The sequence below is a fragment of the Zeugodacus cucurbitae genome, chromosome 6, assembly GCF_028554725.1.
Source record: "Zeugodacus cucurbitae isolate PBARC_wt_2022May chromosome 6, idZeuCucr1.2, whole genome shotgun sequence".
NCBI lineage: Eukaryota > Metazoa > Arthropoda > Insecta > Diptera > Tephritidae > Zeugodacus > Zeugodacus cucurbitae.
The window spans coordinates 11,665,005-11,786,900 of NC_071671.1; the positions used below are offsets into that span (position 1 = coordinate 11,665,005).

Consider the following 121,896-nt stretch of genomic DNA (forward strand, 5'->3'; position numbering starts at 1 on the left):
GACATTTCATCATGAATAGACTTACTAACGAGCAACGCTTGCAAATCATTGAATTTTATTACCAAAAAAGTTGGCAGAAAATCCGCTTTTTTATCGACAAATTTTGTTCAGCGATGAGGCTCATTTCTGGTTGAATGGCTACGTAAATAAGCAAAATTGCCGCATTTGGGGTGAAGAGCAACCAGAAGCCGTTCAAGAACTGCCCATGCATCCCGAAAAATGCACTGTTTGGTGTGGTTTGTACGCTGGTGGAATCATTGGACCGTATTTTTTCAAAGATGCTGTTGGACGCAACGTTACGGTGAATGGCGATCGCTATCGTTCGATGCTAACAAACTTTTTGTTGCCAAAAATGGAAGAACTGAACTTGGTTGACATGTGGTTTCAACAAGATGGCGCTACATGCCACACAGCTCGCGATTCTATGGCCATTTTGAGGGAAAACTTCGGAGAACAATTCATCTCAAGAAATGGACCCGTAAGTTGGCCACCAAGATCATGCGATTTAACGCCTTTAGACTATTTTTTGTGGGGCTACGTCAAGTCTAAAGTCTACAGAAATAAGCCAGCAACTATTCCAGCTTTGGAAGACAACATTTCCGAAGAAATTCGGGCTATTCCGGCCGAAATGCTCGAAAAAGTTGCCCAAAATTGGACTTTCCGAATGGACCACCTAAGACGCAGCCGCGGTCAACATTTAAATGAAATTATCTTCAAAAAGTAAATGTCATGAACCAATCTAACGTTTCAAATAAAGAACCGATGAGATTTTGCAAATTTTATGCGTTTTTTTTTTTAAAAAAGTTATCAAGCTCTTAAAAAATCACCCTTTACTTTAGGTTCTTAAAGAAGAACTTTCGACTAGTGGCCACATTTCTTTCTTTTTCGTTTTATATCACTTATACCGGCTATTTATTTAAAAACTTTTACAGAGCTTACATACAACTTTCGCTTACACATAGGAAAAGCTTTCACGGAGCTTTTGATAAGATTATTATGATTGTTTTAGCAAATTTTGTTTACTTTTGGTTTATTTTTCCAATATATTATTTATTATATTGCCTCAGTCTTCATACAAATGGTCTCTGAGACGAATAAGGGAGCTGTGAATTGTAAATTTCACTATCAACCATTAGAAATACTTTAGGTGTTTGAAGAACAGTTATCGAATAGTCGTCACATTTCATGGTTTTTCATTTTATCTCAAGTATACTGGCTATTCAATAAAAAAACTTTTACAGAGCTTTCATAAAACTTTCGGTTTTAGAACGAAAAAGCTTTCACTCAGCTTTTAATAAGATTATTATTATGATTGTTTAAGCAAATTTTGTTTAGCTTTGTTTTATATTAAATGTTACAAAAAATAAATATTTGAAAAAATTCGAGTTTTTCGAGTTAGGAAAACATGTTTTTGAAAATTTCGAAATATTTAATAAGAATTAAAATTCACCTCATTCATTGAACGATATTTTTTTAAACTTGTTATTAAAATTTATTAATATCTCAATATATGTAATAGTATAATATTTATTTACTGATATCTTACAATATTCAAATAATAATTTCAAATTTATAATATTATTGTATTTATTAAAAGTATTTCAGTATTGTGTTTTGTCATCCATTATATATTTTTATTTCTGTTTTTTGGTTTTTATTACTGATATTATTATGTAATTATTACTTTTATCTACTTAATTGCAACGACTAAAATTATAATTTTCATTATTATGTTTCGGCTTTATCAAAGAAGAAATAATCACACATACATCAAATTTTTTTAATTTTTAATTTATTTTTAATAATAATTTGATAAATTAAAATTTGTGTTTATTAAAATTCATATCGTTTTATATTCCTTTCAAATACAAATATTTGATTATTATACAAAATTCAAAGAAAGAAAGAACGCTAAATTAAAAAAAAAAAATATTACACTGCACTTTTATTGTGATACTTGTATGTATATAAACAAATTGTCATATTTGCACTTTTTAACTTAAAAAAGCCATAAGTTCACTTAAGATAGTTATGTATGTAGGGTGCACAAGTTCATTAGAGAAAACTACCAAATGCACTGCGCACAATTTAAGAAGCACTGAGCACTAAAGCACATTACATTGCACAATTTAATAAATTTTTACACCATATTTTGCCACGTTTTAATAAAAGTATAAAATTAATAAAAATAATAATTAATGACAAAATACACTCAAAAACAAAAATTTTGATTTACATGAAAAATTTGTTATAAATCAATATAGTTATTTGGGATTTGAAACAGTTAATTAACCAGACATAAATAAATATGTTCTTTGCAGTTGATTCGATCAAATATATGTTAGCGAGAGTACCTTACAAAACCAGCAGTGTTGCACTGCTTTAAAAATATTTTATGCAGTTAGCTTTTCGAGAGCTTTTTTCATAATTTTTTTCTTATTAAAGTAAATGCAAGAAATATTTATTGTTTATAGAACTTCCAGTGTTGTAATGGTTAAAAGTTAAACAAACTTACACTTCCTAAGTATTATTCTGGAATAAAAGCTTCAAAGCTTTATAAAACTTGAAAGCTTTCAGTATACCTAGCTTGGAAATAATACTATGTCGAGCCACAAAAACAGCTGAGAGGTAAAAAAATTGTAATTTCATTTTAAAATTTTATTCAAAGCTTTTCTCGAGCTTTCATGCTAAATTGTTAAATATTTTATATATTAAATATCTATATTTTTTCAAAAAACTCAATCCGTCCCGTTACTAATACACATATACTATCACTTAATTTGAATTGTTTTAATTATAATAAATATCAGTTTAACTTTAAACAAATTGGCAAAAAAAAATAAATAATCGAAAAATTTTTAAAATATAAAATAAAACATTAAATTCGAATTCGAAAAAAGCTCAATTTCATCGATAAAATACGTATGTATATAAAATGTATATGATGACAAAAAATAAAACCTCTACCGCCTACATGCAACAAATGTGCCGAATTATATATGTATAAAAGTAAAAAAAATTAAAAAAAAAATATATTGAGAATATTGAAATCTTAAAACTAAAAGTTAAACACAAACAACAATTATGAGCATATTTTTGAAAGCACTTTTCGTGTAACACAAGCTTAGCTTTTAAGTGATTGTTGTGATTTTTTGCACGATGCACCAACTGAATAAGTGTCACTATTTTTATTAAAACTATATTAGACTTAACAAAACTTATGATATATAAATGCCTTTGCGTAATAAAAAACCAAAAAAAAAAAATAAATAAATAAATATTGTATGAAAATGTATTGAACTTGAAAGCACCAAGCACTAAAGCACTTTAGCACTTAAGTACCACAGCAGTGAAGTTTCTTATACAACGCACATCCTATAGCGCCTTAAGCGACAAAATGCACTTATAACACTTAGAGAAAGAGTTATTAAAGTCTTATAAGAGTATTAATGATAAATGTTATGCAGTAAATTAAGCTTCATGTTAGTGTTAAATTCTAAATTTTCACTAAACACAACACTTCACTTCACTTACTTGAAATAATTTTTTGTTCTAAAATTTTTCTAAATAATTTGTGTAGGCAAATGCTTAATTTTACGAATTATTAATTTATAATTTAATTAAAAAATTAATTTTGAATATTAATTTTACAATACTATTTTTTATTTATTTAAAATTTTTTTTCTTGAAATCATTATTTTTGATTTCATATGCTTTCATCATAGAATTTGAAGGCAAAGCTTTCACACAAAATTGGATTAGAATAGTTTTAAATTATAGAAGCCTCACTTAGTTCAATGTATGGTTGCTACTGCACCCGAAAGCTGAAAGCTTTAGAGTTTTTTGCAAATTTCGAAAAGTTCTTCCGTATATCAGTGAAAAAGAAGAGTAATACAGAACCGATAGTTTGTCGAGCTTTACTTGCTCCTTAGCTTCAACGGCATGGCATTAAGTGAGATAGCACCGTTACTATACGCTTTCACATAAATGGTGCTTTAAATTGGAGCTTTCATAAAAGCTTATTTAACTTGTTTAGATAATATTTAATTCGTTTAAAGTTATTTTCAAATTAGGGTTTTTCATTTTCAAAGTTTAGATTATTTTACCTCTAGCTAGCTACTGCGGCAAAGTTTTAATATTGCATTAAACACTTATTTTTCATAATTCATCATAATTTTTATGACTTTTATTTATTTTTTGAGCACGAAAGGTGCATATTAATTTTATAATCTTTTTAGTATTTAAAATTTTTTGTTTTTTGGTTTTTTTCGCCAAGCTAAACTTAAGAATTCAATTTACTTTAATTCATTTCGACTTCATTAGAACTATCTGAAATGTCTCATTACAAATTAAACTTTTATATATCTTATATCCCTATATCCCATATAACACCATGCTTTAATATAAAATTTAAAATTATTCTTTTTGGAAAGAAAATAAATACATTTTACTATATATATGTATATGTTTATTTTTAATTATCTTTAAAAATGATTATAATTTATTTCATTTTATTTTCGGTCTTTTTACGAATTTCCTTAATGTTTTTTCTAAAATATTGGTTTCATATAAATTCCTTTATATACTTTATATATTATTGTTCAATGAAATAAGGCATTTTGTAATGATTATTTTTACATAAATTTTTCAATAAATTAAAAAAAATATATATTTTTGTTTGTTATATAAATTATTTCATTCCTAATTTTGTTATTTTAAATTATTAAGCGAAAACTATAACCTAATTGTTATGGTGGCAGCAGCATTACACAAATGATTTTAAGAAATGTACCCGAGTTCACTGTTTGGGCAAGATAAAAGTACGGGTCTGTTTCGGCTCTATATTGAACTGTTGTGGGAACCCAATTGTTCTGCAATCGAAGTCAAATTGTGTAGAACTACTTTACAACTCGATTAGATATTTGTTAGAAAAGTAAATCATGCTGGTTACATTTTTTTTAATTTTAACTTAAACTGCAAAGGATATTTCAATTGAAAGTAAAAACTTTTTTTAAACTTTCTTTAGAAATTTATTCGATTGCCGAACTAATTCTTTCTCAAATGATTAATTATGTGCCGTTTTGTTGATATGTTTCTAGTTTCTCAACTGTTTTTCGAGTTGTTCTGTACCTTAAGCTACTAAAGTAAAAAAAATAGTGATCTAATCGTTCTCTATCTAGCTGCTACCTAGTCTTCTCATAGTTCTTCTGACTATAAATATTTTGCAATTGGCGACCTTCACTGTTTTTATTAAAATTTGTTTCGTGTGACTGTGGTTTACTGGAATGGATCGAATTTCATATATGTGAACATGTTTTAGATAATTTTTAGATCGTTGTAAAACATTTATTAAAACTGAAAAAACATACAATAGGTTTTAAACTTAAAAAAATGGTTCTATACATTTTATTACATTTTTATTTTTGTCTCAGTTGAATAATATAATTTCTATATATTTTAAATTGTAAAGGTACAATATTGATTTTTTTAAAGATTTCCGCGTAATAGTATTTGATTTCTAAAATAGAGCGTATTATAAATTTATATCTGAATGAAAAATAGACCAAAATTTGTAAGTTAATATTATTAAAATTAATTTTTAATTAAAATTTAATATTCTACAATACTTTACTTACTAAACTTGGATTTACTGACTGTCACTTGATTTTGTATTATTTTGTTATTTTTGTATGAATGAATTTAATTAATCTCGAATTAACTGGTTTTAATTACATCAAATTACATGGAATGCAAAATGTTTAAGCCTTTTCGCACCGTCGCTAATTGATCATTTAACCGGCCTCTGCTCGATTAAAACGCTGATTAAGATCGATTTATCAAAAAAAATCGACATCTTTTTAATTGAATTTTAATTGACTTGAAAATGAAATGCAACTCTGCGGCAAAGACCGTATTTGAAATTATATATACGTACTTTTTCTGCGAGTTGTTGTTCACGACGGTAGATATCGCTGCTTGAAATAAATATAAAATAGCAATCTACCAACTTCAGCAAAAACAAAAATGTATAACAGCTGTTCGTTAATCGAGTAGCCGTCAGTGTGAAAGGCAAAAAGTGTTTTCTAAATCAAAATTATTTTAATTGATTAATTAATTTGGCTGTGTGAAAAGGCTATAACATACGTATAATTCTAAAGAGCTCAACAATTTTAATTTTTTTTTAAATGAACTAATATGCGTTAACTGAAATGCTATAAAATCAGTTTACAAATCATTCAATGCAAATATTTAATATATTTATTTTATATAAACAAGTTATAAAGAATATAATAGTATAATATAGCTAAAGTTCAGACCAAGTTAAGCTTAAACCTTAATCATAATTTATAAATTTAAGTACATCTAACAAACTAATTTCTGTATACTTTCCCAGAACAAAGAGCAAACTTTTTACTACAACAAAAATCAAAACAGAAAATAAATACATATAAAATACAAATCAAATGGAGATGCAACTGTAAGAAAACAATAGTATTTAAGAGGGCGTTTACCAGGCAAATAATGCAATTTGTTTTAATTAAAAACTCCAGACATAATTTGTAATCCAATACTGTAGAATAAATCAAAACACAAAAGTAAAGCAAATCTCCAACCAATGTTCAAATAAAAGCATGAAAAATTAACAAAAAAAAACCGTAATTAATTTATTAAAAATACCCTGACATAAATGCATAAGTGAACAGACATACAAAGCGAAAACCAAAAAGCATTACCATTAAAAGCATTATTTCAAAATACCCCAAAGAAACAGTGAAGCAAAATGTAGAAGTATACGGTAATATAAGCAGATGAGCGCCTAAAAGTGAGCTACCGCAACAAAAGAAAACAACAACAGAACGTAGAAAATAATGAATTGTGAAAATATGTATATGAAAAACAACAACAACAATAAAGCAGACAGTTAGCATATGAGACTATAACAAATGCAAAAACAAAAATAAAAAAAAAATAAAAACAAAGGTGCAATGAAAACAGTTGAATATTAAACATTATGTACAAGTAAACTCATACATAAACGAATATGTAGAAGCAAGCAAAAGAGTGCAAATGTATAAAATAGAAAAGGAGGAAAGAACTTGAAGAAGAACACGAAGAGTTGATATACTCTTTAACCTAATTTATGAGATTATATATGTAAAATAAATAATTGCCTCAGTCAGTATAAAAAAAAACACAAAAAAAGAACAAAACAAATAAAAAATTGTGTTTCATTTCAGCTTTTTTTATGGATTTAATAATATAGTGCACATACTTTCACAGCGCGGGTGAGCACTAAAGCTTTTAAATATTTCATAAAAACTTTTTATTGCAGTCGCTACGAAATTTTCTGGTATGCGTTCTATATTTATGCAGACTCGTATATATTTATTGCATGTGAAATGCGCATTTTTGTTGACAGGAGCGTGAGTATTATTTATTTTTTTAACGGCATATCAATAGACCATAGTTACAGCAGCGAATTTATTATTGTTCATGGTCATGAACTGGTTTGTGATATGTTCACTTTTCCACGACATACGGAGTAGACTCGATTACAGAGAGGAATAATCAAAAGTGTAGCAGTAAATATAGAGTTTTACAGCATGCTTCATATGGTAAGTAGAGTGCTAAAGGTGACATGCATGAAGTGAACGCGAAACTACGCGAAAACTTTTCTGGAAGAGACACCTATCTAGTTAATGTTTATTGCCAAACCAAACGAAAATTTCAAAGTGGATGATTTGTTCAAGAAAACTCTGGACAGCAATACAATTTTATCGACTCAATTCTCATTTCATCACTGCCGAAAAACACTATATTCACTTTGAATTCAAATCTATCAACCTTCCCTTTTTTGTATAGACCGAATGTTGCTGCACTTCTGCTTCATTCATAGTGATTATCATTTTGGTGGATAAACAATTAAATATTTATTTCTTAATATTTCTAAGAAAATATGTTGATGATATTTGTTTTCACTGGTTACAACTTTGTGGAGGCTTTTATTGGAACATGATGGAATTGTATAAGGAATAATTTCGTCTATTTTAATATAATAATTTAGAGTTTATTCAAAAACTTTAATATATACTGACGACTTTCAAAATATTTTTGGTGATAATCAGTCAACTTCTGATGTCATCAGTTTATTCCTATTTCAAAAAGTTTGCTCAACCACTTAACTATGCACAAACAAAGGCGTTCAGGTATAGCAACACGTCTTAAAAAAATTGAATTTGGTCCATATTTTCCTCTAATTGCCTTATACCGATTGTGGAATGTCTCGGCATTTCCGTATATGATCGGTTAGTATCTCAGATCTTATTATCAATTATATATTGAAGAAAATATTGTATATTGTAGAAAATACCTAAAAGAAGATATATACAACTGTGTTCGAAATAATAGCAACGGCTAAATATTGGGAATCTGTATTTAAATTGATATTCGATACAGTTATCATATACATGCAGTACCGTAATTTTTTTTTTTACAATTTTACAATTCAAGTCAACTAATACAATATTTCTGTAGTGAATACATCGCTTTTTTAAATTTGAAAACACTTTTCTTTTACGAAAATGGGGACAAACATTTTTCTAAAGGAAACCGAAATCTTATTAAAAAGTTATGGCGGAAGAAAAATCTTAAAAGTTTATTGAAGATTTAGTCGGATGTTATGTCAAAACGCATCTGAATGCAAAAAAATGTAAACCAAATCCTGAAACATGGGGACGAAATGGAGTTTTTTCGGCTGAAGACAGTAGTGGGCTTGTTCAGAAAAAGGCAAATTTATGCAAAAAATAACAATTGGTTAAACCTTAGTGTTATTGCGTCCACAATAAGACAAGAGCTAAAAAGAGTTAAACATTTTCGGCAGGAACCCAAGGAAAGCGCCTTTACTAGAACCGCGGCATGTGCAGGCCACAGTTCAAATTGCTGAAGAGCAACTGTATTGGCCAGTCGAAAAAGTACGCAAGATATTGTAGTCCGAAGAAACGAAAATTGTTTTATTTTGTTCCCGAGAACATCAACCCGAACCAGAAAAATCTGAAATTTATCCTAGATGTGTTTTCCGAGCTGTCTAACATGGGTGTGTTAAATCAACGTATTGGGAGGCTTCTTTTACTACGGTATAGCTCTGTTATATTGGATTTAATAAAACATGGATGCCAAAATATAGTACGTGGAAATAATTGAACCGACTATTCTACCATACGCTGAATCTAAAATCCGACAGAAAAGAGCCTATCAACATAACAACTACCCTAAGGATGCCAGCAAGTTGGTAACCAATGGTAAGGTTATGGGTTACCCGGATGTTATGGTAATATGAAAAACTTCACTGCAAAATTTAGAGTTTTAAATATTTAGCTCACCATTTTCTGTTCCTTCTATAATTAGCTATTAAACTATTTTTGTGTTAAAAATAGCTAAGCAGTTCAACATATATACATTAATATGTACATTGGATTTAATTTTATTATAAGTATATTTCCCTCCTTCAAGACCACCTAGCCTCTCTTTGCGCTTTCATGGTGTTTTATGTTCCAACGCAACGCAATATTTGTCATCGCTGAAGCATTCTGGCTTATTCCACTTGCTCTGCTGCAGCCCTATTCTGAGAATTAAAAATAAATTTCACGCTGTTTGGATGCTTAGATGCCTGCCACTGCATGAATTTTCCATGTCACATTTTCTTCAAATGCTTTCTTCTTATATTTTCCATTTATTTTTACATCTATCAAACAGGTGAAGATAGTTGTTAATTGTGAATATATTTTTGTATTATTAAATAGCTGAAAATGTTGATAAATTTTCGAATAATATTTTTTTGATTCTTTTTTTTTGGAAAGTGAAGCAAATTAAACGATTCATGTTTATTTCAAATAAAAATTAAAATATGTTTGAAATGAAAGCAGGACACAGAATGATTGAATTTATATATTCTATCCAAAGCATAATCTTTCCTCTGCTTAATTCTTATTTTTCAAAAAAATTAAATGTGTAAAAACATCGCATATTTTCACTTATAAACACTACTGCTACCAGTAAACGTTAAAATGTTTAGAGACGTTTTGCCTTAAAGTCAAACAGGCTTAAGAGCTTGCGCCACACTGAAATTTTCAAAAAATGTAAAGTTTTTTTTGCTTAATTTCAAAGTCTATATTCTAATGAGTATTTTGAGAAACAATGCCTCAATAGTTAATAATGTATTTGAAACATTTGTTTCTCTTTTGCGTTTTTCTCAAAACCATATTTGCGGGATGGTGTACATGACAACTCTAACACTATTCAATCGATTGTCTTGAAAATTAAAATACATCTTCCTAAATCGATTTTCCACATAGTGTCGTGTGATATTTTCGATTGAATAATTTGAAAATTTTTAAACAAATTTTTATACGGTATTAAAAATATAAAATCAATTTTTGAAGTTCTTCGAATTGCGTAAACATTTGTTAAAAAAAAACGGCCTAGTCACCCTGTTCAAAATTTATCACTTTTTCAGAAAAATATTTTTTACTTGTTTCAGATATCATCAGACTACATCGTAAACGAAACATACTGTCTAACTTTCCTAGTAATTGTAAACGAAGCAAACAGATTCTTAAAAAGTAACGAGATCTAACTATCTTCGGTTCATGTAAATTTCGGATGGGTAGAATAAATAAAAAAATAAATAAATTCAAAAAATTGTATGTATTTATTGCAAAAACAGTTTTTCTTCTCGGCGATTTTGCTATAAACTTATCCATTAACAAATTTAAATCTAATTTTGATGCTTCATTTGCGTAAACGTGCAAAATAGTCATATTATTTAACCTGGTCCTGGAGCGTGGTTGAGCGTAAATAAGATTTTAATCTTCGAAGGACAGAGAAACTCCTTTCGTTCGAACATGATGATCCGGGAATCGTTATTAACATTCGCACAAAGCGTATAAAATCAGGTATAAGCCAATGACACCATTCGAACTCCTTGCAAAAATTTAAAATTTCAAGGAACGTTTTGACACTTCTTTTTTGCCGTTTCACCAATTGCCAAAACATATCTCTGTCGCTTAAAAGTCGTTCCTTGTCAAAATCTTTTTCATAAAATTTAAGGACTTCATCCACATTATCTGTTGCGCACAATGTAAATTGTTCCAATAATTTGAAAAATTGAGCAGAATTATTTTCGAATCGACTTCTGAGGGACTCAATCAGCTGGTCGTACACTTCAAAGAACTGTTTCCTATAATATTCTTCAGGCGATTTAAATATATGGTCTTCGCTTGTGCCTTGCTCGAGCCGTTTACTTATTTTGCGTTGACGAGGAAGCATAGGGTCATCAAGTTCAAGTTTGACAGCGCCTTGCGTACTATTTTTCCAAGCTTCTTCAAACTTGGTTTCACCAGAAGCTTCCAAAACTGCACGTACAGCATTAACTTTTTTGTAGGAGTCAATAACAGAAAGGTTTGATTTTTGGCGTTCGGTGTTCAATATTTCGATGCGATTAAAAATTTCGATTATCATTGTTAACATAAAAAAGCATTCGAACGATGCCATGAACTCAAAAAACCTTAACGCTTTGGCGCACACAGAACTGTCTATTTCTTTATCCGTAGATCGACAAAGAAAAAATTTTAGCAATACAACGTAATTCGCTCTAACAGCCTTCAGGGATTTTACACGTAACACCCATCTGTAATGAAGAAAATAGTAAAAATAAAATATATTAAAATAAAATCATACAAAAATTTATTTTGACGTACCTAGTCCGACAATAGGCTGCAAGAAACGGCAAAAGAATGTCTTTCTTTTGGTCTGTTTCATTCTAAAATTGACAATTAGAAGAAGTGTTGCCAACTTCAACAAAAAAAAAATATTTTTTTTCCAGTTAAGTTTATTTAATTTCTTTTTCGTAGGTTATTTTTCGAGTGGGTAATTACCCACTTGAAAAATTCCGTGTGGGCACAACTACCCACCATACCCACAGTAAACGGCGCCACTGTCTTCATCTATATTTCTTGATTGTAGTAGTGGTGAAATGAAATTTCAACAACAGATGAGCAGTAGAACACTAACAGCCGGTTTCACGAAACAAATTTAAGTGAAAAATAAATAATATCAGTTTCACCATTTGACTTAAGTTTTATTTAAATGGTCACGCTTTGCCATTTAAATATTATTTAAATAGTGTCATATGTAATCATGGTTACGCTTTTCTATCAGCTGAATTCCCATTTGTTTACCATTTTGACAAAGAAATACAATTTATTTGTTTACATAAATCAGCTGTTATTCTTCCTAAAATCCCTGCCTTTTTAATTTTTTGAATGCCAAATGTCAATAATGGTGAAACGCAGGAAACTTAAGTGCAAAGTTAAATAAGAATTAAAATGAAAATTAAATGGAACTTAATTTTCAATTAAAAAATTTCGTGAAACCGGCTGTAAAACTTCCCTATTATATATCTGGATTCACTATGTAATATGAATACACGTACATATATACAACTTTTGATCATACTTCTCACATTTTTAGCAGTTGTCAACCAAGTCAAACCATCTAATTTATTTTTCAAGACCCGAATATTAAACCTATTAAGTGTGTGCTCTCAGTCTCAACTTTATAAAATTTAACGTATCGGTTCGTATTATGTCTATATAAAATATAATGAAAACTTGAATTCATTATGTATATTCGACAAATAATATAGAGTGTATCATTTAATATGTCTATGTCTAAACATTGCACCAGTTTAATATTGTCTAACCACTTCTGCATAGTTAATATATTTTTGAAACTAGATAAGCATAGACATAGTAGCTCTTGATATAGAAAATGACTCAACCTACTTATGGTTGAACCAATGGATATTGGAAGCAGGAAATCCATGCGATATTCATTAAATGCGAGCGTTGCGATGCCACCATATTCAACAAAATTAAAAAGTCTATGGAAATTGATATCGATCTATTTCTGCGGCATATCTCTTAGAGGTCTTATGTCAAAAGGATTTGATTCGCTCTGATCTCAAGACTTAACACATACTAAATTCTTTGCGTGAGGTTGTTTGAGTATGTCCGCAGGAATTCGCAGACGATTTTCAAGTCCACTCTAAATATACTTACCGAAATCATGCTATACCGCTCGACGTATCTGAAATGATAATGGAAAACATAGAAAAAAGTGGTAATTTTGCTGATACACTTTACTGTTGTTGTATCCAATTTTATTTCAAGGAATATTATCTATGGAAAATGATAAGAAAACACAAAATAATTAATAGCTTCCTTAATCCCAAGCAAATTATAACAACATTCACTTACAAATATGAAATATGCCTTGAACTAATAGATTAGAGCGCAGAGTATCCGACTTTGAAAGCTGTGAATACTGGTACGTATCGACAAAATACTTAGAGCCTTTCACGCTTGCCGAGATATTTCAACAAAAACTTAGAAAAGATTACCACAACATTTTCTTCGAAATTCAAATTTTGTGTAAACTTTTTCGAAATAATTAAATTTTGTTTTGGCGCATTGTAGTACCAGTTATTATTACTATGAAGCTCAGGGCTAATTTACAGATATGCATACACATGCTAGCTAGCGTTAATGCGTAGTCATTAAACATTTTTCGCAGTTAATTTTCATACAATCCTTACATTTCGCTTTATCACGCTGAGAATCGCGATGCTCCTACTCCTCTCTAATAGCCTCCAAATAACTACCAGTGAGCATATTAACACACGCCATGAAAATAAAACAGGCAAAGAACAAGCTAACTTGCTAGTTTACTTACGCTTTTGTATATACTAAAACTTGTATGTGTGGGTGTGGGTGGTGTGTATGTGAGCACATTAAGCGTGTGTTTTTGTGTTGCAGCTTTCAGTTTAGTTTACTGCTTCATTTGTATATGTGTGTTTTAGTGTGTGGATGAACAAAGCATTCACAAATTTCGCTAGAATATTCATCAGTAATTTATGTAGCGAAACAAGTAACAGGTGTCATAAATTTTAATTAGCGTAAAACGAAGCTAATTTCACTCATTATAACTGCGCACGAATGAGCGCATAAAGAAAGGGATGATTTAGTAAACACATACAAACATACATACAGTTGTCTATATGTGTATACGAGGGGAGTAGATAATATGACTTCGAAGAGTTTTAATAAAAGTTGATTACATTTAGAGCCACAAAGATTTGCGAACAAGGAAATGTTTGTAAGAATGCACGATATTTTCATATATTATCAAATGTAATCATATGTTTGAGTTTCAGGAACTACTCATATAAATTAATTGCAGCAAATAAGGAATGAATTCGGGTGTATGTATGTATGTTATTAGCGTTCAACGTTTAGCCGGTTATAGCCGAATCGATGAGAGCGCGCGAAGTTATGACTGTCAACAGTGACGTGGGAGCCAAGACGCGAGTGCGCCGACTGTTTGCTTGATGACAGGAGATATTTCGTCTTGTCCTCATTCACCTCCAGACGCATTCGCTTCGCCTCCTTATCCATGCAGAACAAACGGCTTGTTGCTTCCGATGATATCAATATCATCGGCGTACGCCAGGAGCTGTACACTCTTGTAGAAGATTGTACCTTCTATATTTAGCTCTGCAGCTCGTATTATTTTTTCCAACATCAAGTTAAAGAAGTCGCACGATAGTGAGTCACCTTGTCTAAAACCTCGTTTGGTATCGAACGGCTCGGAGAAGTCCTTCCCAATCATGACGGAGCTTTTGGTGTTGCTCAACGTCAACTTACACAGCCGTATTAGTTTTGCAGGGATACCAAATTCAGACATCGCGGCATAAAGGTAGCTCCTTTTCGTGCTGTCGAAAGCAGCTTTAAAATCGACAAAAAGGTGGTGTGTGTCGATCCTATTTTCACGGGTCTTCTCCAAGATTTGGCGCATGGTGAATATCTGGTCCATGGTGGATTTTCCAGGTCTAAAGCCACACTGATAAGGTCCAATCAGTTTGTTGACGGTGGGCTTAAGTCTTTCACACAGTACGCCCGATAGAACCTTATAGGCGATATTTAGGAGGCTTATCCCACGGTAATTGGCACAGTTTGTGGGATCTCCTTTTTTATGGATTGGGCAGAGCACACTGAGATTCCAATCGTCAGGCATGCTTTCTTCCGACCATATTTTGCAAAGAAGCCGATGCATGCACCTTATCAGTTCTTCGCCGCCGTATTTGAATAGCTCGGCCGGTAATCTATCGGCCCCTGCCGCTTTGTTGTTCTTCAGGCGGGTAATTGCTATTCGAATTTCTTCATGATCGGGTAATGGAATATCTATTCCATCGTCGTCGATTGGGGAATCGGGTTCGCCATCTCCTGGTGTTGTACTTTCACTGCCATTCAGCAGGTCGGAGAAGTGTTCCCTCCACATATATGCTATAATTAATTCCAGAACCGATATCACTCATTCTCACCACCAAGGTACACTCTATTCAACACTACACTATCACTTAATTTTGCTAAAATATCTCTCATATTAACCGATATATAGGTATAAAGTCCACCGGAAGTTTTAAATGATATATGGGAGCTAAGAAAGTTATAAAGTCACGAATTTGAAGAAACAGATGCTCTCTGAATTACATTAAAATATCTGAGAGATTTGCCGATATTTTCGATAAAAAATTATTCACAGGCACTGAGGTTCCCATATTTGCTATCTGGTGTCTTTAAAACTTATAGTCCGATATCACCAATACCACACCAATGTAGTATTTGTTCTTGAGATACATATTTTAAAATGAACAAATCAGATGTTATTTCAAATTTGGTAATATGGGAAGTAGGCATGGTTGTGAACCGATTTCGCTCATTTTTTTCTGTATTGTATTTGTAGTATTTGCTAGTATTCCAAAACATATTTCTACTGAAAGTGGGATGGAATAACTGCTATTGGAACTCGTTTCTCGGCGGCGTAATTAGGCCATACTTCTTCCGTTATGACCAAGACCGGCACGTTACTGTGAATCGCTACCGCTCAATAATAACCGAATATTTTTGTCCCGAATTGGATGATATGCATGAACTTGGGCAATATGTAGTTCCAATAGGACGGCGTCACAAGCCACACAGCGTATGTCACAAACGATTTATTAAAAGCCAAGTTTGTTGAACGTGTTATCACACGAAGACCTGCGGGACTACGTCAAGTCTATGGGTCTATGCCAACAAGCCAACAACGATTCATGAACTTCGTACGAATAACAAACGTTAAATTGCAGCAGTATCAGCCGATTTATGCTTGAAGACCGCCGAAAATTGGGTTTAGCGTCTGGACTTCTGCCACCACGAGCACCCATGCAAACGAAATCGTGTTCCATACATAATGTAGCGCTCTTATTGAAAAAAACCCTTTATAAATTCGGCCAGAAGTTTGTTCCGATAATAGTTACATGAAGTTATAATACCAAATGAGCTCTTTAGAATCATGGAACTTTCTTATAATAATAGTATTCGATTGAACAATTTCTTTGTTTTAGTGTAATTCTCAATAAAATCTGTGAAATGTAAGATTTTTTTCTTTTCTTCTGACTTGATTTTCCATATTGTCAATTAAGTATTCCTCTCAGTTACATATATCGAGTTATTAACTGTTTTTACTAGGAATTTTCTAATCATTTCTCAAATTCTCCTGTATATCGACAGAAAGTAACTCAACTTTCGAATTTGTAGAACATAGAATTCCAAACTATTAGCACCACCTAATATGTTCCTGACAGTTCCGCAACCATGATGCAAGCAATTAATATTTCACGTTTCCCACACAAATCGGTTGTGTAGTAAATGGAGCTGCTTTCGCCACTGTTTGTTGTTATTCTCCAACATTTGCGAAGCCATCAGCAATGAAATGTCAACCTCAGGGCGATGATAAAGGCGAGAAATTGTGAACGAAGAGGCGTTGCAGGGGCAGCTGAAGGATAACAGTTGGCCAACCGCAGCAGCGTCAATGCAGCCAATGTCAACTGTGCAACCATGTCATCAGCGTCACCGCATCAAACATCAAAAGTGATTGTGAGGAGAGCGAGTGGAATGTAGGCGGTTGTGCGCTGTGCACCTTTCACTTGCCTCACTGGTTGCTATTTTTATTTTAAGGCATAAATTTAATTTGTGAATTGCTCTCGACATTATGCGTCACTCACTTTCGGTCATTTTTCCATTCTGCCATTTATATTGTACACACTCTCATACCTGTACAAAAATACTTTACAAAAATATTTTTCACCAACATTTTTCGATATTTCCTGCCTTATGAGATCCCTCGCTCTGCATACGAAATACACTGGTGGGTCGTTCAACATTAATCATAATGCTGCTGGTTGCGACACACAGGCGGTCAACAATGAAGAGTAGCAGACAAGTTTAAGCGCAATTTGCTTTTTTTTATTTTTATATAAAGAAAGCCACAGATGTGGCTATGTATGCCAAAATACACGGAAATTCCAAATTGCCAAGCTGAGACAATTTCCCCAATGCTAAAAATAGATTTTCAAAAGAACTATTTAAATGCAAATTGAATTCATTTGTCTTTAATGAACAATCGGGGAATTGCAATCAATTAGTTGCGGCGACAGCCAGCCTTACATTCATCTTACAACACCCACACGGTTTGGCTTTATTGTCAGAAATCTCATATAAAGTGACAAGGCGTAAGCGCATTTTGTACGAAATTGTGAAAGCTATTGGCATTGTAAAAATGTCAACAGTTACATATAGACATTCACTAACATATTTACATATACTTTAAAGAAAGTATAAACGAATTGTTATGGAATATTTGTGGTTGCATGAGAAAATATTTTTATTTATTACGCCTCGTTGTGTTAGCATCTTAAGCTTAGCAATGAATATTATTTCCATCTGAGTACAAAGTTTAATGCTTTATAAAAAGCAATTTAAGCGCCTGAGATGAATGCCGGAAAATTATTCTTACAAATACATATGTGCTGGATTTGCCTGTCTAACTACTGGGAAGATATGGGCCGATATCAAACGAACGCACCATATTATATCAAACAAAATGTAACGTTCTCATATGATTTTATTGAGATTTACTCTCCACTGGATGATAAGACACAATATAAGAAGCCAAACAGATGAAAATCAGGAAGGTTTCTTATTTCAATAATATTTGTAACAAGTAAGGAAGAGCGGAGGCTGGGGTAATTCATGGACCGTTTTTAATGCCACCTAGCGACATTCTATCCAATATTATACGCTCACTAAAGTTTGCTAAGATATCTCACATATTAACTGATACAGAAAGTCCTCTCTCGATGAACAAAAACTAAACTCTACAAGTCCCTCATCATTCCCGTCCTACTTTATGGTGCAGAAGCGTGGTCGGTGTCAACATCCGATGAGACGGCACTAGGAGTTTTCGAGAGAAAGGTTTTGCGGAAGATTTATGGTCCCTTAAACATTGGTTTAAACGGCGAATACCACAAAAGATGTGTTGTTCGACGACATAGACATAGTCCAGCGAATAAAAAGACAGAGGCTACGCTGGCTGGGTCACAATGTTCGAATGGACGAAAGTGCCTGAAAGTTTTCGATGCAGTACCCGTTGTTCATCAACTTTTCTGCGAACGTGTGACATATCGTATGAACCGAAGTGGTTAATTTTGTATTTATCTGAAAATATGACTTCTCTCCAATACTCCTTGGTCCAAATTTTTGTGCAATTTAGCCCACTGGAGGCGTTTTTGTCGCATTTTTACTGAAGAAAGTGTTTTTATGGATGGCCAACGGCCAGTTAGTCCGGTTTTTTGGAGACGCCTTAGTACAATCTGAGTTCCGATTTCGGTTCCATTCAGTTTCCGAAGTTTGATTCTAATGTCTTCAACGGTTTTGAATTTGTTCCGAATTCTAATCCGCTTAATATGGTGGTCATCCTTGACAGTAGCCCTCTTCGGGCGGCCGGAGCCAGCTTTGCGTTTTATAGACCTAGTCTTTGGATATTTTTGAAGGAAAAAACTGATAGTAGTCTAAGTAAACTTTATTTGTTCACAAATTTTGCGTATACTCAAGTTCTGAGATCGCAAAGCCAAAATTGCTATTTTATCAATTTCACTCAATTTTAGCATTTTCGCACTTTCTGTTTTATTTGTAATGACGTGTACACTCAGGAAAATAAATAAAACATTTTCTTGTATCCGAATAATGTACTTAGTATAATAAATACTTTCTTGTATTATATATGAGAGTTTGATTTGTTAATACTATATCAATTTAAAGTAACTGCAAGTAAGTGTCCCGTTTTTTTGTCTGCTACTGTATATGGTATAAAGTCCATTGAAAGTTTGAACACTCTAATATGAGGTATATAGAAGATAGGAGAAGCTACGACCGAATCCACAATTTTTTAGCACGGAGACATATTACTAGAAGAAAAAGATTTCCTCGGAAGTTCTTTAAAATATCCGGGAGACTTACCTATGTATATTTATTTATTACAAGCATGTGGACCGTTCCATATATGGGGCCTTCAAAACTTATGGTCCGATTTTTAGAAGGGTGATGCCACATTATAAATGCAGTATTTTTGCAGAGTTCTCTTCCAATATCTTCTCTAGTGCTTACTTTATATATTAAACAAGTAAGGAAGGGCAAAGTTCGGGTCCGATATGCAGCACTTCTTTAGATGAAATTTAAGGTTTCTGGTTCACTACTGTGTTAAAGCATTTTTAGTAATTTTCAACATAACCTTTGTATGGAATGTAGGCGTGGTCATAATACTATTTCCTCCATTTTCAGACTGTATAGAAAGAGAGAAAAAATACACTTAAACTATAATAGAAGGACAGTCCTTTGAGTAGTCAGAACAAAAAAAAACACTAATTAGATATTAAGTCTCTGTTAAGCGCCTTCTACAAATCTGATAAATTCGCTAATTTGCGGAAAATTGATATCCAAGAAATTTTAGTCTTGATCTCGCCAGGCAACTTCTGCAGTTAGCACCCCATACAATGTTTATTGACTGACTCGTACAACTAAGGAAATATTACTGAAGGCGAAGAGCTCCCTTGACATCTCACAATTTCCCTTGGGTCAGAAGGATCTTGCGACTTGCCCAGCTCATCTGAGCCTAATTATCCAGTAGAAAATCACAAGACGATAAATAGTGCTTCTACTTTTTTCCATCTATCTATTTTGAGGCTGAAGGCTGAATATCTTGCGGCATTTGAAGTTAAGTTCCGATCAATACCAAAACCTTTTGCTTCAGACAACTACCTCAATGTATTCTAACATTATTCTCATAAGCATCTAGTAATTGCGCTTGAAGGTCCTAGAATATCATAAGTGGTGGCACCGTTACGTCATATTTAGCCATACAAATCAAAGTACTATATAAAATTAAAATTTTTTATAAGCACGAAAAACGAAAACCGAAATTAAAACTGTATTTTTTGAAACATAAATATATGATCATACTTACATAACTCCGTAAGATATAAGAAAAAATATATATCCATATAATTACAAAATATCATTTGCCCCAATAAAATTAAAAAATCCCAATATGTATATTAGTCATTTCTGGTTTATTAATAAAACATTCCAACCGGGGACAATAGCAACGTAAAACTCAATCGTCAAGAAAAGAAGTTCCGCTTAACAATAACTATTAAATTTAATGCCAGTGGCACACCACATGAGCAATCATCAAGTATATGGTAACGCTCGTCACACACACCAACATAATGGGGAAGCCTACCTTGCAGTAATAGAGGAATGGAAAATTATAGCCATGTTTCTCCGCCACACCGGCGCATATGACATTCGCATAAGTGCCGATTATCGTGCCAATGCTGCCCAAGCCGGAGCCCAGCAGCACGGCCCAAATGAGCGGCTGCACGGGCAATTCTTCCTCCTCGATATCTTCCACGGCAACGGTTACAGCACGTAACATCAACGAGGCCACTGAAGCGTCGGTTAGAAAGGCAGCACAAAACGCCGACCACCAAACGGCTATCAGAATGGCAACAACCAGACGCGCATCGGAACTGCTATAGGTAATCAGATTACCCGTCAAATTGCTAATCACATCGAATAGTCCCATCTGCGATGTGGCCTCAGAGAAAACAATGACACAGGCGAGAAAGAGCATAGTCGACCACTCAATGCGGCCGAGTATGCCATCGAAATCTTCATTTTCAGCCAATATGAGCATGAGAATGCAGGCGAGCAGCGAGGTCCAAGCCACGGAGAGAAAATGCAAATTCGGTATGAGATGCAGTCCGATGAGTACGAAAACGAAGAGCAGCACAATACAGCATTTGACTAGTAGCGCCTTATCAGTAATTTGAAATTCGTTTTTGAGCGCCTTCACGGTTTCCTTGTAGTCCGGTGGTGGTGTTGGCATCTTACCAATACGTTGTAGGCGCTTACGCAGACGACGCACCTTCGATAAGACTGTATCGCGCATCGCTTCTTCATCCTTCGAATATGGACTAATACTCTTGGCGGTGCGCGACCACACCTTAATAACACGACGCAGACGTTCAATCTCGGCACCATCTTTATAGCGCATCGTATTCGAATCGTGATAGAGTATACGCATGTAGAGGTAAGCGCTTGCGCCGGCTATTATGGTACCTGGCAAAACGTGCTCGACAAAGACAAACGCGTCGATGCCCTCGCGTCGTAATACCTCGTGGTTCAATACGTATTCGGCCGGTGTCTCACCATTTGGCGTCAAAGTATTGCCAACATTCGCATAGATAATCAGGCAGGAGAGTAACGGCAACGGATTCAGTTCCATTAGTTCGCAAACACGCATGGTAATCGGTGCGATCAATAGCACCATCAAAATGTTATCGAGCCATGATGAAAGCACAAAAGTGATGAAACACAAGCAATTCAGTATTGGCCAGATATGACCGTTTGAGCACTCATAGATGCGTACGGTGATGTAATCGATAATACCAGTCTCTGCCAATATGGCTATGATGAGCGTCAAACCGAATAGCTCCAAGAGTATCTCGAAATCGATCCAGTCGATGATAGTACGCAACGAGGGTCGTAAATTGAGTAGTGCTAGCATGCTGATGGCGAGCGTGCAGAAAACGATTATAGCGAGCGCACGATGCACGATGTCCAGCATCAGCAGTATATAGAAGCCAATTACTAGTACGAGCGCTATGGCAACACCGATTTCTAAGTTTATCGGCGACGGCTCATAATAGAACTCCAACGAAAGCGGTTCCGGTATATTCGTGCGCATGCTGATTTGCAACTTGTCGCTACCCTTCTCAGAAATGGACTGCAATGCGAACAGTTTTGTGCGTTCCACAAGATGTATGCTGTCTAAATCCGAGGTGTCTTCTAAATATAATACCCAAGGCTTGGTAACTTCATGTCTTTCACTCCCCACAAATTGAAACAGCTGAATACTCAACGTTTTTTCTTTACCGGCTAACTTTTTCAACTGATGCTTCGAGAGCATTATAAATGGCCCGGTAGCTATAATGAAGAATCCATTCGACTTTGATGGCTCTGGCACATTGAAGATCTTCTCTGTGCCATTATGAATGCATATGAAATTCGATTTGGAGTGTTCATGTTCGGGTTGTACCAATAGCAAACTCGTGAATATTAGCCAAATTACAAAGAGCACACTGATCTTGACGATTTTCAAATATTTACTCTTCCTTTTTTGCATTGCGGTTTGTGATTCAGCAGCTTCATCTTCTTCTGCTTCGGAGAGCGATGTCGCACTTGTATCATCATTGAAGTTCGCTGCTCCGGCGTACAAACGCTGATCCCCTCCATCTTCGAAAGCTACCACCTTGCGACGGTCCGTTCTCTGTGCGCGGTCATGCGCAGGAGACGTCTGAATTTTGCCTACAGTTCCTTTCATCGTCGTGCGTGTTCTAGCGGTTCGCCACTCAACGAACTCTGTGTCCGATTCCAGTGAATCATGTTCGTCCGCTTCGTGACTCCAGAGCGAGGGTTTTGACATATTTTGTCGTTAACGCAAACAAACCGATGTAAGGACTTGCTGAAGTTTTTGAATTAAAATTAAGTTTTTTTAATCTTAAATATTTTCCAAAAGAAATTTTTTGTTTTCACTTTGACAGTGAATGTAAAACGTTTGTGATCAATACATAATGTAATGAAATTACACAATGGTACTCAGCCCAAAATTGTCCATATGTGCGTAACTGCCTTCCCTAAATAAAAGCGGCAGCGGCCAACGACTGTCAAAAAATTCTCATGCCCATACAATTTGTATGGCGCATACCTAAATAACGCGACGGCGACGCTGAGCGGATGAAATTTTCTATTTTGACAGAGCGTTCCGAAGTAAAGTTGGCTGCGAAAAACGAAGTTTCTCTATTCAATAAAATTTCACAACAACAATTCAAGTAAATATTTTGAAATTTGACTCATATTATTTTCATAGTTAGAGTCTTTACCCGTTACGGTGCAGTAGGCATTATCTGCGATGTGGCAAGGAATCATGTTAGGACAAAGATGTAGGAAGGAATCATCATCATAGTTACTATGTATCTACTCTACTATACGGCTTTCGCAAGGCTGAAGTTGAATCATCTCGGTATCATAAATTACGCGAACCAAGCGAATTGGCTGGAATAGACATTTACTGCCTCAACAAATTTGTGACTGATTCAAAACACTTCTTCGATTTCTTAGTTCTTAATAAACTTTAAGTAGAAGATTTGTTTGGAAACACAATCGATCTGCCTCTTTGATTGTCCAAGTGATATCCTTCATGACTCTTGTCGTGATGATCATTCGCAAAGTGACATCACATAAACACCCTTAAAGTTCCGATCGCGATCCCTTGTCAGGATTTCTTCACCGCATATATACCGCATATATTAACCTATCGCCATAAGTTTGAACTGTCCAAAAATTTACAATTTGAAGCGACAACAAGTCGAATGAACACGGTAAGCGTTGGACATGACAAGACGAACTTGGGAGAACCAGATGAATTGTCCCGATTATAAATTAGTAGCCTGGACAAATTTGTAAAAGGCTCAAAGCGCATTGTCGTCACATGAGTGTCTCGGGTATTCATATTGATGATTTTGTGGGATCACAAAGGACTGGCTCTAGCTATCCCAGTAGGATCACCTCTTGCACAAAGTTCAGACCTTTAACCCCATCTAACTTAACAACACCGAACTAAGGGTTATGTGGGCATGTGGTCAAAGTAGTATGACATCTCTCTATTCCATATAAGTTGGAAAACGCTAGTCGCTTGTTCGTTTCGCTATAGACAATTTTTTACTTTTCAATTTTTATTTGATAATTTTTAGACTATTTTCGCTAAGGATGTTGTTTGTTTGATTCGCCATTTGATAGTTTTATACTAGAGAGTATGTGAATACTTGAAATATTAGGTTGTCAAATATCTCCTTTCCATTTTCAATGTTTTATGTGTGTTACAGTGATCGAATTTAGTTCAAATATGCGCCGTTTCGTTCGATAATCTGTTTACATCTAGAGTAACTTCATAATTACCCCATCTTAGAAGCCCCGCTCATAATTTACGAAGAACTCGGACAGCCACTTCTCACAAGCCTATTTTGAGTTTAACTTTACACAACCAATGGCGTTCGCTATGGAAAGAAACTGGTGGTAATCACTTGGCGATATGTCCGGGCTATATAGTGGATGCGATAAAATCTTCCAACCGAGCTCCCACAGTTTCTGACGAGTCATCGACGAAGTGTGTGGTCTGGTGTTGTCCTGGTGGAACACTACACCCTTCTTGTTGGCCAATTCTGGAGCTTCTAGTCCATCGCCTGCTTTAAGCGGTCTAGTTGTTCGCAGTAGATGGTAGAATTAAGCGTCTGGCCATATGGGATCAGCTCATAGTGGATGATTTCCTTCCAATCCCACTAAACACACAGCGAAACCTTTCTGGCCGTCAATCCCGGCTTGGCCACTGTTTGGGACGATTCACCGCTCTTCGACCACGACCGTTTTCGCTTGATATTATCCTATGTGACCAATTTTTCGTCGCCAGTCACCATCCGCTTCAAAAATCGGGTCGATTTCGTTCCGTTTCAGCTGGCTGGTTTGATGACTAACTCCCATCTCCAGGGCAATGTCACAAGATGCCACATGCCGGTCCAACTCGATGTTTTCCCTGATTTGATCGGTATTCGTCGTCACAGGTCTACTGCAGGCTGGCTTATCCATGGTGTCGTTTCCACCCACTCTGAATAGTAGAAACCATTCCTCCGCAGTTCGAAGTGATAGAGTACCATCCCCCATCATTAATCTCACGGAACGTTTATCTAGCGAATTTGCCTTTAACAAAGGAAAACTTTGAAATAGCGCGAATTTCGGCGTTAGTGAACTCCATGTTTACACTGTTGAAAGCAATATCCAAACTAATCATGCATAGCGTCATTTTGTAGGTTATGTCAAGACCTTTCAAAGATGTATAGTATTGCCAGATACGAGCTTTGTACATAGCCGCGAAATTCAAAAGACAAATTGGCGAAATGGAGATATTTGACAACCTAATATAATGAATAATTTTTTTACTATACGTAACTTAGCTTGTTCGATACGCCACGCTGAAGACTTTATTCTGAAATTAAGCTTATAAATATATGAATTATCACTTTGCAAGTATAAGAGGAAGAGTGGCGAGCTCTGGTGGATTCGGCTATAATCGCTTAAAGCGGTTCCTACGCCAAATATATATATATATAAGTATAAGAACAAAATAATTGTATCATTGCAACCGTACTGTCAACAGAAAAATGCATCCCTCCCACAAAATAAATGCATCACACTTTAAAACATACCACTTGAATACCTACGAAAGCTCGCACGAACAAGCAAAACCGAACTACATACAACCTTCATTTGCTATTTTCCTCTTATCACATGTGTGCATACATCGTTCTTTTATTTTTTTCTTTTTAATTTTTTATCATATTTATTTTCCTTTCATACTTCAAATTTCACGTCAACACTTTATGCGCTTGTAATGGAGCTCTCTTCGCTCAACACCTTAAAATAAACTTTGACACTTCTGTGCGCGAAAACACTAAGCGCCAACACGTGTGAATTTTCGTTTCAGTACATTTTGAGCCAAGTCCCCCTCCCCGACGCTAACCACCTTTCCTTGGTCACTGTGGCGAGCCAACAGAAGCTGCAGCCACCACAAACGCCGCCAACCCAAATGGGATATAACTTGAACACCTCGGCTTACACGTGCACCCACACACACACACTTAAATAAATATACGAAAACAGCACTTCCGTGAACGAGTCAATTTGCATGCAATCCGAGCGGAGGTAAATGTTTGCTTTAGTGTGTGTGGGTGTTTGCCAAAAACTCATCTCGCTCATCCCTTCGCGAAAATGTGAGGAAAATACTGCGCCACAGCAGCAAAGAGAAGATAAACGTGGATATTCCGAGTGACTCGCACATTTATCATGCTTTTGGCTGTTTTTTTGTTTTTTTTTTTCAATACCTCCGAAACTGTTGTCCCTCTCATGTTACTGAGGTACTCTGCGTAAATAAAGTGCTAAGCGTTTCCCCTGAAGTGTGTTCCATTTGTTTTTTGCGTTTATCGAAGTGAAGGAAGTGAAGGAAGTGGTAACGCATTTACCTTGTATTTGATATTCGCTGTTGCTGTTTTTATAATGGCGTGAGGCAAACCCAAAATACATAGTTTTTAAGAATAGTGCCACCGTTTCAACAAAGCCATTTCAACTATAATTATGCAAAAGTTGATCAGTCAGGAAGAAATATAGAGATGAGTTCACTATTTTCCATCGATACAGGTTTGGCAATTGGCATCTGATAATATCTCCTAATTCACCACAACTAGGCATAGACGAGCAGTTTTGAAGGTGAAGAACTGTTATTAGACAATCGAACTCCCCAAAAAGCCTTTAGAACTCCGACCCATTCCCAGTTATAATTTTCGTAATTTTTTACATTATAAAATAAGATAGGGCAGCGCTTAACAAATTTCAAATACATAAATCAGAATCGATGCCCAAATATTGACTACGCAACAGAGGGGCTGTATTCCTGAGCATTAGGTCTACATCTATGATTTTCCAAAATATACCGAGCTTAAATGCCAGTGAAATATATCTATTTTTAATTATATACCTTATACCCATGTAACCCGGGTTTCGTGGATACAAAAAATCGATTTTTTGTTTTTTGGCTTATTAATTTCTACAACATCTCAAGAATGTTTTCCTAAATTTTCAAGTCGATCCGAATAATCGGAGATACAGCCTTTGGAAAGTGTGCCCTCCAAGTCAGGTATTATTGTTACTCAAAAATTTAAATGCGTTTTTCTCGAAACCGTGTTTTCAAATTTTTTCGAAAACTACTCAACCAATCATGATAAATTTTTGAACAGGTGTTCGAGATACAATTTACTCGTGCTTGAACGGAGGATTTTATTTTGTTTTTCAATTAAACTATTAAAAATAAAAACAAAATGTCAAGCAAATTTGACCGAAATTTTTATTTTTTTGGAAATATGTCTGCCAAATTCCAATTTTCACTTTTTTTGTCTTTCCTTCGTTCAATCACGAGAGTATGGTCTTTCCTAAAATACTTATTTTTGTTTTTTTTTTTAGTTTGGATGATCCTGTCAGAAGTTATGCTGACAATGCGGAACACCTTTTTTACGAGGGGTCACCAGAAATGACATCTCAATGGAGAAGTTTTTTTTTTTTTTGAAAATTTCAGAAATTATTCTTTAAATATGTATCTATAAGACAGAAAAAAGTTGGAATTAAATAAATAACTTTTTACATGAAAAAAATATTGAAAATAGGCCACTTTATATCGTACGCAACAAAACCCATGTAACCCCTTAAAAATACAATAAATAATACTTCCAATATCAAATAGCTACAGGTTTTCAATCCTACCGTTAAATGTATCTGTGAACTCTCGATTATTGGTTTCTCGATTATTAATATTAAGCTCATTGGAAGGTTGGAGGTTATAGCTCGATTTCGGCGATTTTAAAATGGGCGATGTAACATTAGAAATCAATATACATATGTGCAAAGTTATGTTCCGATATCTTCACTGGTGATTAATTTATAGATTGTAAAGTAAACGTATCAGTTGAACTTCAAAATTTTGGTATATGGGAAGTAGGCGTGGTTGTGAACCGATTTGGCCTATTTTCATAACATAAAATTTATTTCGCTGTCATTGGTCGAGTAGTTTCTGATAAATGATTTTGACCCATAAGTGGGCGAAACCAAGGTTTCTAGTGTTTTTCATTATGCATTAAAGCATTTTTAGTAGTTTTCAACATAATCTTTTTATTGGGAGTCAGGCGTGGTTATAACCTATTTTTTTTTTTCATTTTTTGAATGTATAAGGGAGACGAGAAAAGAAATAACTATAGAGAGTATGCATGATATAGGCTTAGAAGTTTATGAGATATGTATAAAAAACTTACAGCGGGCTAAGCCATGCCAACTTTACCAAAAAAAAATTATAACCCAATATATCTCTTCCTAGTGCGAATCTTTGTACCAAGTTTTACATTTATAACTTTATTTATGACTTAGTTATGACACTTTATCTGTTTTCGGTTTTCGCCATTTTGTGGGCGTACCGGTGGTCCGATTTCGCCCATCTACGCAACCAACATGTATGGGACGTTTAAATTTTATATGTACATTTTATACTTTATACACTATTTTTTCCAAGTTGTAAACGAATATCTGCAATCGGTCTTGATTTATATATTGTAATGTGAAATCATCAAATGTGTTTTAAAATTATGTTATATGAGAAGAAGGCGAGGCTATGAGACGATTTCGTCCATTTTCAAACTGCAACATTAGTATTCCAATTATATTAGCTTGGAAAATATCCCTTCCGCCTTTTTGTCTATTGAATTTCACGGCTATGTATAAATCGCTACAAAGCTCGTATCTAGCAATCTAGCAATACTATACATCTTTGAAAGGTCTTGACATAACCTTCAAAACGACGATATGCGTGATTAGTTTGGATATTGCCTTCAATATCATACCATCTGATATACGGAAAATAGAGAAAATTGGTCCGTATTAACTCCTCGCTTTCATATACCATTAGCTTACAGTTCAAGTTCACTTTGTGGTTTAATAAAGGGAGACGAGATAAAACTGAGATATGAATAAAACTTAGTCGAATTGAATGAATTGATAGAATTAATATTTCAATATATATCCCTTCTATATACCTTGATATATATAACGGGTGATTTTTTTGAGGTTAGGATTTTCATGCATTAGTATTTGACAGATCACGTGTAATTTCAGACATGGTGTCAAAGAGAAAGATGCTCAGTATGCTTTGACATTTCATCATGAATAGACTTACTAACGAGCAACGCTTGCAAATCATTGAATTTTATTACCAAAATCAGTGTTCGGTTCGAAATGTGTTTCGCGCTTTACGTCCGATTTATGGTCTACATAATCGACCAAGTGAGCAAACAATTAATGCGATTGTGACCAAGTTTCGCACTCAGTTTACTTTATTGGACATTAAACCAACCACACGAATGCGTACAGTGCGTACAGAAGAGAATATTGCGTCTGTTTCTGAGAGTGTGGCTGAAGACCGTGAAATGTCATTTCGTCGCCGTTCGCAGCAATTGGGTTTGTGTTATTCGACCACATGGAAGATTTTACGCAAAGATCTTGGTGTAAAACCGTATAAAATACAGCTCGTGCAAGAACTGAAGCCGAACGATCTGCCACAACGTCGAATTTTCAGTGAATGGGCCCTAGAAAAGTTGGCAGAAAATCCGCTTTTTTATCGACAAATTTTGTTCAGCGATGAGGCTCATTTCTGGTTGAATGGCTACGTAAATAAGCAAAATTGCCGCATTTGGGGTGAAGAGCAACCAGAAGCCGTTCAAGAACTGCCCATGCATCCCGAAAAATGCACTGTTTGGTGTGGTTTGTACGCTGGTGGAATCATTGGACCGTATTTTTTCAAAGATGCTGTTGGACGCAACGTTACGGTGAATGGCGATCGCTATCGTTCGATGCTAACAAACTTTTTGTTGCCAAAAATGGAAGAACTGAACTTGGTTGACATGTGGTTTCAACAAGATGGCGCTACATGCCACACAGCTCGCGATTCTATGGCCATTTTGAGGGAAAACTTCGGAGAACAATTCATCTCAAGAAATGGACCCGTAAGTTGGCCACCAAGATCATGCGATTTAACGCCTTTAGACTATTTTTTGTGGGGCTACGTCAAGTCTAAAGTCTACAGAAATAAGCCAGCAACTATTCCAGCTTTGGAAGACAACATTTCCGAAGAAATTCGGGCTATTCCGGCCGAAATGCTCGAAAAAGTTGCCCAAAATTGGACTTTCCGAATGGACCACCTAAGACGCAGCCGCGGTCAACATTTAAATGAAATTATCTTCAAAAAGTAAATGTCATGAACCAATCTAACGTTTCAAATAAAGAACCGATGAGATTTTGCAAATTTTATGCGTTTTTTTTTTTTAAAAGTTATCAAGCTCTTAAAAAATCACCCTTTATATACTAGCAGACCCGGCGAACTTCGTACCGCCTTAGCGTAAATTTGGTGCACTACTTTATTTTGTATAGCTGACCTATCTTATGTATGTGTACCTATTCAATTTGAACTGGAATCTATAATATCCTCCATATAAAAATGAATACTTATTACAAATTGTTTGTATGGGAGATTAGAAAGGTGTGAATTTTAGGCATTTTTTTTTCTCCGTAAGAAACATCCTCAAACCCCCTGGAATACACACAAAAAAGAATCAGCCAAATCGGTCAAGCCGGTTTCATGCTATGTCGTGACAACGGAAAACGGGTTTAATTTTTCGTTTTTGTGGCTAAGGTATACATTAAATTTGTAAATTTTTCAATGCAGAGACAAAATTCTTACGCATAAAGACGAAAACGTTATACCTTCTTCAAAGTCGAGGTTGATTTATGTTAAGCAGCATGGTAACAACTCACACTACTTTTAATTGCAAGTGAGTGGGGATAATCCAGCAATTTTAAATAGTCTGTGAGATAATTGAATACGTCATCCTGGTTTGTAGCTGTGTCAACTCTCCTGAAATTCTAAATTGTCGCATTACATTACATCAGCTGTCATATACTATATATGATGATTTTATATTGGACTTTATGTCGAATATATGGGTCAAATTGTATGTTTTCTTAAAAAAAATTAATGTTCGGTTGCACTTAGCCTTTCCTTATTTGTTACAAATTGTTTAGGGCTATCGACACAACCTTATACAGTTAAACACTGACAAAAATATTTCAACAAAGCAACAATGACAACCTTCAAAATGTTATTATTTTTTGTTTTCTTTTTTCATATTTTTGTTGTCAATTCAAATAAAATGCTCTTTTTATTATCTTCCTCGCAATTTTTCCATATTTACTAAATTTCTAAACCTTTCCTGCCCTTCCCCGAATATTTCAAGACTTCAATTAGCAAGATCGGTTTGGCCGTTCTCGGCTTTTTGCGAGACTAACGAACAGCAATTCATTTTTATATCTATAGATTAGAAATTGTTTGTATGAGAATTTAAAAAAGTGTGGATTTTAGACTTTTTCAGGACCTTATACTTCAAGGAATATTGCAAAAAAAGAATTAGCGAAATCGGTTCAGCTGTTCTCGAGATATGCGCTAAGCAACACATTTTGCGATTCATTTTTAATTAATTTTTCTTAAATGCGTTTTTTAATACTTCACTATTTAATTTTTTATAATTTTCCAACATACAAACCTTGTCCTAACAATAAAGAATTCATAAAACCAAGAATCATCGGATTTGGTGCAATCGTTCGAAAGTTATGGGCGTACATACATTTCGAAAATCCATTTTTATTTATATAGAAGAAGAAGATAGATATGCTTTGTTAGAAAAAAGTACAAAGACAATAAGAAAAGCAATTCAAGCAATGGTGCGTTGCTGCAAAATAAGTAACTGTAAAACAGAGTAAATATAGTTGACACTGTATTTACATATCTACATACATGTATACATACGGCAATTTATGCGAGCATTTGATTGTGCTGTTTAGCGATATTTCACTTGTTCTGCGATCATTTATATATGCAAACTTTTTTGCTTTGTACCTGCTTTGAAAAACCTTATGCTTGCAATATTTTTGATTTTTCAAAAACTTCAACCCGAAAGAAAAAGGATTTGATTTCGGAAAATTAAAAAAATAAGTATGCCACTTGCGAGCCTAGAGCAAATGCTTAATTAAAAAAAAAAAATTATAAAAATCGCTTCAGAACTTTAGGAGATTAGCCGTTACAAACATTTTTCATATAAGCGATTTTATATAATAGTATAGATATATATATATGTACATAAAGGGATATAACTTCATAAAATCAGCTTAATATTAGTAATGAAACTATTTCTTAACTTCTGCTAAGATCTCACATATTTCAGAATACAGAAAGCTTTTCGTTCGCTTTTATGTATTTTAATCCCCAATATACAAATATAATATAGATGTATATAAAAAAACTTCTTATTAATTCATTATTCTTCAAGATATAAGTATGTATAATAATTTTCTCAATTTGCATAAAATTATTCACATTTCAGCAATTTTTACTTATTTCATTTTTGCAAGCCATTAATGCATGCGCAGTTAACGCACAAGAATTCTCATTACTCACTGAGGCCATTCATTATCTTTACTGACAACAACTTGAAACGCAATAAAAGCATATACCCGACATATTTCGCCATAAATAAAACAAAAACAGAACAAAATAAATAAAAAATCGCTGAAAATACGCCGCAAAGAATATAAATATTAAGGCTGATAGGAGGTAATTGTGTGCGATTGTGGCTTATTTATTGGAAATTTATTTTTTAGGTTAATCTGTCATGGTCGCGCATAAATTTGAGCTTGCACTGATATAATCTGCAACAAACATACATATCATAGATACATATAGCATATGGATGTATGGAGATATGGAGCTTTGTCGACTCATATGCGAAAATTCATATTTTCATATTTTTCGCTAGTACACAGTGCTTCGAACTGTGCTAAGCATAATTCATGCATATGTATCAGCATCAAGGACTTTTATTGCCTTAAGGTACGAGGCAGCCAAGGCAGCCAAGCAGAGCAATGGCCAAACGCAGCGCCAAATCAGCAGCGTAGCGGTAGAAAGTGAATTAAAAAATATCTGAAATCTGAAATTTGAAATTTGCTGCGTCAATGCGCTGTCATGCAGCTGCAATAATTGCCAAAAATTTGCACACACACATAAAAACATACAAATGTACACAGTTATAATGCGATTTGCCAACAGCATTTGTGAATAGAAAGCACAGCGACCGCGCCGCTTAGCTCCAACCGAACTGGCCGTTGACTGCTATGAAAACACGCGCACTTATTTATAACTGAGTGCATATGTTGTTGTTTTGTTTTTTTCTTTTGCTTAAACAATTCGTTAAATTAAAAAAATCTGAAAAAAATATCCAAAAAACTTAGCAAATCGAAAAAATTTTATAGATTGCAGCATTTTTTTTGTTCAAATTTTATTAGTTCATTTGCCATTTGTGTCAATAATTAAATTGTGCACTGTTGCGTTAATTATGTGCTTTCGACATTAATTGAACTAATGATATTATCTAATACAAATTTAACAATTTCCAAACGCAGCTACTCAAGCATTAAATTAGTTTCATTTAGTTGCTCATACGCCCCGTGTTGCCTGCAAATTGCCTTTACACAATCAACTAATATTCATATATGTAAATGAAATGTAATAAATTCTCGTTAAGATGCTAACTGAACGGTAATTTCAAAAGCAATTCAGCATCTATACGCACATTCAAATAGCAATAATTTGTTTAATTGCACTTATCTTGTGTGATACGTTAGTCTTGTTTATAAAATAAAAATCTTAATGAAATATGCAAAGGTGTGAGTTTGGGCAGATGCCTTAATTTAAATAACTGTTATTAGTTTAAAGAAAATGCAATGAGAAAAGTACACAAACGCACTCAACTGTAAATGCACCTTTGAAATTTATGTGGTTTTTGTTTGTTGTTTTTTCTTTGCTTGCATCTACCACATCTGGCGATAAGACAAATATCGACGCTAGAAAATAAAGAAAAAAGTATAGAAGAACTTAAGTCCCACACAACTGAAAATTGGATGATACGCTTGCAAATTGAAAGTACTAAAGAAATAATAAAAAAATAAATAAAAATGCTGAGAACAATCATGGGTTCACCATGGTACATGCGTAACGAAAATATCCGATATTCCTATGGTAATGGAGTATTTCTATGGTAAAAAAGGAGATAGAGGACAGCAGAAATAAAATATTTTTCAAAACTTCGTGAACACCCAAACACATTGGCTAATGCCTTGGTACATTCCTGCAATCAACCACTTTTAAAAAGAAGAGATCTACCAGCCTGTTAGAGAGCAATACTTTACCAAAACAGTTTAAAAACACATTTTTGAGCTTTTTTAGTTTTAAATAGATTTAAGATTTTAATACTTATTATTAGGCTTTAAATAAACGAGAAAAAATAAGGAAATGTAACAAAAAAAAAAAATAAAAAAATGACGGGACCTGATGGGCGGTACTTCAAATTCATAATAATTCATAATTCATAATATTACACTATTTTTATTAATACAATAGTTTTAGTAAAAGTGCGTTAACTCACTAACGAAAAACGTCAGAAACACTAAATTTTACAGAAGAAATAGCAGAGGGAGCTGCATTTAGATTTACAAAATGGAGAATGGGTTATGGGTCAAAAACCATATCTCAGGAATTACTCGACAGATTTCAATTAAATTCGGTATATAATATATTCTTGACACAACAACTTCCCATATAACTCAATTTTGAATCCCATCTTATTCCTTCACTTTATAATTTACTAGCTTTTTACCCGCGGCTTCGCTCGCAGTGGAGTCATTAAATAAGTATAAGAGATAAAGGGTAAGGGTATAATAATAGAAATGAGTCAATATGATAACTAAATTTGATTGTTTGGCTGAGATCAACAATTTTTAAAAATTACTACAGACAGAAGTTTCAACACTTTAATATATGCTTATTGAAATGCAACAACAAATGTTAAAATATATTTCACCGTAACACAAATAAATAATTCTGAATTCTAACAATTTAAAAAAATAAAATAAAAGGTATTAATTTAAGATATTTTTGTAGACAATGTTATAAGTTTTCCTGTCGCGTGCAAATATGTGTAATTTCCTGGCATTAGATACACGTGAACAGGCTACATAAAGCTGACCATGAGATAAGCATGGGTTTTCTAAATGCACTCCTGCTACCTGTAATGTTTGTCCTTGTGCCTTGTTTATAGTAACAGCAAAGTTAAGCTTGACGGGAAACTGAATCCTTTTAAATTGGAATGGAAGGTCAGTGGGAATAATTGGTATCCGAGGTATTATAACACTATTTCCCTTACCGACACCTGTTAAAATAGTAGCACCAAGTATGTCTTGTCCCAATTTTGTTATCCGAAGCTTTGTTCCATTACATAGCCGAGGAGCATATAGATTTCGCATAAGCATTACTGGTACATTTAGTTTCAATTGAAGTTTGTGTGACGGTACACCCGATAGTTCAAGTGAATTTAAAAACTCCACAGGATATGAAGTACTTAGTTCCGTATCCATAATTGTATCCATAGACAAATATTCCTTCATTTCTCCCTGAACCTCGTTTAAAATGTCAGTGTTGATCCTATCAACGATTTCATTTCTTGGTGCTAATATTGCTCTTGCACACAACCACTGATTACTACACAAATTTTGTTGTAATTCCGGAAAAACATTAGCAATGTGATCCACATCACTTTCTACTAAATTACAGTATTCTCTTGACAGTGATATGTAGCCTTCAGCGTCAACGTCTACACAAGCATCACCAATTTTCAACAACATTTCTGCGTAAAGTCCTGAATCCAAGTTATTATGAAGATGCACCCTCATATTCGTTTTCAGGCGGAGTTTTTCAACTGTCGACCATAAGCTTGACGATTTAATGCACGCTTGAATTTCATCTGCTGGTGTCCGCCTCTGAATCACTGGGAGGGTTTGACGGAAATCACCAGCGAATAAAACTACCATGCCTCCCATTATATCTGTACTATCTCGCAAGTCCTGGAGGGTCCGGTTTAAAGCTTCTATAGCCTTCTTGTGAGACATTGTACTCTTATCCCATACTAAAAGCTTGCATTCTCGCATCATTCTACCTCGTGAACTATTTTTACTAAATATTACAGATGGGCGAATCTTCCTGTGCTAATTTTAAAACGGAATGTGCCGTACAACCGCCGTTTAATAGCGTCGCGGCAATACCTGACGAAGCAGTTGCCGTACTGCTATTTTTTGGTCTTTTCTGACGGACATTAATAATAAGTTAAGTAAAAACGTTTTTCCAGTTCCTCCTGGTGCATCGAGAAAGAAGAGTCCACCACTACCGGAGCCTATTTTACGTAAAACTTGATGGAAAACATGATTTTGCTCCGTGTTTGCATGCGAACATAAAATTTTCATTGCTTGGTTTACGTGAAAGTTTACGTGAAAGCGTATTAGTTATAATAAAAATAACGGATAACCTCAAAAATTGGAATAGTTTTATACTGCATGTAACGACAGAAGAAAGTCACAATAAATATAGAAAAATTATAAACAGTTGAAACTATATTCAATTGAATTAGATATTTTCGTTTGAATTGAATTAGGTATAAAGTACCCTATGTTGCTTCTAGTACCTTCAAGAGTATATGTACAAAGTTTCATGATGATCGGTGAAAGCGTAACAAACAAACTTACATTCGCATTTATAATATTAGTAGGGATACATAAGGAACCAATGAAGATAGCGAAATAAAACTTTATACAAATACTGTATTTGAGCTGTGCCATCACTTTTGGAAAAATTGTCAAAATCCGACCATGACTTTTCAAGGCCCCTGATATCGAACATGAAGAACTCGGTGCCTAAGAATAATTTTTCACAAAAAATATAGGTAAATCTCTCAGATATTTTAATGTAATTCATTTCCTCTGAATTTTTTTCTTATAACAGTTTCTCTCTGTACCTGAAATGGTAAAAATCGTTTCATAACTACCCCCAGATCCCATATACCTAATTATAGGTAATATAAAATTAAGTGAGCGTATAGTCTTCGATATATTGTTTCTTTGTGGTGAAAACGAGTGATATCGGTTCAGGAATTACCTTAGTCCTCATATACTATTTATGATGATTTTCGTTATTCTATTGAACTTAATGCCGAATTTGTGGGTCAAATTGTGTGTTATCTTTATAAAATTACATCTATAAATAACGAGAGTATAAAATGTTCGGTTGCACCCGAACTTAGCGGTTCCTTACTTGTTTCATATGTTTTTTATTGACATTTTAATAATATAAAAAAAAAATTAAAAAAAAAAAAAACAAAATTCGTAGAGATACGGGCCGGTGGAGTGGGGGCTTCAAAAAAACGGTGCGTCCTGGTTGACGTGATTTCAACCCTTGTATAGATCTAAAACACAAAAAACAAGAAGATTCTTCATTAGTAAGGATGTCGTTATCGGGTTGACCATTTTCAAGAAAAAACAATGGCGTCGGCTTTAAAAAAAAATTTTTTTTGACCTTTTCGAGTTTTTTAAAAATACTTCACATCAAAATATTTCGAAATCCAACACAGACACGATAAAGCATTGTATAAAGAAGATATATACTAAATTCCAAATGAATCGGTTCAGATAGATATCATGTCAACCAACTCAAAAAAAGTAGTATCGAGAAAAACGCGTTTAAAATTTAGCAGACCGCTCAGCCCGCTCGGCCGCCACGTCACTAAGTCGGCCGTATCTGCGAAAATAAGTCGAATTTTGAAAAATCATTCCAAGGTCATATTTTTGAACGTCTAAACTTTCAAAATATGCAAAAAAATGAATTTTTCAAAATTCTAGACCAGAATACCCCCTTAAAGTTGAAGATAATCGAGTGTTTCGAATTAAGAGTAGTTTGCTAGCTTATTTAGTAGTTATATTCTCATTAAAAAAAATTTATTATTCATTTAATTGTTTTTCCCGAAAATTTTATACAGCAATTATATACACATACCAGGAGAAATGTCGCTAATCATATTTCAAACCAGACCATGCCAAATTTTCAAATTTATTTTCTTTTATATTCGTTTTCTCTATTATTATTTTACAAGATCCAAATTCGACACCTTTAGCATCTGTCATATAAGCTTGATTGAAAAATTGTGTACACCATTTCAATATGAGGCAAATGTAGATTTTATCCATTTTTTAATTTATTTGTAACTTGTACATCCTATAGTAAATAATAATATTTTAATAAGCTTTGTTTTCGAAATTCAGAATTAAATATTTCGATTTTGAGGCTAACTTCGAAAAACTGAGTAACTACTATTTAACTTATGACTCAATCTCTCAAAAAAAAAAAAAAAAAAACAGTTCCGTCCCATACCTAATCGAGTTTTATACTGTGTTATTTATCATTAAATTTTGAAAACAAAAGCACTATCGTACTTTTAATTTTCCAAGAAATTAGCTGTGCTGCCACTTTTCCCTTCACACTATATTTTTTCATTATTTTGTTATTGTTATTTCGCAACATTTGTCTTACACAAATGACTGGGCAGTCAAAGGCAGATTAGGCTTTCGCTCAAGTATTTATTACTTGCAAAACAGAAAACAATAATTCTCATGTCTTTCTGTCAAACAGTTAACCAGTCAGTGACCGCATGTTTTTCGAATTCGAAACAGCAAAATACCAATACAAATGGGACATGTTCAATCAAAACAAACAAATCACTTTCAAATAAAGACTAAATGCATGGACAAAACATATACAGATATTTATTTAGACACTGATATATACATAGGGACGCTCAAAGTTTGTTCTAACAAAAAGATTCCTTTGAACTGAGGTTAGTGCTCTTGATGAAAGTGTAGCAAATGTTTACAAAAAAAAAAAATATTTTTTTATATTTTCATTTAGCTCTCTAAAATGCTGGGACACTATTCAGACCTAGAATCGCCAGCATTTATAAAACCAGCACTTTAGCCACGATCATCTTCGTATTGCTGTCGTGCTCCACAGAGTCAATTATTTTTGGCATTTTCTGCGTTGACATTGCTGAGATGCCAAAAGACAGCTGCAATCGTGTAAAAATTAAATCGTTTTTCATTCGCTTTGGAAGCTTTTTTGTATACAATAAATTTGTTGAAATATTTCCAATTTTAAAACATTATTTTTTTTTGCTTCAAGTACCATTTGGGATGGTTACATTTGAGTTATTTTTAATTCCGTGTACGAGTTCTTTGTTGCCATGGAGAATATTCAAATAGTAAAAATCTAGTAGAAATTTTATCAGCTTCAATTTTTATAAAGAAAGCCTACCTCCGATCATATCATCTTTCAGATAAGAGATTAGATTTAAATCAGTACGATTTAAAGTTATGCGCTTCAAATGTCCTCACTTGTTTAACTCAAATATATGTATAAATATGTATATATTTGGCGTAGGTACCGCTTACGCGATTATAGCCGGTCTTTCATTGGGGAGGTTTTTATGTGGGTCCCAAACCCTACGCACAACCGCAGAAGCGGACTTCGCCTACTCACTTTAGCTCCCCTCCAAACAGATGTCTGTCGGCTACCCAGAGGATACTTGGTCTAAAACCGGAAGTCGTGAGCTGCTTGAACCATGTGAAGAAGAATCGTTCCTGGCCACTTACAAGTGAATGTCAGTCAAGAACTTTCCTCGCTTACGTGAACTTCTACACATGACTCCATCCCCCAATCCTCAAATAACTCTTTACAATTTTTGATCATTATCTGTACCCAAGTTTGGTGGCAGGTAAGCAGGGTATTGTCATCGACGTCATCCAGCGATAGATGCAGGAAACTAATTATTTTTTGGGATTGGGTCATAAAAACAGAGGTACCGCGTCCGAAGTGAGATGAGTAGCCACATTTGCTGTGTAATTCATGACTGGTTTTGAACGCAATGGCTGCCGACAAGCAATTTGAAGACCTTGTTGCAGCTTTTGTGCTTTGGTCGTATGCGAAGTGAAGGAATGTAACTATCAAATGTAACTATTTTTTGTTCAGAAAAAATATTGAGATACTGTCTGTACTCCCTCGCTCAGCTTGGGAACACGGATTTATTATGTCACTAAGTAAGAGTAGAGAAAAGAAAGTGTGGAGAGATAGATGTTTTCTTATCCATTTCATTCCATATATCCAGTGACCCGACCAATGTCGGACAGCCTTGATCATGGCTTGAGGTTCGATCGAAACTATCTATGTGGTGGCAGAGAGAGTTTCGAAAGATGAATTGGCATAACTCTCTGTAAAACATCTTACTTATTTTCTAATTCTGATATTTCACTTCGCAACCTAATGACCGATTCTGATGAGTGATGATAGTGAATGTAATTTATAGAAATCAAAATTGTTAAAGTAGCGGGCAGCTGCAAACAGAAATAGTTTTAGCGGGTCCAAGCAATCCTGTATTTATTAAATTTGATCAGGTTTGAGTTACTAAATATAAAATTCAAATTCTGTAGACATATTTCGTTCCTCGCTCTACTTTTTGAATTTCTGCATATACAATTAAAATAAAATGGAAATCAATTACAAGAAAATGCAATAATAAAAGAACTAGGTTAAGCCTTCTGTCATGGGAATTTCCCAGAAATGTTATTTTAAGATTTTAGTACTTTGAAGTTATGGTTTTCATACAAGAAAAAAGCTTTTACAATCCATAAACCAATCTGAGACCCACTTATGTCATGTAGCCTTGTATTAATAATATAATTACATAAATACTACAAAATTAATTTTTAATTTTAATATATTAATCTTCAGTTGCTTTCCAAAATTTCACTTACACATAAGTTATACGATTTTCTTTAATAAAACTTACGTCGCGTCGTGTCGGTTGTTGACCCAATTTCCGGCGGCCTGTGGACTTTTCACCGCCCAAAAAAAAAAACAGCACTCTCTGCATGTATATTTTTAAAAACTTTTTCATAATGGTATATATACAGACGCGCATATATAAATATAATATTACAAAGCGGTTTCTGTAAATGCACCGTGTTAACACATTTGCATAGCTGTCAACTTAAATAATTCCACAGTGACAATTTATTTTAAATGAAATGAGGTAAATGTGCTTTTTAAGCCATTTATATTATGAATACTTTGTGCATCGCAGAAGTGTAGTTTTTTTTAATGTTTTCCACGAATCCAAATTTATTGCTATTTATAAAAAAATCTGAAAATTTTTAAGGAAGTTGACATGTTAAAAATCTGTATTTGTGGGATTTTTAATGGATTGGAATTTTTGCATGATAAAGGATAGTGTCGAAATTGTCTAAATATAAATCCCATGAAAGTGAATTTGCAAATATCTAACTCTAAACGCTTCTCGTATGATTGCCGGTTATTAAAATTTTAATTCCATATATTTTGATTTTTTTTTTTTTTTTAATTTTGATATCTTAATTGAACCTTTTAACATGAAATTGCATAAATATTGACGGTTTATCGCTTTTCATTATATAGAAAAGTTTTTTTTTACTGAAACAATATTTAGACAAATATTTAAGATTTCTATTAACTGAAGAAGCTCAAGCAAATATGTACATCCAGAGCATTTGTGAGGAAAGCACTTAATATGCATACATACAGGGTGCGTCAACTTTTAAGTCAGTATGAAAACACTACTCAGTAACTAAAAAATAATAAATTTTATTCTTGCATATTTCGTTTCCTTTTTTCTCATTTAGCACTCAACTACTTATTACAAATATTTTATGAATACAAAATAAATAAAGTAATCGTCTTTATTGAAGAAAAAATGACAGGAATAATCCATTATCCCTTTCTCTTCATTTTTAAACTCTCGCAACAAAGTTGCTACGAGAGTATTATAGTTTTGTCCAAATAACGGTTGGTTGTAAGTCCTAAAACTAAGCGAGTTAGATATAGGGTTATATATATCCATATGATCAGGGTGACGAGAAAAGTTCAAATCCGGATGTCTGGCTGTCCGTCCGTCCGTGCAAGCTGTAACTTGAGTAAACATTGAGATATCTTGATGAAATTTGGAAGACGTATCCCTTGGCACCATAAGAAGGTTAAGTTCGAAGATGGGCGTACTAGGACCACTGCCACACCCATAAAATGGCAATAACCGAAAACATATAAAAAGCTATAACTCATGAAGGGGTATATGTGGATGTAATTTTTTTGGGGAAGTGGGCGTGGCCCCGCCAGTACTAAGTTTTTTGTACATATCTCGTAAACTACTAAAGCTATATCAAGGAAACTTTCTAGAGTCGTTTCTTTTAGGTACTACCTTATACAGTCCAAAAATGGAGGAAATCGGATTAAACCAACAGAAACCTTAAATTTTATTATAAAGAAGGTACAGAAAGCTGCACTCAAAATGATATAAAAAATTTTTAATAGGCGTGGTTCCGCCCATTTATGGGTCAAAAACCATATCGTCGAAACTACTCGACCAATTTCAATGAAATTCTGTTCATAATATCTTCCTAGCTTCCCAATGATATGTTGTGAAAATAGTCCAAATCGGTTCACAACCACGCCTACTTCCCATATACCAGAACTCTGAAGTCGGTCTGATTTGTTTACTTTACAATATATGAAGTTAGTGCTAGTGAAATAATCGCCACAGAACACAGAACAGAACTTTGCAAAAATGCTATATTTATAGAGTGACATCGCCCTTCTAAAAATCGTCGAAATTGGTCAATAAGTTTTCAAGACCCTATATATCGAATATGAGGACCTCAGTACTTCTAACAAATTTTTTACCGAAATTATAGTTAAGTCTCTCAGATATTTAGAAGAAATTCAAAGGGAATATGTTTCTTCTAATAATATGTGTCCGTGCCAACAATGAGTGAAATCAGGCTATGGCCTCCCTAGGCGGTGATACCCGAACTTCGCCCTTCCTTACTTGTTTTTTCAAATATTTTCGGAACTAAAGCGATAATTTCGGCAGAAATTTTTGGCTTTATTTTAGCTATGGTCTGGTGCCCTTTTCTTTTTTTCTTTTTAAATAACTTTAAGGTAGTCAGAGGTAGGCAAATCAGTGTTTCCAGTCACAGACACATATTTCTTCGACAAACGGTCCAAACTATTCTTGTTTGCTTATATAACAGTTTTTAATAGATCTACAATGGATTTTTTTGTTCCCTAAATCGGTAAGTAGTTATTAATGATTATCAATCACATTATCAAATTCCATAACATGTCTGTCAAATTCATCGAAAAACCAAAGTTATTTAATATTTACATACCAATACAAAAGCTGTCACACCCTGTACTCATGTATATTTGTATTTATTTGCACAGTTTCATCTTGTGTTATTTCAGCCACAATTGGCATATACCTCCATATATATAACTATATTTATATACAGGCTTAACAAGATTTATATGTGCACCCCCTGTTTGTAGTATGTATGTATGTACATATTTACCTAGGCATGTTGTTTCCTCGAGAAAGAGCAGACACAAGAAAGCGAACTTTCCGCACCACATGAGTTATGCAAAGTAATATTTTGCCAAAGTAAATTCGATAGTGTTGTTATAGCTTGTAGCGTTGTTGTTGTAATGCAATGTGTTGTTGTTTCGGTGAGTGTCGTCAACGGTTTGGTGTTGAACATTTACTATTGCCACTTTGTCAGAATGGTCAATTCATAAATTGTTCATAAACTTACAAGAACACTAAAAATAGATCCTAGATACCCACATAAAGTCGCAGCGGTCCATTAGAACCATTAAAAATAGTACAATTTATAAATTATACAATGCAATTTCGATTTTACAATAAAATATTGAAATCTGTAAATGTGGCAACCTAAGGTGAGATGTGAGAAGTCTACTTTTTGTAATATACTATATCCTACTATAAATGAAATTACTAAAAATACTGGGATACAAGCGAGACCCTAGAAACATGTGTGAGAACTTCACCTACCATTCCCAGCTTAAAGAGTAATAACCTTAATCCCATTATGTCTTACATTCTGTAAAGGAACTATGTACATAGCAATATTATACTACTATCTTAACTACTTGTTTGACTCCCACGTCATTGTTTACAGTCATATCTTTGAAATTGTAGATAATTTCGCATACCGCATCAAGAACAATACTAATGTCAGCCTTGAAATCCAACACAGAATCGCTCTTGCCAACAGATGCTACTTTGGACTATGTAGGCAATTGAAAAGTAAAGTCCTCTCTCGACGAACAAAAACCAGACTCTACAAGTCCCTCATCATTCTCGTCCTACTTTATGATGCTGAAGCGTGGACGATGTCAATATCCGATGAGACGACACTATGTGATTTCGAGAGAAAGGAAAGACCAGGTGAAGAAGGACCTGGCTACACTTGGTATTACCAATTGGCGCCAATCTGCTAAAAGGAGAGATGCGTGGCGCTCTGTTGTGGACTCGGCTATAACCGCGTAAGCGGTGTCTTCGCTAGTCAAGAAGAAAATCTTAACTATTTATTAGTCAATTACCCACCAACGGGGGTATTCGACATTATTCAAAACATGTTAAAAGTCATATTGCTTCTAGACTAATTATCTAGAACTGGTCTTTAAAAAATAGTCCATAGATTCGTAGAGATCTATGTATGTACCTTCAGGAGATCTGAGACGAATTTAAGACTTTTCGTATGTATATCTATAGGTAGAAATCTCCCACCAGAAATTACGGCAACAAAATGGACATAAGGTCAATCAGGACTATTGGAAATTAACCTAACCTAACTTAAACCAATCGTACTCAAATCTACTCCCAACCCAAACAGTCATTAATTGGCAATATTAAAAGACCACACAAAGCTTTAATAGTCTCCACAGCGAGTAAATTCTGAAATACTCAAAAAATATTTAAAATTTCTGCTGTCGAGTGCGAAAAGGGTGCACACTATAAATGCACATACGAGTACACAAGCACGAGCTCCTAAGCCGCCCGGAAACACTTAACAACGAAACAATATTTCAAGCAAGCATATTTTAGGGTCATAATTCCACTTAAAGGAATTTCACTAGACCAAAAGGATAGTTAAAATTTCACATTATCATTCGCACATATCTTAAGATTATGCTCCGAGCTCATGGCTCTTATCCACATGTGGTAATTTGCACACATTTTTGAGGATTTACCCAAAAGTGTTGGAATTCACCAGTGTAAAAGACAACATAAATAAAACCGTAAATAAGCAAATTTGAGCTGCGGGCGGTTAAGTGTAAATGGTACACATAAATGGGTTTATTTTATAGTTACTTGTTTGGTTTAAGCGCATATTTATGGAGTAATCTTTTTGGGTGCAGAATTTAAAAATTTTTTGGGGAATATTTATCATGTATGTACTCGTTGTAGTGTAGAGAATGAAAGTTGGAAACCAACTCGGTTGAGCTGTTACCAAAAAATTGAATTGCCAATTAAATACTTACTTCGCCCTCACATTCCTCAGATTTACTAAGCCAGCAATATGGTCCGATTACACGAGTAAAAGAATTTCAGTTTAATATATTAGTAATTAATATTTCTCTATTACGTCAGTCTGTTCTAGAATTGTTCACAAAAAGACCGTTTGTAATCCCTAGAACCAATCAAGCTATATATAGTGTTATAGAGATCGAATAATGAGATGAATGTAATCCCGAATGTATATGCATTTGTGCATCTGTCAATATCCTAACGAAGCTGGAAGGAAGGAAGCAAGATGGAATCAGACCATGTCACAATCATTCCGATCCAAAAATCACTTAGGGGAATCTTTTGAAATCGGGCGATAATAACACCCACTAAAAATCTAAAAGCAAATATTGATACTGACATATTCAAACTCTGATCCAAATGAGAACGAAATTGGATCACAACTTTCATTACATATGCATGTAATAACCAATATTCGTCGAGGCATCGATCATTAAAACTGTAATAAAATTAATTGTTAAGAAAAACAACTAAAACTTATTAGTCTGTCACCTTAATTTCCTTTGATAAGTTTATGGTATTAGGTCTACAACTTTGCTTCCGCCGTGTTTTTTGTAAATTTAAGTTTTTTTTGTATAAAAACGGTTACAAATGTCGATGAGCCTCAGGCGCACTTTCTTGGAATTAAAAAAGAAACAAAGCAAAATTTCCCGCAAATGTCGAAAATTCGGCTCAAAAAGTGACATTTTCAGATGAGAATAAGTTTGGGATGCAAATAGATCTCTACAAATATTTTGTTGGGTTAATGTTGACACAAATGTCCAAGATCGATATAAAAAAATGTAATCGATTTAATCGACCAGTGCTTGACCCTAGAGACATCTTTTCGAAAACGGCGGAAGCAAAGTTGTAGTAAAAAAACTTAAGAACAATCCTGTCGAATACACCCCCACCTTGAGCAGAAGAAGAATGTAACAATCCATCAACGTGAAGTACCATATAACATACATATTTTGAAAATATTTTTCTTTGCATTCAAAAACCGCAGTGTTTTGTAAATACTTCGAGCATATAATTGCGATCAGCAGGGCATCAGATATACAAATTATTTCAACTGAGATATGTAGTATATGACACAGAACAATTATTTCGCATTATCTTTTCCATCTTCAAAGCAAGTTTTGTGCATTCGAAATGCAAATTCTTCATATGTAGACCACTAGAGTTGTTCATATTGAAATAACGGTGCAAAAATAAAGATTAATTTGTGATCGTTTTCTTGAAATTTAAAGACTTTTTTGGCGTTTATTTTATTAAAAAAAGCTTATTTAAATACTCTATATAGAATAGCTGTCATTAACTTTAGAAATAGTCACTCCTTTTCAGTTAGTCAACATATCTTTCTTGGTTTTTTTTTTTTTTGAAATCTTGCATATTAAATATTAAAAAAAAATTTGGTGAAAATTTGTTTCTTTTAGAAAAAACGTTTGCTAATAATTTTTATATGGATTATCCAGTTAATATACGCATTTAATATTTTTTCCAAGTCTTCCTAGGTATGATATACCTGAGTGCTGGCAACTGACAGTTTTTATTCCATAGAATCCAAAATATTGGGTTGGGAAATATCTCCCTCCGCTTGTTTGCTCTTTATTCAATGCTTCATAAAAAGTATTACCGTGATCGGACTTTGTTCAAATATTCGAAGTTTCGTTCAATAATCTGTTTCCATCTAGACTTAATAATTTCCCCATCCTTATTTGCGAAAAACTCGGACAGCCACTTTTCACAAGCCTCTTTTGAGTTCAACTTTACACCACCAAGGGCGTTCTTCATGGACAGGAACAGGTGGCAATCACTTGGCGGTATGTCCGGGCTATATGGTGGATGCGATAAAACCTCCCATCAGGGCCCTCGTAACTTCTGACGAGTCATCAACGAAGTGTGTCGTCTGGCGTTGTCCTGGTGGAGCACTACACTCTTACTGTTGGCCAATTTTGGACGCTTCTGGTCGATCGCCAGCTGCAAGCGGTCCAGTTGTTCGCAGTAGATGATAGAATTAAGCGTCTGGCCATATGTGAGCAGCTCATAGTGGATGATTCCCTTCCAATCCCACCACACACACAGCAAAACCTTCCTGGCCGTCAATCCCGGATTGACCACTGTTTGGGACTTCGACACAGGCCTTCGACCACGAATGTTTTCGCTTGATATTGTCCTATGTGATCCATTTTTCGTCGCCAGTCACCATCCGTTTCAAAAAAGGGTTCATCATGCGGCACCCAAACATCAAGTTTTTTTGTGTATCCAGTCTTCTGCATATGGTTTAAAATGGGTTTCTCCTGGCCGATATCACGAGATGCCTCTTGCCGGTCAACTCGATGTTTTCCATGATTTGATCGGTATTCGTCGTCACAGATCTTCCGCCGGCTGGCTTATTCATGGTGACGTTTTCTCCCGCTCTGAATCGTCGAAACCATTCCTCCGCAGTTCGAAGTGATAGAGAACCATCCCCCAAAATACCATTAATCTCACGGAACGTTTCTCTACATTGCTAGCTTATTTAAAAAAACATATTATCGGGATCTAAACCGCAACGTTAAAATCAATCAGTCACAGGTATTCTCTATAGAAATGGATTGATGTTGGCAAACTGTATTAATGTGGGGCCCACTTTTTTTTGCTTCGAAAAGTTCATTGATGATGCAGCCTTATAAATAACACATTTTGTCAGGTTATCTGTATTATCTGGATATTTAAATTCTAAAAAAAATCTATAAATAATTACGCTTCGTCTTTGATTTTCAACAAAACAATTTTGGTAGATGATTTTTCGAAATCATGGATTTATTAAAAAATGCTCGATGTGTTCCACATCAGATCAGACCATTAAACAACACCTCACACACAGTTTTTTCTATTTTAATAATAGACAGCCTTATTCAGTAACCCTTTATATCCAGAAGCAGATCATAATCGTGAATATTGAAATGTGCGCTGTGTTCCCCAAGTATTTTCAAAGTAAATATGTATGAAGAGTGTATGGCAAAAGCAAAAGATCTCGCTAATGGAATCTGTGCCGACGTGAGTGGAGACATTTTTTACTTTTTTACGTAATTTCGAAGCTGTTACACACACCTAAACCCGATGAAAAAGATTAAATACTATACAAAAGCAAACATGCGTTACACACAAAAAGCGAACGAAATGGAGAAAATAAATTTGAAATATTTAAATAACAAAATAACACAGTGGTAAGCATAATAAATTGTTGCAAGCGAGTGCCGCCGATCTTGTACGGCTGGGGTCGAAAAATGTACGCGACAATAACGACAACAAAGAAAACGAACGCGGCTGCCTGCCGAATCCAGCCACAGCAGCCACAGTGGGCGCTATTGACAGCGCGAAGCAGATTCGTGTAGGCCGATACAGTCCACCTAATGACGTCTATGCGGCAGTTTTCGAAATAGCAACGCATTCGCTACCGCATGCCACCGTCGCACACCGCCGCTTGTATACCGAAAAAAAAAACAAAAACAATTTTACCGCCTTCGCTGGCGCTGCAAGCAACGCACGGCCGCTAGCCGCTGTGCCTTGGCAGTTGGACGACGCGACTCATAACGTGATAATCGGGCGGCCGGCCGAACCGCTAAAAACCGAAACATTCGGAAATTACTTTATAGAAAATAATTGTATTCAAAACATTTATTAAGTAGGTGCAATATTATTTAATTTAATGGTGAAATGTTATTTTCTATTTGAGCTTAATAGAAATGAAATAAATACTGTTGCCAAAAATAGAACGGAAATTATTTTCTAAATTAAAAAAAAATTCAAAATACATCTGTATGTACTTGGTGACTGAAAAAAAAACTTCTGGAATTTTTGTGTTTGAAATATGAGAACCCTAAAAGAATGCTACTGTAATTTCGAAAATAATCAAAAGTGTTTAACTTACAAAATAATAAAATGATGTCTTCTACATATAAAATTACGAAAATATAATCATGATTTTTTAATTTTTCTTTAACTGCTAATTATTTCTTTTAAATATAAATATCTCAAAATTTATTAAAAATTATAAAAAACGCTATTCTAGTTAAATTCAAAATAATTGGATTAATTTTGTTAGAAAAAATTTTCAAATATTTTTATTAATAATTTGAAGAATTTTCAAAAATTTAAAAACTTCAATTTTATTATTATTTTATTATATGATACAATTTTAAATAAATTTAATAAACAAATATATTTTTTAATTAATTTTATTTTTTTATCAATTATAAATATTTAAAAATATGTATAAACATTTTTTAGATAAATTATTAAAACTACATTAAAATATAAAATCTCTAAAATTCTAAACCCAACATTTATTATATAAAATTCTTTCTTCGTTCAAAAATTCAAGGACTTAAGCTGTTTTCGAAGTGATACTTAAATAAGCGTTTAACTGACGGAAACAAGCAAAATGCAAGTTTTCGATAATACTATGGTGAGTTTTTTATAAAATTTCGGTTAATATTGCTTTAATTCAATAAATGTATGTCAATATTTTTAGTATATAACGTTTCTCCGAAAATATGTTAGAATTAGCCTCTATATATTCTTAACAAATTGTTTTCAAATTTTTAAGGTCGTTTGGTACAAAGACCATCCAACAGTGTCATAAGTTTAATTTGTGTACATTCTCTATCAGCTACAGTTACTTATTGCGAAGGGTATATATAAAAAGTTTTTATCAATTCAACATCTGTATAACAAATCTTATAGATTTTAATCTTACATCGATTTACAAGTTCCCACTTTTAGAAACGATATTTAAGAACTGATTGACTCTTCTCAGCCTCAATTTTCATTTAGTTATTTCGCCAGAGAATATTTAAATTCTACCGAACACATTTAAATATATTCAACTTAACCTAGAATGCAAATTTATGAGAAAATAGTTTCAAGTAAAAAATCTAGGTCTAACCGTTTTATCACCTCCTTTTGGGGTGACCATTATTCGAAAAGTTTCGTTAAAAGCAATATTATTCTGTTAAGTATCACAAGCGATAGATAGAAAGTGGACATAAAAATCCAAATCAGGCGAACCAATAATTGTACAAGACCAATTTCAGAACTAAAACTAAAATATAAACCATGAAAACTTCACTTTGATTATGATTTAGAACGCTAACTAAATGTTGTAGAGAACTGTATGGGTTAGTAGCTTGGACCTTCAAGAAGATAGTCACAAATTTAATTATGATTTAGAACGCTAACTCAATTTTGTAGAGAACTGTATGAGCTAGTATAATGACCTCCAGGAGATAGCCACATTACTTTCAAAACAGTAACACAGCTTCCAATAATTGCGTTATAATTTCTAAATAATTCACTTTGATTATGATTTAGAACGCTAACTCAGTGTTGTAGAGAGCTGTATGAGCTAGTAGGTTGGACCTTCAAGAAGATAGTCACAAATTTAATTATGATTTAGAACGCTAACTCAATGTTGTAGAGAGCTGTATGAGCTAGTATAATGACCTCCAGGAGATAGCCACATTACTTTCAAAACAGTAACACAGCTTCCAATAATTGCGTTATAATGTCTAGCCACAATTCCATAGGGACTCACACATAGTGAAAATTTCAGCTCCTATGCCTATTTGGAAAACGACGTGGGTTGATGTTGGAATATGGAAATTAAAAATCAAGAAGTTTATGCATATTCGAGCTTATTTATTTAGCTAATCCTGGGGTATCTTTGAATTATATAAATGTTTGTAAAATTCATGGTAGCAAAAATGGAGCACAGTAGTTTTAATAAATAAATAAATACCAGAATATAAACATTTTACTTTAAATAGAAATCAATAGAAAATTTTTACTAACGACAAATATGAGTTGGGGAACAAAAAATCATACCGCAAATGAAACAATTCACTTTCTGCAATACAAATTTTCTGAACATCAATGTTAAAGTAATGCCATACTGCTTACAGCTTTGTAAATTTGGGTTCCATTGACCTTTTTTCAGTGTTTATTTAGAAAGTAAGATGTACCTAAGCAAATCATGGATCATTTCCGTCCTCAAGACAAACACTCGTGCTGAGATGAACCCTCAAAAGTTCGAGATACTTAAAAAAGTAATAAAGAATTTCACCGTCGTCAATAAAGACAGCAGATTGACAGATACTTAATTTTAGAGAAATAGTCCAAAGAAGTGTATAAATGGAAATGGAATGGTTAATTGAAAGTATCTCAACCATTAAAAGTGGTTCTTTTTTGGCAATTAAGTGTTTACAAACTGACATAAAAAAGCGTGCACCCTGTATATTTTTCTAGACAAACTCTTTCGTATAAATGTATTAGGTCTACAACTTTGCTTCCGCCGTTTTTTTTTTTTTTTTTTTTTTGGAAATTTAAGGCTTTTTCCACTTAGGACAACCTCAACGTACGTATCCGCAGCCGCACTTTTTTTGGAATAAAAAAAGAGAATTCGGCTCAAAAAGTGACATTTTCAGTTGAGAATAAGTTTGGGATGCAAACAGATCTGTACAAAATTTTGTTGGGTTAATATTGACACAAATGTCCAAGATCGATATAAAACGATTTAATCGACCAGTGCTTGACCCTAGAGACATCTATTGGAAAACGGCGGAAGCAAAGTTGTAGACCTAATATGTCCATATGAAATATGTTTATTCGATAAACACCCACATCCGCCTTTATATATCATAGTCCGCCCTTATATATCAGTTTGGCATCTAAGCGAAAACTAGCAAAATCAATCAAAGCTAAATTAAATTTTACGGACGCTGTTGTTTTCTTAACCCAATTTAATTGGTACAAAGCAAAACACATCCGCTATTAAAACGCTTTAGATCAAAAGCGAAATATATCGAATATATGATATTTTAATGGAATTTCTATGAAGATAAACTATGGTTTAAAAAACGATAAAAAAAACAAAACAATTTTGTGGACGTATTTCGCGAGTAGCTAAAAACGATTAATTTTGCGCTACTTTTTCGTTATTAAAATATATTAGTCTATAAAAAATTAAAACTTTTTGCTGCACTGATTTAATTTCACATTAAACCCGACACAAAGTTAAAGCTTTAAAATAATAATTAATTTTTCTGCATGCAGTATTTATGGCGGTAATTATTATCAGTCATATACTCGTACTATACTCGCATGAATGTGTTGCACATGACGACCGGTTGTGCTCATAAATGTGTGGTCCATAAACCGGCCGGCCGGCGATATGTTGCACTAAACACATCTACTACATATGCAGTTTTGTTTGGGCTGCGTTAGACGCCAGTAGTACAGTTAATTGTGCGAAAATGAAAGAATATATCGCTAATGAAAAATAAAAGAAAAAAAGAAATAGAATGAATTGCAAGCGCTGCACTTAATGGCCGACAGCCAAGTGGGTCACTTATGTTGCGTGGTGGCAAATGATTGCAAGTGCACAGCTTTCATGAAGTACTTACATACAAACAGACATACATACATATATTTTATATATTCACATATATTAGTTCATTTATCGCACAGCTGCCAGATAATTTACTTAGCTGTTGCCGCAATCAACTGGCCATTTCCGCTGGGTTGCCATTAACAGTAAAAATTTATTTATGTTACGTTATGCACTTGCGCCGCTTCAGTGCGAAATTATAAACATCTACTCGCACACTCGTCAAAATCATAAAAATCGTATAAATTTCAAAATGCGTGCGAAATGTCATAAAAATCATCATAAATCTAAACTCTAAATGGTGATTTGTTGTATTGACTTTGCGTTTCCGCCCATCAAAATCAATGATCTGTAATCGAGTGCATTGATTTAAAGCGCACTATTACATAATACATGTTTAAATATGCTACTCTAGCAGTTTGATTGAGTGGAAATTATTAATTCATTCAAGAATCTACAGCGGAATTTCTAGGTATAAAGCATAAATGGTTAATTGAATAACAATTTAGTCTGAATTATGAAATGAATTAAGGCAATTAAGCAAATAATAAAGCGTAGCACTTGCATTAGATAGTCTGCTGTCTAGAAGCTGTAACTTCACATATTAAAATTTTCTCAGCTTACACTCGGCCGGTTCAAACTAATATATGATTTCAACAAGAGAAGGCAGAAAGTCTTGACAAAAAGTCAGAAATACATGTCTGAATCTTATAAATCAAAGCAAACATATTTTCAAAGTCACTTTTCTCGACACCGTAATTAACTTCTCGATTGTGAGCGAATGGTATATAAATAATTAAGTAACATTCTCAACATTTTCTAGGACTTAAAAAAATCGATTTCATTATTCGATATCGAAAGTGTTTTATAATGATTTTCTAGTTTTTCAATATCAGGCTCGACGATAGCTTCTTCGCTTTTTTTTAATCCGCGATTTCGTTTTCAATGCTACAATAACGATAACTCATGGTTTTTCCATTTTCAAGATACACGACAAAATTATTCCAAAGGCACTCCAAATGGATAGGCGATAACTTTGCCAGCTGACTTTTTTTTTATCATCTCATTTTCAGTGGAGCTGCTTCCACCAGTGGGAACCATATTGATAAACCTTGATAATCTTTAGAAACTGGAGAGTTTGCCACTGCTTGGACTGAACTATGAATCTAAAAGTTGGCTTAAAGTCGTAAGACACATCATCGCATTTTGAAATGATGACTTTCGACATTGTCGTGTGGACCAAGTGAAGACAAGTTTGTCTCTTTACCACTAAGCTCCTCTTATAACCTTCTCATCACTCTTATTGGCCATCAAACTCTCTTACGGAAAACACTATCCTGAGAATTAGCGAGATGAAAGTAATCGAGAGCGAGTTCATCAATGTTGGAGCATCGACTCACTATCGAAATCAATAACTGTACAATATGGCGCAAAGATATTACTCTCTTATCCTACGAGAATCAGCATCAACTTTGCCATTAGAGTTTTAAGCGGTATAACCTCATAGATAGATATACAATGGGATATTGATTTAGTAGCTGAAACCTTATCGTGTTCCGTATATAGTTCCAAGAGCAGTCATCAATCTTTGCAGAGTACAAAAGGAGTATTATTTATTCGAACGAAACTCTTAATCTATACTATTATTATAAAGAGGAAAGATTTGTATGTATGTTTGTAATGAATAAACTCGAAAACTACTGTGCCGATTTCAAGAATTCTTTCACCATTGGAAAGCTACATTCACCCCGAGTAATAAATTCTATATTTATTGCTAGAAAGTTGAGATTTCTTCAAATAGTTCCCAGGTGAGGGTTTCAAAAAGACTCCGTAATGGAGAATCTTAATCTGAAACTGAAAATCATCTTGCAAGTCACTCTCTTCACATCGCTATCGCATGCCATAGAGTCGAGTAACGGGGGCTCACAGCTGCTTGCTGACTAAAATTTCAAAACCTCTCAAGTACGCGCTTAGGAGTCGAGTACGCAGCGTATGCAGCGGCTTGAAGAACAAAATATTACAAAAATATGCAAGCTCGCACTAGGAGCTCGAATTCTGAGTGTTTCCAATGCCTTCATTCACTTTTGAAATGTTTGTTTAAACCCGTGCGAAGCCGGAGCGTTCTGCTAGTTATTTTATAAATTAAATGAAATGAAATTGCTGGACTACCCTGCACTTCGAAACCACCAAGAATTAACTGAAATTTTTAGCAAGCTTTTACCTTACCGAAAAAATCAAACAAAAAGTGTAAATCGAAATCAATATTAGAATTCAAAATTATTTTTTTTGTTTTTGCTTTCCATTTTCAAACTACTTAAACAAAAAGGGCTTAAGCAAAACAATTTTTGTTCAGAATAAAACGCAAATCTAAAAAATACTTAAAAAACAAAATAAATACTTTACAACTGTTGATAGATTATTGTTTTTGAATCACTTAATTTTTCTTTAAAAATAAAGCAAATTAATATAGAACAGCTGAGCAAGCCAAAATTTCCATCATCTCTCTAATCTTTCATTGGTTGGCACAAACAAAGAATTTCTTCTTTTTTTTCAAATTATACAAAAAACAACAGTTTTTATATACCACATATACATATGTGTATATATTTTTATTTTATTTTTCAAAATTATATTTTCATAATATTTTTCATTTTTCATTTTTCATTTTTCTTTTATATTTCATTTAATTTAATTTTTATAATATTTGCTTGCCAATGTTCTAATTGATGAATGTACATTGTACGTTCTAGAATGTTTGAAATGTTCGAAAATTTGTGCGATGTTTTGCGCGCAACGGTAAATTAAACGCAAATGTTGATACAAGCGAAAATATCAAAACATTTGGAATTATTTGAGAAACACATAAAGAAAACACATAATTACAAACGAAGTATTATTTGTGTATATGTAACTGTGTTGGTGGCTAATTAATGGTGCGTCGCGGCTTGTTGATGCCCGGCCAATGTACAATAACAAAAAGCACACAAATGAAATGGCAAACAGACGCAGCAATAGATAATGAGCAAGTCGAGCTAATGAATAAATGTAAATTTAGAAAATTTCGGATTACTTGGGCTGGCAAGATTTATGAAATCAAAGATTTTGGAAATATTTCAAAATTATGTTAATTTCAAAGCATCGCCATACACACTACAATACTCATGTATAATTGTATTAATAGAAGGCGGACAGTATTTTGATATTTATTTATTTGCAACAACTGCAAAGGCCATCGATCAGTCGCACTTGGGAGCACATTGCGAACTTGACTAATGACTAGTGCAGCGTGAAGGTACATTATATATATATATATATTTATATATACATGTATGTAAACATATTGGTGTGTGTGCCACAAATGTAGATTCCAACTCATTGAGAGCATGTAACCAATAATTTGTTTATTTATTCTGAGTTCAATTGAATTTTTCGCCGCCTCTGAGACAAATTTATGCAATATCGCCGAAAAGTTTACGCATGCTGTATGTATCACACATGAGTATGTGCATAGAAATAGCCCGAGTTGAAGTAGTGTAGCAGATATAAATAAGTTTACATTAGTCATATCAAAATGGTATATATATTTAAATAGATATACATATATATATGTCCATATATCACTTGTACAAAGCTATATTTTATGCTGCAAGAGCGTCTGCGTCTAAAAATAAATTCATGCCATTGGAGGAGGAATAAGAGAAAAGAGCGAAAATAGTACTCGAAATTTATTTAAAGAGTGCAGTGTAAGATTTATACTCAAGAACGATTATTTAAAGAAAATTTAATTCATTTTTTAAATATATTCTTTGAAAATAATCTAATCATGATATTTTCTAATATTATCGACTTATTGGTTTGGAACTGGCCAATTTTGATAACACTGAATAAAATATCTACAAGAGTTTACGAAAAGTCTTTTCAGTCAAGCAGCAGGCTCTTGAATATATACAATTTATGATAACTAAGTATAATATGTACAATAAAGCACATTTGAGGTTTGCAAATAAATACCAATTCTGTGCCGATGAGTGATAGAATACAGTCTTTAGTGACGAAAAAAAATTAAATTTGGTCGGCCCAGGTCATTGCAAGAAATATTGGAGAGATTCGCACCAGGTACGACGGTCCTACTACAAGTGATGTTTTGGAAGCGGTACCTTGATTTCATGGGCTGCCTTTTGCTGCTGTGAAAAGCTATCTACATGTTTTATATTCACTCAAATGAATGCTAATATCAATGCAGATCTTTTGGACAGCGAGTTAATAAAATTTGCTGGCAATATTTATGGCATATAACTGGACATATCGAAAGTATAACGCTTTAATCCGCACGAAGAACATCTTTAACGACCGGAAAATTCCGGTATTACAATGTGCAGCATTGAGTTCGAACCTAAATCCTATTGAGGATCTCTGGGGGAACCTCTCTGCTCCTGTTTTCCAAAACGGAAAGCAGTTTGAGACAGTACGTCACTTTAAATTAGCCCTAAAGCAAGAATTTGCCAATATTTATATAACTATTCTACAGTCAGTAGTTAATTCTCTGATTAAGCTCGGCTTAATTTAGTTTTAAAATATAAGGACAATTCCACTGACTATTAAAATAAACATTGCTTTCAGTTAAACTCAAATGTATAGGCTTTACTGACAAAAATAGTAAAATGCACATATAAATATTTACCATTAGCCTAAACTTCAATTTTGTTTTATAGTTTAAAAAATATTTTGAAATTTGTTAATTTTTTGTTTTTTATATCGTATACATTAATAATAACAAACCTGCATACTCAGAAATATTTTGAAATTTTGTAATCTTTAATTTTTTTTGCAAAAAGTTCATGCACATATAATTATTTGACTGAGGTACTTCATACATTCACTTCAAATCATAACACCAAGTGATTCTCAGTTCTCTTTCGTAAGTACACTCTCTCTTTTTTTACTACGACTACCACGGTAGTACCACTTGTTAAGGAAAGCCCCCAAGAGCAGTCTAGTGACAACTTATCAAAGAAAAACTGACCTGAGACTTTTAAATAATAAATCTCTCTCCAGTTTCAGATCAAACAAGCGTTTGTAAATATGACTTCTACTGAGGGTGTTACCGCGTTTTCTGTGAAAGAAAAGATAAGGATGAATATATTACATTTTTTTATTAAATATTTCTTTATTTATTGAATCTGCCTTGTTTAAGGCCTAACAATAAGTATTGAAATATTGAATCTATTTACAACTATATAAGCTCAAGAATGTGGTAGAGCTGTTTTGGTAGAACGTTGCACTGTAGTAGGCAGGTAGATCTCTTATTTTTAAACGTGTTTGATTGCAGTAATGTACCAAGACATTTACCAATGGGTTTGGATGTTAACGAAGTTTAGAAATACTTTTATTTCTGCTGTCCTCTATCTCCTTCTTTACCATAGGAATATCAAGATATTTATGGACCATGGTGAACCCGTGATTGTTCTAAGCATTTTAGATTGGAATCTCTGAATTATATCAATGTTGGTTGCACAGGTCGTACCCCACAGTTGAACACCATACATCCAAATCGGTTTTATGATTGCATTCTATAACAGGACTTTGTTGTCTAGACTAAGTTTAGAATTTTTGTTTAGAAGTCAATTTGAATTAGCTGCTCTTAACTTCATGTAAGTTACTTTACTCGCTATATGCTTCCGCCACGTAAGCCTTCGATCCAGGTGAATAGGTTACTTCATTCGTAATGTAACATGCTTGCATTTTTGCTCATACGCCAGTTGGCTAGGCATTTTTCGAAAAAAGTTAAGTGCTCCTCTAATACTATTGATGCTCTAATGGGACATTTGTTACGGCTTACTAGAGCTGTGTTATCCGCAAAAGTCGATGTTAATACGTTATTGGCTATTGGAATGTCTGCTGCATATATTATGTACAGAGTAGGGCCTAATACACTGCCCTGAGGTACACGAGCCCTTATTGTTCGTTCTTCTGATATGAAATCTGCTACTTTAACTGAAAATTTCCTATTTCTTAGATATGACTCCAATGTTTTATGCAATTCGTAAGGTAAAACGTTTTTGATTTTCCATAAGAGGCCTTCATGCCAGACCTTATCGAACGCCTGAGCTACATCGAGGAAAATAGCTGAACAGTACTCTCTGTGCTCGAATACTTTCCTGATTTCGTTTGTAATTCTATTCACTTGCTCTACTGTGCCATGTTTAGCACGAAACCCGAATTGGTTGGTATCATATTATTTTCGTGGAGGTAAGGAGACATTTTTGATAGTAAAACTTTTTCGAATAGTTTGGAAAGACATGGTAAGAAACTTATTGCTCTGTAGGATGACGGTTGTGTTAAGAATATATGGAATGCCAAAAATCCTCCAATCTCAAAGAATGCGTATACTGTTTCTTCGTTGGAAACCGCAGTTTTTTGTGCTTTCTGATGAACTCACTCATATTTGTGTGTATAGGTAGGTTACAGGGATACTGTCTTATTAAAACCTCTAAAAATTCCATGAAATCAAAAGAATTTAAAGTCTTTAATGACAGTTTTCCAAAGAATGAAACTAAGACCGAAAAATATCTTTTTTTTCGACCATGGCGACCTTGTGAAAGCAGTAAGATAAGATATAAGAAAATGAACATATTGAAAAAATCGATAAAGAATTCGCAGCAACTGAATAATAGTATATATAATACAGTAAGAGTGAAATAAAAAAAACATTTGATACTTCTGTGAACATCGCAAGTGAATGAATATTTTCCAAAAAAAAAAAACAAATCGCGCATATACATACATAAATTCGAGTCCTAGAGTTTTTAGGCAGGGAAGTCTGAAAGGTGTTAGAAATTGAGATTTTTTAAACGTTTAAGATTTAAAAACCTATATTAACGCCAACTACGAATGAAACAAAAATAAACAGGAGAAACAAGGTGCGACACCATCAGCACATAGCAGAACGAGTATTTCAACCATTTAGTATTTGCCAGGGGGTCTAATCAAAGAAAATGCAAATACACCTACACACATACAGGACCACCTAGCTAGAATTCAATAAAAACTAAAGTCATTAACAGTTGGAGCAATATGTCAAAACGATTTCGACTTTAATCGACAAAGGGAGTGCAAATGATGGACAGACGAAAAACAAATTTAATTGAATGGAAAAGGAAAAATAAAAACAAATATTAAATTCATATGTAGTTAAAAGTGCAGAAAAAAATACTGACATACTGACATACTCACATACTCGTATACGTGTGCGCATAATAAAACGAATGAATTAAATTTTTCCCAGCACCCACAAAAACATTTATTCGTGGGAAATGAGTGGACTATTCCGGTGAAAAAAAGCCAAATTATTTACACAAACATTTTTACTTTGGTAAACAAAACTTTTTGCTATAACAAATTTAATACTCATTTACGCTTGATCGCAATCGAACATATGCAATTTATTTGGCTCGCTTTTATTGTCGAACTAAAAAAGCAACGAATTGTTACGGTCAGGTTAAATAAACGGCTTTGATAGTTAGTCAACGGTTATATTTTTTATTATTATGATTTAATTTTGTTTTTTATTTTTCGCATCAATGGGGCTGTAAAAGTAATGTGTTAATTTGACTTTTGCATTTACGAGCTTTTTCTTGTAAATAAACGAATTAATGCCCATCGTTGTCGAGTGATATGCACAATTATTCACATAACATATTTTCAAGTTTTTTTTTTTTTTTTTTGAAGAGTTGTAGTGCATTTATTGAGCAAACTAGTTAAGCTTTAAATATGATAATAATATTTGATAATAGAGCTCATGTAGGATCACTGATCTTGGTTACTTAATAGGTTGGTTACTTAATAGTTTAGGACCTGTCAAGAGGTTGCTTAAAATTACTAAAACATAAAATCAACCTGAGGCACTAGCAGATAAGAAAACATTACATAGGTTATTTGGGGGATTCCATGAACCGGGTTTTATGGTGGTGCTGGTAGGGTTTGAACTATTTTCGAAACATTTGTATCTAGAAAGTTTCACTCCCACTCCGATATCATACACTTAACATCAAAGTACATAATTCTCATGAGCACCTTTCAGTTCAGTCATCTCACATAGTATAAATACATATTTATGGTGAAAAATCAACCAATAGGACTAACGATATTATATAGACCTTGTTCAACTAAGTTCGTTTGGAACTTTTCTGATTTTGACATAGATATCTTCGTATTGTGGTAAAGTAAAATAAATCTCATGAGATTCAAAATAGAGTTCTGTTGGTAGTATATGTGGACGGATTTTCATTACTACTTGGTTAAAAGGAAATTATAAGAATATCAGTTACCAAAGTGGTTTCGAATCAGCCAATGATATAAAAAATTTATCTTAAAGGAGGAATTTCTTTAGTTGGATCTTGTGTCGAACTAATAGTTAGATAAAAAAAAAACGTTTATAGTTTAGAGGACAGTAAGTAAGAAGCCGTTTTGTGAGCGGAGTAATTAACGGGTTCCAAACAAAAAGCAGACATTTATATAAGACATTTGATATAAAACCTTATTTCTATAATCGATTGTTTTTATGTCTCACAACACAACAGTTAGATAAAGAACTTATCCCAATTGCTTTCAAATAAATGGATATAGAAAAATTTTGATTATTAAAGTCACTTATATATTTCAGTTTTCTTGAGAGACTTAGGTAGTATTTACTTTAATTTGTTACTCTAAGAACTAAATTGGGGTTTTTTACAAGAAATATGCTAATTAGAAATCTCTTCGATATTGCATAGGTAAAAATAATCAAATTTCAATTGAAACAAGTAAGGAAGGGCTAAGTTCGGGTGTAACCGAATATTTTATAATCTCGCAATTTATTGATGTAATTTTATAAAGACAACACAATTCGACCCATATATTCGGCATAAGGTTCAATAGAATAACTAAAATCATCATAAATAGTGTATGGGGACTGAGGTAATTCCTAAACCGATTTCACTCGTTTTCACCACCAAGATGCAATGTATCGAAGACTATACGCTCACTTAATTTAATATTACTTATAATTATGTAGGTATATGGGATCTGGGGGATGTTATGACCCGATTTTTACCATTTCAGGTACAGAGAGAAACTGTTATAAGAAAAAAATTCAGAGGGAATGAATTACATTAAAATATCTGAGGGATTTACCTATATTTTCGGTGAAAAATTAGGCACTGAGTTCTTCATGTTCGATATCAGGGGCCTTGAAAAGTCATGGTCCGATTTTGACAATTTTTCCACAAGTTATGTCACAGCTCAAATACAGTATTTGTGTGAAGTTTTATTCCGCTATCTTCATTTGTTCCTAATGTATATACATATGTATTATAAAGTGAACGAATCAAAAGAATTCAAAATTGAGTTATATGGGAAGTAGACGTAGTTGTGTACAGATTTCGTCCATATACCACCCGTGTCATCAGGGTGTCAAGAAAGTGTTGTATATCAAATTTCATTGAAATCGGTCCATTAGTTCTTGAGATATGGTTTTTTACCCATAAGTGGGCGACGCCACGCCCATTTTCCATTTTGTGAAAAAATCTCAGTGCAGCTTCCTTTTGCCATTTCTTATGTAAAATTTGGTGTTTCTGACGTTTTTCTTTAGTGATTTAACACACTTTTAGTAATTTTCAACCTAACCTTTGTATGAGAGGTGGGCGTGGTTATTATCCGATTTCTTTCATTTTTGGACTGTATAAGGAAATAGCTAAAATAAACGACTGCAGAAAGTTTGGTTTATATAGCTTTATTGGTTAGCGAGTTATATACAAAAAACCTATTTGGGGCGAGGTCACGCCCACTTTTCAAAAACAATTACATCCAAATGTGCCCCTTCCTAATGCAATCCTATGTTCCAAATTTCATTTTCATAACTTTATTTATGGCTTAGTTATGACACTGTATAGGTTTTCGGTTTCCACTATTTTGTGGGCGTGGCAGTGGACCGATTTCGCCCATTTTCGAAAGCAACCTCCTCCAAGGAACACGTGTTCCAAGTTTCATTAAGATATCTTAATTTTTACTCAAGGGCAGACGGACAGACGGACGGACAGACATCCGGATTTCAAATCCACTCGTCATCCTGATCATTTATATATATCTAACCCCATATCTAACTCTTATATTTCTTGGTGACACAGACAACCGTTATGTGAACAAAACTATAATACTCTGTGCAACAGGTTGCGAGAGTACTACTACTTTGATTAACTTGACACTATTAATACCTAATCTACAAGCGATACCATTGCCCTACAACCAGTCTTTGAGTTCTGTTCTTCTGATTGGATTATTATGTTCGAATTTAATCTCCATGCACAATCGATATATTATCAGCTTTTTATACAAAATATGTAAATCCAATTTGAGTCTGTAAAATTTTTTGGTTTTCTGACTAATTACTTTAATTAAAGACTATAAAAATGACCGTCATCATGATAAAAATAAAAATAAATATTTTTGGTTTCATGGATAGAGTGAATTTGGCTAAAAACACATAAAATGTCCATTAAGAGGTATATGTGTAAACATTGGGGTTTTTAATGGCAGCTATTTATGTAGTGCTGTCGGATTTTATCGTTTTACGCAATATAAATATGCCGTAGAATTAACACCAACAATAAATATATGCGTATAATGAAATAAATGCATATATTTGAATGCGGTTTAGACACGTTGGCGATGAATTTATTTTTAATTGCGCCAAAAATTGTTGGAATTTATTTTAGACACACGCATAATAAAATTTGTAAACACAAAAAAAAAATGTTTTTTTTTCTTTCAAATATTGTCAAATGCATTTATTTTTTTACCTGCATAACTTATTTAGCAAATATTGGTCACAATTTAATTTGTGGAAATTAAGAGAATTAAAAGTTTGCATTTTATATGAAAGGCTTTAAATGATTAAATTTTTTTATTGAAATGCTGTATGCTAAGCTTTTTGATTTGATTGGTTGGTTGAAAAGGGAGGCAAAGTGAGCCTGACCACGAGCGGCCGCACTTAGGCGATCATTAGGCCCATTGTGCTCCTCAGAAGTACTATTATAAGCGTCACCAAATCAACTCGATTGATTTGACAAAACTTCTAAGTTTTTTCCATCCCAGCTACCCAATTTCACTTAGGTTAGAGTATTGGAAGCCGTGGAAGGTGTCTCTTCTTAACCGACTGAAAGCTGAGTATACACAAAGATAATGCTCTAGCGTCTCGTCATCCTCAACGTATGCGCTGAAATCCGCTGATTACACTATACCAAGTCTCTACAGGTGACCTCAGTGCCCCGTGATACAGCTTAGTTCTCTTTTGCTCAGAATAAGAAGTTTTTTGGTCTGTCCATTGTCAACATTACCCCGCAGTAATTTTGTGATACGACCCGTGTTGCATATGTTCCAAGACCTGAGGTGTTCCCCTAGCATCCATTACTTTAGGCATCGTTTGAATGAACTGAAAGGTCTTGGGCAGTTTAAGGGAACTGCGTTCCCGGCTGCACCTGAGCGGGCCAACTCATCCGCCTTTTCATTTCCTTCTATGCCTGATAGTTTATTTATTACCTCTTTGCATGATCTAACGCAGTGAGACTTCGTGTTGGCGCAGCGGATAGCCTGAATTGCTGTTAGGCTATCCACAAAAAAGAGAATGAGCCTGTTGGTAAGGGTCCATGCCCATTTAGCTCCTTCACTTAATCCGACCATCTCGGCCTGAAAGACCGAATTGTAATCGTACCAGTCCTGTACCACTTTCACCTTTCCATTCGTCAGTAAATATTGTATATATTTCACCATTGGTACTATCGATAATTGTGTCGTTAGTCCATTCTACTCGGCTGGGAAAAGAAAACGTTGCGTTTATCTCCTCAACAGTCTCATTTACCCGGTCGCAGTCCCAATCTATTCCGCGTTCTTTGAAAATATCTAGTATGATGCCATGTCGCCATTGGTGCAGAGTTTGAAGCCAGTGGACGAAGATATGTAACCGACTTGTTGTGAGCGCTGCATCATGCTTCACTTGAAAGTTTATTGGCCGAATATCAAAGATAACCTCTAGAGCCTTTGTTGAGGTAGTTTTCATAGCACCGGCTATTCCTCGTTGAACTTGTTCCAGTGATTTCAACCGGCACTTTTTCATTTGTGCTTTTCACCAAACTAGTGTCCCATAGATTAGTATAGATCGGATAACACTTGTGTACAGTATACCAGTATACCATTTGGGGCCGAAGACCCCATTTTGAGGCAATGGCTCTTCTGCAGGAGTTCCATACTCGGAGAGCTTTGGACGTTCTGCACTCAATGTGTTCTCTCCAACTTAGATTTTTATCCAGGATAACCCCACAATTCTCTCTCCGCCCAATTAGATTTCGGAGTTTTTGGAGCAAACGGTGTTTTCTTGTAGTCAAGCCATTAGAGTTGTTTTTTCGAGAACAAAATAAAATATTAGGTATTTATTTATTTTATGCATATTAATGATTTTTTTATATTATTATAAATAAAAATAATCGCCTCAAATATTGATTAAAAAATATATTTATCAAATTTAGAATTAAGAATTTACTTGAATCAAATTTTAATTTTTTCCTTTATCAATTCTTTTTGCCTTCACACACACAGCGCCGTGCATCACGACGCGCCTCACTGCGCCGTGGCTCCATATCTGTGCTGCCACAAAAGTCTGCCGAAATTCCATGGGACATTCTGGAGCGTCTATTGTTGCCATTCCTGTTCTGTCATGCTGCCGCATTGATAATCTCAGTACTGTTGCATGCATTGGATATTTCACATGTCTCCACGTTTGCGGTATTCGTTTGGTTTGCGCTCTCCACCGTCGGAGCGGTGCTCTTCTATCATTTCGTTAAGGTGAGTGGATTTAAAAAATAGCAATAAAAATATTTGCAAATGTTTATCCATAATTGAGATATTATGCAAAAAGAAAAAATAATAATATCAAAATTATTTTAATTTTTAAAATGTTTGAAGTTTCATAAATGTATTCTTGAGCGGATTACAAAATAAATCCTTTAAAAATAAGTTAATTCCAACAAACTTAAAATATACACAGAAAATACGTACAAATCTAATATAACTTGAAAAAAAAAAATACACAAATAGCATACACTTGATACAAAAGCAAAGAAAAATATGAAAATAAAAAAAAAAAATACCAAAAAAAATTAAATAAATAATAATGCAAATCACCAAATCGTCAAATATATTTTACAAAATAAAAAACAGCATTTCTTCGCTTAAAAATAACTGTATATGTGCGTGCATTTATTAGACCTAACGCTATAAATAGCCCATCCAATCAAATTGGCCCAGCAACAATTGTCAAAGTGATAAAAAGTAGCGAAGTGCAAAAAATTCAAGGTCGAAATGAAATAAACACGATATTAAAAAACACTCGTAAATATAAAATATTTCACATGAAAATCACATAAATAAATTGTAAATACACATACTGAGACGACGACAATGGTGTGCAAAAACATGAATACCGATAAAATCAAAATAAATACGAAAATTGAGTCACAACGAAATTTGTGAAAAAAAAAACGAGAGAAAAAAAAAAACATTTTGAATCATGCAGCAAATAAAAATAACAGTAAAATATTTTTATTTCACATTTTATATGCTTTTGCAGTTATTTTTTTGCACTCGATTGCTGCCTCGGTATAAAAAAATGCACAGTTAACTTTTTATACACTTTTTATTTTTATTGGCTATGAATGCATTTAAATGGGCGAAACAACGCGCTGTCCGTCATGTAATTATATAAACTTATGCCTCAGTAAGCAATTAATAGTGAGAAAAGAGTTGATTAATTGAATGTAACGTGTAATTTATAAAAAAAAAACTAAATTCCAGAACTTCAAAAAAATATATCTTATTTTGAAGAACCAAGAAGATAATTGTATTAACATCTTAAAAGTAATACAGAAAACAATTGTGAAAGAAAGATGTAGAAATTGTATAAATTTTAAGTTCACACCCATTATAATTCCTTCATAAATTTATATAAAATTTGACAGATCACAAATTCTTTATCAATATTATGTTTTATGGAGATCGATTTTTGAATAACATTTTTGAATAAAAAACCACATGTTTATGATAACTTGTGGTAAATGGGTGTGATCATAAACAGATTTCGTCGATATTTTAGACAAGATTTGAATAAATAGGTAACAGACAGGTCAAGCAGACGATCGATCTTTCAGACAGACATCTGAAAAGTAATCCCAATCAACGTCTTAATCCTGATCAGTTGATATACATATATAACTATAACATATAACTCTCTCAATTAGTTACCATTAAAAAAAAAAAAAATACGAGGCAGAAGAGCCTCTATATCGTACGGAGTCGAACAAAAAATGTAACAACAAAAAATCTAACAAAGCCATGGGATACAGACGTCAAGAGCCAATTATAGTGATTCGATTCGTGTGTCATATTAGCCACTGGTAAACTAGTAAAATCTTAGCATCCAACTGTCTCAACTAATTATATTAGTCTGAAAGCGGTTACCATACATTCCACTGCACCATAACCACAAACTCGACAGAGACAAGCATCAGTGCTGGTCAAGTCAAATAACTAGGAGAAAGCGACAGATGACATTGGCGTAACTGAAGTAAAGTGCCGTCTTCTATGCATTGTAGCCACTCATGTCCCGCGAGCGTATCTATAAGGGTACAAACAGTGTTGCCGTGATCAGTTCAAATCCAACTTAAATATTCTGTAGCCATTCGAATATCCATTATAAGTTTTATGCCGGAAATCAATGGGTTTGTGTACCAAACCACACTGTGAAAGTTACCTCGCTGACACGTGACACTTGCTGTGGCTTCCAGTTGAATTCAATATTTTTTACAAAAATAGTCAAATCGAAAGCGAGAAAGTGTTAGGAGCATCAAGATGTTGGATCAGTAATGCGCATTCCAGAGTGGTGCATGAGCGGGATGAGCATGCTGGAAACTACATACATTTAAAGTAGTTACGACTTTGTAATTCATAAGCTAATGAGGAACAATTGTTGCTTGACACAGTTAACCACATTTACTAACTGAGAGAAGTATAAGCCTCTCTATTTTTCAGTAAAAGAGCGGACGTTTTTCTATTGAAGTGAAGTGGATATTTTTTGTGTTATTAAAGGTGTTAACTTTATGAGCTTTTATCATAAAATATAGATAAGGGCAAGACTTTGATAAGTAGCGCATAGTTTAAATATACGATAATATTTGCTTAATTTCTAGTGTGGAGTTACAATTCTAAGTTTCCTGCGTTCGGGGAAGGAACTGTTAACTTAAGGTAGATATTGTAGTGAGAGAGAGAAAGAACGCGCGAAAAGTGAGAGAGGGTTATAGGTGTAGTTTCTTGGTTACCAAAAAAAATTGTAGAAAACTCCTGAGTTTAACTTCAATAAAAATATGGAACCGATGCTTGTTGTCTAGGCACGATATTTAACTTAATTAAGAGAAAGGTCTTGGTGTTCAGTCATCAAGTTTAACAGTTTAGATTTAAATTTAAATAGATTTAGCTATATTTATTTTATTTTAACATTCTAAGTATCTCTCTTCTAGTCCAAAGCTCTTCTCAAAGTATTTACTGTCAGAGGATTATTCGAATAGAGAGCTGATTTATATGTATTTTTTTTTTTTTTATTTTCATCGTATTTGTATTCACTCTTGAAAAAAGAGAGTACTTATAGCGCTTTTTACAAATAAAAAAAGAAAATATTCGAAATAAAAAAAATGCTAAAATTAACTTAAGTAAATAAAAATCTTCTAAAAATATACCGTTGTAGAAGTAGTCTTCATGGCTTCAGCTCACATGTAGCGTGAGTAAAATCTTTACAATACCTACATACACTCACATGCCACAGAAATCTCTTGTGAATTTGGTTGGTAAGCAAGTCTGAAGACTTGAGTAGGCAAATCTAAAGTGGTCACAGCAGCTAACGAACCTAAATTTGGGTATCGTACCCAATGGTAAGGACATATATTTGTATGAAGCACACTCAACCATGTGCAAGACAACACTTGTAAATGACCGACCGCCTGCCCACTTAAGCCACGACAATAAGCACTTAAGCATATACAAAAGCTGCCACACACACACACATTCCTCTCTCATATATGTGTGAGTGCAAATGTACAGCCTAAAATAACTAAAGGATCTTATTGTCATGAAATCTCATTTGATTCTCAGCTAAAACAGAACACACACACACACATGCAAGTGTTTATGTTTATATATATTCAACTAAGTTCTCGGCTTAGAGCAAATGTTTATAAATAAACACACACACACATGCAAATCATCAAGTGTAAATATGCTTGTCAGCCCGCCTTAGTATTGTTATGAACTCGTTTATAGCAGCAACTGGCCAGACTATTTCAAATTGCTTGTGTCACAACATACGCCTGCCATTCCATACCGTTTTGGCTATAACTATTTGGTCAACTGCTTCGAGTACTTACTTACTTAGTGCGTTTGCATGAGTGTTTTGCTATCGCCAGATTATTGTATGGTTTGTTTAATAAGCCTTTGATTACATGATAGCTGCTAGAGTCTAAACCGCAAAGCAATTGAGTCGTCGTATTGGTCAATGATACTACATAAATTCCGATTGTTATTATTTCGAATTGTACATGAGGAACGTGTGAGTATTTTGGATGTGGAATTTATGGCTTAAATTATTAACTGAAAGTGAAGGGTCATACACACGAGTACATACATATTTGGAATGAAGGAAAATGATAGTTGTCCTGCAGATGAAACCGCTAAGCCCTGCGGGATTTCTCACTATTTTTAAAGTTACACTGGGAAGATACATGATTTTTAAAGATATTTTGACCTTTCAATATCAATTCAAGAAGTCGAATTAATATGTTCAACGAAGCAGAAAGCTATCTTCATCTTCGGTAACATAATAATAAACGTCCTCTTTGACAAATTCTGACTAGACCAGTTAAGCGATCAGTAAAATGAGTATTATTAGAAGAAACAGTATTTCATTGTTATTACTTCCTGCTTACCGACCCAAAAATGGTTAGATCGCCGAAAAAACACAAATCGGGGATCAATTTAGGTTAGGTTAGGTTAAAGGCAAAAAACTCCTAATGGATCAGAAAGACCCTCACAATACGACAAAGCACTTGGAATCTATTACGAATTTCTTAAGTCGGTTAATGTCAATGCTAACTAATTCGCTAGGTTCGCCGAAGGTATCCCTACTAAGGTGTTTCAACCTCAATCGAACAAATGCTGGGCATTGTGGAAGAAATGCCTAGATGATTCCACTTCGCCTTCCTCCCAACAGCTTTGGCAGCTTACATCCGCCCAGATCCTTTGTCACAGCATGTGTACGTAACGAACAGAGGCCAAAGAACCTCGCAACGGCACAGGAACTGGTTGTTGTCCAGCGATGGGCGAGCTCATGCGATGTCTGTAGGTCCAGGGCTCGTGCACAAGTGGACCATGAACTGCCAACATACTTCCATTCCGATGTTATTGTTGCTAAACTACCATCGCTTGCAATTTTGTACGCTTTGCAGTTTCCAACGATTCCGCAGTAACCGGATACCGACAAAAGTCGGTTAGCAAAGTAGCAAGAAACAATCGATAAGAAAGTTAAACACTCCTTAACTAGCCTGCAACGTACTGTTCTCGATTTCAATGCAAGCTTTGATGTCGGAGTGAATACATACATCGCTGAAGGAGGTCCAACTACTGAGAGGTATGTCTACTGCCTTGATCGCAGACACTTCTGCCTGGAAGATACTACAATTGTCTATTAGTCTAAAGCTGGTGTTGATAGAGAGCTTCTGACAGAATACTCCCTCTCCCACCTTCCCATTCAGCTTCAATCCACCCGAAAGCTCAATGCGGCTCTTCTCCATCGGCCCGTAGGTATGTGCGTAGAAAATAATCCAATGGTGGACCGGTCCACGATGCCACGATCCAAGTAATAATGGATGCAAGCGGGGATCAGTACTTTTCATTCTCATCTCACATAGTCAGTCATAACATCGCCGTTGGTATTCTAGCATATAATGTAAAACTAATTCAATTTACTAAAAATCTGTAAAATACTATGGAAGGAATTTATTTTTTTGTTTTGCGAAATCTCGACAGCCCAGAAGAAAATGCCGATGTGTTTGAACTTGTTAGCCTGCCTACATGAAAGTCCCTTGAGCCATGAACGGTTTTTGCGCCTAGAACTATACTATGCCATAGTAGATTGAGCATAACCTATCTTAACACCATAGCACCCGGTCCATCACTGAGTAATTCTCAAGAGGAAGCCGTAAAATCCTTGAATCCATAAATCAGAATATGTACCCCCGATTTCTCTTGCATTAAGCGCAAATATAGAATTTAACATACTAATAGACCTGAAAGAAATTTTCTAAAGAGATCAATTTCTAACGCTTCTAGTCTCACTTTGATATGAACTGTCATATCTAGAAAATATTTCTCGGTTAAAGCGACATCAGATTCCATTTAAGATATTATAATATCTTAGTAATATATATATTTAATGTATATATGTATGTACTGCCTCTGTATTAATGCTTGTTTTTGCAAATGTTTCCACCAACGTTTGACCTTTATTTTGCGCCTACATGCAAATAGAAATTTTTCATTATATTAATTTATAGCTGCTGATTTACTTCGAAATTAATTGCCAGGCAGCAACACCAATGTCAGGTTATATGTCATATAAATCATTACATACGCCGACTGCCAAATATTAGTTAGTTTGGCATTAAACACACCGACACACATTGAGTAAACACGTAAAGGTAAACAATGAGTAAAAGATAAATGAAGTAAACACGGCGATGCGGTAGGACAGTTAATGAGGCTGATTAAGATTGTGGGCAGGCGCACACAAACACACGCACATACTCATAATGAGAGCAGAGAGTGAATCGAAGCAGTTAAATTGCTTTATATGCACCGTTACGCACTAATATATTTCGTTAAATGTCATTGGGGCTTAAGACTTTTATGACGCGTATAGAAAACTAGTTAACAACTCAACCAACGACGATCTTTGACATGACAGTTGTAGTAAGTTAAATGACTTCAACGTATCAATGGCTGAGAGTATACGGGCGACTAACGGCATTATTTGACTGTGACGCGTCAATAAAGTCAGCGTCGACACGTCAATGAAAGTTAAAAAAATTAACATAGACATAAAAGCAGCTAGTAATAAAATGAAACTAATAGAGACATTACAAAAAATTAGAAATGAGAGTTAGAGGAAGACGTGGAAGACAAAGAGAAGACAGTAGAAACTTAAACTAACCAATAAAGTCTGGAGAGAGAGCTTGAAAGCGCCTGAAAGTTGGCGTGAAAAGTGAAAGCTCAATTCGAGCTGACAGTTAGTGGGTCGGCAATAAAATCTCTATGGACATTTATGCGCATGAAATACCGAATATAAATATATAACAATAATAATAACAATAAGTAAGCCAAATAGCAAGAAAAAAACAAAAAATTACAATATTTACACGCAAATGCAAATAAGCGATAAAAAGGCTTTAAAGAGCAACAAACACATACATACCAACCAAGCCAACAAAATCCACACACATAAACCCCACATCGTCAGCGCCAAGCGACAAGCAACAGGATGAGAAGGTCATAGGCGTAAGCACAACAGACAAGGCGTAACTACAATATATACACATATCAATGGTGAAAAGTAGGATGAAAACCAATAAAAAATTCTACAAGCAATCTCAAGGCTATTTAGAGTATACATGTATGTCTGTGCTTACACCACCGGAGCAACAACGAAGCTGACCAACACAACCCTGACCCGGGCAAACACAAACGAACGCTCCCAGCACTCCATTAGAATTTACTAGGCGTGCGTATAAAATAAGGACGCCTTGTTGAATCGAAAGCTACAAGAAACAAGTGGAAAGGCCAAAGGGAAGTGCGGCGAATGCTGTTGGGACAAAAGGCATTTGCAAAATTCAGTAAGCGTAGCGAAAAATAATGTGCACAGCATAGTGATCTGCTTGTAGTTACTTTATAGAGCACACACACATACACACTCTCTTTAGCTAGGCGTAGTTGGCCGCACACCCGGTACTCTCACTCTCATGACTCAGATAAAAACGGTAAAAAAAAACAAAAGAGTGTGGGGTGAACAGTGGAGCGGTATTTTTGGGAGGTGTGTAGAATATGTTCCCAGATTTATGGGCATTTTACAATTTTATGAACTTGTGAAACACCTTATTTATAAAGTGTCGGAAGAGCTTGAAATTTTCTGAATTTTTGAAACAGCTCACTCCCAAAAATTCCAAAAGAAATTAAAATTTACTGAACTTGTGAAACAGAATACTCAAAAGATTTTGACAGAAAGAATTTTATGAACTTGTGAAACAGAATACTCAAATGGTTTCGACAGAAATATTTTTATGAACTTATGAAACAGCTCATTCCCAAAAATTTCAAAAGAAATTAAAATTTTCTGAACTTGTGAAACAGAATACTCAAAAGGTTTCGACAGAAAGAATTTTCTGAACTTGTGAAACAGCTCATTCCCAAAAACTTCAAAAGAAATTAAAATTTTCTGAACTTGTGAAACAGAATACTCAAAAGGTTTCGACAGAAAGAATTTTCTGAACTTGTGAAACAGAATACTCAAATGGTTTCGACAGAAAGAATTTTATGAACTTATGAAACAGCTTATTTCAAAACAGCTAATTTCATAAAATAATTTTGTGAACTTGTGAAACATCACATTAGAATAATCCCAAAACTATCATAAAAATTCTAATGTTTAAACGCCTTATTCGATATTATATATTTACTGGATCTGGAATAATATCTTTCTCTTTAATCAACAAACCCTTTAGCTTTATTGCTATATCCAATTTTTTTTCGCTTTCATCCCACCTACCCACAACACTGTGCGGCACACTGAAGGAGGATGCGCCTTGTAAAATCAATTCCTACAATTGTTCTAGGTACTACACTCTTGGCATATCAAGTAGTGTGAATTGAGTGGTAGCATGCAATAATATTACTTTTATCTCATTTCGCATGCAATAAATGAAGTGTGTATGAATATTTTGCACAAACGAAAAATTGCTGAAGCGTTGCAGTTCCAAAAATAGTTCACTTAAAGTAAATAAGAAGGTGATTATGCATATATGTATGTATGTATATCTAGTTACTTTTGAAGTGGGTAATCAGAAATTCTCGGAAACAATGTGGGTCGCAATGTACCGCAATAAAAACTACTAGTTAATTGCCAGAATGCAATGGACTAGTGAATGGGTGTAATTGTATTAGAATAAGTTCAAAATAATGGTTCAATAATTAGTTAAATAATTTCCTTGGGTTTGATAAAAAATTTTGGTTTTTGAAAAAGTCAAAGAGAAGCTATTTTTTCTTTTTTTCCAGTTTTACTTTTTTCGAAAGATGGCAATACTGGTTGTAAATTATAACTCTAATTATATAATTCCAATGCTAAGCATCATATGATTGCCTCAAATTTGGAAATATTTTGTTTTTACATAAAATTTTTGAATTTCCAAAAAGGTGGCAACTCTATAATAAAATTAAATTTTTAATGCGGATATAGGTTAATAACGCATTAAATATGATACCCATATTGTTTCTAGTCTGGCTCTAGAAAATAGCCTCTCTTGTTTCTTAGCTACACAATTGAGGCCTATATATCGGAACTGATTGATATTTTAAAACCAAATTTAGTCCAATAAGTAACGAAAATGTCGTCATCTATTTCTACCTTCTTCTCTAGCATTACAATCGTGAGTCGGTCTGGTTGTACATCCCAAGTGTAGAGAAGTCCTTATTCACTTGGTCTTTCTATTGAATGCGCAGGCGACCACACTACGGTTGTCCACTCATAGGTCTCGAATCCAAGGAGCTTTTTACTACAGCATCGTCTTCTATACGTACGTAAACTACTGTAAAACTGCAAAGGTCATGTGCAAAGCGGTAGATCAAAAATATACAAGGTTCCTACTGGAGCTCGATAGAAAGAGCTGTAGGACCATGGTTGGCATTCTTACCGGTCACAGCCTTGTAGCGGCACATGCCTATAAAATGGAGCTGTTAGATCGGGAGGAATGCAGAAAATGTCAAGAGCGGGGCACCAAGGAAACAGTGGAGCATATCATGTGCGTTTGTCCTGCGTTAGCGAGACAGCGTTTTATGTACTTAGGGGCCCTACAGTACGATAAGTTAGAGGAAATATCGTCAGTGAAGCCTCATAAACTATTAAAATTCACGACAAGCGCAGGCATCCTGAGTGATGACTACTACTCAGGGAACACGTAAAGGCACTCCATTCTGGTATCGCAAAGGACCATAACTGGTCTATGCGTGGCCTGCAGGCCTACCAGACCAACCTAACCTAACCTAACCTAACCTATACGTACGACATGGCCCAATTATTGTCGCCGTAGAGCTCATACAGTTGATTCCATCTTCTTCGGTACTACTCACTCACTCAGACGGCTCCAAAGATCAGTTCTCTTGAGTGATCCCAGTGCGGAAATGATGAGAGACTTATAGAGCGTAAAAAAACTATATCATTCTAGTTACCGAAAAAAACTGTTGGGTATTTATATAATGAGAGGTTCTTAGATTAGTTGAGAAGATTTATCAGACACCCATGAATTATGTATACGTAATTCAAAGATGACCAGTCCCACAAATTGTCAAATTTAAAATTTATGTATATTTGAAAAGGACTTGCGTACCGTTAACCACATCTCTACCATTCTCATTGATATTCAACACCGTTACATCTTTAACACCTGCCAACTACCATTTTCAATTACAATTGCCAATTTAGTTTGGCGTTAGTGTAGAGTAGACCTTGTTAACTGTCAATAGCCGACCAACAATTCGCGCCCACCATGTTTTTCATTCTGTTACGTGCGTGGCCTACAAGCGACACAACTTGAATGTGACAATTGTTTCAATGCGTGTGTTGTGCCACCAAATGCAATTTAGTTGAACCAGTAGCTGAGCTGAGCGCGCTAATAAATTACACCGCACAGCCTCTCACCGCTACCATTCACGTTTCCTCATAGTCCAACGCAGCGCACAGAGCCTTTGCGTTGTCTGCTACCTTGTACGTACATCCTTACGTGACTGCCTATACAAGTAGTTGTTGTTATTGTTGCTTTCTTCATACTTCCACTTTCCTCATTTACACTCTCGTTTCGCGTATATTTTCGTTGTTTTCCGCCGCGTTTTCATTGGGGTTTCATTTGCAGTTTCTGCGCGACGCCCAGCCAAGGGCAACACTTTGCGCAGCTTTTCGGAAAGTTGTTAGTGGGCTCATTGTGTTGCCGTTAGTCGTGTAAATGTTATTATTTTCTTTTGTTAGTTTCCGTGTGTGTGGCAAAAAGTGGGTTTCATTCAAAAGCGAAAACAAAAAATTACAAATTTTTTTCACACACTGTCTTTTTGCTCACCCTTTGTGTGTGTTTAAACTATTTTTTTTGCTGTTTTTTATTTCCTTTTATTAGGTTTGTGTTTTGGTATATGTTATTCTATATTTTTTTGGTTTGAGACTGTTTGACTGTTGCGCAATAACAAAAACGTCATTATTTTGTTGTGTCTAAAAATAGCAACAGCCAGCTTATAAAGAGAGCAACTAAAGGAGATAAAAGTTAGCATCACATAATGCCCCTGTAGGAAAAATTGCAGCAACAGTAATATATTTCGTTTTTTTATTTAGAAAATTCTAATTTAATTTGGATTTATTTCTATTCTTGGCAAATATCTATTGAAGTTAGTCAAAAACCCAGCATTAATTATCTACTCTCGCTTTTAGAAACTATAACGCTTACTGTTTACAAAGAAAAACATCGAAAGCGGTTTCTCCATCTGTCTATCTCCCCTTATTTCTCGCAAAAATTTATTTTTGTCTAGAACAAAGTCTTTGAACTTTTCTTGAAGCGCTAAAACAGTATTAAGAGTTTTACGCTACTTTCTTTAGATTTTTCAAACCAAACCTGAAATCAGATCAAGGTAAGGTTCTATTGACTACTGTTGAAATCAGTGTCGAAGATTTAATAGCTGTACAATATCAAAAAAGAAAACCAAAAATTCAGAATCGTCATCGAAATTGGACTATGAAAAAAAAGTATGTAATTTAATTTGAAGTACAAATCAGCAAACTTCTTCAGTATATTGTGCTCCCTTAAGATATTACTTCCCTAATAGCCTTTACACACAGTAGTTAATTGAGCAATTAACCGGACTTTGCTTGATTAAAGCGTAGATTTGGAAGAAGGAATGAATAGCGCTCCGGTGGATTCGGTTATAATCGCCTCAGCGGGGCCTACACCAAACATATATATATAGAGTAAAAGCTCCTTATTAGCGCTTCCTTTATTCGCGTTTTCACTATTCGCGGATTAAAAAAATGAGACCCAATTTCTATATTCGCGACTAAAAATTTTTTATTCGCGGATCTAATAAGCACATACATAATAATAAAATTATTCCAATAGGTATCCAACCCAATATTCTTGTCGAATGAACTAATAAAAAAGTAAAATAGATCTTATTACAAGAAAATGTTAAATAGTCCATATATTTAACATATAATATTTTTGAACTTTTGGTAATATTTCCATATAGAAGGGCTCACATGGAACTGAACACAACCTATTGAAGAAGAGGCTTCAACAAGCACTGGAAACGTGACATTCAATTTGAAAAATCTTAGTGAAGGTTTAAGAATGGGAAATGAGCTCTGCGATTTCTCAATGAACATTGATCCGCGTATGGAATGAGACAAGAGACAAATTGCTAATGTGACTGCTATGTATCTGTCTGAATTGAAGGACCTTTTGAAAACTGCTAAGCAAGAAAAAATTACAAAATTCTTCAAACCATTACCTAAGCCTTAAGATAATTAGTTAAAATGTTCAAAAACTTCAATTAAATAATTTTTAACTTAATAATAGTTTTTTTTTTGTCACCTAGGAACATATCCCTTATAATCCCATATAAATTACCATCCCGTATTCACGGTTTCTGTATTCGCGCCATATTTATGGAACATATACCCCGCGAATAAAGAGCTTTTACTGTATATGTTTTTTTTTAATCGAATACTAATTGAGTTGGAAGTTGGAATTCAGTTCTGCGTTTGTCCAGTAAATTTGTAGTTATTGATAAAATAGCAATCAGCTGATGAAACGTACCAACTTCTTACGAACAGCTGAAACAAAAATGTATAACAGCTGATCGTTAATCGAGTAACCGGCTGGGTGAAAGGCAAAAACTGGTTTCTCAATCATAATTTGAATGTATTAAATTAATTTGGCTGTGCGAAAAACTATGAGGAGCCCTTTATAATTGAGATGAGATTTAAATATGATTTGATTTAGATATTAAATTATTAATTTTAAGAAAAACGAAAAATATATAAATATTATTCCAACAAATAAAAACCCAAAATACACCAGAAACTTCGGTGGACATTTCATATGACAATGCTTAGGTTCTTAATTAACTTGACTTATGTTTGAATAAAAAATCAAATAAAAACCAATTCTTCAAATAAAAGTATTTGATAGTCTAAGTCTGTTCGATTTCCTACTGAGTTGGCGAGCATATACATTCGAGTATATTTATCCGCACACACAATCAAAATTAACACGTTAAGACACACATGGGGAGAGTAATACGCATATCTGCGTTATATTAAATGTGTAAATGAAAAAATATTTTTGTTTTTGTATCAAAATAAAAGGGACAGGAAGTGTGGTGAATAAGAAGCAACAGCGGTGGATTAGGTGTTGCTGGAAAGGATGTGGGAAAAGTTGTTAATCGAAAAAATGCGCGGTGAAAATGAAAATAAAACAAAGACAAAGAATGTTTGTTAAAAGATAAACGCGAAGCAAATATCGGTCAGTGAGGCATATATAGATGAATGTATACGTATAAGGGTACATATATACTTTTAGGTATAAATAAATATATATATAGTTTGTTCCAGTACTAATAGCGCTAAATAAAGCAAAATTGTATGTACCGTTATAACTGCTTGTATAGCGTTTGAGATAGTTTAGTATGCCAAACTCGCTTAGTGTTTGTCTCGCGTAGGCGTATTTGCGCTGCATTATTCACCTTCCCTACTGCGTATTTCACTCAACTCCGATTCCACTGAGACTACATTTTCTATATGTATTTGTGTGTATGCACTAATGTGTTTTAGTACCTTTAAGTGTGTGTAAATTTGTTTAACTGCGTGAGCTGCATACGTTTGCGTACATTTGCTTTATGGCAAACGCAATTTAGTTTAAGAAATTGAAAAAAATGCCGTGCTTATCTTTTCGAAATAACTTTAAAACTTTTGTAAAGAAATCGTACTGAACTTCGATTGTTTTTGAATCAGTATTTAGTTGCCATAGCTACGAATTATTTGACAAAAGTCTTAGCGCCTAAAAGTATGCTTATTTGTATATACCTGACTGATGTACCCTAGAAGTATGCTTATTTGTGTGAACCCGACTGTTTACTCTATTGATTGTGCCTCAAATCAATATTCGGTTAAGTAACAGACATTCAAACAACAACAATATTATGCTTTCATGCATTCACTGAGGTTCATATAGAATAAAAAAATTGGTAACTCGAAAAGTAATTTCGAAATATCAATAAATAGCATATCTCTATATTCCCATATATGCCAGTAAATCCACTTACTAACTTTCCCACAGCACATATTAATGAAAAATATACGTGTTTTTGCATATAGCAAATCGTATCATAGGCACATTACAACCTAAATAGCCATCCAAATACACACAAACTTTATGTGAACGGAATGGACCCACAAGCTTTTAACCCAACTGTCAGTACGTATTTGTTCTGCTGACAAACGATATTAACACGGTTGTCATTTAGTTCACTTAAGCCTAGCTGATTTGGACATTACCTAGCATATAGCAAATTTATGTGGTCAGCACACCAATTCTCCAATTCTTCAGTTTTCTTCTGCTTGTATGTATGTGCATTGAGTTGTTCTGCTACTTCCACTTGTTGCAGCGTTCGCTTTTCTTACTCCGCTTGCTTTTTCACTAGCAACAGGCAGCTTCTGACCTGTCCTATTTATAAGTTTTCGATTTGAAATATTTATCTACTTTGCTCTTTGACTTTTCTCACATTCACTTGAGCACGGCCAAGTAATGACAGCGGCATAGAATATCATTATTTTGCAATATACTCGCCCAAAAGTGAATTTCGCTTAAGGCTGCCGTCGACACCTGTCCAATTTCGTTCGCAGCCTAAGCAATAAGTGTCAAATTAGTTGTTGGGTATAATATTCATTAATGAAAGATATCTAGATATTAGGTTAGGTTAAGTGGTAGATCTCCACAGATGCAGAGCATCACATGTAGACAGATTCGACTGTCCATTGTGACATATCTAGATATTATAATGATACATAGTTTTGCTCCTGAAAGAGTTGTTTATCTGGATATTGTTTTTACTCGTTTTATTTCTGTAAAAGATTCGTCTAATTTTGACTTAATTAAAAATTAAAACATTGTACTGATTATTCCCCTTTGGTCGCTTTGGGTCTTCAAAAGAAATATCAAAGTTATTGGAGAAGAATTGTGCACTTTTAAACCAATTTTTGTTCCCCTATCTAATGAACATTATAATAGAAAGTGATTTCGGAAACCCAAGTTCTCATAAAAATATCAAAAATATAAAAATGTATTAATCTCCCCGCAGTTCTCTTCTTTTGAAAGTCTTTAAATGATCTCACATTTATTCAGTTAGGCTCAAAATGTTTAAGAGACCCCTGCTTTAGAGCATTCCCTGATATTCTCTAGATAATTGTTCTGACTTTAAAACCGATACTAGAACTCGGAGCTGGGTTAAAGTCATGTCTCTTACGACACCTGACCACTTTTTAAACCCGCTTCTTCTTATCTGTTTTCTATCATAATAATATTACCACAGGTTCATAGATTCTCGGCGAGAGCAGTGGTGTAGAAAAACTTTGGGAAAACCAATTTTAAATCCCTACTCCTAGTGCCGTCTCATCGGATGCTGACACCGTCCACGCTTCTGCACCATAAAGTAGGACGGGATTGATGAGGGACTTGTAGAGTTTAGTTTTTGTTCGTCGAGAGAGGACTTTACTTTTCAATTGCCTACTCAGTCCATATTAGCATCTGTTGGCAAGAGTGATTCTGCGTTGGATTTCAAGGCTGACATTATTATCGGTATTGATGCTGGTGCCTTGGTATACGAAATTATCTACAACTTCAAAGTTATAACTGTCAACAGTGACGTGGGAGTCAAGACGCGAACGCGCTGACTGTTTGTTTGATGACAGGAGATACATATTTCGCTTTGTCCTCGTTCACCACCATTCGCTTCGCTTCCATATCCAGGCGGGAAAAAGCTGAACTAACGGCGCGGTGTTTCCAATTATATCGATATCATCGGCGTACGCCAGTAGCTGTACACTCTTATAGAAGATTGTACCTTCTCTGTTTAGCTCTGCGGCTCGTACTATTTTTTCCAACATCAGGTTAAAGAAGTCACACGATAGCGAGTCACCTTGTCTGAAACCTCGTTTGGTATCGAACGGCTCGGAGAGGTCCTTCCCGACCCTGACGGAGCTTTTGTGTTGCTCAAGGTCAAATTCAGACATCGCGGCATAAAGCCAGCTCTTTTTCGTATTACGTCTCAGATGATCTATCTGTTGAATGCAATTTTCGATGACTCTTTCGGGTATTTCGATATTTCGGTAACTGGCGAATGACATGTGTGATATTTTACTCTAATGCCTGAATCGAAGCGATCGAAGCGGGATTGTCCGCTTAGGCTGTAGACATTATATATATAGTTTAACGGTGTTATATCACACCGTGGACAATCGACCGGCCCAAAAGGGCTTAGCTGCTCACCGAAGTGTTCTCTCAACAAATCCATCTGTCAAAAAAAGGCCATTGAAAAATGTACCTCTACTTGGATCACCCGATATTTACAATAGTATACTTTGTTTGGTCAGCCTTTTCTACACTTGAAAGCTTCCTTCATCGGAATTGCTTAGGAACCTGATTTATTGGAATGTGTGCCAAGACAGATTCCACTGAAGCATGCGGATGCTATCTCCGTTATTGAGCTCTTGAAGATATAATTTTACTTCGGAGCAGGGTTTCTAAATACAGATATCAATACATATGTATGTATATTGATGTGTTTAAGTTCTTATTAAGGTAAGCGTCTAAATTTAGAATCACCAATGAAGTTAAGCATGAATTCTACGAAATATACACAATGAAATATATATCAAAATTTAACGGAAAGGCATGAATACAAATTCCATGAAACCTGGCCGAAATAAACTGTACTTCCAAGAAAATGAATCTCAGATCACAAGTATTTACGAAAAGCAATTGAATTCGAATTAACATAAAATACGCGAAATACACGTTTAATCAAACGAATCGATTTCGCAGAAACATTTCAATTAAATAACGGTAAAAGCGAATGCCGCACTTCAAAGGCGCCACTTAAAGCGCCAGAAAAGTAAAGCTGCGCCTCAATGGCACTACCACTCACTCGTTCATTAATATACTCAGAGATGAGTAAATTACACATAAGTACGTGGATATATATGAGCATTTATGCTTTCAAGTGGCACTTCCGCATGCTGTGACAGCACAAACGGAAAAATGATACAGTTAACTCCAGCTACTTGCTGTCTAACGTGGACATGCTTAAGCGTTCCAATAGTTGTGGACTAAACTGTGGCCAGGGTGCTGCTAGCATTTTCGAATTTTTTTTTGGTTTATTTTACTATTAATTCTATATTTATATTTAATGTATATGCGAAGCTTTCTGAAATCAAAAGCTCGAATGTTGAATACTACCTGCCTCTTTCAGCATTTAAGCTTCCTCCAACAGCTGCGTTTCAAACCTGATAGCGACTAATTGACATTCACACACCAAAAGCACGTTTAAACCACCCAGAAATATGCCCGTGTGCAGCCACATATACAGTTATCTGGTTAAAATCACACAAATAATCGAATTATTCGCGCAACTGCTGCAATTAATTACACGGATGAGTGGTCACATGATTGTTTCCGCTTCCGCGAAAACCGAGCGACCGAAGCAAATACCAAACCAAGTGGCATAGCATAGAGCATATTGCGTGGCATGGCATGGCGGCAAGAAGTGTCGTGCAAAGCAAAGTGTTCATGCGTGCGTGTGTGTGTGTGTGTGTGTGTGTTTTTTTTGCACATATGTGAAATCCAGTGTGAAAATGCCATTGAACCTTTTATGTGCTGCTGGCATTTTACGACAATATCATGCAGCAATATCTTACATATGTGTGTGTGTGTGTTTTATTTGCATTTGCATGCGTATGTGTGCGTATGAAATTTTTGCTTTGCACGCATTCGTACGCCTATGCACTTTTCATATGCGCTCCCAATATGCCTCACAACTTTGCTTGCCCGTGGGTGTTCGTGCTTTCATAGCAAATTACTTTAGCATACATTTGGGCGCTCTTAGCAGCAGTGCAATTATTAGTTGATTTCGGACAATTTTAATCTATTAAATTATATTTTCATTAATGGAAGCTGCTACTGATACATATATACTAGAAGTATAAAAGAAAATTAATGTAGATGAATTAGAATTGTAGTAGAGGTCTGCCACTAACCTCAGGCGCTGACTCTGTTACTCTTTGGAAGTTATTTGCTATAGTTAATATATAAAAATTGGATAATGTAGAACTGGCTAGAGTAGTAGGTAGGTAGGTATAGTGGATGTCAAACGACGCACCTAGGCCTTAGGAGGCCCATTGTGCTATCACCGGGACTAAAATCCCCTCACACTACCATGTCCTCTTTGAACCACTGTGCAACTTCCGAGATATCATCGAGGAAACCACGACCGAGAGTTTGCATTCTTTTTCCTATATAAAGCTTTGCATCCGTATAGAAGATGTTGATGACAGTTTCTTCTACTTCTATTTCCTGACAGCTTCTGCAGTAATCGTTGTATGGTGTATGGCATGACTCCCAATCAAAGAATTTCCAGTTAAAACTCTTACCAAAGTTCATATATCGTCCCTTTTGAATTTTAATAATCGGCAAGTACCACCCATGTTCCATTCCGGCCACTTTTGTCTGCTGGTTGCGCAAGTCGGGGATTGCTTTCACTGAGACTTCGCTTGAGAAGTTCGTCTGTTTCACAGCTACCTGAAATATCGCTATGTCTTGGAACCCATTGCAGATTTATAAAGAAGCTAGCTCGATTAGCAGCTCAAGGCATTCCTTCACCAGCCTCAAAGTAACCCTTAGAAACTTTAGTGAATTTAAACCCGCTTGGCTGTTTGTGAATAAAAATATGTTTCTTGTTGTATGTACCTTATTTGTCAGAACAGTAAGCCCTTCTTTAATAGCAGTAACCTCTGCTTGAAAGATACTACAGTAATCTCGTAGTTGGAAGGCGATCTAGCTTTGCTGAATGCTGAATAGACACCTCCTCCTACTCGTTTATCCAGCTTGGAGTCGTCAGTGTAGATGCTTATCTCTGTGTCTTTATCCACCTCGCTTCTTTCCCACTCCTCTCAGGAGGGGAAGGTACTATTGAGAGCTGAATTAAGATTTAATTCTACTGGATTACTAAAATCCGTATTACCAGCTATGAACGGGAACCTACCAAGTATACTAGAATGTCCTTTATTACCGGTAGCTAATAGGGAGGACTGTCTCAGTCTAAATGCAGACTTTACAAAACAAGTCTGTTGGCAATATGTGAAGAATAACAAGAGTAGTAACTTTTCAATATATAAATACCTATACCATCGAAACAAATAAAGAACAACGTTCACCCAACGCCTTCATTTGGAGTCAACAAGATCCTCGAACTTATATTCTAAAATTTTGTTCCATGAACCCTCAACTAACGCCCAGAGCTCAACATTGTTGGAGTGTTTAACAGCATACTTTTACTTTAGAAAAAAATCACTTTCTCATAATTTTTTGCAGAAAATGCTTTCAAAAATGTTAAATTCAACTTTATTCATCAAATGTGCAATAAAATTAAATGAAATTGATTCACAGAAATGAAATTCTCAATCAGTGCAAAATATTTTCCGATTGAATTCGTTACTCTCTCGAGAAAATGCTTGCTGTGAATAAATTGTTAACTATTTCATGCTCAATTGACCAAAGTCAAAGAAAGAATTTTTTTTTTGTAATTATTGAAGCAGAAAATTTGAAGAAAATTGAAAAAAATGGTAAGCTTTTATATATTTCATGGAAAAATAATGTTTATTTATTCATATAGGAAGTGAAATCGAAAAATAACTCTTAAATGTTTGATTTAAAATGGCATATAGAGCTTTACATAAAAAACATCAACTATACTATTTTAATTCCGCTGAACTGAGAAATTTGAAAAAAAAAAACAAATATATATAATAGATACCGAACTCGTCACGTTTATATGTATAATGCATTGTGATGTTCAAAGTAGTTTTATCTCAAAAGTGAGAGACGTCTTTCATCGGGCACATTTCCATTAAATATACTCATTTAATTCATTATAATATTTTAGCCTTTATTTTTACATAACGAGAGGTTATAATTGATAATGTTATAGCCTTTTCGCACAACAGTTAATTGATCAATTGACCGGCCTTTCTCGATTAAAGCGCTGATTTAGTTGGATTTTCCATACAAAAGAAAAATCTTAATTTACTACATTAATATTTAATCGATTACAAATCGAGTTGAAATTATAATGCAGCTCTGTGGGTTGTTGTCTACGCTTTAAATGTGGCTGTGTTTATTGGTAAAATTTTAATCACCTGTTGAGACTTTCCAACTGCTTATGGACAGCAAAATCAAAAATATTTAACAGCTGATCGGTAATCAAGTAGCCAGCTGTGCGAAAGGCAAAAACTGCTTTCTCAATTATAAACTTATTGTATTAAATTAATTAGGCTGTGCGAAAAGGCTATTATAAATGTATACTTCTATTATATTTATATTAATATTGGACTGAGGCGCCATCTATCGAGTTTTTATAACCTTCTTCCAAGTGCAGTCAGAATTATATCAACTTATTCCTTGTCTAGAAAAAAGTATTGAAATTAAAAACTATAACGGTATAACACTTTCACGCGCCGCAAGCAGCATACTGCGTTAATATTATGACTTGCGTCATAACTGAAAATCATATGATTGGATTAACCCCACTGTTGTTGAACGCCCGGGAGCTGATGATGACCGCGTTTTGCCGCCTACTGGAAAGCGGAACGTCATCGCGCGTTGTGCTTATACATAAGTACGAGTACGTGCGTTGCGTGTATTAAACCGCAAAATTTTACGACATTTGCGGCTCGTTAATGTTAATATTTCCGCCATTTTTATTTTAATACACATTCGTTTAATGCCGGTTGCAAATTAAAGAGTTGCCAACAACCGATATATGTGAATATGAAAAGGTTGCCAGTTTTGGATAAACACTTTGAAATTTTAGATTTTGCTTGACGAAAAAAAAATTTTATTCCATAAAATAATTTTAATTTAAATTTTAATCCAACATTATTTGTTTATACAAAAGAATGTCCACAAATTAGTGACTATTCTGAAAAAGTTACAATCTTTAAAAAACTATTAAATAATAAATCTCTTTTTGAATTTTCCACTATGTGTTTGAAATTAAATTTTTTAAATAGAAATATGTATAATAATACAAAACCAAAAAATAAAAAAAAATTAAAATCAATTTATAAGAAAATGAATGCAAAATTCAAATGGACCCCCCTAATACCGGCATAACATTTTATGATTACGGTTAACGTTGCTTCTTTTGTGACACTGTTGCGACGCGTCGCTTCTTTTATTGTCGTTTTTGCGGTTATTTGTGCGAATACGAACAATTCTCATTTGCGGCGGATCACGTCCATTTGATTTTTGTTGGAAAACGGTTATCGATTTGCGACATTTCGTACAAATATCATTGTTGCCAAGCGCTGCAATGCCATTTGTTGGCCTTCTTCCCACATTTGGTATGCAATGTAGAAAATTACTTATTTTATTATGAGCGAAATCGAAAATATTCAAATTGAGAGTAGTGCTTGCTTTGCCACACCTAAGGGATCTAGAATGCTTGAATGCATAAAAATTGTAAAAACTGATTTTCTGGTGAAAACATATTAATATTTAAGAGTGTGGAATAATATTTTGAAATTAGTTGGGTTTGAAACGTTAACCCTTTCGGGATAACCCTTTTTTATACAATAAACTCAACGAGATGCAAAGACTGACCAAGATTTATTTCAAGCTGCAGCAGCTTGAAAAATGTTAAATCTTGTTATTTTGTACCAGAGCGACCTCTACCGGCTCATTCTTCGTATCAATAAAGTTTCAAACTCATGGCAGCTGACGAATGCAAGATGGGCTTTCCTATCTTTATTTTCAAACCCTCAATGACTGCAAAAACCCATACAAAACCGATTATGCTTACTTTCAACATTTAAATAAATTCCTTGTGAGCACTACCGAAAATCCCAAAAGCTCCTTAAAAGCTTTGCTCTAAGCTCAACTTACAAATTCACACTTAATGGCTTAAGGCTTTGGCGACACAATAGATTAAGCAGCTTTTACTAAATAGATAAAATCAGATTAATAACGTTTAAACAACAATTCGACTACACCACACCTTAGCTATACTCTCCAGCCCCTCTTCTACTACCCACCAGCACGAGTATTTCCTGAAATTTCACACCATCTCCGAATTGGTTTATATTTAGCCAACGGCCAGCTATTTATGAGAAAGCAACCACAAATAGCTTCGTTTAAGTATTGTTGTTTTTGTAGTTATTGTTTTCATAATTGTCATCATGAATTATTACTGCTATTGTTCAAATAAGTAATAAAAGGCAAGTGGGCGAAATATGAGACACTGTCGGAAGTATCGCATGCACGGCTGGAAAGGGTGATCATAGTAGGGGAAAAAATGCTAGGAAGGTAGTAAGGTAAGGGTGAAAGATAGCGGTAAATTGCTTGTGTAAAAATAGCAACATTTAAGCTTGAGGAATTTTTTTTTGTCAGTTAAAAATTGGAAACCTTTTAAGGAGGTACACTAGAGGGTCTAAACAGTCGAACAATTATCTTATTTCAAGAAGTGAAAATTACATTTTTTTTGGGCTTTAATATCTCTGCGGTTGAAGTTTTAATAAAGTTCCTGAGTTTTAAATTGAAATCGCCTTTGTGCAAGATATTGACTGTAAGTCTGTCGATATTGTAGAGGCTACGGAACAGAATTTCCTCAATATTGGCTCTTAGATAAAAACACATAACTTTCAATTTAAAAGACGATTTATCAATAAAGACTTGAGTTGTCTCCGACCGTGTTGAGATAATTTTTTCTGAGAAAAGCCCATTCAAAACGTTTTGAACTTATAAATATTGTAGCATCCTATTTGGAGACATTAGACAGCTTATAATCTTACATAAAAAAGGAATTTGAAAAGATGTTTTAAGTGAGGAAATGAAATGATTAAGTCAAAAATCATACCTCGCACCGCATAAACAGTTGAGTCTTCTAGCGGTTCTTTATTAATAATTCCTCGCTGAACCAATCGAATAGCTTTTGGAGTGGAGAATATACTCTCTCTGCAAAGGCCAGAAAAACTTTCATAATTATTATCTGATATTCTGAAAAATTCCATTCCGAATCTATATTCTCAAAGCCTAAATTTATGTAGATAGCACCGAAAGAGTATTTAAAGACTTACTCATACCGTTAATGGTTCCAAAATATCAATATTTGCTGTCATAGTGAACATTATAGTCTCCCTTAAACCAATAAGCTCCAAAAAAGCTTCAAAGCTCTGCAGCTCACACGTCTCGGAAAGTTCTCGACTAAAAGCAAAAATTTATTGAAACTAAAATTTCGTAAACGTACAATTTATTTGCACCTGACTAAACTATAAAATTAAAAAAAAAAAAACAAATTCTAAAAATATATTTTTTTCGAAGAATTGCCACACTTTAGTATGTCTTAAAGATTTATGCTTTGTTTTCCATGTGATTGTCTAAAAGTTTATTCAAAGCAACAACACACACACACACTCAAATGCGTTCGCAGAAGTGTGCTGACACCAACAGTAGCTAGCTAGGAAATAACAACAACAACTACAATGAATACAAAGTGAAAAACTGCAAATCTGACAAGCAGTAAACGCTTTGCGCTCGCTACACGACGTGGGCGGCGGTGCGGAGCGCATGGGCGGGCTTTGAAGACGCTGCTGTCGGCGACAAGTGCCATAGTTTGCTTACCTTGTTGTCCTCGCAAGTGCTGTTGTTATTGTTGTTGTTGTAACTAATGCTGCTGCTGCTGCTGCCTAACTGCGGTTTTCACAACTCCCTCTTTTCTAACAGTCCACCTCCGCGCCGCTTGTTACTGCAAACGATTATAAAATTTTCCACTTTGTTAACTGCGAACCAAAAGAATTCCAAGTCAAGCAAAGAAACTGGTGAACGGGTTGGCAGCGTGTGCGGCAGCGGGCTTGATGTCGCCTCAAGGAGCGCTTTTGTGGTTGACTGTTCCATATGTGTGTGAGTGTGGCAAACAAAGAAGCTGACGGCATATAGAGCACACACATACACACATGTGCTCAACAACTTCAATGTTATAACACACACACACACTCATATGATTACAGATTCCTAGTTGTTATGATTAGATTTTTAGCTAAGTTCCTCTTATGCTTTGCAGCTTTTTCACCCTTTGCTCCGTGCAAATTGAAGTTTTGTAAATTCTTGCCGTGACTTGCTTGCAATTCACTTTGTTATTGTTATTGTTTTTGTTGTTGTTGTTGTTCTATGCCCTACTCACTTGCCTTGCAGCTATTCAGTTTATTGTTATTGTTGCTCTCGTTTCTACAGCTTTTGTTATTTGCCACTTCTATTGTCCGTCTGTATGTTTGTATGTTGGTATATATCAGTGTGGAGGTTGCTTGTTTGTTGCAATAAAGTTGATGTCAGTCAAAACGTAGCAAAGTGAAAAAAATTCAATAAACTCGTGCAACTTTTTAGAGTATAACATTTAGAAAAATCACTCTTCCTAAGGCAACAATAACAATGAAATGCAAAAAATATAGAGAAATGTAGAATTGCATGAAACTTAAAGAAGCTTTAAGTATTTAAGTATATCATGCACATTGAATTCAATAAATATTCGCGCCGTATAGTCTCTTCTAACAATTATGAGTATAACCGATGTTTTTCAATTCAATTTTTCGATTATTGAATTAAATAAAAAAATAAGTTAAACAGGTGGCAACCCTTAACGGAAATATTTCCATTTGCCAGCATTAAAACTATTCCATTTAATACTCATATGGTCAATAATATTAGGTTGTCAAATATCTCCATTCCCTTTATAAAAAGTGTTACAGTAATCGGATTTAGTTAAAATATGCGCCGTTTCGTTCGATAATCTGTTTCCATCTAGACGGCAACTTCATAATATTCCACCCCTCCTTATTTGCGAAGAACTCGGACAGCTACTTTTAAGAAGTCTCTTTAGAGTTCAACTTTACACCACCAAGAGCGTTCGCCATGGACAGGAACAGTTGGTAATCACTTGGCGTTATGTACGGGCTATATGTTGGATACGATAAAACCTCCCATCCGAGCTCCCGTAGCTTCTGGCGAGTCATCAACGAAGTGTGTGGTCTGGCGTTGTCCTGGTGGAAGACTACACCCTTCCTATTGGCCAATTCGGTACGCTTCTGGTCGATCGCCTGATTCAAGCGGTCCAGTTGTTCGCCGTAGATGGTAGAATTAATCGTCTGACCATAAGAGAGCAGCTCCTAGGTGATGATTCCCTTCCAATCCCACTAAACACAGCAAAACCTTCCTGGCCGTCAATATCGGTTTGGCCACTATTTTGGACGATTCACCGGCCCTCAACCACCACCGTTTTCGCTTGATATTATCGTATGTGATCAAATTTTCGTTGCCCCTTCCCATCCCCTTCAAAAATGGCTCGAGTTCGTTCCGTTTCAGCTGCATATCGCAGGCATTGATTTGGTCCCGAAGATTTTTTTGCCTCAAATCATGCGGCACCCAAACATCAAGCTTTTTTTAGGATCCAGCCTTCTGCATATGGCTTAAAATGGTTTTGTGACTAACTCCCATCTCCTGGACGATGTCACGAGATGCCACATGCCGGTCTAACTCAATGTTTTCCATGATTTGATCGGTATTCGTCGTCACAGGTCTTCCGCCAGCTGGCTTATCCATGGTGTCGTTTTCACCCGCTCTGAATCGTCGAGACCATTCCCCCGCAGCTCGAAGTGATAGAGAGAGTACCATTCCCCAAAACATCATTAATCTCACGGAACGTTTATCTAGCGAATTTGCCTTTAACGAAGGAAAACTTTAAAATAGCGCGAATTTCGGCGTTAGTGAACTCCATGTTTACACGTCTATAACTGTTGAACGCAATATCCAAACTAATCATGCATAGCGTCGTTTTGTAGGTTATGTCCAGACCTTTCAAAGATGTATAGCATTGCCAGATAAGAGCTTTGTAGTGCTTTATATATAGCCACGAAATTCAAATGACAAAAAGGCGGAAGGGAGATATTTGACAGCCTTATATTACCAATTTTGATTATATTATTTTATGCGTCTTTACAGTCATATTAGTATTCAAAAAGTGCAGTCCACATATACCGTAATAGAAAATGGCTCCAACTCATCACACCTCCCCCACGATTATGTAGTCAATCCAGCTGATGTATCTCCGTTCGAAGATCTTAGATTTCTATAATAGTATTCGTCTTGTTCCTCCAAATAAAATTCTTTTCAATCGAAAAAAACAACATAATGCCAATTAGACTTCCATCTCCATGCACGTGGGTAAAATGCAATCGTTTTTCTCTGCGGGCGTCGTTAAGAAGTAATTTTTTTTTAGTTTAAATATTTTCAAATATGAAGCATTCCTTATAAACCATTAAAACGGAGATAAGCTTGTTTTAGCATCACCATTTTACCCGATCTGGACGGTCGATTGATGAAAATTGGATGCCTAACTCGAAATTGCTCTATTATAAAGGGTGATTTTTTAAGAGCTTGATAACTTTTAAAAAAAAAAAAACGCATAAAATTCATTCACTCATCGGTTCTTTATTTGAAACGTTAGATTGGTTCATGACATTTACTTTTTGAAGATAATTTCATTTAAATGTTGACCGCGGCTGCGTCTTAGGTGGTCCATTCGGAAAGTCCAATTTTGGGCAACTTTTTCGAGCATTTCGGCCGGAATAGCCCGAATTTCTTCGGAAATGTTGTCTTCCAAAGCTGGAATAGTTGCTGGCTTATTTCTGTAGACTTTAGACTTGACGTAGCCCCACAAAAAATAGTCTAAAGGCGTTAAATCGCATGATCTTGGTGGCCAACTTACGGGTCCATTTCTTGAGATGAATTGTTCTCCGAAGTTTTCCCTCAAAATGGCCATAGAATCGCGAGCTGTGTGGCATGTAGCGCCATCTTGTTGAAACCACATGTCAACCAAGTTCAGTTCTTCCATTTTTGGCAACAAAAAGTTTGTTAGCATCGAACGATAGCGATCGCCATTCACCGTAACGTTGCGTCCAACAGCATCTTTGAAAAAATACGGTCCAATGATTCCACCAGCGTACAAACCACACCAAACAGTGCATTTTTCGGGATGCATGGGCAGTTCTTGAACGGCTTCTGGTTGCTCTTCACCCCAAATGCGGCAATTTTGCTTATTTACGTAGCCATTCAACCAGAAATGAGCCTCATCGCTGAACAAAATTTGTCGGACGTAAAGCGCGAAACACATTTCGAACCGAACACTGATTTTGGTAATAAAATTCAATGATTTGCAAGCGTTGCTCGTTAGTAAGTCTATTCATGATGAAATGTCAAAGCATACTGAGCATCTTTCTCTTTGACACCATGTCTGAAATCCCACGTGATCTGTCAAATACTAATGCATGAAAATCCTAACCTCAAAAAAATCACCCGTTAGTTGTGGTAGCTCATGTAAAGCTTTATCTAGGAAACACAAACACAAGGGGAAACTTAACATAATCTCACTTCCGATAACTGTAAGATAAGATTTCTATGAATTTCCATATAATTTTATATTAAACCTTAATGAAAAGGACCGGATGACAGCATACTGTGTGTTTGAGAATCATGAGTGCCACGCTCATTAAATTTTCGAAAGCTCTAACTTAAATTATATCAAAAATTTTTAACTTCAATCCAAATTACGTGACTGGCTTATTAAACTAGTCACTGGAAGTGCCAGATTTCCTGAAATTGATGCATATTTCTAACCGAAGCGAAAATATTTCCAACGAAATCAACCAGTTTTGATATTCAAGTGAAATGTTTCGAACAACAACAGCAAAGGTACTAAATCAACTGAAAAATCAACATTAAAAAAAAAAATACTCAGAAGTAAAGAGTCCAACTATACTCCAATACTACGTGTATGTCAAGTGCGACAGCCTCCGAGGCATCACCTGCTGTCGGACGCAATTGTTGTGCACTACTAACCTACATACCAACAAACAAACACAGCTGCTGAAGTGTGGACGGACACCGTTGTATATGTAGTGGCTGCAAAAACTTTTTGTAGTTGTTGTAGTACAAGTAGCACTGCTTCAACTGCGCTGTCACTCATAAATAATGCAGACAAATCGGAACAAGAACGGTAGCCAACTCTACAGCATTTCTATGTCTGTTTGTGTATGTGGGTGTGTGTGTGTGTGTGTGTGTATAGCACGAAAATAGCTTAATACAAAGTTATTTGAATAAGAATTAATAATAAAATAAGTAAAACGACTTTTAATTTGCCAATAATCAAACAACAGCAAATCTATTAGCATATCTTCAGGCTCACAGGCCCTCAAGCGCACTCACTCACTCACTTCCGCTGCCGGGCATTTGCATAACAAAACAAGACATTTTCAATGAGCGCACACACACATTTATTTATTCAATTGTCTTCAGCTTGAATTTTAACTTTTCGAACTTGAGTAGCACTCTGCAAAAGATTTGCCAGGGCATGGCGGGCAGCAGATTTCAGCGTGGCGAATTTTCATAATTTCAACTTGATATCGCATTTGAAGTGAAATAAAATAGTGGCAATTAGGTTTATTGAAAAGCCAACAAAGGCGTTCATTGTCTGCTGTTGTTTGCTGTTGCCGGCTTTCATCTGTTGTTGGCGGAGATTAGAATTTCCATAATTATGGAAATTGCGTAATTTCAACTATTATGCGCAAATTCACTTTAAATACCTGCACAACCGAAATCGAATTAAGTGTTGAATAATGGCGCTCGACGCCACTCACTCAACCCAAACCGTACAAGTTCTCAATAAACTCAACACGATTTGGGTATCTACGAGTACAAGCACTTGAGCGCTTGAGTTGTGGAAATTTGAGCCATTCAAAATCACTGAAGTTCGGCAAACAATATTGAAAAGTTTTTAACAAACAAAGTTTGCGCACTTCAAAAGAAAATTTATGTTTTATTATGAAGAAGCAGATAATGCCAGCATAAACTTATTAAATTTAAAAGGAAGTTTTTTAGCTGAAATTTAAAAAAAATTTCGACGTTGATCATTTATAAGTATGGACATTTCTAAGAAAAAAAAATTTAAGTAAATTAAAAGTGTAGCCTACCTTTAGGAGTGTACACTCATATTTAAGAAATACTTAAACAAAATTACAAAAATGTGGTATACATTTAGGATGTAAAAATTTATTCATATTAGGGTACTATACCAGGATATCTCCGTGAATCGTGAAATCGAGTGTTTCGAATTTTATTGGACATAATATGGTATATTTTCAGCTAAATGTTAAAATTTTCCTTCACAAGAATATTGAAAAAAAAATGTTATTAGAGTTAAAAGTATTTGTTATACAATGACCTATGATTTTTGAGAAATATAAAAAATTGACAAAATGGTGTAGTTCTGAAAAAAATTTCGATTTTTTTAGGTAAAAAAATGGTCTTTCTTTTAATGCCAAATTGACAATTTTCAACCATCGTCAATCAGCAAAAGATCGAAGGTCATTGTATAGTAAATATATTCAAGACTACTCAGTTTCAATTTAAGTCGATCGGTCAAATTATCTTTGAGATAGCGGCTAATTCCTACGAGTGGTCGCTCTTTAGAACGCTGGCATTCAAAAACTATTCAATCCGCTTTCACAGAATATTGTTCAAAGTATAAACTATCGAATATAGCTCTTTAATAAATATCAAAATATGAAGAATAAGCAAAAATTGAAATAAGACATCGACATAGTTTCTATTGAGAAGATGAACGATTGCCAGACTTTCTATTATCTTGTATCAGCTCAAGCGAGTAGAAAAACTCAAAAAGAGTACACTATTTGACTTTGAGCTCAACTTTAGCATTCATCTTCCGGTCAAACAGCTAAGATAAGGAGCTTATTGAATAAGTAGTGATCTCCACAGAAAGCCACGAGGACTTATCAGAGATTAAGATCTATTGAGATTATAGTAAAATGTGTATGATACTTGTGGTGATTAACTTAGATCATCTATCTGTCGGAGTTGTAAGGGGCACTGTTTAATTATATTCAAATGATGTGAAGTGTATAGGTCTTGTACAAGTTTGAGAACAGAAAATAAGTTGCTCAGCATCGGTTCCGGAGAATACGGTTGATGAGGAAGCAATTTGAAAACCTATTTAGGAAATTTCGATTTTGACTTCAAATATGATCATTTTCATTAGTTCGGAGCTTTCGCACAAAGCTTTCACTTATTCATAGTTTTCTGAAACATCTTTTTAATATTTTTAGCGGAATATTTAACTACATCAACCACACGTTGTGGTCATCCAAATTCATTTCGTGGACTTTTTTATTCTATTGCATTGGCTTTTGTGCTTTTATGGCTTATATCAAGTTTAGAAAACCACTAACGAATGCTACAACTGGCAAATATATTTGATGAAGTAATGGTACGATAATTATGAAAGTATTGTGAATATTCTTTGGTTAGGTCTATTCGAACTTTTACAGTTACAGTTTTTAACATATGAAAGCACGTCACGGTTGATATTAATATCGAAAAATCTCTTTCCAAGCAAGTCATAAGGTTGAAAAAGTGTGAAATGAATTGCTGCAATAGCTGTCTCTCTGTTTCTTCTACCTTACCCTAAAACTGCAAATAAATTCTAGATTAGACCTCATTTGCCACACAACAAGCCACCGCCAACACAAAATTTCCAGTACGGACAGTTATTTCAGAAAAGTATGCCTAAATTTATGGAGTTATTTAAATAACTCTGTCCACTCAGAAATCTGCAACAATTTATTTCAGCCGTCCACCAAAAACCTACATTCCGCGCCGCAACTGCCGCAGGTACTATAAATGCATGCAGTTTTAGATATTCGCAACACTCAAAAGTAATTGCCTGCCATGAGATGTCGGAGTCAAAAATAACCTTGGAACCTTGGAATGCGCAAAATGCGGAAATCGCGCCCACACACGGGCTCCAAACGCCGACGCGGACAGGCAAAGCGACGAAGCGCATAGCCACAACTGAGCAAAGCAGGAAATACTTCGAGCATTTGCGTGGTAAAGAGTATGGGAAATTAAGCGCTTGTTAACGCAAATATGCCAGTAACGGTGTAGAAGTTAGGCATTAGAGCCGAGGCAGCCGGTGTGTGGCAAGGTGTGCCGTGCTGCCGCCGGAGTTGCAGGTGGAGTTGTGTGCCTTTTGCGGCATTGTCGCCGCTCATTTGTGCCATAAATCAAGTCTAATGATTTAAAAACTTAAATTGAAATGCAACACTGTGGGGGGCCAGGTGGCACGCTCATATGTATGTAGGGTTGTAAGTGACTTTCACTTGCGACTCGCTGCTATCAATGCGGTTGTAATTTCGAAGGTCTTCGAGTTGGTGGCCGTATGTGCGCATTTATGTCGTTGGAAGAGAGCAAAAACTACAGCAACAACGTCTACTGCCGTCCCACGGAGCAGTCAACGAGCCACGCAGCCATGCAGCGCGGTAGGCAGTTGGTTTAGCGAGAGCTCGGCAAACAGCTTTATGCAAAATATGCCAAACGTGCTGAGAATTTGCAAACTAGAAATTGCAGCTGCGGCTGTGTGGCAATAAAATTCTAGCCACCGCTTGGCACTTGCCACATGCCGCACAAACAGTACAAACTAAAAAAACAACAAAAGCAAAAAAGACACGGCATAAACTGTGCATTACATTGCCACAACGTAAAGTGGTTTAAATGGCGCTGTTGCAACACCATAACTGTATCTTCTATCGGAGCTATGCTGCTTGTTATGCTGGTTGTTGCTGTTGCTGTGGCTGCAACATAAACTTTTTCTGTTCACGCTTTGTTGTTTGTTTTTGTGCTCACCGCAAAGTTTTACGGCACTAAAAATAAATTCCACTTACTTCACGCGCTTGCTGTTGTTATTGTTGCTGTAAAGGATTTTTAGTGCCGTTCGGCAGCAATGCAACTGGCGCACACACACCAGCGCACAACTTTCCTACAAACTATACAGTTGCCTGTGAGCAGGTGTGTGGGTGTGGGTGTACTCCGTTATGTGCCACGCAGCGCGACTGTCGTTATCCCCTTTGGTAGTAAGCGCAATGTAATGCGCAGCATTTACTGGGATTGTGTGGGCGTTGCGCTTTTCGGGATTTGTGGCGCACTAAAATTGCAAGCAATCGCGTTTTCTGGTTTGTTTTGGTGTTTCAATGAAATTTATATGCATCATTCGGCGAAACTGTCGCTGGCAGCAGTTTGCTTTGTACTATATTAGCATTGTAGAGTTTTCGTGAACTTTTTAAATGCAGTTAAAGGTGTAGTATAAGCAAATCAGTTACTCGCATGATACTGGGAACTTTCACTAAAAGCTTATTAAAGACAGTTCTCTGCTTATATTCTGTAAATATATAATAAAAAATAAAAATAGTGAACGTTCAGAGCTTTCACAATCACTCGTCTTATCAAATGAACTTTCACTAAAGTTTTTCTTCACGATCTCAAAAGCTTTAAGTGGCTTTCATTCAGCTTTAAAATCTTCATTTTCTGAGCATTTTGAGATGGAAAACTTTCATTAAAAATATATTATGAAAAGAAAAAAAAGCTTTCAGAGCTTTCACAATCACTCTTCTTATCAAATAAGCTTTCACTAAAGTTCTTCTTCACGATCTCAAGCTATTAATGAATTTTCAGAGCTTTCACGTGACCACTCTATAATAAAAAAAACGTGTTTGAAGCTTTTCAAACTCACACACTTTAATTGGCTTTCACTCAACTTTAGAATCATCATTCTCTAAGCATTTTGAGTTGGAAAACTTTCATTAAAAAACTGCAAATATATAATAAAAAGAAAAAATAGTGAGCTTTCAGAGATTTCACAATCCCTCGTCTTATCAAATAAACTTCCAGTAAAGTTTTTCTTCACGATCTCAAGCTATTATTGCGTTTTCAGAGCTTTCACTCTACAATAAAAAAAACGTGTTTTTGAGCTCATAAGCTTTAAGTGGCTTTCATTCAGCTTTAAAATCAATTTTTTCTGACATTTAGAGTTGGAAAACCGTTACTCAAAAAAAAAACTCAAAAGCTTTAATTGAGTTTCGTGCAGAGAATTTAAATTTCCACATTTCTTAAGCTTTCACATATCACTTAGCACATCAAACAAACTTTCACTAAAAAAGGTCAAAATCTTTGTAGCTTTCGTACAGAGTATTTAAATTTCCACATTTGATGAACTTATAAATTAATATTGTTTTCATTAGAGCTTTCCCTAAGCTCAAAAGCTTTAAGTGGTTTTCGTTCAAGATGCTTACAAAAGCTTTTTTCTGGATGATTTTTTTCATTTCATATTTATCCATATTATCCATATTTATCTCAATACATACTATTTTTCATGAAGAATATATTTAGAGTCAATCAACAAAAACATATGTTAATTGTCAGATCTTGAGTAAAACTATTTTATTAAAAAATTGTATACGGAACTTTGAGTTCAGTGCCTAGTGCTTCTAGTTTAGTCTTTCAAATCTGCCTACCCTATTCTGAAATGTATCAAAACTCCAACCCAACCATAACCAGCCACCATAATGAACCCTACTCAAACACATTTCGCGAACTTTTAAGCGCAGTTGTGCACAGTTGCAACTTTGCCATTCCACAAACTTTCGCATTTAACGCTTATGGTTTGTTTAAAAATAGTTAATACTATAAATACAATGGCTACAGTCAAGTACTTAGTTGGCCATAAATTTGCACGTAAATATTTTATTAACAAAAACAATTTATTATTAGTTTGCACCTGGCAACAGTGGCCATGAAATAGTTTATATTGTATTAGTTGGAAGAATTACTTACTCACTTACTTAGTATTTTTATTTATTTTTTTAATACATTATTTAATAAACTTTTCATTATTTCTACTTGCAGGTAATGAACTTAATTCTCTTGGAGGCAACTATTTAATATTTATAAAAAATAAGAAGCGTGAGTACTGTTTAAAAATATGGCGAAAGTTTTATTTTTGTTGAACTTTCACGCGTAAATCATGTGAGATTTATATGTGAAAGTGATTAATTAAAGTCAGCAGTTGTGGTAGGTTGCAATTGAAATTATAGCATCACTGCGCTTATTAAATATATTTTGGAATAAAAAGTAATAACTTTTGAAAGTAAGCTCATAAGCCGCAGCAATGAATTTTGAGCATTCTCAATACAGTGTAATCCATTTATAATGGACTCGCTTAAGATGGAAACTCTGTTATTATGTACCTCTTAGTCAAGTCCCAGTTCAAACATATGTAAAAAACTCGGTTAAAATAGACTCGGTTATAATGGACTCCGGTTATAATAGACAATAAAATCGGATTTTGTCCATTATAACGGAAGCTTTCAAAATCAAATTTCAAAACAAAGTTGGCAATCAGTTGGTAAAAAGACAATGTTTCATTATTTTATTCACAAATTGAAGTCTAATCTTCTTTTATTTTGGGCCATAACATTTAAAACCTCTTCCTCCGTCACATCTATATCTCTATGGATATTCAAGAGAGCCATTCCGTTCAGGCGTGTTTCTCCAGTTCTATTTCTTAAATATGTTTTAAGCCTGCGAAGTGAGGAAAACGAGCGTTCACTTGAAGCGACGGATATAGGGATTGTTGCTCCAATCTTTAAAAAACGATGCCCTGTTTTGAAAATTTTCATTTGAAAAACAAATAATAAGTAAAGTTGTGTATCTAATTCAGACCAGTGTTTTCTGGTTGTTTTTATTAAAAATATAGACATTTTAGTTAAGACAATCAAGTATTTTTTTGCAAATAGCATCATTTTTTTAATTTAAATTTATTTCACAACAGTTTGCTCATGGAACGAAAACTGAAAGTCATAATAAATGAGTTTTTATTTTTCCTGTATTATGATTAACAATTAACTCTAAAAAAAAATAATAGAAACCTTATTGGTGACTTTTCAGTTCAGAACTAATTTTCAAAAGAAGTCCATTTTCGACTCACAATTTCCTTAAATCTAAAAAAATCCAGTTCTGCAGCCACAGAGTTATAAGGCAAACTCATTACTTTGAAGCAAATTAAAAAAATTTCTCTGTCCAGTTTATATTTTTCTGGGTTTTTTAATTGGCCTACATTCCCACAACTTTTTAATACTATCAAGATACAATAGGTTTGTTTTTAGTTTAACATTTTCATAGTTTCAAAAAATTAAATTCTATCAGCAGAACACCCCCTGCGTTCGCCCTTGAAGAGACACAATCAGTCTCTGCAGCAGAAAATGTTAATTTTTTCTTGGAAATAAGTCAAAGAAGGCAAGCAACTTCTGTGGGCTGAAAGTGACGTTCGTTGGCTTTTCATTGAGGGTTGTTAATTTTAAGAAAAATGTCGGAAAAAAATAAAAAGCGAGCATTTACTTTGCATGAAAATACAATATACAATAATATGCGAAATTGAAGGAGGAACCTTCCCAAACTGACATTTGCTTGAACAAAAACCTAAAAAACAGACTGTTTCGAACATATGGATTTATCGGGAAAAAATTAAAAATGATTGGAAGTCAACGACAAGAGAAAAAAAATAAGAGTTTAAATGGTTTATTTTATTTTTATTCATAATTCTTTATTCATATTTCTATTCATAAACTTTATTACTTTAATAAAAAAAAAACACATTGAATTTACTTTTTGAGTTAAAGATTTTATATTCTGATTAGAATAATGGACAATTTGACATAGTCCCGTGGAGTCCATTATAACCGGATTACACTGTATTTCGATATTTTGAGCTTTCATCTCTAAATAACCCAATGGAATCTGTGTATAATATTGTTTCTGAAAAATTAGTATTAATGAAATTAGTTGAAATTATATTTTTAATTAAAGGATTTTTTACAAAAACAATAAAGAAGTTGCCATCTGTCTAAAATTGCATAACAGATGTTTTTGATTGCAAGAAAATAAATTTTGAAATTTAATAAATTAACAGAGGAAAAAATTCAACAGAGAAAAATTTGAAATCTTTTTAAAAGGTTACCACCTGTTTAAAAAAACTTCAGTGAACTAAATGAAATATGGCAAGCTACAGTGGATGTCTGGGTACGCACCTAGGCATTTTGGAGGTCATTGCTGAAGAGACTATGAAGACTAAGTAGTGCAAGAATGCGAAAACATAATATATGAGTTGCCACCTGATTAAAACAAATATTTATTTAAATTAAAGTAATTATTATATTTATATATGGGTACACAGTTAAATTGGTTTAAAAAAGCTAACACTTACAAATATTGTATGCAAGGTCACCTATTTATTTGAACCTATTACCACCCCCTATTTTATTGAATTATAAACTAATGGAAGTGAAATGGAAATAAATATTTATTTTATTGCTATCACTGCCGTCAGTGCGTGTGAGACTTTCAACGAGAAAACATTCAAGAATAAGCAAGTGCCTAAATCAGATACATATAAATATATATCCCATAGGGAGAGAGAGAGAAAAGAAAATATAAGTATCTACGTCCGGCAATTGTTCAACCTACAACTTGCTTAACTTGAAGGCCAACCATGCGGCGTAGCAGTTCGCGATTTATTTATAGCATACATTGCGGCGAGACCAAACCAAGCATTGCTACGGTTGAAATCAGTGGTGCGGAAATGTGTTTTTGATAGCGTGTTGAGCAGGAAATGAGCATCAGCGCAAGCGTATTGAAAGCATCCGTTAGTGTGGCTTAATTGCGCACAGAAATGTAAAAAAATAGAAAGAGAATTTTCAGAAAATTTTTAAGGAAAACACACAAGTTGTAAAATATAAGTTTTTAGAGGCTCAAAGAAAACGGAATAAACAGTTAAAACATTTTTGGAATGACTTTAATGAAAGATTTATTTCTAATATTCAATACGCCAAATTGTAGGCAATGTTTTGCGGAAATAATAATGTAGCATACATTTGTGCTGATTTTAGTGATTTTCTGGGACGTTAGTAATGAGATTTTATTGAAAACTAGCAGACCCGGCCACACGTTTTTGTGGCTATGGTATACATTAAATTAGTAAATTTTTCATTGCAGAGAAAAAATTCTTACGCATAAAGACGAAAACGTTATAGCTGATAAATTTTAAAATGATTGATAGACATTATTGTAGATCTGTTTGAAGCGTAAATAATTATAATTTGTAAAACTTATTTATAATCCAAAAACTAGACACTTGGAGCTATAATTTTCTTCTTCATCGATTTCTTGTACGACCATTTCTTTCAAAGTTACGGCCTGTTGAAATTTGCCCAAAAATTTGGAATTTTTTTTTTGATATCTTAATTTTTTCCAGTAGTGTATTATTATTTTTTATTTTCTTGTTTTTTATTTAATTACTTTCCAATCTTTTCCTGACCTTCCATGAATATTTCACCGTCAGCCGTCCTCGACTTTTTGCGAGACTCACGAACAAAGCAATTCATTTTTATATCTACAGATTAGAAATTATTTGTATGAGACATTAGAAAAGTGTGGTTGTTAGAATTTTTCCGGATATTTTGTAATTTTTCTCTTCGTAAGAACCACACTTATACTTCAAGGAATATTGTAAAAAAAGAATTAGCGAAATCAGTTTAGCTGTTCTCGAGTTATACGCTTACCAACACATTTTGCGATTCATTTTTATATTATAGATAGTGTTAATTTGTAATTTTATACATTCACTGAGTCACCAGAGATCAGATTAGTTCCATTTTTGTAGATAGTGTTGTTCTGAAATTCTTCTGTAAGCGAGGTATGACCCTTCAAAAGCTTCGTATCGAAATGAAGCATCAAATATTGAAGTGTCTACAGCGTTTCGCACGCTCTAATACCACCTTATTTGGTTAAATTTTACCAGCTAAAGTGGTCGCTTTGGTAGGTAATCGCTATACTCAGCAGCACAAAAAGGAGTATTTGAATTGCTTAATGGGACTACTGGAACTCGATGCAACAAAGTTTTCGTTTCAATAGCAAATTGGCATCGCCAATAACAAACTTTTCGCCATAAGCGCAGACAGCAGCAGATCATTTGAGTTCACAGTCACAAGTTAAGGTTATTGCTTCGTTATTTCCAAATTAAGGTGTCACACAGTTATTTATTTCGCTATTGTTAGCTCGTTATTTAGATGCGCTGTTGGCACTGGCATTTGCCACAACACCACCACACATGTGCACCACAAACGAACACCCGCAACAACGGTTAGCGCTAATCGCACGGCGGTGCTGCTGACTGACTCAACTATTAAATGGTGTCAACTAACTGGGCGATACGAGCAATAAAATGCCGTTGTATTACGGTACAAACGCCTACATCTGGCTTATACAAACAGACATACAGTATTGTATGTAAGCAATAACAACCGCAATTATGCACACACATGCATTTGGCGCACAATGCGACTCAATGTGGTTATAACAATAATTGTCAGCAGGACACAAATGACCGTTAGCTGGCTGACTGGCTGCTGTGTGCCATTTGCTGTGTGTCTTTGTATACATACACTTGAATGACCACACGAATACTAATGCAAGTGTAGTACATATGTCCAGTTACTGTTGTCCATTTGCCGTTTTATTTGTGTGCCACACGTGCAACATAGACAGCTCTTATCAGCAGACTATGTTTGTGGCATGAGTTGACACGTGTACATATGTGGAATGCAAGCAGTGCTACTATTGTAGACAATACACATACAACTGTGACCAGCTAACCACTTGTGCTCCCGCTGCAGTGCCACACCGTTGCTTTTGTCTGCCACATTGCTTCATTCATGATGTGGTTTTTGGTTTTGTGTGACTTGCATTCAACGCCAGCACAACACATTTGACACAGCTTTTCAGTTATTTGTTGTTGTTTCACATTGCACACGCTTGTTGTTATTGTTGTTGTTGTTGGATCGTAAAAACTCACTTTATATGCCATTCGAGCAGATAATGAATGGGCGGCGCACACGCAGCGCATTACAAAATATGTAATCTACGTACACAAGGCTGTGCACACAAGAGGTCACAACTGTTACAGTTGCAAGCGCAAAAAACACAAAAAAAAACGAGAAAGAAGAAATTAAATGCAGCAACAGTAATTGCAACTTACAATTGCAGCGCAACCTTAATTCACAGAGCTAGTCGGGTGGCCGCGATTGTGTGTGTGTGTGTGTGCCCATATAAAAATTGTAGTCTATATATGTACTCGCATATAAGCACACACGCGTTGCTGGCTATTAAATGACAACAATGCGTGTTGCAAATGCAATTTCATATGGACAATTACAAGTGTCGAGCGCAACAGTTGTGCACCGAAGGACATCGTTTGGACTTTTTAAGCGACAGATGTGAGTTTTACAAGCGCATTGAAATGAGATTTTATGCTCTTGTCACGTTGAAAGAATTTAAATTAACAAGAGGCAAGTAAAAGTTGTTGCCTTCGGCTATATGGAAGGTTTTATACCATTATAAGTGAAGATCTACATGCAGACATGTAGACAGCCTATTTCGTTTCAGTTGGAAATGCTTTTATCGCAAACAAAATATTAAATACAAGTAAAACATAAAATCCTTTACCTCAGCTAGATACTTTGGCGAGCTTCTTCTTTCTTTTTCTTATATTAGATTGGCAAGTATCTCCCTTCCGTTTTTCAGCTCTTTATTCAATTGCTTAATAAAAAGTGTTATAGTAATCGGATTTAGTTCGATAATCAGTTTCCATCTAGACGGCAACTTCATAACAAAGCGTTCGCTATGGACAGGAACAAGTGGTAATCACTTGGCGCTATGTCCGGGCTATATGATGGATGCGATAAAACTTCCCATCCGAACTTCCGTAGCTTCTGACGACTCTTCAACGAAGTGTGTGGCCTGGCGTTGTCCTGGTGGAACACTACACCCTTCCTGTTGGCCAATTCAGGGCGCTTCTGGTCGATCGCCTGCTTCAAGCTGTACAGTTGTTCGCAGTAGATGGTAGAGTTATGTGTCTGGCGATATGGGAGCAGCTCATAGTAGATGATTCCCTTCCAATCCCACTAAACACACAGCGAAACCTTTCTGGCCGTCAATCCCGGCTTGGTCACTGTTTGGGACGATTCACCGGCCTTCGACCACGACCGTTTTCGCTTGATATTGTCGTATGTGATCCATTTTTCGTTGCCACTTCCCATCCGCTTCAAAAATGGGTCGAGTTCGTTACGTTTCAGCAGCATGTCGCAGACGTTGATTCGGTCCAGAAGGTTTTTTTGCCTCAAATCATGCGGTACCCAAACATCATGCTTTTTTGTGTATCCAGCCTTCTGCAAATGGTTTAAAATGTTTTGGTGACTAACTCACATCTCCTGTGCGATGTCACGAGATGCCATAAGCCCGCCTAACTCGATGTTTTCCATGATTTGATCGGTATTCCGCCGGCTGGCTTATCCATCTTTTCGTTTACACCCGCTCTGAATCGTCGAAACGAGTCAAAAGACAAAAAGGTGGAAGGGAGATATTTGCCAACCAAAATAAGTGCCCAAGGTTATTTTTTCACCTTTAATGTATTTACTTTAATGTATTTTAGAGGGAATTTTAGCTCTACTAACAGTGTGTATCTGTATCAAAAATAATTAAAATCGGGTCCTTACTTCCCTTAGCTCCCATATAATTAATTTTTGGCTGTTCAAAAATACGATGGACTTTACTCGGCATATTTTGGTTGTTATGTGAGATATCTTGATGGAGAAGATTAGTGAAATCGGTTCAGGAATTACCTCAGCCCTCATATACTAACGGGTGATTTTTTTGAGGTTAGGATTTTCATGCATTAGTATTTGACAGATCACGTGGGATTTCAGACATGGTGTCAAAGAGAAAGATGCTCAGTATGCTTTGACATTTCATCATCAATAGACTTACTAACGAGCTAACGTCGAATTTTCAGTGAATGGGCCCTAGAAAAGTTGGCAGAAAATCCGCTTTTTTATCGACAAATTTTGTTCAGCGATGAGGCTCATTTCTGGTTGAATGGCTACGTAAATAAGCAAAATTGCCGCATTTGGGGTGAAGAGCAACCAGAAGCCGTTCAAGAACTGCCCATGCATCCCGAAAAATGCACTGTTTGGTGTGGTTTGTACGCTGGTGGAATCATTGGACCGTATTTTTTCAAAGATGCTGTTGGACGCAACGTTACGGTGAATGGCGATCGCTATCGTTCGATGCTAACAAACTTTTTGTTGCCAAAAATGGAAGAACTGAACTTGGTTGACATGTGGTTTCAACAAGATGGCGCTACATGCCACACAGCTCGCGATTCTATGGCCATTTTGAGGGAAAACTTCGGAGAACAATTCATCTCAAGAAATGGACCCGTAAGTTGGCCACCAAGATCATGCGATTTAACGCCTTTAGACTATTTTTTGTGGGGCTACGTCAAGTCTAAAGTCTACAGAAATAAGCCAGCAACTATTCCAGCTTTGGAAGACAACATTTCCGAAGAAATTCGGGCTATTCCGGCCGAAATGCTCGAAAAAGTTGCCCAAAATTGGACTTTCCGAATGGACCACCTAAGACGCAGCCGCGGTCAACATTTAAATGAAATTATCTTCAAAAAGTAAATGTCATGAACCAATCTAACGTTTCAAATAAAGAACCGATGAGATTTTGCAAATTTTATGCGTTTTTTTTTTTAAAAAGTTATCAAGCTCTTAAAAAATCACCCTTTATATATGATGATTTTTGTTATTCTATTGGACTTTATGCCAAAAAAGTGGGTTACATTGTGTTATCTTAATGTAATTCGGTTGCATCCGAACTTAGCCTTTCCTTACGTGTTATATTGGAAGGTGTTATGATAGCCTGACTTAATTGTTTCTAAACCCAAAATAGTGAATATATGCATATTTTTAAAAGTGAAATTTGCTATAAAGTAGATGTTGATTGCATACAGCAAAAATGTCATAAATCTTTTATGAAGAACACTTCAAGCAAAATTAAGCAAAATTCTAAAAATAGAAATTCTTGCAAAGTATATCTAAACCTAATTAATATTCAGCAAACCAAACTAACATAAAATATTGCAAAGACGACCTTCACACAAGCGAATGAAAACCATAAGCAAACTAAAAGTACAAAAATATCCAACTCGACTAAAGCTTACACATTGCAAACATACATATATGAGTTTCGTCACGTTATGTAAATTTTCAGGCAAGTGACACGAACGGCATATTAAGCCAACCGCGTCACATAGATCCCACCTTCACACACTCCACATCACGCGCTACACTCCAACTTCAGTACACCTTCAGCAGACGGCAGCCGTATCCTGTCATGTTATCGCTTAACAAATTCCTTCAGTTAACTGCGCGCTTCCTTCCTTTACGTTTAATGCAGCATTTAGCTTTCCCCCAACACTTCGTCGCTGCTCCCTCTCGAACTGCGTTCATTACAGCTCATTTGACTTCTCGTGAAAACAAGCCTATGCCGCTCTAAATGTTTACGGTCATTACTCAGCTGTGTTTCTTTCTTTCCCTTTCATTGATTTTTTTCTCTTTCACCCTCTACTTTACAGTCTACTCGCTTTGCAGCAATTTGTGATTAATTTTGAGGCGTGTAACGGCATGTGTGCGTGTATTGCTTTGGCCGTAAAATGAATGTCGTTGAACTTAGGTTTCGTTATAAATTAATTAACCGGAAAGTTACGAAATGCGCATCCAAAATACAATAAAAAAGCGCACAAAAACCAACTGGCCACCTTATTATTAGGGCCATTTGGTCGCTTCTCTGTGCGCCAACATTTGGACCTACCACACAAGCACCGCTATTCCGCTTTTGCTTCATCTCCCAATTATACGTGTTCTTGCAACAAAATTTGCGTTTCTTCTCTTACTTTTGCTTTGACTTCTCCTTCTTTGCATTGATTTGCTCGGCTTGACTGCTTGACTCTGACAAGGGCAAACAGTTGAAAATCAAAAATTAAATAAATTTCAACGCCTATGCCGTAGGGTTTGATTGGGAGTGTGTGCGTGTGTGTGTGGTATGAGAATTTGTTATTTTTGTGGCATTTGCATTATCCTCCTTTTGCTTTAAATTACTAAGTACTGTTCTTGTAATTTTCCGGCTGATTGGTTTTTGAGCATATTCATTGTTATGGCATACTCAAAAGAGAAAAAAGAGAGTATGTGAAGAGCTGCGCAATGATATTAGCAAAATTAAAGGGGACCAGGGGTGCACACTTGAATTACTTTATTTAATATACTTTTTGACTTTTATAAAAAAAATATATTTTATTTAAAAAAAATATATATTTTATTTTATTTTGTGAAAGAAAATATTTAATTATTTATTACATTATACTTTATTTTTGTTATTTTTTAATTTGCAATATTTTACATAAAAAAATAACATCTATAATAATTTAACTTATTTTTTATTATATCATATTTAATTTTAGTTACCTTTTTAAATTTTATTTGACTTTATTATAATCTTTTTAATTTAATTTTATTTTATTTTATTGTATTTTATTTAATTTAATTTAATTTAATTTTATTTTATTTTACTTTATTTTATTTTATTTTATTTTATTTTATTTTATTTTATTTTATTTTATTTTATTTTATTTTATTTTATTTTATTTTATTTTATTTTATTTAGTTTTAATTTATTTCAGTTTTTTATTTTTTTTTAATTTTATTTAATTAATTTTTAGCTCTCTCAAATTTATTTCACATTTATATCAATTTTTCATTTTATTTTATTTTATTTTATTTTATTTTATTTTATTTTATTTAATTTTATTTTATTTAATTTAATTTTTTTTTATTTTCTTTTATTTTATTTAGTTTTTTTTATTTTCTTTTATTTTATTTTATTTTTTTTTAATTTTATTTTGTTTTATTTAGTTTTAATTTATTTCAGTTTTTTATTTTTTATTTTAATTTTATTTAATTAATTTTTAGCTCTCTCAAATTTATTTCACATTTATATTAAATTATTTTTTATTTTATTTTATTTTATTTTATTTTATTTTATTTTATTTTATTTTATTTTATTTTATTTTATTTTATTTTATTTTATTTTATTTTATTTTATTTTATTTTATTTTATTTTATTTTATTTTATTTTATTTTATTTTATTTTATTTTATTTTATTTTATTTTATTTTATTTTATTTTATTTTATTTTATTTTATTTTATTTTATTTTATTTTATTTTATTTTATTTTATTTTATTTTATTTTATTTTATTTTAAACTTTTTCTACACTAACAACAACTGCCACTCAATTAGTACCTCAAAAACCTACAGTTCTGTGCTCGAAAACACACTTACTTGATTGCAATCACTCACTTTGCGAACCATGCAATTCAATTGCTTGCCTGCATCAACTTTGCAAGTGACCATTCGTTGGGCGTACAGGGCGTATAATTACTTCTATTACACTTCTAAAAGTGAATTGTTGCTAATTGAGCTTTTTTTCGGCGCTGCAAATAAGATAACAACGCCGATAGTAAGTAAACGAATCACAGCTGGAAAGTGCAACCAAAAATAGCACTAGGCAGTAAAAACTTTTAACTGCAGCAAAGGCATGAAGCTGGATGGAAAAAACTTAATTTATAACTGTACACAATGTCTGTGGATAACCAAGGAGGCTGTGAGATGAAGCAAACAAATAAATTACAGCTAGAAGGTGTAGTGTAAATAGTAAAGAATGATTTATTTTAAGGTTAAAGCGGCACAGAAGCAACGCTATGATGCTATGCTGTGCACTTGAGGTTGCGTATACGCCCTGATGTACTCTTGCTTAGCTGCGGCGTACACAACGTGGGCGCGCGCTTGTGCAAGCAACATGTGTCACTCACTTTGACATTTAGATGGCCGTGTAGCCATTGTAAGGTAGAACATTTTGTTTCTGTATTCTCAAAGCAGTAACTAACGACAGGAGCGGACAACAGAAATGTGGCTCAGAAGAAAAATCAACATGCGTCCCTTTGAAAGGAAAGGGTCACAGCAGCGCCGGCAGCCAACCGCAACATTTCAAATTAGCAGTGATTGTTGTCGAAAACAATAACAAAATCTACAACTGTAACAACGCGCTTTCTCAGAACGGCATACAAGCGACGGCATTACAATGAAAAACCACGGAAAGGGCAACGCATAAAACAAGCGACAACATTTCCGCTGCCAAAGCAAAGCTCCTCCCAGCAGCAAGAGAAACATGAGGACGCAAAAAAGCGACCGCAAACATGCAACACAATGGCAGGCGCACAATGCTGCGACGTGTGGCAAATACACAGCGGTTTTACGTCAGCGAACGCGACTATCACAATCACAAAAACAATAAAAAACAACAATACGGCAAATAGTGTGCGCGTGCGTTGCGCGGTCAAAGGACGTGATTACGCGCGCCGCTCGCTAGAGAAAATCACCAACAACAACAACTTATCAACACAGTGCATAAACTGCCGTTACATGCACGCAATTGCATCGGCAATATTTCCTGTGGGAAATATGCATGCAACATTCGTTGCAACACTGGCAAGCGCCCGCGGCGCTTTCGCCAAACTCAAGCTCCTGCGAGCTGTGCCTTGTACTTTGCTTGTCGTTTCTTCTTTTCTTGTTTTTACATTCGTTTTGCCGTTTCACCATTCCTTGCCCACACACACACTTTGTTGCACCCTTGAGTAGCCACGCATCGCTGCGCTGCGCCAGCAAACATGCAACACGTACGCGCCACGTGCGGCTGTTAAGGCCGTCGCAGCTGCAAATTGCACTTACGTCAAACTTGTTAACTTAAAGGCGCATTTTACTTTTGCGATTTTAAGAATTCGCCATCGAAGCGGAACTGCCATTGATCAAATGTGGAATTTGATTTTTTCTTTTCAATAACTTGACCCAGTTTCTATATTTAGCTCCGAGCCCACAGTTGGGTGTATTGGAATTGCAAAATTTTTCTTCAATATTTCTTTTACCAAAAATAAAGTTTTCAAATATTTGATTAAAAAATAATCAAATGGGTTACCTGTGCGACACGGCTTCTGAAAGGTAGTTCCTAAATCAACGGTGCCTATTCGGCGCTGACTTTTTTAGAATTGTTTACTGGAATTGAGACACCATCCACAGTATTTGGGAAAAAATATAATTTTATTTAATTTTTTCGTGTTCCCAATGGCATCACACATTCACCTCATCGAAAATGATAATTATTACGGCCAGGCTCCCTCGTGATCGTTAGCTACTCAGCTAGCTACTCTTACCTTGCATGAAAACACAAACATCCTCCATTTTTCTTAGAAATGTAAATCTATTCGAAGAACGGGAGAGGATTGATTGGAACTATCAAATATAATCATCTGAAGAAATTATAGAAAATAACACAGCCCCACAAACAAAAAAATTGTTATGACCTAGTGGTCTTAATATGTGTGCTATATGTTTTTGGGATCGCTGAATTCGAATCCAAATCACGGTTTTGACATAACCCCAGAACACCAATATGGCGGAGTACGCTTTTTAAAATTAATCGGATTCGCTTTAAACTCGCTACTTGGGTGTTTTAGGGGTCACGGATTACGAATCCGGTGACAGTTTTCCAAAATTCAAAATGACGGATCCAATATGGCGGAGGCTTTTTTGAAAAATTCATCGGTATCGCATGAAACTCGTTACTCGCGGGTTCTTGAGATCGCTGATTTTATAAATTTTTGGGGATACGATGAAAATATCGGTGTTTTATCCATTTGACAGTATGGTTAGGTATATGATTTGGAGAATAGATGTAAATAATATACTGCTTGTTCTTTATTGTAGTGAATTAAAAAATATGCTGTCCATGAGCAAAATACTACATAATTTAATTCCAGACCGGGAGGATCTCGCAACTAAATCTCAGTTATATTTAGACTGTTGAACATACTATTCCGTTGAGACTTTTCCCCATGCCCAAAAGCGTTTCTAGATGAAACTAACACCCTTAATGCGAGTGTCGACTGGCTGTAGATAATCGATTACTGGCTACAGGTGCTATTGTAAGTGTCGATCAGTCGCCCAACTAATGATTTTGATCGCTCATTTGTCTACAAAAAATGTGCAATTGTAAGAAATTTTTGAATTTTGTCGATCAAGTTACACAACAGTAAAATAATATATAATCGACCTGGGTCTATTCTACCCCCAGGCGACACTCGCAAAAGGCAACTATTTCAACAGAAATCTCAAAATATCATATATGTATATTCAACAAAAATACGCGTTTTGTTCGAACGCTTCTGTTGAAAGAGTCCTCAGTACTATACAGTTGGCACACTTCTATTATAGGTTTACAACTGGCATGGACGAAGGTCGGAACGTTTGAGAAACTGATATGTGTATAGTAAAGATATGGGACTCAGTGGGTTCTTTTAATAACACAGCCACACAAAAAAAATTTTGACATGACCTAGGGGTCTTACTATATATATATTTCATATATTTATGGGGTCGCTGAATTCGAATGCGATCATTTAACCGCATCAGATCAGGGTTTTGACATAACCCAGAAAACCAATATGGTGGACAGCGTTTTGTAAAATTCATCGTATTCGCTTGAAACTCGCTCCTTGGGTGTTTTAGGGGTCTCTGATTACGAATTCGGTGTCGGTTTTTAAAAATTCAAAGTGGCGGATTCAATATGGTGGACACATTTTAAAAATTCACCATAATCAGCGACACTGAATAACGAGTTTCAAAAGAATCCGATGAAGTTTAAAAAAAGCAGAGTTAACCAAATAAATAATCAAAGCATATATTTGTATATATGTATATACATATGCATGCATTGGCATGCCTTCATAGCATTCAATTCCTCGAAATCACCTTTTAACATTTAAAGTTTAAAGCAATTTTTTAAATCGGTCCCGTTGAAAATCTTAGATGTAACTGCGGCATTCTTAGAACGTTCAACGTTCACTCATACTCTTAAGCCTCCCACTCTTTACATATACACATGAGTATTTCCTTCCCAACCACATATGCCTTTCTTCATGTGTACAGCGACATTTACCTTTATTATCACTACATACACATAGTGCACACCGCACACCTCCCCCACCTTGATGTGATTGTTACTTTTCTCACGGTGATATGAGAATGTCTCAGCTGCTTTGTTCTGTCAAATCGCATTAGAGGCAGCAAGCTTGCCAATTAGGAAGAGTTTTAGGCAGCACGAAAAATCGCACAGCTTATATATAAACAGTGGAATAACGTACAAAGGTACATAGGCGCAAAAGTAAATACACATACAATATTTATGTGTTTGTGTTGTGGCTAAAGTAAATACATGTACCTATCTGCTGCCATATTTACGCACCTATGCTTATATGCACATGTATGGTAGCTCTGCTATGTTGTGCTATGTTTACATATGATAAGTTATGCATACTCGTGTAACCAGATGCCCTGGCAGAGGCTGGAGGCTGGAGGCTGCATGGGTGTGGGTGAAATTGTAGCAATCCGCTGTGGGGGTTGTAGTTGGCAGTGGCACATCAACAGGTGCTCTTTTCCATTTAAACACATTTATGCCATGATTTACTTTAATGTTAGCTGTGCTATTTATAGCGCTAGTTGGTTATGAAGGATAATGCATATCAACGAATATCGAAGATTTTCATTTAAAGATTTACTAATTACTGAAATATTTAGTGATAGATTTTGATATTTAATTCACAAAATTAATCGCCACGCATATTACCCTCCAGTCACTAGTCGGCACATCTTGGTTTTGTCTTTGCAGCAGCCGCAGAACGTGATCCGGGTCCACCATAATAATTATAATAACTTGCTTTGAGCACCGATGGAATGCTGCTGCGGTCCACCACTTCTAATCTTGCGTTTTCCCATAGGTTCGGGAGCGTTTTTACAGCCTACTTCAACCATGTCAACGACGGATCGTCTTTACATTCCAGGATCTTGACCCCGCCAAGCCACCCAGCTCCGTCGAAAGTTGGTGCGCTTAAATCGGAGTCATCTTCGCGAAGAGGGCTTCTAACAGCTCCATCTCCACTGCTTTCCACCGCTCTTGTGACAACTGTTGCAGCGGTTGGCAGCGGTCAATGAACGCAACGATCAAGTATCGTTTCGCAATCTCGCTGGTCGCTGCCGCTGCTTTCAACGTTGTCGGCTTCTCGTCCGTATGCCCTCCTCCTCCTCGTCCTCCTCTTCGTCGATGCCTTCGGGCCTCTCAGGCCCAAGACAACCGTTACTCCTCCTCTTCTTTCAGGTTGGACTTGTCTTCGAGTCGGCTGCAAATTCCGGCCGCCGCCTTATGTCGCGCTTTTACCTTCAACCTCTCCTTGCTTGGCTTCTTCCGGGGCCCTCCATGTTGCCAGAGTTGGAAACCTCGGTCGAAAGCTCCGGAGAGCGAAGAAGTTCTTCTTCCATTTCCGTGTTTATACTCACGGCGCTTTCTTTGTCCGAATCTTCGTGGACTGTGGCACCCGTGCTCCGTAGAGTTGGTTTGGCAGTAACAGTACAACCACCGCAACCTGCTCCCGTTGCAGTGGAGTTGCGGCCGCTGGCGACACAGTTGTAGACTCGCTGTGTCCGACGGTGGTAGCAGCCGACATTTGGCCTTATATGAATCCATACATACTGAGTTTTTGAAATTCGGGGGACTCTACGCCTAGCGTTTTATACCTACCGCCAGGTACCTCATTAGCAATGACCAGTGTAAACCCTTACCTACCTCCTCATGGGGTTGCAGGTCCACAATAAGGAGATGGATGAGAGATTACACCAGCCTTAGCTGCACCTGCACCTGCATGCATTGCAATGGCTTAGCCCGTCCACGGAGAGTTTGAGACCACCACCGTACATGCAACGGCACCCATTGCCCAGTCGACCCCCGCGCGGAGGGTGTAGCTAAAAGGAATTCCGTCGAACGAAAGGGTGTTTTTATAATAATAAAGGAGAAAAAATTATCTTAAAATAGCGAACTATGAATATTTTGAACACTTCAAGGGGTTCAGAAAACAGTACAAATTTTTCAAAGAAAATTGCCATGGCGACTGAGCCTCCCCGTTCTGTACGGACTAATAACTAAGCTAACAAAACTCCTTTATAATTAAGAAAAAATCCTAGAATTTTGTTTCTTCAAAGAAATTTTGCTCGGTCCAAATTTTAGAGCAAAAATATTTTCTTTGAACAATTTCGTTTTCAAACGATTCGCATGTCGCAGCCTCTGACATAGCTAGTTTATGATTTAACCGTTATGACAATGTTAATTATATTGCCTTCAACAGCTGAAATCATTGCCTAACAACAGCCGTGCAACCACAGCGAAACTTGGCAACTCATACTCACTACCTCTTGGAACTTATACACTTATATTCCTGCAAAACAACTGAGAGTAGGGGCATACTTACATATATGCATGTGTTCACTACGAACGTGTATGTAGCTGTCGCAGCATTGCTCCATCAATTGCGGACCAGTCGTCTCGTCACTCTTATTAAGCTATTCTCAGAATCCGCTAACCAATTTCGGGGGCTGTATGTATCGTACATATACATAAATGTGGCCACGAAATTGCTACAGTCTCAGCGATTGATGTTGTTGTTACGTGTGCTGTCGATAGACTAACACGATTAGTGACATCGCCGCACATAAAGGCTGCCACATAATTGTTGTGGCCAGTTGTGGTTGTCAACAACATGTATCGCCACTTCACTTTGTGGCAAATTCACTATTTGTTGCATTAATATGCGCAATCGTGAATGCGAAAATTGCAATATAACGGTTGTTGGTTTTGAAAAGCATTGGAATGTTTGAGAATGGTGGTTACTTCGTAAACTATTATTTAGTGTTTTGTTTCAATCAATCAATCAATAAGTTACATATACGCCCTGACTTTATTATAGCTTTCTCATAAATAAATATTACCTGTAATATACCTGTCCTTAATGAAATTTCAAGTTTTCATTATGTAACTTAAATTTAAACACAAATAAATCCTCTCTTTAATTTCGAGTTTATTTACATATATTTTTTCCCTTCTCTTACAATCAACAGGTCTCCTCATATGGCAAAGGTGTACTCATTACTGGCTGCGAAACACCCATCGCTTGGTATTTGGCTAAGAAACTCGACGATTTAGGCTTCACTGTCTATGCTGGCTTCAATGTGCCAATCGATGAATCTGATGAGGCGAAAATCCTGAAGGAAGAAACTTCCGGTCGTTTGAAATTGTTGCATTTGGATGTGAGCTCGGAGAAATCTGTGAGTACAAAGCAGTTTTAAAAATACTTAAATATGGAATAAACTAAGTTCGAAGCTTGAAAAGTGTGCAAAACGATGTGTTCATATTCGAAAATTCGAATTATTTATTTAGTGTTGACAACCACCACGGAAGAGCTAAAAAGCTTTTAGGTAGCCTCGAAGCTTTAATGAACTAAAACCTACATTCCCAGTCAGCTTTCGAACGTCATTCTCACTTTATTGGCTTTGTTACATTCCACAAAAGCTCTAAAAAGCAACCCCTATGTGGATTAAATTTTAAAACACTTCATCAAAGCTTCAATGTCTGGCATGACATAATCTTATCATTTAAAGCAACGTTAGTTTATACTTTTTTGGAACTTATTCCAGCAATCAATTCACCCTTTTATACTATCTTCGGTTTAGTATGTGTCTTAAAAGCTTTATTGGAAGCTTTTCTTAAGCTTTACCTACTAATACTTAACACACCATCAGATTTATACTGCTCGCATTCTTGATATACTTACTCTATTTATTCTTTTTCAGCTACTTGAAGCCGCTGTCTATATTTCGGAACATTTGCCCGATGGTGCTTATGGCTTGTGGGCTGTGGTGCATTGTGCTCACTGGGTTGCACTCGGAGAGTTGGAATGGATTCCATTTGGTGTATTGCGCAAGTCATTGGATTTGAATTTGTTGGGTGAGTAATCAAATGACTTGCTATAAGAAGCATTCAATAAGCTTAGAGACTACGCAGCGCCACCTAGCGTTACATAAAGCTTTAAGCTTCACAAAATCGTTGTACGCGCTGCACTTAAATAAAGGGTTGTAAATCCAAAGTAATAATTGCATAATTTCACTGCAGGTGCCGCACGTTTGACCCAAATTATGTTGCCGTTAATTCGCCGCTCCACTGGACGTGTCGTCTTCTTGACCTCAGGTGTGTAAAGCATGTCACTTAGTATATGCCTTTCTTCCCCGACCAGACACAAAAAACTCAAATGACTTCTTAATTACCATTTCTTCCTGCTTTCTTCTACACTTCTACACATCTCTAATTACAGGACTTAGCAAAATCCCAGCACCAGTGCGCGGCATTCAAAGTGCCACCCAAGCGGCCATTGAAAGTTTTGCCGGTTGTTTGCGTCAGGAGATGCGTCAACGTGGTGTCGATGTGTCGGTGGTGGCTGCCGGTGAATTTGCGCCCGGCAACAGTTGGCTAAACGAGACTGAATTGCGTGAACAGGTGAGCGCAACAAGTGAACTCTGAGAAAAAAAAACTTTAAGAAAATAGAAGTAATTTTAGTTAAGCCATGTAATGAGACCCTGAAACAGTCGGCAGTTTGCAATTTTTGTACGGTGTCTTTCTTTTCCACAGCGAAAAATATATGGCCACCATAATTGTGGCTAATATAAACGTAGCAAGTTACTTACCGGCCATTAAAGTTAGTGAACTGCATTAGCGAGTTCTCCGTCTGCTAGCGCTTTCTGCATTTACTTATCTATGTAATGGCCGTCTTACCTTGGCTTGACCAGCTGCACATCTATTTTATATTTTACGACTTCATCGTGCATATGCGACCCCAAAATGACCACCATAAACATTAACGGAGTATTAACGGTAATACATGCACACCTGTTACGTGCGGGTATATTTGGGAGAGATGGCAAGAATAACATGCAAGCAAAATTTTTACAGATTACTAAAAAATAAATTTAGTAACAAAACTTTATAGTGAAGAAAGGCCCAGACAATTCAGCAGTCTACATTTATAACATAAACTTATCATATTACTATCATCATGGATTGTCCCAACGCCGCAAGAGTCTATTCGGCGAAATATGACACCAAGGCATACTGACGCTAAATCAGAAGTCTTGGATATTTTTTACAAGATAGTTAAGATCTAAGGATAGACTGTTAAAAAATATCCACTTTTTGTCACATATATTTGAATATTGATCTTTTGGAAAGTTGATTTGCAGTTTCCCTAAAATTGTCTACAAATATAATTCAATTTAAGAAATTACTAATCTCTGTGAGATGCTTAGGCTGGTCGAGGGATACCATAACTGTCGTTAACAAGAAATTCAAAATCTGTAAGAGGGATAAAATATGCTACTCTTCGTAGCAGAAGGCTTATATAAGAACTATTAGGACATTTTTCATAGTTGGTATATCATATTGACTTGATCAAGCTTTTAGTCGGGGACCATGGATATACGGACAAAAAATGAGCTTTCGCCGCAACTTAAGTATTAACCTCGAACAATTGTCCTCGCACTATTAAGAACCACATGTGGACGTTGTCTCTCAGAGATAGAACTTCTGTTCCATCAGTGTTGGAAATTTACTTTCGAACCTAAACAAATGTGGATGTTGTCTCCAGAGTTAGAACTTATGATCCATCAGTATTGGAACCTTACTTTCGAGCCTAAAATAATGTGGATGTTGTCTCTCAGAGTTAGAACTTCATTATGAAAGCTAAAAATCTTAACATGCCATATGTGGAACATGTGCCTCAGTGTTGGAACCATACTTTCGAGCCCAAAGAAATATGGATGTTGTCTCTCAGAGTTAGAACTTCATTGTGAAATCTAAAAATCTTAACATGCCATATGTGGAACATGTGCCTCAGTGTAGGAACCTTACTTTCGAACCTAAACAAATGTGGATGTTGTCTCTCAAAGTTAAATAAAAAAATATGTAGATTTTTTCTCGGCGTTTGAACCTACTGAATCTGAAAGTCTTGATATGCATATGTAGATATCATCCTTGAATCTAATACTCTAGCACATTTCCATATTTCCAAGTTAATCAAAAAAACTCTTTCAGGCTAAGGAAATGTGGGCTCAATTGACCTCTGAACAAAAGAAGACCTATGGCGAAGATTACTATGAAGCTGCTATGACTTCATTGGAGAAATACTCAAGAGAGGTAATAATTAAAAAATATTAATTTAGATCAGTTCAACTGAAATAGTGGACTACGAAATATAATGAATCGAAATTCATCAAAATCTTTGATAAAATTAAGACTACTATTATGTTGAAATTAAATAATCTCATATCTAAATAAACTCAAATAAAAATTATTAAAAATAATCGTTACATCTCTCTCTCCTCAGACCGCTGACATTCAACCCTCTCTGCGCGTTCTGATCGATGCCGTCTCCCGCACCTTCCCCATGGCACGCTACACCCCAGTGACCGCACGCGAAAAGATTCAAATCTTCTTGGCCGAACACTTGCCCACCGCACTGTACGAAATCCTCTTTGCCGAGCCCAAAAAGAAGGTGCGCCCACAAGGTGCTTTCTAAACGCCCACACATCATGACAGAGCAAAGGAAAAGGCAAACGAACCAAAGGACACGACTGCATCACTAAAGAGAGTTCACTGCACAAATATTGTATTGTTGTGATCGAATAAATAATGAATAATATTTGCTTTAGGTATCAAACAGTTTAAATTGGCCAAATTGAATAAGTCACACGTACACATACATACAATAATCCATATGCAATAATTAACCATAGTTTAAAGAAGCAAATTTTGTACTAAAAAAGCATTTATTTTTAATTATTAATTTTCACACAAATACATTTAAATTTGCAATAGTTGGAGAAAGCAAAACGCATTTAAGAAATTATTTAGAACTTATTTTCAATTTCTACTCAATACTTGTGTGTCTTCTTTAATTGTATCTTCATTTAAATTTTGTTTTAAAATTTAATTTCATTTTACTTGTGTAGTTCTTAAGCTCATAATCAATAAGCCAAATTTTACTATACGTACATAAATAATTGTATTTCTTTTGAATATGTAGAGTAAAAATTGTGAGATTTTCAATAAAGGTGAACACAAACAACGATTGGACAGCAATTTGTTTGGTTAGTTTAAGAAATTGGCTGGTAAGCCGTCTAACCACAGGTGGTCGAACATATATAAGTCTTAAGCTGGTTTATTATTTAAATATTCAATATTAAATACAAATTATTTCACATAGATTATTGAATATATAACTAGAAGAGAAATAAACAAAGATCGCTTAGAGTTTGCTTACCCGATCTCAAGTTGATTAAGAACACACAACCAGCATCATAAAACTATAACAATAACGACAATAGACTAAATAATAATAAGATAGATGATCTCATGAGGTTATTTGAAAATCGAAATATATTTATTGAAGGTAGATATAGCTACAGATCTTTTGTTTCCAATGAAACATAGAAACGATCATCTCGGATTTACTAGTTCGCTGTTTTATGAGTTAAATGGAATTTAGGGATTATGGCAACCGCGGCTGTACCTTATTAAGACCAACCTTTCTGCCGAAATTTGCTACACTTTTTCCAAGTGTTGGTTTCTAACTGCTCGGTCCTCACCGATTTTTGATAATAACTTCTCCACAAAGTATCTTAAGGAGTCAAATCACTTCATCAAGGGGTCTAGACCCAATATATGATTAGCTCAACAACAGTTCGTTGCGAACCGTTTATCATTTAAACTTATGCTATAAAAACAGAAAGTGGCGAAGCATTTGGCTGTAGGATTCATATTCGTCTTTCGCGCTACAGTTCCTCAAGAGCTTCAGTCTACTGCATATGTGACCTCCAGCCATCTCGGCATTTTTTTCTTTAAATTTTTATGACAAGCTTTTTCATGACTTCCTCGAGTACTTCAATTCATTTTGATCTTGGTCTTATCCTTGCTTTAGTGGTGAATGCTTTCACCTATATAATCTATACGTATACATGACTGAGTCATCGCTTTAATTTAGCGTAAAACATTTTCAGTTTGAATAAGTTGGTCTAGCACAAGGTTCCACCTTATACGTCACTCGTCATTATCTTTGACAGCCTCAAAGATATTTCTTAAAAATTTTCTTTGTCCTTTTCGAGCGGCGCCCACTATTCTACTCCATATCATATTACTGGTCGAATTATGAGTTTGTATTGAGGAAGTATATA

General features: G+C 34.9%; 2 protein-coding genes across 2 annotated transcripts; one reads left to right on the forward strand and one right to left on the reverse strand.

Annotated features, from left to right (window-relative positions):
- Positions 1–20,655: 20,655 nt before the first annotated feature.
- Positions 20,656–22,986, reverse strand: LOC105216936 (P protein). Its single transcript, XM_029043305.2, has one exon. The coding sequence runs from the start codon at positions 22,984–22,986 to the stop codon at positions 20,656–20,658; it is 2,331 nt and encodes a 776-aa protein (XP_028899138.2).
- A 26,166-nt stretch (positions 22,987–49,152) lies between these two features.
- LOC105216932 (D-beta-hydroxybutyrate dehydrogenase, mitochondrial) lies at positions 49,153–120,794 on the forward strand. The gene is made up of 9 exons (XM_054234722.1): positions 49,153–49,313; positions 50,013–50,096; positions 65,703–65,948; positions 116,737–116,943; positions 117,469–117,622; positions 117,788–117,862; positions 117,987–118,168; positions 119,759–119,860; positions 120,051–120,794. The coding sequence occupies exons 2-9, from the start codon at positions 50,073–50,075 to the stop codon at positions 120,240–120,242; spliced, it is 1,182 nt and encodes a 393-aa protein (XP_054090697.1). The 5' UTR covers positions 49,153–49,313; positions 50,013–50,072; the 3' UTR covers positions 120,243–120,794.
- Positions 120,795–121,896: the final 1,102 nt, after the last annotated feature.

Coding starts and splice junctions, on each gene's coding strand:
- LOC105216936 (XM_029043305.2), bottom strand. CDS start 22,986: ATGTCAAAACCCTCGCTCTGGAGTCACGAAGCGGACGAACATGATTCA.
- LOC105216932 (XM_054234722.1), top strand. CDS start 50,073: ATGCAAGTTTTCGATAATACTATG. Junction 116,944..117,468: donor ATGTGAGCTCGGAGAAATCT/GTGAGTACAAAG, acceptor ATTCTTTTTCAG/CTACTTGAAGCCGCTGTCTA. Junction 119,861..120,050: donor TGGAGAAATACTCAAGAGAG/GTAATAATTAAA, acceptor CTCTCTCCTCAG/ACCGCTGACATTCAACCCTC.